General features: G+C 53.4%; 30 protein-coding genes across 30 annotated transcripts; 14 read left to right on the top strand and 16 right to left on the bottom strand.

The window, feature by feature from the left end:
• Positions 1–9,739: 9,739 nt before the first annotated feature.
• On the top strand, positions 9,740–10,401 carry EsH8_VI_001225 (CVNH domain-containing protein; the record flags this gene model as incomplete). The annotated part of the gene is made up of 3 exons (XM_083272478.1): positions 9,740–10,029; positions 10,170–10,282; positions 10,340–10,401. The coding sequence occupies 3 exons, from the start codon at positions 9,740–9,742 to the stop codon at positions 10,399–10,401; spliced, it is 465 nt and encodes a 154-aa protein (XP_083127652.1).
• Positions 10,402–13,682: 3,281 nt separating this feature from the next.
• Positions 13,683–14,516, top strand: EsH8_VI_001226 (uncharacterized protein; the record flags this gene model as incomplete). The annotated part of the gene is made up of 1 exon (XM_083272479.1): positions 13,683–14,516. The coding sequence occupies one exon, from the start codon at positions 13,683–13,685 to the stop codon at positions 14,514–14,516; it is 834 nt and encodes a 277-aa protein (XP_083127653.1).
• Positions 14,517–14,750: 234 nt separating this feature from the next.
• EsH8_VI_001227 (uncharacterized protein) lies at positions 14,751–15,928 on the bottom strand (the record flags this gene model as incomplete). Its single annotated transcript, XM_083272480.1, has 3 exons — positions 14,751–15,257; positions 15,318–15,541; positions 15,622–15,928. 3 exons carry the CDS (start codon positions 15,926–15,928, stop codon positions 14,751–14,753), a joined length of 1,038 nt encoding a protein of 345 aa, XP_083127654.1.
• Positions 15,929–17,667: 1,739 nt separating this feature from the next.
• EsH8_VI_001228 (glycoside hydrolase family 55 protein) lies at positions 17,668–22,801 on the top strand (the record flags this gene model as incomplete). Its single annotated transcript, XM_083272481.1, has 6 exons — positions 17,668–17,778; positions 17,886–18,352; positions 18,438–18,859; positions 18,963–21,560; positions 21,641–22,387; positions 22,752–22,801. The coding sequence occupies 6 exons, from the start codon at positions 17,668–17,670 to the stop codon at positions 22,799–22,801; spliced, it is 4,395 nt and encodes a 1,464-aa protein (XP_083127655.1).
• A 2,452-nt stretch (positions 22,802–25,253) lies between these two features.
• EsH8_VI_001229 (uncharacterized protein) lies at positions 25,254–26,069 on the top strand (the record flags this gene model as incomplete). Its single annotated transcript, XM_083272482.1, has 1 exon — positions 25,254–26,069. The coding sequence occupies one exon, from the start codon at positions 25,254–25,256 to the stop codon at positions 26,067–26,069; it is 816 nt and encodes a 271-aa protein (XP_083127656.1).
• A 680-nt stretch (positions 26,070–26,749) lies between these two features.
• EsH8_VI_001230 (HET domain-containing protein) lies at positions 26,750–28,790 on the bottom strand (the record flags this gene model as incomplete). The annotated part of the gene is made up of 2 exons (XM_083272483.1): positions 26,750–28,371; positions 28,424–28,790. The coding sequence occupies 2 exons, from the start codon at positions 28,788–28,790 to the stop codon at positions 26,750–26,752; spliced, it is 1,989 nt and encodes a 662-aa protein (XP_083127657.1).
• Positions 28,791–31,251: 2,461 nt separating this feature from the next.
• On the top strand, positions 31,252–32,942 carry EsH8_VI_001231 (LSB5 family protein; the record flags this gene model as incomplete). Its single annotated transcript, XM_083272484.1, has 5 exons — positions 31,252–31,263; positions 31,485–31,880; positions 31,929–32,390; positions 32,445–32,601; positions 32,662–32,942. The coding sequence occupies 5 exons, from the start codon at positions 31,252–31,254 to the stop codon at positions 32,940–32,942; spliced, it is 1,308 nt and encodes a 435-aa protein (XP_083127658.1).
• A 1,064-nt stretch (positions 32,943–34,006) lies between these two features.
• EsH8_VI_001232 (uncharacterized protein) lies at positions 34,007–35,416 on the top strand (the record flags this gene model as incomplete). Its single annotated transcript, XM_083272485.1, has 2 exons — positions 34,007–34,469; positions 34,542–35,416. 2 exons carry the CDS (start codon positions 34,007–34,009, stop codon positions 35,414–35,416), a joined length of 1,338 nt encoding a protein of 445 aa, XP_083127659.1.
• Positions 35,417–35,995: 579 nt separating this feature from the next.
• On the bottom strand, positions 35,996–37,634 carry EsH8_VI_001233 (DUF2461 domain-containing protein; the record flags this gene model as incomplete). Its single annotated transcript, XM_083272486.1, has 5 exons — positions 35,996–36,193; positions 36,267–36,407; positions 36,488–36,787; positions 36,870–37,039; positions 37,103–37,634. 5 exons carry the CDS (start codon positions 37,632–37,634, stop codon positions 35,996–35,998), a joined length of 1,341 nt encoding a protein of 446 aa, XP_083127660.1.
• Positions 37,635–40,483: 2,849 nt separating this feature from the next.
• EsH8_VI_001234 (uncharacterized protein) lies at positions 40,484–43,705 on the bottom strand (the record flags this gene model as incomplete). Its single annotated transcript, XM_083272487.1, has 5 exons — positions 40,484–40,884; positions 40,940–41,886; positions 41,941–43,077; positions 43,370–43,465; positions 43,578–43,705. The coding sequence occupies 5 exons, from the start codon at positions 43,703–43,705 to the stop codon at positions 40,484–40,486; spliced, it is 2,709 nt and encodes a 902-aa protein (XP_083127661.1).
• A 6,361-nt stretch (positions 43,706–50,066) lies between these two features.
• Positions 50,067–50,861, bottom strand: EsH8_VI_001235 (uncharacterized protein; the record flags this gene model as incomplete). The annotated part of the gene is made up of 1 exon (XM_083272488.1): positions 50,067–50,861. The coding sequence occupies one exon, from the start codon at positions 50,859–50,861 to the stop codon at positions 50,067–50,069; it is 795 nt and encodes a 264-aa protein (XP_083127662.1).
• Positions 50,862–51,436: 575 nt separating this feature from the next.
• EsH8_VI_001236 (uncharacterized protein) lies at positions 51,437–52,627 on the bottom strand (the record flags this gene model as incomplete). Its single annotated transcript, XM_083272489.1, has 1 exon — positions 51,437–52,627. One exon carries the CDS (start codon positions 52,625–52,627, stop codon positions 51,437–51,439), a length of 1,191 nt encoding a protein of 396 aa, XP_083127663.1.
• Positions 52,628–53,611: 984 nt separating this feature from the next.
• Positions 53,612–55,428, bottom strand: EsH8_VI_001237 (copper fist DNA-binding domain-containing protein; the record flags this gene model as incomplete). Its single annotated transcript, XM_083272490.1, has 2 exons — positions 53,612–55,229; positions 55,397–55,428. 2 exons carry the CDS (start codon positions 55,426–55,428, stop codon positions 53,612–53,614), a joined length of 1,650 nt encoding a protein of 549 aa, XP_083127664.1.
• A 3,304-nt stretch (positions 55,429–58,732) lies between these two features.
• On the bottom strand, positions 58,733–61,243 carry EsH8_VI_001238 (SWAP/Surp domain-containing protein; the record flags this gene model as incomplete). Its single annotated transcript, XM_083272491.1, has 1 exon — positions 58,733–61,243. One exon carries the CDS (start codon positions 61,241–61,243, stop codon positions 58,733–58,735), a length of 2,511 nt encoding a protein of 836 aa, XP_083127665.1.
• Positions 61,244–63,405: 2,162 nt separating this feature from the next.
• EsH8_VI_001239 (uncharacterized protein) lies at positions 63,406–64,342 on the bottom strand (the record flags this gene model as incomplete). Its single annotated transcript, XM_083272492.1, has 6 exons — positions 63,406–63,440; positions 63,507–63,719; positions 63,779–63,904; positions 64,096–64,111; positions 64,215–64,274; positions 64,340–64,342. 6 exons carry the CDS (start codon positions 64,340–64,342, stop codon positions 63,406–63,408), a joined length of 453 nt encoding a protein of 150 aa, XP_083127666.1.
• Positions 64,343–65,794: 1,452 nt separating this feature from the next.
• Positions 65,795–67,231, top strand: EsH8_VI_001240 (FAD dependent oxidoreductase; the record flags this gene model as incomplete). The annotated part of the gene is made up of 1 exon (XM_083272493.1): positions 65,795–67,231. The coding sequence occupies one exon, from the start codon at positions 65,795–65,797 to the stop codon at positions 67,229–67,231; it is 1,437 nt and encodes a 478-aa protein (XP_083127667.1).
• An 828-nt stretch (positions 67,232–68,059) lies between these two features.
• EsH8_VI_001241 (TATA-binding protein) lies at positions 68,060–69,001 on the bottom strand (the record flags this gene model as incomplete). The annotated part of the gene is made up of 4 exons (XM_083272494.1): positions 68,060–68,076; positions 68,129–68,543; positions 68,602–68,689; positions 68,748–69,001. The coding sequence occupies 4 exons, from the start codon at positions 68,999–69,001 to the stop codon at positions 68,060–68,062; spliced, it is 774 nt and encodes a 257-aa protein (XP_083127668.1).
• Positions 69,002–73,543: 4,542 nt separating this feature from the next.
• EsH8_VI_001242 (electron-transferring-flavoprotein dehydrogenase) lies at positions 73,544–75,642 on the bottom strand (the record flags this gene model as incomplete). Its single annotated transcript, XM_083272495.1, has 3 exons — positions 73,544–73,643; positions 73,725–75,270; positions 75,348–75,642. The coding sequence occupies 3 exons, from the start codon at positions 75,640–75,642 to the stop codon at positions 73,544–73,546; spliced, it is 1,941 nt and encodes a 646-aa protein (XP_083127669.1).
• An 881-nt stretch (positions 75,643–76,523) lies between these two features.
• Positions 76,524–79,309, bottom strand: EsH8_VI_001243 (GH92 family glycosyl hydrolase; the record flags this gene model as incomplete). Its single annotated transcript, XM_083272496.1, has 6 exons — positions 76,524–77,578; positions 77,629–78,745; positions 78,803–78,813; positions 78,863–78,967; positions 79,023–79,055; positions 79,108–79,309. 6 exons carry the CDS (start codon positions 79,307–79,309, stop codon positions 76,524–76,526), a joined length of 2,523 nt encoding a protein of 840 aa, XP_083127670.1.
• A 2,027-nt stretch (positions 79,310–81,336) lies between these two features.
• Positions 81,337–83,041, top strand: EsH8_VI_001244 (glycoside hydrolase family 125 protein; the record flags this gene model as incomplete). The annotated part of the gene is made up of 4 exons (XM_083272497.1): positions 81,337–81,932; positions 81,983–82,505; positions 82,570–82,895; positions 82,954–83,041. The coding sequence occupies 4 exons, from the start codon at positions 81,337–81,339 to the stop codon at positions 83,039–83,041; spliced, it is 1,533 nt and encodes a 510-aa protein (XP_083127671.1).
• A 445-nt stretch (positions 83,042–83,486) lies between these two features.
• On the bottom strand, positions 83,487–87,113 carry EsH8_VI_001245 (ubiquitin-ubiquitin ligase HUL5; the record flags this gene model as incomplete). The annotated part of the gene is made up of 3 exons (XM_083272498.1): positions 83,487–85,851; positions 85,901–86,557; positions 86,614–87,113. 3 exons carry the CDS (start codon positions 87,111–87,113, stop codon positions 83,487–83,489), a joined length of 3,522 nt encoding a protein of 1,173 aa, XP_083127672.1.
• A 2,474-nt stretch (positions 87,114–89,587) lies between these two features.
• Positions 89,588–91,942, top strand: EsH8_VI_001246 (polyadenylate-binding protein; the record flags this gene model as incomplete). Its single annotated transcript, XM_083272499.1, has 2 exons — positions 89,588–91,767; positions 91,822–91,942. 2 exons carry the CDS (start codon positions 89,588–89,590, stop codon positions 91,940–91,942), a joined length of 2,301 nt encoding a protein of 766 aa, XP_083127673.1.
• Positions 91,943–96,366: 4,424 nt separating this feature from the next.
• Positions 96,367–97,814, bottom strand: EsH8_VI_001247 (Thiolase, N-terminal domain-containing protein; the record flags this gene model as incomplete). Its single annotated transcript, XM_083272500.1, has 4 exons — positions 96,367–97,165; positions 97,230–97,591; positions 97,667–97,746; positions 97,808–97,814. The coding sequence occupies 4 exons, from the start codon at positions 97,812–97,814 to the stop codon at positions 96,367–96,369; spliced, it is 1,248 nt and encodes a 415-aa protein (XP_083127674.1).
• Positions 97,815–98,912: 1,098 nt separating this feature from the next.
• Positions 98,913–100,089, bottom strand: EsH8_VI_001248 (NAD(P)H-dependent flavin oxidoreductase; the record flags this gene model as incomplete). Its single annotated transcript, XM_083272501.1, has 3 exons — positions 98,913–99,050; positions 99,110–99,921; positions 100,047–100,089. 3 exons carry the CDS (start codon positions 100,087–100,089, stop codon positions 98,913–98,915), a joined length of 993 nt encoding a protein of 330 aa, XP_083127675.1.
• Positions 100,090–107,134: 7,045 nt separating this feature from the next.
• EsH8_VI_001249 (uncharacterized protein) lies at positions 107,135–107,583 on the top strand (the record flags this gene model as incomplete). Its single annotated transcript, XM_083272502.1, has 3 exons — positions 107,135–107,225; positions 107,279–107,338; positions 107,408–107,583. 3 exons carry the CDS (start codon positions 107,135–107,137, stop codon positions 107,581–107,583), a joined length of 327 nt encoding a protein of 108 aa, XP_083127676.1.
• Positions 107,584–109,690: 2,107 nt separating this feature from the next.
• Positions 109,691–110,880, top strand: EsH8_VI_001250 (mitochondrial 37S ribosomal protein uS7m; the record flags this gene model as incomplete). Its single annotated transcript, XM_083272503.1, has 3 exons — positions 109,691–109,912; positions 109,983–110,351; positions 110,431–110,880. 3 exons carry the CDS (start codon positions 109,691–109,693, stop codon positions 110,878–110,880), a joined length of 1,041 nt encoding a protein of 346 aa, XP_083127677.1.
• Positions 110,881–113,659: 2,779 nt separating this feature from the next.
• EsH8_VI_001251 (universal stress protein) lies at positions 113,660–115,872 on the top strand (the record flags this gene model as incomplete). The annotated part of the gene is made up of 3 exons (XM_083272504.1): positions 113,660–114,725; positions 114,775–115,648; positions 115,701–115,872. 3 exons carry the CDS (start codon positions 113,660–113,662, stop codon positions 115,870–115,872), a joined length of 2,112 nt encoding a protein of 703 aa, XP_083127678.1.
• A 2,117-nt stretch (positions 115,873–117,989) lies between these two features.
• Positions 117,990–120,194, top strand: EsH8_VI_001252 (uncharacterized protein; the record flags this gene model as incomplete). Its single annotated transcript, XM_083272505.1, has 4 exons — positions 117,990–118,277; positions 118,333–118,834; positions 118,931–119,378; positions 119,435–120,194. 4 exons carry the CDS (start codon positions 117,990–117,992, stop codon positions 120,192–120,194), a joined length of 1,998 nt encoding a protein of 665 aa, XP_083127679.1.
• An 8,369-nt stretch (positions 120,195–128,563) lies between these two features.
• On the top strand, positions 128,564–132,452 carry EsH8_VI_001253 (uncharacterized protein; the record flags this gene model as incomplete). The annotated part of the gene is made up of 9 exons (XM_083272506.1): positions 128,564–128,740; positions 128,806–128,945; positions 128,995–129,122; positions 129,346–129,696; positions 129,966–130,371; positions 130,429–130,537; positions 130,593–131,171; positions 131,226–131,700; positions 131,755–132,452. The coding sequence occupies 9 exons, from the start codon at positions 128,564–128,566 to the stop codon at positions 132,450–132,452; spliced, it is 3,063 nt and encodes a 1,020-aa protein (XP_083127680.1).
• Positions 132,453–133,145: 693 nt separating this feature from the next.
• On the bottom strand, positions 133,146–134,722 carry EsH8_VI_001254 (uncharacterized protein; the record flags this gene model as incomplete). The annotated part of the gene is made up of 4 exons (XM_083272507.1): positions 133,146–133,178; positions 133,236–133,647; positions 133,709–133,738; positions 134,403–134,722. The coding sequence occupies 4 exons, from the start codon at positions 134,720–134,722 to the stop codon at positions 133,146–133,148; spliced, it is 795 nt and encodes a 264-aa protein (XP_083127681.1).
• Between the last annotated feature and the right edge of the window lie 2,172 nt (positions 134,723–136,894).

The raw sequence follows: 136,894 nt of genomic DNA on the forward strand, positions 1-136,894 counted from the left end.
GGTCCGGGACTTCGGGCCAAATGCCTCTACGAACTCACTAGGGAAAGGAGACGGACATCGTTTTCTTCGAGTAAATCGTTAGTTTAATTCCAGTTAATCAGGTTTCTCGTTTCTCCTTGTAATGGATTGTATCGAAGCTCTCGGAATTTCGCGAAAGGGCGTCAGCTTCTGTTGTTGATTGAAGGAGTATGCCCCATGGTATCAGAATACACGCACGCTCTGCCATCGGCAACATCCAACTCAAAATTGCAAGGTGGCTCCACCCCTAGTTCAAGTCTCCCTTTTTCCTAGGCTCAGAGCTGAAAAGTTCTGGGTTAACAGAGCTAGAAGACCAATCGAATAATATCTCACGGTGTGTATGGATTGTATCCCCGACACATCAAATAGCCATGTTGCACTGATACAGTACAGCCAAGGCGCGGTAACGAAGTGATCGTCTTCATGCGTCCAGCGGAAATCAATTGCCCAATTCATTTTTTTCCTTTCTTCTCAATTTCATATTTTATTTTATTTATCCAGCATTTGTTACCAATGTATTGCCTGGGAGCGGCAGGCATCCCACACACGCGAAGTACGGTTCCATGCTGGCATCGCCTCACACACCTTCGTTTGACAGACATCGCTTCAGCCAACATCCCGTTCCAGTGAGCCGGTAGCGGAATGTTGCAGTTGAGGGCAAGGAGAAAATTTTCTCATTCCCCCAGACGACCAGGTCTGCAAGGGTCCACGTGCAGGATATCTTCACCGGTAGACGCCAGATCGGGAGCGCTCGCGTCGTTTAGGCTAAACGTGGCGGATAAGGGTGGCTCCATTCACCGCTGCTCACCGCTGCGCCAGGAAAGCAACAAGGCGAGATGGTGTGTACGTGGGTTGCAGACGGGCTGGCGTCGTGGGAGGTCATCACCCAATGCATAGGGGAGGCACAGTGCTGTCTGTTGGCAACACATCTTTGCGATTCACCCCGTATACGTAGCCAGCCACAACCTCCCCCTTTGATATTCTAGACAGGCGGTGAAAAACCGAAGGCAAATCCGAGCATTCTCCAAATTCCATTGAAGTTGGATTGCGAGCGCGGTCGGAGATGCCTAGTCTTCCGCCATTAAAAGTTATAAACGCTTGTCTAATCAGTCCCGGGAAGCGCAGCTTCCGCGTCGACCAAAGCGGTGTTCCGGCAAGCCAAGAAACTTTCCGGAGCGAAAGAAAGCTTTAGATGCGTGACAGGTTATGTACACCACGTGGATAGATAATGTATGGATCATAGGGAAGCATACGTCGCTCAAAGCCCTCCATCCGCGGCTTGCGTGCTTGAGATGACCACACCACCTATTTGCGGCCTCTATTGTGCTGTCCCAGAGGCGATGTACAGAATTGAGTATCGACTATAAAGGGTCTGGTGATGAGTTGCCGTGCTGGGTATCTTGGGGATAAGGTTGTCAGCCAGTGCAGCTGGAGCACATCCCTCCGTGGGGTAGATGGATGTCGGTTGAGCTGCTACCGACGGCGGGGTATCGGGACGAGAAGTGAGACATAGGGGCCTTTCTCTTTAAGTGTTATATGGGAACGCCTCAGTTAAATGAGGCATTTCCGGGCGCGGCTTGCAAGACGATCTCGTGATAAACCTCATTGCAGGCTGAAAATGAATGCCACCGTAGCCACGTTGGGCACCCTGTGCCTATTACTGTAACAAGGGGGCCCATTATCAGCCAATCAGCCAATTTGGTAAGCCCCTGGCGCCCGGGGCAGTGCGTAACCCTCTGAAGAACATCGGCGATGTGAAAGGCTACTCGGTCGACTTATGGCCAACCAGGACTTGTGATCGCATTCATTTCTCCAGGCCTCACTGATGGGCGAGTCCACGGCGCTACCTCAGCCGACCTCGCAGAGAGATGAAGATCCAGATCGGCGGAACTGGGGTCAAGAAGGCAACCTTGCGGCTGGCGTTTTCATTGGTGGAATGCACTCTTCGAACAATGAGGCAGTATGGTGATCTGGTACATCAAACCATCTGACCGCACATGACCCAAATGAAGGCATGCCACGTCAACCGCCCCTGTTGGAGAGCTCAATAGATGACCTCTATGTTCCAATGAGCAGCAAGACTGAAGCAATCGAGATGGCTTGAAAGATTTGACGACCTTTAACGTCGGGCACCCACTTTCCGGCACCCCCACTTGCTGGCACCCCAACTTAACAGACGTTGCCACACAACCCATCAACTTCGATTATCTACCTATTCTACCCACCACCAACTATAATACAGTCGTCAGCTTCACTAGGGTAATCAGAGTCGCTGGATTCAGCTGCCGTATCTACAACTTCGCTAGATTCTATTTGAGACCGTCGGATATCCTGGATGTTGGCGAACTTCGTGTTGGGGTCTATTTTGACAGCCTTCTGTTTCCTCTGCTGTGAACTGTCAACTTGTGCTTGCAGCAGCTTAATTTCCTGCTTGGCAGCAGCTAGTTGGTATGCCTTCTCTTTAAATCCTTTCTGGACCTTTCTAAACAACAGTCGTTGTGTACTATTATATCTATCCAGCTTACTAAACAACCGTAATTAATCCTGTAGATTAATAGTCTTCCTAGGTGTTGACTATGCTACAGCAGATGTGATGGAAACCCAACTATTAATCTGGCCAGCCTGGCTAGCTGTAGACTGCTTATTCTAGGCCCCATCTATCTGTCTGGCTGGCGTTGATGGGGTCTGGAGGAGTAGGCGGCTTATTAGCAGCTTAGCAATACATACAGGCTACAGCTTAGTTGCTTTCCAGCCACTCTTGATATTCTACTTAGTTAGAGCATCTAGACGGGCCTTTTAGTAGCAGCCTAGAAAGTTCCTTTTGCCTATAATAGTGGAATTATTCTATAAGGCAAGCTAACTTAGCTTCTTTCTATAGGCCGTTTTAAGTAGACTAAATACTAACTAGTCTAGAGGCTGGAGGATGTATAAGGTATGTAGTGGTAGAAAGAGTAGATAGATGTTGTTAGTAAAGTATATCCATATAAAGTCTGTTATCTTATGGCTACTATAGCCGTTAAGAACTAGTAGTCTAGGCTTATCTCTATCGTCGTGTGTAGTTTAAGGAATAAAGACCTTCTGCAGCCACTTAATTGCAGTTGCATCTGTTGTCCAGCCGTTATCTGTTGATGTAAACTCCTAACCAGCATAAGGTTGAAGATCTAGAGGGAACTACTGCTGTTATACTAACTTGCCCTTATATATAATAAGTGGCAGTAAGGAGCAGCTGTTAGTAGAGATACACTTAATAATAGATACCTAAGCTTGTGATCCAGGCTGCTTCTTCTAGACTGACTTAGTCTTAGAGGATCTAAGTACCAGCCTATTAGATCCCTTGCCCTTAAGGATCCCAGTCTCATCTATATTGTATCTGTTGGCTGGTTTAATGGCTTTAATCTCTAGAATAGAGAGATATCTAAACTAGTCCTGAAGAACCTTAGTAGAAGCTCTATTAATACGTCTAGAGTTAATTGCTCTACTTCTTTAGGTTGAGATAGATGGGTTTCTTTTCTGGAATCTATCTATTTAGTTCTTTCCAAGTGGTTGGGTATCCCTATTGGCCTGTAGAATACGCTTGGCGAATTCCTTAACTTGTTGATGGGTTGGAGCAAGCCTAAGTGAAGCCTGAATTCGTACCTATTCAGCCAGCTTACTTTCTTGGGTCTGTGATAATTGCTGGAGATCAGTAAATGCTAGATCTTGTGGTTGGGCACCTTTAATCCGGCCCTGAAGTGTTGATTGTGGTATCCCCTATTCTAGAGCTGCCTTCTTGATAGATTGACTATTGGTAATAGCATCTAGGGCCTGGCTGACCTTAAACTCGGTGTATTGGCCTATTGGGCTATTAAATAGACGTATGGAAAAGAGGAGGTTAATTGGATAAAAATCAGTAAAGTTGTGTAAGTTGGATGTTGAGGGGTAGTTGTGGTGTTGAGGCATTTTTGGGGTGCCAGCAAGTGGGGGTGCCGGAAAGTGGGTGCCCGACGTTAATTAGTTCGGTGGAGGATTCAAGACAAGGGGTGAAATTTGATCACACCCGAGTCTCTTGACGAGTAAAAAAAGAATTCGTTAATAGCTGGTTTATTATCTATCGGAGAGTTTTGAGTTTACCCCGAAGAATTCAGACGATGACCGTAGTTGTATCAAACGACATGAACTTTTAGTTACGTACCGTTGCCATATGCCATGTAGCTCTGACGATGCAGTATGTCACAGACAAACCCTGCTCAAATTGTACGATCATAAGGAGATTGCTACTAGAGAGCAGTTATCGAAGACTTCATATGGTTGATTCCTTATGCATGTGTTGCCTCCGTAGGTTGTTCAAGTTACTGGAGCCATTAAGATATCGTTTCATATTCAGAGTTTCAGTGGTGGGATATTTCGTTGCTTCTCCTGCAGAAAGGTCGAGTTAGGAAGCCTATCGTTTCTGATGATGAATGAGGCGACCTAAAGCCTTTACCAAAGATATGAATAAGGGTTTCATTTTTACCATCTTCGGGACGGATCGAAGTACTCAAAGGTAAATCCTGCAAGCCAGGTTCACCTCGGAATATAGACAAGCTCAATTCAATTCAAAACCACCAGTCCCAAATCTACATCCTCAGCAGCAGCATTACGTAGTGCCTATCGGACTGAATCAAGTCGCCGGTTAATAAATGGTCACTTAGAAGCCAAGCTTATATTCTCATCTGAATCTGTTCTACAATCTTGTTTCGATTAATAGTGATATACTTGGCTAAATCAATGTAATTATTTGGATGTCGTCCACCGATATATTCGCAACAGACTCGCCGTGCATTATACCATGGATGTAAGCTTCCCCCACAAAGCGGAACTCGCCTGGGCGAAGGGTTCGACGCATGAGGAATGGAACGTTCCCCCCAGCCAAAACCCAAACCTCGTCACCTGGCTCAAGCCCATTCTCCCCTATTCCCAAGTGACCTTCGTTTGTCGTGAACAGCGACCTGCCTGATTTGACAGCTGTAACTCGAAAATCGACCTCGGAATTGGGCGTTGCAACTTTTCTTCCAATATCATTGTGGAAATTCGCAATAATCTCGTGCTCGTCTGACTCGCTTTCAGCTTCTTTCCGACGACGGTCGAACTCAAGGTATTCGGGAGGAAAGAGTAATCCACTCTCAGTCGACGGAAGATTGCCAAGCATTTCTTGTAAAGCAGTGTACATGAGACCCAGCTGCTCTTTCACGCTTTCAACGTCGAAAAAGCGGTCAGAATACTGGCCTCCGGTTTCAGTTCTTGTACTCTGTTTTGCTGCTGCTTGTAACGAAGAAAGCCGTTGGGGATACTTCAAGCAATATGCAACATGAAATTGTGCTGATGTGATGGCTTGTTGAAATATCGTTATAAACAAGTCGTTGCATTCCATAGGTGCAGGGTGTTTGTCGCCATAAGAGTCCAGAAGAAGAGTCCGCCATAGTGATTCAAAGGGAGACTGCCATCTGTATCTTCGAGATGACTGATGTGACGATGTTTCGCCAACTGTTGTGCGGCATGCCCCAGGGGGATTGTTCAGCCCGAAGTTCTCGTCCCCCAGGACACGCAACGTGGATACCCCTCTTAACAAGTGGCATAACTCAATGAGTTTCATCCATGAGAAGGCAAGCTTGTCTCTAACCGTGGCAACCTTTATGCCAGAGAGCTGAAGCTTATCGTCCTGTAGATAAATAAATTCGGATTGACCAATTCCTAACGAAGCAGTGAACAACCCCTGGGTGTTAATTGGAGAAGAGATAATCTGCGCGGCAAAGTTAGGGACCCACGACGGCAAGCTGAGTGGCGAAGAAATTTCTGGATCAAGCTTTGCAAGAGAAAGTACGGTAAGGCTCTTTGAGGAGTCTATAAGATGCTTCGCTGTTTGTGTGTACACTTCTTCCACTGTCAGTCTATAGTCAACTTTCAATGGGTTTGTTTCCTCTTCTCTCGAAATATCAATGAGAGCATAGATCTTGTCTTTGGGGTCTCCGGCTTCGGTAAATCGGTACCAATCTAGGAGTGTAATCAAAGACGGCCGCCGCGGGCTTCCGCCGCCCACTGCGACCCCTTCAGATGTACCAAGAGAGACCCTCACATCCCGCATCATAAATACTAGATTGGTATTTATTAGGTTGGTCAATCGCGGTCTGTACAGTCGTACCGAGCTCTTGGATTGGGTAGTTGAAGAGTGGAATTCGAGTTGACTTCGAAAATTCACAATCAAAGGCTCTGCCAACTCCCGCAGTTGTTGAAACCATCTCGACTGGTGCAATACTTCGAGCGACTGTAGGACGACCTCTACGCTGAATAGTTGTCGACCGCAAATGAACCATGGCTCTTGGGCAAGAGTAATCTCTTGGACAATCCATGCCCTCTTGAACCATGCCCGGTTGAAAAATACATATATTCCAACCCAGGAGCTGTACCCGAGTTTCGATATGCCCAACTTTTGATATGTTTCGTCTGATTTAATGTCCAATTCTACCAAGTCTTCGGTTTTGAGACCTCTTTCTTTGGTGGGCAGTTCGGCGATTGCCGCAAGGTCATAAAGCGTCTGTCTGGACAACAAGTCTCCGCCCCCAAGCCACGCAAAAACGAGGGACGCTTGCCGGTAAATGCGGCTCATCATCATAACCTGAATATTCTTTTCCTTCAAGTTTGTTTGGTTGATGCACAAAGCGTCTATCCAGAAACAGCCGGTGCTCTGGGCTTTGTTATTGCATGCCGGGTGATTTTGGAGGGTAACGTGAGAGCGCAGCGCAATCAGCGCCGTGTATAGATTTGTTCCAACAGATACTGCTTTCCCATCCACATCTATATCAAAAGGACGCGCTCTCCAAGCGTCTTCCGATGACATATCGTCGGGGCTGATGTACAAGGTGCAAGGATCTCCCCAAGTGTATGAAAGAGCATCATATAACGGATTGTTGTCGAGGTCTGTGACAATGATGGAGCATCTGATCGGCGGACGAAAGAATTCAAAGTCAGAATAGCCATCTTCGCTGGGGAACACTTTTAGAAGTCGAATAGACGTAGGTGTTGGGAGCTCTTCGTATGCGAGATCTTTGGGCTTCGATGACTTCTCGCATCCTTCTGGTGGTCGGATGATGGGCAACCTCGCCGTTAATTCGGGTACCTCGAGTTTGTTTTCGGGCAATTGCTCCTTGCTTGTCGAATTGAAAATGCTGGACCTGACACTCGCCAGAGTCTCTTCCATCAAATCCCAGTTCCATAAGCCACTGCTCTTTGGCGCAGCCATGGCTATAGAAGATCGCCTAGTATTCTTGCTTCTGATTTCAACAAAGCCTATTTTAAATATTTTTTAATTGCAGTGAGATGAAGAATTGCATCAAGGCCAGTGAGCCTTGGAAAGAGGGTCTTGTGATCAAGGGAGGAGGAAGAACCTTCCAGCTTCAAATCAGTTTAGCCTCGCGCGGTGCCTTCCGTTTATTTAAATAGCTCCTTGGAAATTGGCACAGCGTATTTCCGGTGTCTCAGAGTTTAAGTACACAAACAAAAGCTTATGCACCCTGCTATTATTGTTGGTCTCGATCGACCGATCAGTGAGCCACCGGAGCTCCGACTGTACACCCTGCCGCCAGCTACCTTTTCATACATATACGACGACATTTGCTTTGCATGTGCTATGCCCCATCCGGCTGGCTGTTGATGTACTTCAACTTGATATTTGTGATTGGCTGCGACGCGCTTCCCCTCATCATGCGGTGTGCCCACAACTTGAGCCACAATCGACCAGCAAGAGTTGGGTGGTCTATGAATGGACGTTTCTCTCGCCTCATTTTCATTAATGGCTGCGAGCCTGCTGCTTGACTGCCCGCATCGCTCGTGATGGCTGCATCTGCCACGTCTTCATATGATGTGGTGTCGCCACGATTGCACACACAGGGCATCGGCATCGGTGCCTTGGGTCTCTTGAGACACAGCCGTTCGGTTGCGATTCAAAGGATGTGAAAAACGATGACACGAGATTACGTATAAACAGGCAGACCAAGTGAAAATCCATCATGACAAACCCATACCAGATTTAGCCAACCTTTTCAGCTGCGTCTTTGCACAATAGGTGACTGTTTAAGGCTGCTCATCCCGGTCACTCATAGTCAGTTTGGGTGTGTGACGAAGGGGCGGCGGGAATCCGCTCGCACCCTGAATCACGTGGTGGCAGTTGATGTAGATCTTTAACTGCCATCTAAAGATCTTGAGTATTATGCTGCAAACCTGGCCTATGGATTTAACCATCTGGATAAGTACGAAAGTTGCTTATAAAGAGTTTGTGGCGAGCCGTTAAATGCGACGGTCTGCAAATATGACGAGAGGAGGGTTTACTGGGATGAGTATCAGTACGCTCCCTTACATTTTCCCCCAACTCTCTCAGTCGTACTGGCTTGTGGTTATTATACAACCGGGCCTTGGCGTCTTCGCGGTCTCATAAACTAAGCACATTAATGGATTGCCAAACAAGCCCTCGACGCGCTTGGGGGTCCGTTGTAATATCCGGTTCATTAAAGTCAACCATGTTTTCCGAGGCCGTAGAACTCGGCCCAGTGAGGCATGAAGTGAAGAATATAGGTCGATATGGGTTAGCGAAACCTTCTTTGTGCATGAAGCCCGGAGCAGCTATATGACAGCCCAGTCTAGTCTATGGCTTAGTTTAAGGTACAGATAGCATTGTAGTGCTTCTAAAGAGGCACAATTATCTCTAATTTGTTCTAGAGCTATGTTATAGAAATATAGATATTTCAAACTTCTATTTCATATGAATAGCACTCCTGGCAAACATTCGGAAAATTTCCCACCTCTTCCTTCTGTATTTACAGTATTTTATGCTTATCTATACGCTCCAGAAGTCTTGTTCAGTTCATAGAATATGGAAGCGGCTCTATTACAGGGGTTCTGTATTATCGAGCGCAGCTAACCTAAGTCATTCTATGCCAATTTCTGATGTTACCTGACTTTCGGCTCTGAAACAAATTTCTCTGACCATCATGACGTAGAATGATGTCTAGGGACGGAGGAACGACGTGTAATTGGTATAACGCTTATTAACTCACTCGAGAAGTAAGTCTGGCTCATGACTACTTAACACTTAACTGTTATAAGGAAGATCGCATAGTGGGCATAAGAGATTCGTAGGGAAAAGTGTCTTGTATTCTCTACAAGTGAAATAGGGACAAAGGGTCCGTATAAGTAGAAATTCTGTGAGATGGCTGCCAAGATCTCTAGGCAAAGGAGAGCTTGGCTGAGCCTCACCTAGAAGGATCGGTTATAGTCTTCTAGGGTGATGATCTAGGGGGTGGGGTAGGTAGGGTAGAGGTGAAAAATGATTTTGCAAGGCCTCGCTTCTTTTTTTCATTTTGGGATAACTCATGCCACGCCAAGGCCTGCGGCAAGGCATCTCTTAATCGCACACTCTGGAGAACCTTCAGCCACTCGAAAATGCGTGATAAACAGGAACATGTAGCTAGCTTGCACTGTGCCTCGCTCTCGCAGCACGACTATCTGTACGGATGAAGAACCACATCAGGCAACTCGATTCTGGGCGCAAGACCCGTCTAACACTGGTGTTTTTCTTGTCTATATAAACCGAGGGAGCCCCGAACGAGCATTTAACCGACCTCGCTTTCTTTCGCGACCCACACCGAATCCACCTGCCCAACATCACCTCCCGTCTTTTTTCTTTCTTTAATACCACGCGTTTCACATCATCATGAGAGTAAGACTTCGTCTCAGCGCCTGCGCCGCGGTTCTGCTGGCGCCTTTAGAGGTCACCACAGCCGCTCTGCCCAAAGACACCTCCCCGGCCGACATCTTTGCCCGGCAGACGATGACGCTCATGGGTGGCTTCGCTGCGACCTGCCACTCCTTCTCGTTGAATACCTATTACCCGTCGCTCCTATACGCAACCTGCCGCACCATCAGTGGCTCATGGCAGAGCACCTACGTCTCCTTGAACCTGTGCCTGATGAACTCCTGCGGCCATCTGGTCAGCCAGCCAAGGTGAGCAGGCCTCTAGCGGCTCTAGAAATGCGTAGCCGTAGCGTCTTTGGGATTGCCGTCTTACCACCTCTCCGGCTCCACGATGGCCCCGTCATTGTTATCGTCCCATATGCTAAAGAGATTTTCTCTCACACACACAGGGGAGGATACACCGCCACGTGCGCAACGAGATACAGCGAGCTGATCGGCACGAGGTACCAGTGCACCTGCCGGGGCTGCAACAACAACGACATCTTCTCCATCATCGAGCTGAGTAAGTCCTTCTTGACCTTAGCGGCCTTGATGATTTCCCTTAGTGACCTGAATGCAGACGACATCGTCGGGAACGATAACGGTGAGCTGGTCTGCCATGGCCTTAAGTTGGTGGGCTAGAACTCTTTCGAGAGGGGGCAATGAAGGGGCATGACCATCTGTGATATGACTTCCCGCTTTGGAATTGCTTTTCTGAAGTTTATGACTTTTGCATGTACATTTCTATCTTTTTTGGAGTGGATCTGTAACCACGATACTGTCGTTGGAATAAACCGAGCATTCGAATTGCATGCCACTTGGCGCAACGTACTCGTTGGTCTGCCTCATTAACAGTCGTGCTGATGTCACGTAGCATCGTCGTAAATGCTACGCCAATTTCCAGTTACAAAGAACTCACTGGGAGATTCTTCTTAACGAGGCATGGTCTAGATCTTTGAGCGAGTCCTGCTGCCCAAAAACGGCCACAGACGATGATGTAGGCTCAATCGGTTCAGGGGTTGTCGGGCAAGGACGGGATTGCAGTGCTGTGCGTGCAAGTCATCGAGTCATTATGCGCCTGGATGGCACGGAAATGCCACCTGACGAGAATTTTGGATTGGGATGCCTGTTGAGCACGCCAACGTTCGGTCGGTCCAGTGCGCGGTGTGTTGTTGGACTGAGGTAGCATCGTATTATCGGATTTCGTTGGCACTAGGGCTGGCTCGGACAAGCTCGACTTCTAAGAGGCTTGGCGGCGATACTCAGAACTAGAGTAAACCTTGCGTGGATGGTATGCGGCGCACCAAGAATTGTGAAAGTCCTGGTAGGCTTATCTAAAGCACCATCGCCGTTCGTAGGAGCCGCATGCCACAGCCGCTAAAGAAGCATGACAGGGTGGGAGGTGACGGTTAATGTCCTTTTGGGGTACATGGGGCTTTCGAAGTTCCTCTTCGGTCGATTTCCGTAGTGAAATACATTATGCTTTTCTCCTCGCATGCCGGACTGAGAGGCTGACTGGGCGAGCCCACGTCTGTTGGTCGGGGGTCCGGTGGTGCTTCACCCCTGACCAGTGAGTCTGCGGCGCGCACCAACAGCATGTCCAAGAACCAACAGAATTACCTCCCCTCTCTGAATCAACGCCAAGACAATTACAAGGAATTGACGTGATAGAGAAATTTGAAGAAAAAAAGGAGGTGGGGGCGGCATCGTATTACAGTAGTGAAGGTATGTTAGGAATTTGACCGTTGCCTATGAGTCGTATCGAGCATCATGCCAAAAGGGGACCTCGATGAGGATAAGGTTCGAAGCGCAACAGCCCAGGAACCCACTCTTGTTGCCCGTACAGATGCACGCTGAATAACTTAACAAAAAAAGGTGTAACTTCTTCATTTTGAGAATCGTATCACTTGTGATATAAGTCAGGCTATGTTATTGCGGAGGGAAGACCGCCCGGGTTTGATCGGCTAGGCACTTCTAGGTAGGTGCTTAAATTCAAGCTTGTTGGTGCAGGGTGGTTTCTGTTAGGTCGCATTGCATACATGCGGTTGGAACCGGGGTAATGATAGAAACTCTAATCATCGTTCGTCTGAAGTCCGCCCGCGCGAGGGAAATGCCTCTTACGGAGTTAAGAGGATTGCCCACGCCAACATGGCATGTACATCGACTCCGATACGCCGGACGGCTGTTTCTGCCTTCCGGCTCTCCCGACTAGGTCACTCGCAGTGATCGTATTGAGTGCGTGGATGGCATATTAGGGGTAAACGACAAAGAGACGCAGGGAATCTGGCCATGAAGCTAGGGTCCTCTGGAAGGCGGCAATGAAGCCATTTCAATTTCAAGGGTCCAAGGATACTGGTCGTGTGGTGGTCTTTCTATGCACCGGTCTGATACTTCCATCGGAGACTTAGGTTTCATCATGACAATATCTCGTTATTATAATACCAATTGTGTCCATCTCCCCAAGTACCCTCGGTTTTCGGTTTTCATGTCGGAAACCTCCAAGATTCCAAGATGCAGTTCACGACGACCCTGTCCCTTATCGCCCTCGTGGCGGCACATATCAACGCCACACCTATTGCCGACGCTGGTGACGCGATGCTTGAACAACGCCAGACGGCCAGTGGCTGTAACTACTTGTATAAAATTCCATGTGACAAGATAGCCAGCCTCGTCCATTTGCCCGTTCCATATATGCTGATGAAATGACTCCCAGTGCCGCTCCCCGCTGCTGCGTTCCCACGGTCTGCCAGTGCCGCGACGGTAAGAACATGAAGGGCGACTCGCATGTGTCTTTGGACGACTAAGGGTATTTGCTGACAAGGTGGTCGTACTAGGTGCCGTCTACCAAATCAACCAAGACAACCTCAACAACGGACGCCACGGCTGCGACCCGCCCTGGGGATACATCATGGCAGGCAACACGCAGTTCCCCGGCTACTGCTGCAGGATAGCTAAGGGACAACAACCGGAGGGTATCACTGGAGAAGAGGCTCTGCAGTATCTCAGTCCCGACCGCTTCGACCTACCTTGAACGGACGATAAAACGATGAGAGAAGTCGTTGCATGTTGTGGTGAAGCATACGTGCTTCGTCAGCTACTTTGGGTTGCACGAGTCACGCGTCCATGTCACGGGACCAGGTCCGGGGGAATCTCAACCTACTGTACATAGACCTTGGAAGAATCAACCACTATGCATTCTAATTCATTGCATACTGTTGATTCATTGTATGAGAGACTTATTATGGCTCAAGCGGAGATTGATCTTATGCAGTGGGATGTATACCTCCGTACCACTTTGGAAAACGGTTAATGAGCTATGCTGTTGGTCGTGATCAACCACTTTAATGTGCGGATACATTAAGGTTGTACCTATCTATGAATGGCGGGTCTTCCCAAGTGCGGGGCTGACAGACAGCACGTTGAGCAGAGCCTAACCAGGTGTGGAAAGGCTGAAAGTGCGATACGGTATTTGCTCAGGTCTCCAGGTAATATCAAGACACTCATCCTTTGCGTTTAAAGGCACTCGTGCCTAAAGAAATATTTGGAAATTACAAAGATACTACATCGGTAACATCCTTCCTACTTGGGACGGATATGTAAGGTATTTTGGCAAGGCGTCTGGCTAAGTACCCCAGGTACCTCTACCTTGAGCAGTTCGCCCGCCCGCCCCGGACGCATGTCCTGGCCAATAGAACGCCGCCTGCCCACTTCTGCCTACTATCATGGCACGCCTCGGGCAGTCGGGCAATCATCTCATTCTCTCCTACTACGATACTCCATGTCGTTGGATTACCTGACCTTGCTAAATCACTCATTTTCCATTTCATTTCGGCATATTTCTGCCGTCTCAGCGTCCTGTTCTTCCTTCACCCCCCCTCCCCCCCCTTCCACCATCGTGCGCACAGTCTAAACCAACCGGCAACATGGCCGAACAAGTCCAACACGATTCAGACGAGGAGGAATATCTCACTTCACCTCCCCCAGAGGGATTCGAGCCCAAAGCTTCACGCGAGTTCCTCGACCTCTTCCGTAAGGAAGACGCCAAGAGAATCGTTCTAGAATATCATGATGCAGGCCTGCCCGACAACATCGAATTTCGTGACCTAATGCGCTGGGTCACTGACCCCGACACGGGTGACACCGCCCTTCACGCCGCCGCCGCCGCCGGAAACATTGACGCTTTCAGCGCCATCACAAAGAGCTTCGGGAGAAACTGGTTCCCCAACGCCTGGCTCAGGACGTGCGTCATAGCCGTCTTCATCCAACGCAACAAGGCCGGGGATTCCCTTTTTCACGTCGCAGCCCGCGCTGGCCGTCAAGATGTTGTTACTTCTGCCTGGCGCTATTTATTCACGCATCATTACAACTGGGATCGGCCTCCGTTTGAGTCCGGTTCTGACGTCTACGTCCCCTTAGATGAGAATTTACCCGAGTTCCAAGATGATCCCCCGTATGTTCCCGACTACATGGTTGCCATCATCCTCTTGGCCAGAAAGAACGCCGCCGGGAATACCGCCGCCGACGAGGCAGCTAACGCCGGCCATGACGATGTCGCGGAGTGGCTGAAGCAGGTGCTGGACCGCCTCACCCTGGGCGGCAAGAGAGCTACAGAGAGTAGGATGGCCAGAATGGAGGAGCTGGTCGACGGCCGCTACAATATTGACAAACACCACATCACGGAGGACCAGTTTCCAACAATAAAGAGAAGGTGGATGCAAGTACAAAGTGATGGAACTGCGATTTGGGGCGACTGTTGATAGGAGACTTGACAAATCGCATCATTGATTGCACTTGTTTTGTTTTATCATTTGCATGTCTTTGCAGATACCAGACAATTGAAAACCCGGCGGTATCAAATCTGAGCTGTCTTTTCCCTGAGAATGAAAACACATAGGTGGCTACGAAAGGAAAGAAACATGAAAAACAGGGCCATATAAAAGTCCCCATTCCCCCGTCAGTTAACGCCCCCCTTCCACGTCACCATCGTCCGTTCATCCTTGAGTAGCATAACCAGATGAGAACTCTACTCGATTACCCGCAGGGTCCACGGCGCTCTTTGCGGTGTAGTCGTACGCTGTTGATACGACCGTGTATGTCTCAGGATTAGTCACAGACTTTGCAAATGTCCTTGTTAGTAGTTTGCTGATTTGATACTCTTCTGGCGTGGTTTTCTCGTTGCCGAGGATGAGGTGGAACAGCTCGTGGAACAACGTAGCAGCCGTAGGGAACAGATCTGAGACCGACTGCGCGCCCTTTTTCGACTTCTTGACAGCGTCGTTCGCGACGGGATTCGCCTGCTTGCTCCCCATCCTCACGATTTGGGGGACCGGGTTGTTGTTATCGACCGCACCGAAGGAGCTGGGGCACAGGGTGATAATACCCGCTTCGTCACGATGACTCGTCACTCCCTGGTTTTCGCGTTGGGTACAGAACCCGTCGAGCGGGCCTGAACCGTATATCGCGTCAAAGACGTAGGTCTTCGTCTGGGGGCTCCAGTACTAACCCTGGAATTAGCGAGTATATCACAGACCGCGAGCCAGCCATAGGTGCTTCCATACCGGGATATCTGTCGTCGAGGGGTCCACTTCATAAAATTCCCTGATCGTTAAGAGCTTAGCCTTGATGTTCCGGACGAAGTTGCCGTTCTTGTCCAATACATTGTCGGCCCAAGCCTTCTTGACGAGCCAGTTGTGGTAACAGTATAGACGGGGCTTGTTGGGCTGGCTCCCGTCGTTGGTCGGTCCACCTTGCTGGATCCAGTCGCGTACCCTTTCGTAGCTCTCTGTCAAACGGGTTGTTATTAACACAGAGCTCTTAGTAACGGCCAACAAGTGAAGAAGAAATGAGGGAGAGAAATATTACGTCTGATGGCCGTTAGTTCTGCTGACTCAAGCGGCACCTTTTTGGTGGTGAAGTAGGCGCTTAGGAGCCGCTTCGCATCCGCTTTGGAAGCATATTCGTCGAGGGCCTGCAGACCCGCCTGGGCGAGCTTGAGGCACTCCCCGAGGATGTCGTCCATCTCGGTCTCGCCCACGTACCCGCAGCCCCCCATGTTCGAGGTCGTAAAGTCAACCACGAATAGGTCTTTGGCTTTCTTCGCCGGGTCGTCTGGGGCCGACAATCCGGGGACGGCGAGCAATAGGGTCAGGAGGAACTGGAAGTGTACCATGGTTGCTGTCTCAAGAGGAAGAACAGGAGAATAACAAGAATAGAAATAGGAATAATAAGAATACGAAGGAATAGGATGAGGCTACTAAGCTGGCGGATTCAAAACGAGTGTGAGGGCGGCAGCAAGATAACGAGAGACTGCCTTTTGCGCGTCTATGCCGTCATCAAAAGGAATGGGATTCCTATTTGTGGTGGAACAAGATGAGGGAGGCATGGAAAGGGGGCAGGAGACGGACGGTCCCTCTCTAAAGAAACAGCCCCACGGGATGTTCCACCAGGACCGGTTCGCTTTCCAAACGCATCTTTACAGGTATATGGATACTGGGACAGGGTACATGTATTAGGTCAACCTTTTGCAGCGAGTCGGGCGACCCGATATGAATCCTGGTGGACAATAATACGAGCTGAGAGGCCTGGAATGACTTCGAGACTTGAGAGGGCGCTCCGCGTGATCTGTTCCGACATGGTTCCTGCATCTGTTTGGCATGGGCGCGCGATGGCTTTTGCGCGTGATTATGGGAACCCCTGTGGGTGAAGCTGTAGAAGGTCCTATGTTGACAGAACTGATACCCCATGAATACTTTGATAACAGAACGGATGTTACCGTATCTGACCGCGGCTGCTTTTGCGTGATGTTCTCTCTTGAACCATGATGGTCAGAGAGGGGACTGGGTGGCAGACAGGCCATTGCAATCTCCAACGCGCCAAGAACTACGCCGCAAGTTAAGATACGCTATTAGTGAGAGACTTTTCTCCTTTTGGTTTTATGCAATGTAACAGCTGGCGGTGGGTAGTTGGTTGTTGGTTCAAACTTCAGCCCGATACTTTGCGAAGGTTCCTCCCAACAATGAGCCGGTGCTGAAGGATTTGCCCATTAATCAAGTACCCTAAACACACACCCAGCCCTCTTGACTCGCCACACTAGGTCAAATATAACTATGAGAGCTTGAATACGCCTCCCATGGTCTGGGTAGAGATTAGCTTGAAGGCACGGCTTGATCGGATTCATCCCCGGGATGAAGGCAGACGTTACATCACGAACGAGAACGCCCCACCCCCACGCCCCACCCCATCGAACATTAACATGCATGGCTCAAAGGGGCCGAGAACGTCCAACAAATCTCTCGCGGCCCATCTTGCTAGGCTCTTTGTGGAATGTCGCTGTTACCTACCAGTTCCATGTCGGCTTCTGGCGAGGCAATGCTATTGAGCCATGGTTGCATGTATGCATGCGTGCACTGTTATTGCTTTGCATGAGCCTAATATGTCGTTGGTTCCAACAACATTTTTCAATATAGACTTTCGGGGCATGGCCGCGACGGCACCTCGCACGATTTGCGGCCGAAATCGTGGATTGAGATGCATCCCATCATCCATGAACTCATGAGATGAAGACTCAAGAGTCCGGCAGGGGCGTGTCGAAGAATAATTTGGTGGCATGGCGACATATGCGCCCCTGGCGCCCTGTTCATTTTCATGTTCCGCGGTCACGATGGAAGGCAATGCGTAAGCCCCCCGCTTCGAGTTTCGAACGTGACAATCATGACGAAGTGGCAAGCAGATGGGCAATAGGTCCTCTTTCCATCATCTTGAGCCCCTTCGAACGCGATCTTAAGACCCGAGGTTCTCTTCCCTTCCTTTCCCTTCCCCCCTTCTCTCTCGATCATTCTTCATGATAGAACAGTCCACCTCAGACTATTCTTTCTATCGTGAGAAGCTTTCTCTTCTTGAAATTTGACCATGAGGTTCTCACTTGGTATCTTGGTTGTGATACCCGCCGCCTTGGCTGGGGTCACCATACCGGTCGAACCCGTCGGCACCGCGCCACCGTTGCCAGTCGGACCTCCACAGGTAAGTTATTGACTTCTACGTTCCTTTCAGCTTGTAATGCCACCGCTGTGCTCTGAAAAGGTCGGAATTATGTATCAGGTTACATGACTGACGTTTCGAGAGAGTAGCCTGCGCCGACCTATGCAAAGAACAACATAAACAACCAGGAGGGAACGGCCCCTGACAAGGGCGTCCTAGATGGCCCCGTCCTCGGGGTCTTGGATGCTGACGTCCTGGCCGACATCCACCGAAACGCGCCCCCCTCTCAGAGGAATGGGAGCATCCCTGATCAGGAGACTGCGAGCCAGTTGCATGAGCGCCAGAGCGGCGGGTACTGGCTGTCGAGTCTGGGTTCTGCGGGCAAGATGCCTTTTGCCCCGTCTGGCTACCAGTTCTACCGCAACGTCAAGGACTTTGGCGCCGTGGGAGACGGCGTCGCGGATGACACGGCCGCCATCAACCGGGCCGCGGCGTTGATGAGCATGACCGACCTGGGAAATACCCGTTGCGCGGCGGATTGCGGCTCGACCACGACATTGGGCGCCCTCGTTTACTTCCCGTCCGGAACATACAAGGTCTCCAGTCCCATTATACAGTGAGACGCCCCCGCCGTCCCCCGCGAGGTACCGAAATGTCACATGGATCTTGGAGCTGACTCGTCTTGAAAACCCCGAAAATAGATACTACTTCACCCAGTTCGTGGGTGACCCTGCCAGCAAGCCCATCATTAAGGGCTCTGCCAACTTTTCCGGCATCGCTCTCTTCGACAACAACTTCTATATCCCCGGCGGCAACGGCCACCAGTGGTACATCAACCAGAGCAACTTTCTCCGGCAGATCCGCAACTTCGTCTTCGACCTGACGGGCATGGCTCGTGAGAACACCCAAGGCGACCAGAAATACGTGCCCACCGGTATCCACTGGCAGGTCGGACAAGCCACGAGCATCAGCAACTGTGACTTCAAGATGGCCGTCTCTGACGAGAAGGGATCCGCGACGGCTGTCGGCATCATGATGGAGAACGGGAGCGGCGGCGTCGTCAGCGACCTGACCTTCTTCGGCGGCAATATCGGCTTCTTGGCCGGCTCTCAACAGTTCACAGGTATGTTTTCGTGGTGATTCCTGGTGATTCCTGGTGATTCCTGGTGCAGCAAGGGGGCGCTTCCTTTCGCGAGTTGTTCGACTAACACAGAACGGCCGTGCAGCAACCAATCTGCAATTCACCTCCTGCCTGACCGCCATCAAGCAAGTTTGGAACTGGGGGTTCACATGGAAGAACATCTACGTTCTCTCATGCTACATCGCCATCGACTGCACGGAGTACTCCTCGGCCACGCGCCAGGGAACTGGTTCCATAACCGTCCTCGATTCCCACTTCAACGGCGTCCCGTACGGTATCACGCTTGGCCGTCTGGCGTCGGACCAGCCCAATGTTGTGCTTGACAACCTGCTCGTCGAGAATTCGGAATCCGTCGTCATGGTGTCGGGAGGCGAGACTCTTCTTCCCGGCTCAGGCGGCGCACTCTATATTGGCAATTGGGTATCGGGGCAGCAGTACTTACCCAGCGGATCCGGCAAGAAGAGCGGTTTCGCAAACCCAGCCGTAAAGAAGCCTCAGGGGTTGCTCGACGACAGTGGCCGCTACTTTGTCCGCTCCAAGCCCCAGTACGAGTCGGTTGGTGCCGGGGGCATCGTCGTCGCCACTGACAACGGCGTGTCTAACGACGGGACCGGCGACCAGACCAACGCCATCAACAGCCTGCTCGCAAGCAAGAAAGGATCAGTCATTTTCTTCCCTGCCGGTGTCTACATAGTCAGGGGTACCGTCAAGATTCCCGTCGGGTCCAAGATTGTGGGCTCCATGTGGAGTCAAATCAAGGGCACTGGGTCGTACTTCGAAGACGAGTCCAACCCGAAGGTCATGGTCCAAGTCGGCAATCAGGGGGACTCCGGAGTCATTGAGATCTCTGACATGATGTTTACCGTCAAGGGCCCCACTGCCGGTTGCATTCTCATGGAGTGGAACGTGCATGAATCCGGCCAGGGTTCCGCCGCGATGTGGGATAGTCATTTCCGCGTCGGCGGCGCCGCAGGGACAGATCTCCAGCTCAAGGACTGCCCTTCGATGGCGACTTCAATTAGCAGCAAGTGCAAGGCGGCCTCGATGTTGATGCATGTCACCCACGACGCGTCTGGGTACTTTGACAACATCTGGCTGTGGGTGGCCGATCACGACCTGGATAACCCTCTAAACGCGGACGCTTACGAGAGCGAAGAGGGCATCCCGATGAACGTGAAGACGCAGATATCCATCTATGTCGGCCGCGGTCTGCTCGTTGAGTCTCAGGGACCAACCTGGTTCTACGGCTCGTCGAGCGAACACACCCAGATGTACCAGTACGAGCTGTTTGGCGCCTCCAACATCTTTATGGGCCACATGCAGACCGAGACGCCGTACTACCAGCCCAACCCTAACGCCCTAACCCCCTTCGAGGCCGGCGTGTCGGGCTTCCCCGGCGACCCGACGTTCGACGACTGCTACGACGACCTGTGCCGGAGCGCCTGGGCGCTGCGGGTTATCAACTCGACCGATGTTGTCATTTACTCAGCCGGCTTCTACTCCTTCTTCCAGAACAACCAGCTGGGCTGCACGGCGAGCGAAGACTGCCAATTGGCCCTTATCGAGACCAGCTATACCGAGGGGCTCTGGATCTACAACATCTTCACCAAGGGAAACATCGAGATCGTCTCCCCAAAGGGGGGCCTCTTGCCAGTCCTGTTCAACGACACCACACGCAACGGCTACACCAGCGAGGTCGCCGCCTGGCTCGAGCTGGCCAACGGGGGTCATGACATGGGCATCAGCCCCAACTCCTCCTCTGGCGGCGGCTCGGGCGATGTCTATATCGACCCGGGAATCTGGAGGTCTCCGAGCGGCTCGGCCACGATCGGTTGCCAGCCTCCTTGCACGTACATCCTCCCGCCCATCGTCCTGCCTACCCCCACGACCATCACCTTCCCTCCGTCGACGACCTCCCTTGAGGTTGGCTGGTTCACCACAACCGTCTTTAAAGGCGGCGACGGACAGACTTCAACTACAAGCATATACGTTAGCGTCATCGTCACGACCACGCTCACCATTCCCAGGCTGACGACGGCCACAATACCTCTATCCAACGTCCCGATCCCTCCGGGCGTCAACACGACCGTCATCTATCCGCGGACGAGCCTGCTGCCGCCCCCGTTCGTCATCACCGACGACTCCGTCATCGACGGCACGACACACCCCATCAACACCCGCACCATCACTCCCAAGCCCTGGCCGTGGACGAACACAGCCGAGTCAACGACCAGCAAGACGGCCGTTGGCCCCATCATCGTCACGCACACTCGCGAGCCCCCCAGCCCGAGGTGCACCGGCAACTGCGGTGCAAAGTGCAACAAGTTCTGCAGTTGGCCGTGCAACAACGAAGATTGCGACGGCGGTAAAGACTGCAAGGAAGATGACGACGACGACTGCACCAAGGGCGGCAACTGCTCAGGTGCCGACTGCAAGAAGGGGGGCGACTGCGAGGGCTCCCAATGCACCAAGGGAGGCGATTGCACTGGCCCTACCTGCACCCACGGAGGCTCATGCAAGGGACCCTTGTGCACGAGGGGCGGCGATTGCTTCGGCATCTTCTGCATCAGCGGCGGCGGCTGCGAGGGTCCTCTCTGCAACCGCGGCGGTTTCTGTGGACCTCTTGGCTGCATCACCGGATCGTGTATCGGTCCCTTGTGTGGTAGAGAAGAGCAAGGCGACGGTAAGTCCTTCCCCATCTCTACGGGACCGAGAGTCACGAGGTGTCGAGAAACGGGCAGCTGACTGACAGTGTCATCGTAGACTATAGAGACTCCAATGACCCTAATAAGCCCCCCGACAGGGACGACAACGAGTGCACCACCGAGACGTTCAGCTCGTGTCGAACCTTGTGCGTCACCACGCCCACGAGCACCTGCACTTCTACCTGCAGCAAGGTCGTCGGCTGTGACACGACGGGAACCTCCATCGACTCTACCGTCACTGGCGCGCCCACCTACGTGGCCAGCCCGTCCGAGTGGGCTCGCGGGCCGGGCTCCGATTTGGGTGAGGTAGCCTCGAGCATCCTCGTTGCTCTCAGCGCAAACGGCTTGTTCGGGACCATCGGCGGTGGAGGCTCACTCCCTGTACCCACCGTGGAGCCGACGACGACCATCGGCGGCGGCGGCGCCCCAGCACCAAGCCCGACAGCAAAGCTCCAGATCGCCTTCGGCCGGAGGTGGGTATTCGGTACGACCCTCCCAACCGAGAGGTGGTGGTTCTACGCCACTCCATGGGGCGCCGACTACTCAGTATGTGACGCCACTGGCACGTTTGAAACGCCCCGGGGCATCGATGTATCCAACATCCCCTTCCCGGACGGAACCTTCAAGCTGCCCACGATGCTCAGCGTCGACGGGTGCGTGTATGAGGGCACGACCTCCGCCCCGGGCAAGCTCACCTGCCCGGACCTCAAAGACCCTATCCAATGTAGCGCCATGACGCCGGCAACCCAGCCGCCCGAGTGTATCGATGACGCAACCCCGACCGTGTTCTATTATCGGGTAGAGTGTAAGTGGGGTACTGCGGTGGGTAGATTACAATCTGGCTAGTCTGAGAACAGCACATTTTGCTGTTTTCTTTTTCTATCTGTCCACGTTATAAGAGATTGGATTGGCTTACACTCTCTTCTATATATCCTATTAAGTTTCATTACACCCGTAAAGACTCTGCCCTACAAAGAGGTTATTTCACGCTGTACTTAGATAGATGTATCATGTAGAATTATGTACCCCGTGTTCTTTTGCCTATTTTTAATTACATTACTTTTCGGTGATAACTTGAATGCCCTTAGCAGTTTTAGCACCTCTTTCTAAGTAATCTGAGGAGTCTAGAAACCAGATCTCTTGATTCACTAACCCTGTATTCTGCAAAGGTGCCTGGTTCACCCTGGTCACCCCGCTCACTCGTGTCGCGCAACCTTAGAGCGGCGGATGATACGATCGCACCTGGGTAGCATGTTGGAACATTATGGTACTCAAGTGCTTTTCGTTTACCCAGCTGCTCACCCAAGCCCGGCTGGCTGCTTTTACATAGACTGAATGATGCCCGATTTAACAGTCAAACACGCATAGTTAGAGAAGGAGTTCCGCGCGGGAACCACACGCCTCGATGTGAATAGTTCAGGAATCCTACGGTATGCATCGAAACACTGTCAACATTTTTGTTGGATACATAGGATATTTTGACATATTGGGGGTGAAAGATCGTATTGCTGCATCAATTCTGCTAGGCATGGTGAATTGTTTCTAACACTTTTACCGTATCTGCCAGACTACCTGAAACAATTGGCTTGTCAACCCTTCGGTTTGGATTATGCCAACATCTACTTTGTCTTTGTAGCCGCATTGACTTGTTCCCAAATTGCCCAATTACCAACCTCATCAGTAATTTCAATGGCTTTCATCCGTCGTCCTTAGGGTTAGAACTGTCTATGGATGCTCCTAGATAACCAGAAGGGGCAGTCTCTTGGTTGCAATCACTTCACAGAGGTTGAGTTGCGAAGGTTTCCTCGCCGTTTTAGTTTTTCGTCAACCCATTGCCTCCGTAAGGTCCTCCAGAAAGCCGGAACCCCTGTCGAGATGGCTGCCCTAGAGGAGTTAACGAGAGTCTGTCAACGATGCTAGATATACGCTCCTGCTCTTACCCCTGCTCGCTTTAAGTTTACTCTCCGTGATGATTACTCGTTTGATTACGAAGTCATCGTGGATGAGACGTATCTCGACGGTAACTGCTCTGTTTTTCACGTCGTTGACTCCGTTACTTCTTTTAATGTTTCTCGCTTCCTAAAAGACATCTCAGCTAAATCCACGTAGGAGGCTTTAAAGTTCTACGGGATCGACGTGTACTAGGGACCGCTTAACTGGATAGTCACTGACGCTGGCACTGGCAGTCGTTCTGATGAGTACAAGCATTTGGTTAAGATCATGTCGATCTTCATTATGGAGGTCTTCATTGAGGTTCACAACCGCGATGGTAAGGTCGAGCGAGACTACGTACTGTTGAGACGTGTGTATGACATCTTTCGTGCTGAGGACCTTGAAACAAGCCTAGATATAGCCCCCCAGGCTGCGGTTAAGGCTATTAACGATATCTTTCCTTTCCACTTCACTTCACTTCACTTTACCTCTTCAACAATAGTCAATACAACTATTTATTGACAGCTTTCTCGTCATTGTTCAATTCTACGGGCAGTGTATGTTGGCCACGATTTAAGATATCGTTAGCGAGAATAACGACTCGACCTTCTACGAGACATTTGACCCATGTCCATATTGTAAAGCTCCAGGTCGACGCTGCAGGTATACATCTGACATTACTTCCATACTTTCAATACCCCGAAGACAGCTTTGGTGAAGCTAGCTGCTTACTACCTCTCGCGTTGTCTTTCGATTTATTTACTAAAGACCTTACAGCAATGTCGGCGTAAGACATGGAGATAACTTGACCTCTACGGTCATCCCAGTGTCTTTCACAGATCAGTAGAAATCAACGAACAGCATTCTCGTCAGAACCCTTTCCGTCCTTAGGCATGTACTGGATAACGAATGCACTCCTAGTGCAGAACAGGGGACAATGAGAGGGAGTTCTCAGTACTAAAGCGTTTGCTTTGTGGCGCAGTTGATTTCCCCGACCCGCTCATAAGAGGAAGGTTATGCTTAAAGAGGAATTTTTCGCCCTTAATGCGTAAACTGAGTACATCCATAGTTGTTCCATCACATACTTATCAACATATCTAATTGATCCGTTACTCCCTGCTGAAACTGCCCAACACGTGACTTACTAGAATCGCCTGTATGGCAAGAGTTGAGACCTTGCTTCCCCTTTTGATATCTGACGAAGCTAGACGAGGATTCATCGGTCATGCGTAGGTAGTCATCGAAGGCAAGAAGTGTGAACACGATGCCATCCGGGCCAGCCGTGGCTGCCGGTGGGATGGATCAACGCCTGCCCAGGCACCAGCTACCACCTACCGGTAATGCATTCACAGTCCCACATAAATTAACTTTATAAATAAGGTGACACATATAAATATTCACTTGTAAACCAATTGGAAATCCGAACATATCGGGCCTGAGCTTCGGGGCGGTTCCATCGGCCACCGAGCGTCTCTTTGCCTCCACGCCAAGCTTTCAAGCCTTCGACTTTAAAATGACTCGAAGTTCCCCTCACTGAGCTTCTCATGAAAATAAGCTATCCAGCTATTTATGTTTACTCGAACAATAAGCAGTAGCTATAGTGAACAGGTTAGTCGACTTTAAATTTCCAACCTACCTAGCTTGTAGGCTTAACTTGCTTAAACTTTTGTATTTAGCTCTTTACCGCCTTTGCTTGGTGCCTCGTATAAACCATATAACACAACACACAGGACCTCGAAATGACATTGAAGTACGTCAACAAGCTCGAAGGCAACTCTGTTCTCGTTGTCGGCGGATCATCAGGCATCGGGTTCGCTGTCGCGGAAGCCAGCGTTGAGTTCGGCGCGAGTGTGGTAGTCGCTAGCCGAAGCCAGGAAAAAGTCGCCAAGGCGGTCGAAAGACTTACGGCGTCTTATCCTGACGCGAAGAATCGCATTCGAGGCCATGTCGTAGACCTCTATGGCGAGGAATCTGAGACTAGCCTCACAAAACTCTTCGAGTTTGTCACCAATGGCGGAAAAGACAAGGTCGACCATGTAATCGAAACGGCAGGCGAGAACCACAATGCCTCGCTAACACTTCAGGAGGCCACGCCAAAGCTCATTGCCGAAGCCAGCAATTCAAGGGTCTCTGGAGCCGTTATACTTGCCAAAGTGGCAGCCAAATATATCCAAAGGAAGCATACATCTTCTCTCACCTTGACTGGCGGAGCCACCGCATACAAGCCTCCGCTAGGAATGAGTGTGTTGGCGACTATCGGCGGTGCTAAGGATGCACTGGCAAGGGGACTCGCGGTTGACATGAATCCTGTAAGAGTCAACCTTGTCTCGCCTGGGGCGGTGCAGACAGAACTGCTTGATTCTGTGTTTGAGAATATGAAGTTTGGAGGGGCCGGTGCAGATCCTGAGGTTGTGCGGACCTTGTTTAAGGGCGCATCGCTGATGGGCAGGATTGGAGACCCAGAGGACTTGGCTGAAGCCTACCTATCGCTGATGAAGAATCACTTTGTCACAGGAACCATTCTGCATGTAAATGGCGGTCTTTTATTGAAGTGATCCAATCCTTGGTAGGAGACTCGACAAATCGCGTCATTATTTGCACTTCTTTTATTATTTGTATGCCTTTACAGCTAACAGACGGTTAAAAACCTGGTGGTATTTGAATTAAAGCTTTCTTTCCCCTTGGAGTGGCACAAAGGTAGCCACAAAAGAAAAGGAAGGGGGAAAATAGGGGGCCCTATCCAGTGTAGCGCCACATCGCGCCTTAAAGTGATTAGTTTAGCTTACACTTTCCTCTCTATCTTAAGACATTAAGTGCTATACACCCTTAAAGACACTACTCTTTAAATAGGTCATTATTACGCTATACTTAGATAAATATACTACATAGCATAATACTCTTTGTCTACTTTTATTTATAACACTTTGTAAGTAATCTTGAGATCTTTAGTATCATAACACTTTTAGCACCTCTGTCTATATAGGCTGAGGAATGTAGAAAACAGATTTCTTGGTTCACTAATACTGTATTCTGCAAATGTGTCTAGCTAACCCTACTCACTCCGCTCACCCAGTCGCGCGGCATTAGAGCGGCGGGTGATACAATCGCACCTGAGTAGCATAGTAGCTAGTGAGTACGCACCGTATAACCCGCTACACCATCTCGAAGCTCGACGATCAAACAGTGGGGGCGCAATTTCTTATTAAACCGAATGCTTTCCAATTAAGAAACAGCTTTAGACTAGAACCACCTCCTTCCAAATCTTGTCCAGATACGATTTAAACTTTGCTCTGTCTTTTTTTGTCGATTTTGGCGGTGAACGGATCTTGGCATAGCCGATTCGCTCGTAATACTGGCCTCGTGGGCGGACAACAAGACCAGTAGCGGTGAGCCAAGGGTAGACTGGCACTTGATTCAGCTTCAAAATAAGAAAATGAAGAGTTCCGAAAGGCTCTGGCACTAAAGAATGGGCGTCGAATGTGAAATCTACCTCCAAATTCAGAGTCTTCTCGGTGAATCGAAACGGACACTGGTAAAACTGCCCCGAGGGACCTATTTGTTCCTGTTCTGGAGTTGTCACCCATAGAGGCGCCTCTAGATAAAGTGCCGCTGGCGAGGGGTCACTCAAATCGGTGGGTTTGGCTGTTGACGGGAAGTAATCAGGTCTACTGTATCGGAATAAAGGCCCCCCCTCATTTCTATCGTCGAAAAATACTTGGATTCCCGTGGTGCAAGAGGCCCAGGACCAAGAAGGGAAGTACGGTAGCTTCTCAGAGTAACCATCTTCTTTGCTGCTGTTTGAAAACCAAAGAAGGCCCTGGAATACATGAGAGTCAAAAATGCCGGCAAAGTAGCTAACCCCATGAAGCGTGGCTAGTCTATTCCCAAGACTCTGAATCGCAACAAGACGGTCTGTCTTATACGTGAATCGGGTTGTGGAATAGTGACCCATAAGGTTGTTCCACGAGGACCCCAACGCCGAACTTGCTGACTGCTGGAAAATGTGATGCTCGTCTAGTCGAAGCGATCTTGGTGTACTTGCAAAGCTTTCTTCGGGGTCGAATTCCGATGCTTCGTACATGCTCTGGCACCGCCAAAAGAGACAGTTTGTGGACCAAAGCAACGATCGAGGGGATGAAAGCCGCTCCTGCAGGTACCAACCTCTTTCTAGAAGAGGCTGTCCCAACTTGACAGTCTCAACGCGCAAAACTGGTTCGTCAACAGAAATGTAAAGGTATTCGTTGCTGGCAACGTCGAAGGCTATTGGGCAATTCGCCGATTGATATCTTTGAGCCAGACGTTCCGAGAATATACCTCCATTGCTATCGGAAGCACCCAGAGCAGAGATGAGGCAGTGCGCATTAGAGTAGTATGATGCCATCCTTTGCGCCTCGATTTCCCAATCGGCAAGGTATTCGTCTCCACTGTGAGGCTGAATGATGCACACTGCATCAACCCAGAGGTAGCGGATTCCCATGAGCCGGGTGAATAGAATGGCGTCTTGAATCGTCTTTGGAAGTTCAGTCATATGGATTTTTTGTTTTCTCGTCTGTACCGTTGACCTTGTGGTCTTTGCCGGCTCATTACTCTGACCCCAGCAGTAGCTTAGGGCAAGATACTCTGGTTTGCAACCCCGGAATGATTCGTCTCGCGTTTCCACAAGCCGGAGATGCTCTGTGGGGTACTTTCCTAGGTCAATCAAGCGTGTCGGAAGGGAAGCTGGCTCGTGTCCTCTGAGCCTATCAGTTCCACACGAAGCATGAGAGCCACGTTGTTGGAGGCAATCCTCAATCCAAGGTTTGATTCGCTCTCGGATAAGGCTCTGAAGATCGCCATCTAAGTTTTCTGGCGCAAAGCCTAGCTCCAGTCAGTTCAGCCGTCAAAACACCAGAAGGACAATCAGAATTACGTTTAATTTTATTTGAAGGTGCAGTGAAGACTGTTGGGTCATCCGATTTCCAAAGATAGAACTCGATGCATGTCTCGCCGACATAAAACTCATTTATTTGATAGCGCTCGTCAAAGAACTCGAAACGAAGGAAACAAGGGCCGCCTGTGAGCTCTTCTGGTTTTTTGCGGTGGATTAGACGCATTCGCAGACTGCGGCAGAGGTAACAACCCAGGGCTGCCGACTCCTCGAGTGCGGCAAATGATTCGTGGTGGTGAATCTCAAGGACCTCGCCTCTTGTCCACCAGTCTCGGTAACTCCAGGGGATTTCGCGGCATTTGAGACATCTCCACTCGACTGTGGGGGCACAAAGTCCATCGGGGTTCATTTGGTTCGAGGGGATTTCTCGGCTGATGAAGAATAAACGCCGGGACTCCAACTAGAAGACCACAAGTAGCACAGCAGAGCATGGAAGGCTTCGCAAAGGAGGTGGGCGATAGAGAAAGCAAAATAAGATGGCAGAACAAGGAGCAGGCGGTTGGGTGGCTGGGCTGTGCTGTGCCTCGCCCACTAAAATGGATCTCGGCCCAGTGGTGCAGCAGCTGCGGCTGAAGCAGGCAACTCAGTCGCCAGGCTGCTTAGGCGTAAAGATATCATTGGATGGCGAGGCTCTGCATGACTAGAAGGATGGCGGCATGCCGGCTCCGCCACTGTTTCCCTGAGCTGTCACCAGGATAATAAGCTTGCTTCATTTGTCCACGGTAGTCAAGATAGATGGGTGAGAAGGTGTCGCCTTATTCCCGGAAAGGATAGGGAGTGTCAGGAGGAGCCAATTCCATGATCAATGTCGGTAGAAAAGAGACCGTTAAATCTTGTTTTCTTGGTCAGGGTACGAACCCACGAATTCTGTTTAGGATCAGTAAACAGTATGCTGTTTTCATCGATTTTCAATGCCGTCGGACGGGCACCATTGAGGATGAGAGGTATTATTAAGGTCACAGGACGTTCTGATTCGATGAGAAAGAGAGAGAGAGAGAGAGAGAGAGAGAGAGTTACACAGTTTGGCAATCAAACGGTGACATGCAGATAGTGTACATCTTAAGAGATTCCAGAATTAAGCTTCACAAGATAAAGCACGGCAAGGCTTCCCGACGAATTCATGAGCTGCATTGTTGCTTGGGTGTACACCTCATTCACTGCCAGTCTATAGTACGTCACCGAATGAAACAAGTGTATGCACTCGCTCGTCATGTTGGCCATCCTCCAGGTCATGGAGTGCGACATCACAACGCTCACCATCGGCACCCTCGGCAGAGGGACCACGGCAGCGCTTGCTGCCATGGATTTCGCGACCCGCAATAGAGCCGTCGCTAGAAGCTATTACAAAGGATTGGTTCAGCGAGGAGCCTTTTATGGGCAAATAATCAGGAGAGAGCAGCGACGGCCAGTGCAGCCGTGGAAGGAAGGTCTTCTGCTGTGAGATGAAGACATTCGGCACTCTGGTAAGCCAATATTGTCTTAGGGTCGAGGAAGAGGTTGCTTTGTTGCACGCCCAACGATGCGACCTTCGATTTAGGATGGGGAGACGATTTCTACGACGATAATCTTTTCAGCGAAGGAGATTCCGCCGTGTCTGAGCCCCCTTCCTGGTCGGTTGAAAGGGTGCTGTTGGGTCTCAATTCCTTGCTCTGAGATTCATGTTCTGATTCCTGCCCAAATTGATAATTAGTGAGTAGCGTAGTATGTTAACGCAATTATCTTTCGGATTTAAGTAACAAACAGGGCACACAGTTGAGCGTTGGAGCAATTGTTAGGGTCACATGATGCTTAGATTCGCGTGGAGATGGTGATTGGCCAGTCTAGATCACGGCACCGAGAGGGAGCTCTGATACTGAACTTACCCGTAATAGGACAAGGCTCCACAGGGCTGGAGCCAGCTGGCCGATGGCAAGCAAAATAGGCCGTGCTTCATGCGCATGTGCGAGAGCTTGTTTCGTCAGAACAGGAGCCAAGGCCTACAGTTCCAGTTACAAGACGTAAAGGCAAAGGGATCGAGGGGAGAGGGGGTCGCACAATGCAATCAGCCATTGGTCTATAATTATGATATTGTGCATCTTCAATCAGTCGTGTACCCTTCCTAGGACTAAAACTTAGACGGAAACCTTGCTGATTGTGCCAAATTGAAACCGGTGCGCGCGCACACACACACACATGTATATTAATGAGCATATACAGAGTTATCAGGGCATGTAGGCTGTGTTTACGTTTGTGTTCTCCTTTGTTTGGCCGGCCGGTCGTGTTTCTGCTTGGGAAAACCTGAAGAACAAGGTCCCCTGTTCAGGGTCGGTTCCACGGCTTTGTGGCTCACACTACGTCAGCGGGGCCAGCTCACGCGCACCGCGCACCTGCTTTGCTTGAAGCTGGCTGCGTTGCGACACCAAGACACCCCGCGGAGCCAAGCTCGAAATGGTGCCCTCCCTGCCCCACCACGCCCGCCTCGTCCCTCACTCATCACCCACCTCATGCACATTCCCTCTCCCGAGCCCGACCCGGAGCCCGATCCTGACGACGGATAGTTCATCATTCACCACGTCGCCGCACATCTGATCGACCTAACCGGCCACCATCTCCTTGCTCCGGGTCGCATCCTTCGCGCCATCAGCAACCTCCGACAATCGCACTGGCCCTTTCCGCTGCCTGGCGGCGATCCCCTCCAAACCCCTCATTGACGGCCAGCGATTGCCTTCGGTCGCGCCACCGCCGACGACGTCCCTTTGCAAAGTCTAGATCTAGATGCCACTATTTTGACTTTGGAGATACGACACATTCAATCCTCCATCCCCGACGCCATGTTTTCTCAGGTACGCGTGACCCCTCACGTTTCCACTATCGGAGACATCGGCAAGCCATGCCATGGCCTGGGTGGGAATCCGCCGCGTCCAAACGAATCACCTGCCTGCCTTGAGGGTTGCTGTGTGAAGTTCGCAGCACATACACCTATCATGCGCTTTGCGATGCCTTGCAAACCCCGCCGACCACGGCCACCTCTCACCTCTCATGAGCCGCACTAACCTTTCAACAGAAGAAGCCCTACTCCGCCGTCACGGTGAGCATCGAGACGCTCACCAGCGAGACGTATGACGAGGATGATTTGAGCGGCATTCCCGATCTTGTCGAGGTTATCAAGCTGCAAGCGTCCGGTCCCGTCGAAGCTGCCCGCGCCATCCGCAAGAAGCTCAAGTACGGCAACGCCCATCGCCAGCTCAGAGCCTTGACCATTCTGGACGGCCTGATTCAGAACGCCGGCCCTCGATTCCAGCGCGCCTTCGCCGATGAGCCGCTTCTGGAGCGGCTGAGGGTCTGCGGCACTTCTGACTTGTCTGACCCCGATGTCAAGAAGAAGTGCATCGAGCTGTTTCGAAGCTGGTCCCAGTACAAGAGCACGCCGGGCTTGGAGCGCATTGCCAAGCTGCACCAGGTAAGCCAGTCGCTCGACGCTCGTGGCAACAACTAACACGCCGCCCAGGAATTGCCCAAACGCAAGGTCGCCGCCACCCAGGAAAGGTCCAAGGCTGTCCGGGAGACCGAGAACCCGTTCGGCGAGGAGGTGGACGACAAGCCCCCTTCGCCCACCGAGCGCGCCGGCGAGTCCTCCCGACCCCACCAAACGCCGCTGGGGCCAACTTCAAGCACCGTCAACTCGTCTAGCCACTCCAAATCTTCATCCCTTTCTGGCGGTTCCTTCTTTGGATCTTCCAAGGACAAGAAGAAGAAGGACAAGGACAAGAAGGGCAAGCGGAAGCCCTTTAACCTGGAGCTCGAGAAGGAGCAGATGAAGGGCGCCATTGCCGAGAGTTCCATTGCCACTACCAACCTGAACAACACCCTTCAGAGCATCAACCGAGAGAGGGAGCGCATCTCGGAGAACGCCCAGGCCGTCCAGCAGTTTGAAGGCTGCAAGCAGCTGAGACGCAAGATCCTCCGCTACGTGAGTCCTTGTCAACATGGCGCCATGACGTTTCCTCAACTAACGACCTTTCAGATCCATCACGTTGAATCGGAGGAATGGCTGGGCAGTCTTCTCAGAGCCAACGACGAGCTTGTCACGGCACTCATGACTTTCGAGCAGCTGGACCGATCCATCGACGCCGATAGTGACTCGGACGACGAGCTCGCCGAACAGGCTCACATCTACCGAAGTAAGCCCATCATTTTTCTTTTCCTCCTGGGCTGCCACAGCTTATGCTAACAATTTGCAGTGGTCTCTGAAAAGGGCAAGCAGTCCATGTCCCCACCTCCCCCCGATGTCTCGGGCCTGAGCATTGCCCCAGTGCAACCGCCCCGTCCGCCTGCACCACCACGCCCGGCCCCAATGTCGAGGCCGTCCCCTCCAGTCCCGGCCCCTGCTCCGGCGAAGCCACCGAGGCCCCCTGCCCGGCCCGCTGAGCCGGACTCGGAAGAGGAAGACGACGACGACCCGTTCGCCGACAAGAACGCGCTCGAGACCCCCGCGGTCGAGAGATCAGAGCCAAGATGGTGATGCCTTATCAGTTTCTTTCGTCATTTCCCTCCCCTCCCCCCCTTTCCAAGTTCGTCGGTTTCATTCGAGGGATACCCCGCTGCGTGGGGGGTGCGTAGGTGGTAAGCAGCTCATGTCTGTCGCCGGTTTGGAACAAACAGTCACCTAGCAAAGCGTCTTGCCTAGATTTTAATGATAACGAGTCGAGCAAACCGTGAACGTCTTCCCACTTCCGCTGCCACGAAGCTGCTCAGTTATTACAGAAATCCCTTGTCCCTTTTCCGAACTTCCGAAATCGGTTACCGACCTCCCGTTCTTGGGTCCCGTCGCGGCCGCAATCCCCTTTTGGGAACGGCGCCCGGGCCCCCAAGGCCCCCGCAAAGCGCCATTCCGGGCTCTCGCCCCGATGGGCCCCCGCCGGAGATGCTACTGTCCCGCTATCCCTCGGCGGCATGTGCTAATATTGCTCACTGCCCATATTCATATGCCGGGAGCTTCCTCCAATGAGAGCGCCGCTCACGGGGCACGGGTCCATCGCCCAGTGCTCGGCCGAAAGCCTCTCCCCGTAACTCCCCGCTGGAACAAATAAACAGAGTTGAGACCCCTCTGTTCGATGCGACATTAAATCAGGCACTTGGGTTGCAGCACGGCGGGATTTATTGATAAAGACGATAACCTTGAGTTGCCCATTGGTACCTCTTCTTGACTCGCGCAGCGGTGGGGGGTGGGGGCGCGCCCGGCGTCTACGCCGCACGCGTGCGAGAGGGTGCATTGGATGTGATGTAAAATGAGACGACGATGCCCCCTTTCAGGCCTGCGTGATGCTTCTTGAACGGTGAGACCATCCGGGGCGGGCACTACTGCATGACACATGCAGCGCACTGTGGAGAGGGTTGGATAGGATCGTAGAGGCGGTGATGCTAGTTGCCCATTTCCCGCCTGCCGGTCGCCGAGACGGTGCAGCATATGTCCCCAATATGCCTCCATCTCAGCCGGCCGTCTATATGAACCCATCTCATCCCGCACCTCGGACTCTGCTCGCCAGCCTTCATCCCCAATAGGTCACTCACTCATTAACCGCCGAGATGCTCGCCCTCCTCACTCTCGCCCTTGCCGCCGCGGCGAGCGCCACCAACACGACCACCCTGCTCCGGCCCGTCCTGCGCCCGGGGTGCAACAAGGCGGACCCGGCCAACCTCGTCCCCTCCAAGGACATCACGCTCAACTACGGCGCCAAGGATGAGAGCCTCGTCAGCGTCACGCTGGCCATGAAGTACCCCTCGGTGGTCCTCGAGGAGGTCGAGGCCATCGCCGCCGTCGCCTGCGCGGACGTGAGCATCACCGTCACCTTCAACGAGACGGCCGCCTTTGAACGGACCTCTCAGGCGTGGGAGGCCCTCGACGACTTCGTCCTGGTCACCAACCACCTCGGCAACTGCGACGTCGACAACGAGCGCGGCTTCTTCCTCGTCGACACCGTCTCCTGGGACGCCGCCTCGCTCCAGGTCGTTGCCAACGCTCACAAGAGCGACATCGCCAACACGGCTAGTAAGTAATTGATCCGCTGCCTCCTCACCCCCCTCCCTCATTCTCCCAGTGGGTGTTAACCGTCGAACCCAGCCTCGACGGAGATCTCCTTCTCCAACGTCCCCGTCCAGAACCCCGCCGCCGCCAAGCGCGACATCAAGTGGGATGACAACGGCGTGCACATCACGAACACCCTCGCCCTCCCCGCGGCGACGACGCTCTTCACCTACGACCCCTACGTCGCCATCACCGCCGACGAGGCCTCCCTCACCTCCAACATGACCTTCTCCGGCAAGCTCAAGTACACCATCATCCCCCCGCAGGTCGAGCAGCTCGCCCTCGACATCGACACCACCTTCGCGGCCGCCCTCGGCCTCACCGTCGACGTCAAGGCGCCCTACTCGGGCAACTTCACCTACGACCCCGAGGACCTCGGCTACAACTTCGTCGACATCCCCGGCATCATCAAGCTCGGCCCCGCCCTCGGCTTCGCCATCGGCGTCGAGCTCGAGGCCGACGCCGCCGCCAGCGTCACCGCCGACCTCGGCCTGTCCTTCCCCGACGCCAAGCTGCACCTCGACCTCGTGAACTCGTCCCTGTCCACCGCCACCGGCTGGGACCCCGTCTGGACCGCCAACGCCAACATCTCGGAGAAGGCCGCCGTCGGCGTGAACCCCTACGTCGACCTCGGCGTCCAGCTCGTCTTCGAGATCCTCGGCGGCGCCATCGACCTGAGCTCCGGCGTCACCTCGCGCTCCAAGCTCGTCAACGACTTCACCCTGTCGGCGAGCCAGGGCGCCGGCACCGGCGGCATCGGCATCGGCCAGGACAACACGGGCTGCCAGGAGGGCTTCGCCATCAAGAGCGACTTCTTCTTCAGCGTCATCGGCTTCGCGACCCAGTGGTGGTCGCAGGAGCTCTACAGCGTCGAGGTCCCCGTCGCCGACGAGTGCTACACCTGGCTGTAGGCGGGCGCGTTGCCGAAAAGCACGCCGCGCCAGCGAGGTGTTTGGGGGGGGGAGGGATTTCGGTTCTAGGAAAGGTCGATGTTTGCTTATTTCACCGTATATATACATAATTGGCTTCTATACGTAGCAATAACGACACTAATAGCGCTGCAAAATGCGTCATGACACGTCCAAGGGGGCAATTTTCGCTGGCGGCGGTCGAGTTTTCCAAGTGACACTGTGAGGGCGTCAATGTATGTCGTCGTTTAGACGGTTTTATGTTCAACTGATCGATCAAGGTTCGCCGGGTTCCTCCTCGACCCGAGCCTTGGCAATTCGGCGCAAGCCAACATCTCACTCACGGGGTCCACTTGGTCGGGCAAATAAATGCTTTTGTAAATGGCACAGCATGTGCGGTCAAAGCCGGCATATGAATCGCAAGACTATTGGTAGTCCTGTGCGCGGGACCTGGGGAAACCAACACTTCATATTGTGGAGGACACACAGAAAACATCCAACTTGAACTAAATGGCAGTGGCCGCCTCACAACCAATATCAACCAATATCAACAGAACCTCCTCGCCCACCCCAAACGAGGACTCAGAACTTGTGGGTGCTCCAGTCCTTACCCTCTTCGTCATCCTCGTCTCCGGTCTCTTCTTCCGCGTCGCCATTCTCGTCGGCATCCCCATTTTCCTGGCCATTCTCGGCATCGTCTTCGCCATCTTCATCGTCGCTGTCGTCTTCATCGTCGTCCAGATTGAAATCGGGCATGACAATTCTGTTCAAAAACGTAATCTGCTCTCCGCGTCAGTCCAGAATACAGACGTCATTATATGAGCAGCCGCAGCTCCTCGGTGCCCAGACTCACAAACGGGTGCATGGCGGCGATGATCTCGCAGACCTTCTCTTGAGCGTCCTCCTCGGAGAACGTCTGGTCGTCCACCTTCTTGCTGATTGTGAAATTGCGCAGCTTCAGCAGCTCAATGTCACGGTGGTCTGCCAGGTAGCCCTGCATCGCCTTTCGTCAGCCTCGGACACTCCACTAGGTTGTGCCCAACCTTTCAACCCCGCTCCGAATGCAAGACATACCTTGGGCTTGGTCTTCAGCGCGTTTCCTTTGTTGGTCTCGGCAAACGCCTTCAGCGATGCCTCTTCGCCCCCCTTCTTCGCCGTCTTGGGCAAGAAGGTCCTCTTGAACCTCTCGTCGTTCAGCACCCTTCGCCACCGCTGCGGCCGCTCGTCGATGCTCTGCCTCAGCTTCTGCAGGTGAGATGCCTCGGGACACCACAGGCCGCCGCCGATGAAGCACGAGCCTGGCTCGAGGTGGATGTAGTAGCAGGCATACGGGCCCTTTTTGCCCGTCCTGGACCATGCAGCGGAGAAGTGCGGCTGTTTGGCTCGGTTTTTAGCATATATATCTCGGGTCACAGCCATGGGCGGGCATATGAGCGGGGGAAGGGTGGGAGCTTACCTTGTAAGGAGTCGGGTCCTTGCTAAAGCGAATGTCGCGATGGATGCGGAAAACGAGATCCTTGGCCGGCAACTCGGGGACAGTGAAGTCCACCTCCGTGATCTTGGGGGTGACCGACTCGACAAATGAGTTCCAGTCCTTGAGCGAGCGCCTGTATTCGCCGTCGTGGGCTGGAGTACGTTAGTATTCACATTAATGACGAAAAGGGGAGCGGGGGGTAGGATGAACCGCACCTTTAAGCCACGATCTCTGGTTGTGGGCCTTCAGATCCTTGAGAAACAAGAGAGTATTCTTGTGCACAGTCTCATCCGCATAATCGACTCCGCCAAGCGGCCGCAGCTTCTCGAGCGGGATGATGGTGACCTTCCTCCCATCCTCGTCATCCTCTTCCTCTTCCTCCTCCTCGTCGTCTTCGTCGGGTTTCTCGTCCTGGTATTCGTCCTCAACATCCTCGACCTTCTGCGTCTTCACAGACTTGGCTTTGACAGCTCGGGGTTGCGCTTTAGACTTGGGTTTGACAGCCTTGCCAGCCGGCCGTCCCCGGCCGCGCTTCTTGGGTTGCACCTCCTCGTCCTCATCCTCACCTTCACTCTCTTCCTCGTCACTCTCATCCTCAGGCTTCGCGTCTCCATCAAAATCATCGTCGTCATCGTTCCCATCCTCAAAGTACTTGCTCTTCTTGGGCGTGCTCGAGATCCGCCCGGACCGTCGGCGCGGCTCATCCGCCGCAGCCGGCGACTCGGCGCGGCGCTTACGTGCGGGCATTGTGTCGTTTCCTTCTCCTGGTGCACCCAGCTACTGTTTTCCTAGAGTCAGGAAAACTTTTTCGAGCATCAAAACTGGCCGTGTATGCGTGCAATTGATTGGGCCTTCGCCTGGGCTCGGTATTTCTCGATTTCAAAGTGAGTGTCGTCATAGCCCCGGACCGCGGGGACTGACGCGACGGGGTCTGACGCAGATGAACGCGAGATCACGTGCCAGCGACAACTAGTGTACTGCTCAGTACCGACCCACATTATACCCCAATCCACTGGACACTCAACAGTGCCTTCATACGAGATCTCATATCATCATGGCGATTTCACTCAGCTGGCATTTTGGTCTCTAACCGTTAACCACTACATCTAGAGCCGATTCCAAAGTTGCCCCATGACCCTAGATCAGTTCAGAAATGCACACATCCTGGTGAACGTTTCAATTTATATCCCGGGCTGTACACTCTATGTCTGAGGCTCATCGTGTGCCAGCCCAGTACTCAGCTGGTCAGTCATTCGTTGGAAAGACAAGTGTGCCGCCGACATGGTCCTAAGAGTTTGGCGGTATTCCTAAAATAAAGGCCCCAACTGCCTATTTTGGGCTGTCAAAGACATGATGCTCTGGACGGGACATGAGTGAGCTGCTTAGGCTGACACTGTCGGCGCACTTTCTCGGACTCCCGGCAGGCCAAAGACACATATATGTCTCGTCTACGTTGGCACTCTGGAAAGTTTGGGAGCATCCCGCGATACAATGGACAAGGCCGATATGCTTTCCGTCGAACCGCCATTCGAAGCGAGAGGCCTGATAATTGATGCGGCTTAGCATGGGGATCAGACGAGCGAGGGGTGTGGTACCGAAGGCTTGCAAACCATCCTCCCTTATTCGATGAGCACGGCGCAGTTGCAGGACGAAAAGATGGAGCCAAGGTTTCGGCTTATCCAGAGCATCTTAAATGTCTGATCGCAAAGGTGTCGGCAAGTGCAACACGAATGTCGTGACTGTTTCTTTTCGAAGGAAAGACTTTGGGGCAGTCCGGTCTTTCATGTTGCCATCGTTGTAACATGGCGGTCTCAGTGCCTTCAATTCATTCTGGATCGGGAGGGTCCGTACTGAAACCTGTGGGAAGGCCCACCGTGCCAGCGATATCGGTTTCCGCGCATCGTTGACGACGGACTCGTTCTTTGCGGTCTTGGTTTCGGGCCTGTGATTTTTGCGGGTTCGGGTCCGTAGACGTCTCGATCAAGACCGTCGTCATCATTTGCGCCTTTGACTATTTACTCGCCGGACGACAAAAATTTCAGGCCTGCGTCGAGCCCTCCCTCCCCCCTCCCAGGGACGGTTTTGCACGGCCTTTCACCTCGCGGGCAGAGGCAATTGTCCAGCAAGCAAGTCATGGCCATGTAAACGAGAGAAAGGACTCCCCTTTTCGAAGCTATGGCAACCAAAAGCGCAAAAGTAACATACGGGCCAGAGGGGGGGGGGTTCCGGTGAACAGCCAGTCGGCATGCCTTTGAACGGTCCGCTCCATCATTTGCCGTGACTTGCTTGCGGCTGCTACATAAAGTTTATGAGAGAGTTGAAGAGCGGGTATGAGGCATCGCTATCGAGAACTTCCATCGACCAATTCGCTTGTTTCAGCTCCATACTCGACCGGTAACGCAAGCCGCGAGACGGCGCGGAAACGACGACAGGAAGGGGTCGACTACACCATCATCAAGACCTTCCCGAGTATGTACCGGCTCTCTCTCCGAGGCATGTTCTGCAAAGGAAGGAGAGCAAGGGAGGAAAAGAAAAGAAAAGAGGTAAAAAGAAGAAAGTCAAAGTGGCGGGCAATCCATGCTACCTGTCGCAGGAGCCTCGCAAGCGACGCTTCGGAGAGCGGCGGTGACCCGACCAACATCCATCAATACTTCGTCCCGTACTCAATCGAGGTGTAGTCAGTCGGCCGAGCATTTTATAAACGAGGGTGTGACCAGTGCAAAGAAGTTCAGAAATGCCGCGTACGGACCATGTCAAAATACCATCAAGATAATGAACGATTGACTTCTCGACATTGGCGACGACACCGTGTGACGACCTTCGGGAGCGAAGCCGGACGTGCTCGTGGGGCATGTCGGCGTTTCGGCCCAAGGTCGAAGGAAGCAGCCGTTTGGTGTTGACAGTCGGATGCGAAGGCTTCTGCATGCGATCATCGCCCGAGGAGCTGCAGGTCCCCGTGTGAGGTGTAAAACATTTCATTATTCATCCCGCAGCCTATCACAAGTACAGAAACCCGCGCACGCGCCCGCGCCCGTCGCCTCGCCGCAGCCTCGACACCTTTTTTTGGCCAAGGCCAAATCCAAATCAGTTGGCGCGCGTCCGATGGCGACCAACAACACTATACAAGCAAGTAATGCAACTATTTCTCCGGCCCTAACAAGGCGCGTCGGACGTCGACCCAGTTTTCCTTCCTCCCAAGTTCTAGCCGGTACCTATCTGTCGGTACTCCGCCGGCTCGACGCACCGAAATCCCGACCAGGGTCTCCAGCGCATGAGGCGGCTAACGACACGCCTAGGCTCAATTCATCCCTCAACCGTTCAACTCCAACTCTTCTGGCTGCCGGCTGCTACCCCTCACGCAACCAAGATAATCAATGCGGACCACTCCATCCCAACGCTGTCTATAATCAGGGTCTGGGACTCCTGTCAAACGGGCTTCGCAAGGTACAGGCTGCGCTGCGAGCAGCCGAATCGGGATAAGTCATGTCTTGGCATCGAACAGGAGTGTATCGCCAGCTCTCCTCGACTGCATCAGGGAACTGCAGTCACCGTGTCCCGATCATCCGGTATTAGGCGGTCTCTGCTGCCCAGGGCCGTCACCCGAGATTGGGGTCATGGGCAATCCTTCCCAAAGGCGTCCTGTCACGGGGCTTCTCGACCAAATCGGCGTACCCATCCAAGCTCGAACCCATCACCCTGACCATCTCGAAAATGTGCGAGCCCTTGAAAGTCTCCGCCCAGAGCCGGATGACTGCTGCCGCCAACTGTCTCAACCGCGTACTGTCGTTTGCAGAAACCTCGCTGTTGGCGGGTTGGCCGGCCGCAGGCCCACCCAAGGATGGATCGATAGGCACAGCAAACTCGGTCTCGTCAAGCATTCTCCTGACTGACTGCAGGAGGTTCTTCTCTTCGGGTGTCGCAGGTGGGTCATTCGGTCCGATCGATGCGAGGGTCAGGAGCCACTTGGATAGAAGGATGGCGCACTCGAAGTTACACACTGCAAACAGCCGGAGTTAGCACGAGCAAGCAGAGTTTGGTGTTGGGATACTCACAGGAGTGTTGGATGCTCCACTCCAGGCTTTTTGTCCTCGCAACGTAGTTGACGCCTGCTTTGACCAACATGGACAAGGCGTGTATCGCTTGGAATACGGCTCTATGCAGCCTCAGGGTGCGGACTAGAAGAGGCATGTTGCTCAGCGACGAAGCAACCAGCATGTGATCTCGGGTTTCGAGGGATCTGCTGGACGGAATTTCCGTGTACAGACGGATGTACGCTAAACGCAGGAGCGCAGTAGAGTTGAATGCTACCGGGCCACCCGGGAAGGAGTCGCTGCTGCCAATGTGCCCGGATTCCGCAGCGTGCAATTGGTGTCGGTGTTCGAAGCTCGCCTGCCATACACGCAAGGCCTGAGTAACCTCCTCGACATCCTCGGGCTTCAGGCCCCTTTGGGGTTCGAACGGAGAGCTGAGTGCAAGGGATGTCTGCTTCAACAGGTAAACGTGCTGGATCAAAGCATGTATCAGGACGTAGCTGCCGAGGGATGACATGTGCGGGGGCAGGCTCTGAGGCGACCTTCCAAAGACCCTGGCGAAGGCATCGTGTACGGATATCTCGACGGAGGGATAGGCTTGTCGAAACTCTTGCCACTGCCATGCCGATTCCGCTCTCCATAACCGGGACGGGTAAGGCAGGAAAAGACCAAGTTCTGAAGTAAGAATGAGCGGCGGCATATTGTAGGCAATGCTGCAGAGGTTGAAAAAGCAGTATGCTATCAACTTCGTGCGCGTGGCGCCCTCTTGCCGGATCCACGTCTCCCAATCCGGTGCCACGGCCGGACTGGACTCGGCAACAAGGCCTTCTTCGCGGATTAAGATTGCAAGGTGGCTCTGCAGTGACAGGGCTTCGTGCAGAATGGCTTTGGCCCCCCAAAGGCCGACTGCGAAGAGCAACAAGACAGCCTGGGTCGTCTCAAGTCGGGCTTGTGGTGTATTCGGCGAGCTGGTGTGTCCGGGTTAGCGCTGTAAAACACAATATAACGAATGCTATACTCACAACGGCTCACGATGTGTGTCTTGCGTCATCGGGCGGTCTTGCTGAGCCGAGGCGAATGTATGCCTGAAGCCAGAACTGGGAGAGGGTCGAGTCGAGTGCGGGCTATACGCAGCCGGCGTCGGGAGCAAGGCGTGCACCTCGTGGCTATGTCGCCGCCGGATTTGCTCGAGGGCCACGGCTTTTGCGGCATACCACAACGCATGGCCTCGATGGCTCTCGAACCGATACTGTGCGCCGACAGCCAAAATGGCGAGAAGCAACTCGGGGGCCATCTCCGCAGGCGTCAACGTAGGAATATGGAGAAACGGAAGATATTCGTGGAAGCCGCTTATGTATCCCTCGAGGAAACGGGTGAGGGTATGGCGAGAGGGGAAGACGAAGTCGGTGGGAATGACGGAGGAGAACTCTTCAAGCCGGTTTTTGATGACAGTGTGGTCGACGGCAGAGATTCGAAGTGGCGCTCTCATCGACTCTTCATGGCTCCGCGGGCCGCCTTCCATGGCCTCCCGTCCATCTGGCTGGACCGAGGGGAACCTTGAAGGGAACTGCGATGATGGCTTGGATGGGCCACGCAGGTGCATATCGCCTGACCGTGGCCAGAGGCCCATCTGCTGATCAGACTCGAAAGGGGGGGGGAGGAAGTGCGAAGAAGGGGCAAAGTCGTCGAGGAAGATGTGGTAGTCGTCGTAAGGCGCGGGCTGGGGCTGAGGAGCAAAACCAGGCGCCATAACGTTCGGGTCCTCCCGCGGACGCTCAGGGTACCCCATCGACTCATCATAGGACTTGATCCTCGCGTGATCTGAAGGCGGACGTCCCATATCCGGCATCATATGCTGCTGCATGGGATTGACCTCGCTGGCCAGAGCCGCATCAGAAAGCAGGTCGAGATTGCAGGCAGCGGCACGCGCCGGGCCTGACATGCGAGGATCCGGGGCCATGGTGGACGCCACGGCGGTTATCGACTCCTGATGGTATTGCGGTTGAGCTGGGCGCTGAACGCCCAGCATTTCGTGCTCAACATGGCTTTCGGAGGACGATGGCGGACGGTTGGTGCTGGACGAAGTTTTCCTTGGGCGATTATTCTCCTTACTGCCCTCATTGAGGTGAACGAGCTTCTCATGGCGGACAAGGAGATCACTGATGTCCATATAAGCATACTTCTTTGTTCCAAGGTCTGAGGGGAGTTGGCGATGTTGCAGATGAACTTCGAGAACAGGGGAGAGGTGGAGCAGAGTCGGGGATTGGGACGGGGGGGAATAGTCTTGGGATAAAGCAAGCAAGCAAGCAGGGTGGTGTGGTGTACATGTGTGTGTGTGTGTGTGTGGAAGGCGACAGCATATGGCGTCGATGTGGTAAGGTAAGCAAGCGTACGGGGGCAGAATGGTAAAATGACGAATGGCCGGGGGGTAAGGTTGATTGATAGACTCACCGTCGTCCGAACGTTTTCCCACAGCGAGCCCAACCGCAGGCAAATGGCTTCTCTTTGGTGTGCGTCCTTTCGTGTCTTTGGACATGCTCCACACGCCTAAAATGCAAAAGCAATGTAAGCTAGCAGAAGGTACAGCGCGAGGGCCAAGGTAGGGCAGAAGAAAAAAAAAAGGACAATTGGGGGCCTTGCACAAGGGGGCAAAACTCACCTGAAGCGCTTGCTGCAATACTTGCATGGCAAAGTCTTGGGCTTCTGTTGCCGGGTCTCCCCATTCTCTCCAACAGTGGCGGAGGCTCCGTGAGGAGGCGGGCCCTCGATAGACTGAAGAGGGAGCATTTTGCGCAAAAGCTACCTCGGGAATGGCAGGTCGGAAGGGAAGGGTACTGTGTGCTCGGATAGGTATAGACAGGTCGAGGACCTCCGAGGTCACACAGCACAAGAAAGTGGGGGAAGATGGAGGAGATGGGCGGAGCAGAGTTGGGCTCTCGAAAGGGATACTTTGCGGGGCGCGCGGCGTATCGATATGAGGATGGTTGAAAAGATGGCCTCAGTACCTCGTCGAGGACGACAAAGAGTACGTTGGTGAAGGCTCTGTGCTACTCCTCGCGTTCGTCTCTCCCATGCAAGCCTGGCGCGAGCAAGTCTCGAATGCCTCCTGTCCGCGTAAGCGTCCCACAGACTGGTGAGTTGCAAAGTGGTGGTTTTTTTTTTCTCCCCCTTCCTCAACCGTTGCAGCAAAGCATGCGGGAAAGGCGCGGACGGAACGAGGAGTTGGGATTCGGAGTGGGATGTCCCGGCGGTAGGGTGGGCGAGCTGTAAGGACGGGCGAGGAGATTTGGGGAAGGAAGAATTGGTGTCACGGCACCGCGAGTGACACGAGGGATACAGGTAGAGTGAGGTCGAGTCTGAAGGGAATGCGCGGTGGGAGGCAGTGGCAAATGTGTGTCTGAATGAATGCCCTGGCGTTGGGGTGAAGACACAAACAAGCATGCATGCGAGGATGAATGGGAAGTGTATTCGGCTCAAACAACAACAACTTTGGATAAAGTGGCAGCGAGGTCGACGTGAATGGCAGGGAGGGGGTGGGAGAGCAAAAGGCGGGGAATGATGGAGATGAGGAGACTCTCGGGAGAGGAGCAGAGAGGAGGAGGAGGAGGAGAAGAGGCGCGAGTGGCAGGGCGGGCCAGACTCTGGGCGAGGTGGAGATGGAGCACGAAGCGGAGGGCAGGGGAGGCAGGGTAGAGCGAGACAAAGAGAAACGCTGCTAGCCGCGGCGTGAGGTAGGAGCCGACGTGGTCAGAGGAGGTGCCGGAGCTACACAGACAGCTGGAGCAGCTGGAGCTTGAGCTGGAGCTGGAGCTGGAAGCTGAAGAGGGGAAACACGGGGATCTCGGCCGTGTGCGGCGCGGTGCGACAAACAGATGCTGGGATAGAGCAGATGATCGACGAAACGGGCTCTGCAATGCCTCTGTGGAGGGAGAGGTTAGATGCCGCGTCGCGTGAGGACAAGACAGGCAGAAGAGCCGGCGTTTCGGTTGTTCAGCAGCGGCAGAGAGAGAGATTTGATGATGATGATGTGCCGCGGAGGGTCAACGGGAGGGGGGAACGTTGTTTCGAATGTAACGCCAATGCTTCAAGTCGTGGACGAAGGGCGGTTGACGGACGGGGTGCAGAAGACCGCTCGGAGACGTAGCAGATAGTTTTTTTTTTTTTTTTTTTATGGCGTGAGGAGGCGGCGGGTGGTGAGGCAGAGGCGGAGGAGAGTGACGAGGGCGATGCGACGAGGTGGTGGAAGCCGCGGTAATAGTGCGTGTGGAGGGTGAGTGGTGGTGTAGTGGTGGTAATGGGTGGGAAAAGGTGGAGAGAGAGATGAGGAGAGAAAGAATTGGCTTCCGTTGAATGGGGGGAAATCATCCAGGCAAGGACTTGGAATCTGGGGTCTGGGGTCGACTCCTCTCTCTCCGCATTGGAGAAGCACCAAGGTACGGCAGCCGCAGCGGCAGAAGCAGCAGGAGCAGCAGCGGAGAGCTCTACCTGGCCTTAGCACCATCCATGTCTAAGCTACCCGCTAATTACCGCCCTCACCTCGGTGCGTAGCGCAGCCCAAGGTAAGGAAGGTATCCATCCGCCACCTGGGGTCCAAGGTGAGCACGGTGAGGCGGCGGGCCAAGCAGGCAAACATCTGAAAAAGATGAAATTAGTGGTAGCCTTGGACGGGCGGGTTGGAGCAGCATTGACACTGTAGGGGGGGAAGGAGAGGGGAAGAAGGGGGGGGAGGCCTTGGGGAGCCTGGGGAATGGGGGGTGACTTTGGAGCTGACATGTGTGAGGTACTGTTTCTGTGGGGATACCCCGACGAGGTACCTTCTCCAGACGAGCTAGCCGGGTATTCCCAGCCAAGCTTCAAGGACCGCCTTGCTCGAGCACCCTAAAATGGGTTGCATGTGGTGGGGGGGAGAAAGGCTGGGCGGGGAGCTTCGCGGCCAGTGCCAATGGGAAACGGCCCATGAAAACCATTCGTCGTCGGCAAGGGTCATTGAAAGCCGATATCTGTCTCCAGACGGTGAGGAACTCATTGCTGAACCGCGGAGCCGCCCAGAACACCAAAAGTCCAGCCTCGTTTTCTCACAGGCTTTGGTTTTCCCTTCCTTCGGCTTCTGCGTTGCCCGTACGGAATAGAGAGAGGTAAGGTGATGCTCCTCCCTTCCGCCTCTATCCGTGGCCCTGATTGTCTTTCTCCCTTTCTTGCGTAGGCTCGCCGCCATGCCTGCAAGTCCGCGTCTGTGCTGTGCCCTGCCCACCTTGGGAGGCAGGACATTGCTCTCCGCCAGGTACCAGGGCCAAACCCCCTCCTCTCTCTCTCTCTCTCCCTAGTCATCCGGGCCCGTCCGTTCCAGCTGCTGCGCTGCACTGATGCTGAAGGAGCATGGGTGGTTTCTTCATTGGGCTTCGGAGGCCACACCGGGGAGACTGCTTGCTTCAAGACGCGCCAATAGCAGCTTGGCAATAGCGGTCAAACGTGACAGGGAACCCTAGATGAGAGGGCTCGTCGCCGACGAACCGCTCGCTCGTCCTCCTTTTTATTTTTATTTTTTATTTTTTACTTTTTTGGAGAAGCTACACACGAAGCAGACTGCCCCGTTGACATGCACATCAGTCAGTCCCAGCCCCATTCCTTGGCCCAGTTCAGCTTCAGATCCGATGCTGAGGAAATAGGGCAAGGCAGGGCAAGGCAAGGCGAGGCAAGGCGAAGCCCGACGACGACCGCACCCCCTGTTGCCGTGTGTCATCAAAAGAAGAAAACCCTCAGAGGAAGCCGGGTGCTGGCTGGGCACTTGGGTGGCTCTCCACGTCTCCAAATGCGGAGTCCGAGCCATGCACTGGAATGGGTGGGAGCTTTTGATGAGGCCGAGAAGGGGGGGCTTGGAAAAGGCAAAATCTGCCGAGGAACTTCCCCCGAAAGATAAGGTAAATTCAAAAATAACAAAACAGCCATAGGACTGTTACATGGTGGGTGGCCTGGCACGTAGAGGTTACTAGGTGGTCGGCCGCCATTGAGGACAGGCAATTAGACCGGCGGGCACAAGAGTTGCAGTCGGGTGTCTCAGTGCAACCGCAACGCAGGGAAAAGGCGACGAAAGGTCATACATGATGACCTCAGATAGGTACACCAAGGACCACGGCAGCCCGTAACATGTCTGGCCGTATGCAGTCGGTCCATCATGCCATGCCATACCTTATTCGATTCGTCACCTCATCGTTTACGTCCAATGCATCCGTCTGCCCGGTTGCTCTCCGTTGAGATCCGACGCTCATCGTTGCCGTGCTTGTGAAACCATAGTTTATCTGTATTTCACACTCTCCCGGTAAGCCATCCGGACGATGCGCCGCTGGCTCACTTGAGCCGATCCAACCAACCTCCCTCTCTTGCACCGCAGCCTCTTCCCCCCCTCCCTCATCTGCACCCTCCAACCCAGGACCTTCTGGATGGCGGGAAATTGCATTGGAATATTCTGGGCCCATCCCCACGAACCCCCGCTGAACGTGACATCCCATCTCCAAACCAGAAGACGAGAAATTCCCCGATGGATGCTGCCCTGCAAACTTGCAGTGGGCAACGGGCGGGGTCCAATTTTGCTGTCGTGTGCTCGCGCATGTGTGTGTGTGTGTGGGTGGGTTGGTGGGTGTGTGCGGGTGTGTTTGCGTCTATGTGTTCCTGGGTAGCGGTGGTGTGTGCGTGTGTGTGTGAGTGGGCGAGCCGGGAGGGGGAGGGGGGGATATGGGATCCTGCCCTGCATCTCAAGGAAGGACGGAAGCCAAGGCAGGCAGGGCCAGACAAGGCACACCTACCTACTTTGGCCGAGGTGATTTTTAAATAAAAAAATTTGGGGGGTGCGGAGGAAGGCACGCCTCCGAGGCAGGCGCAGACGAAGACATAGACGCAGAAGTAGACGCGGACGCAGACACCTTTGGAAGAAGCAGAAAGGGCAGCAGCACTTGGCTGCTCCAGCCAGCAGCAGCATCAGCAACAGCATCGGCATCAGCATCGGCGCACCTGCCCAGGTGCAAAGTGTGGGGTAATGCAACGGGGCCCACTATGACAACCTGGAAGGAGAGCAGTGCGCAGTTTGTGCTCCGCTTTCCCCCCACAGTGCCCGGATTTTCTTACCCCGTTTCCCCCGTTTGCAGTACACAGTTCGACTCTCCGGACTGCAGCTGCAACTTCAACTTTCCTCTGCGGTTTGTAATCAGCAAAGGCCCCGTTATCCCTGTTCACCCACGTATCATAGCAGTGTATTTTTTGCAAGTAAAATGACACACACCCAACCTTCCTACAGCCGATAGCCACCACAAATGCATAAGCCCCCCCAACTAAAGTTCCTCATGTGAGGCACACAATGATAGCGCCCAGACGTCAACATGCCAACCTAACATAGCCAAGCTTCCACCTGGCGTTGCATCGGCCCCATCCCCAATCCATTCAACTCCGAACGACTATCCCTTCGGCTTAGATCACTGTCGTTCGGTTCTCAGACCCCATGACTGGTAGGTTGAGCAACGTCATGTCATGTCTCGGGCGAATACTAGTTTTTTTGAGCCCTATCGAGAACCTCGTCGTTTAGAGACATCGACCCGTCCTCCTCCCCAGGCCGAGATCGAGGCCTGGTCCTTCCATCTCTGTCATTGTCTGGCCATTATGACACTGTTGCAGACAGCTATCGACTCTTGGCCGGCAAGCTGTTGAATGCCTGGTTCGACACGAACCTTCGACTCCTCAAAAGACACACATGATAGCCCCGGCAAGTCTTCGGCCTCACAGTATCGCTGTGGCCCAAAGGTTTAAACTTGAAGCTCCTTGAGACCCTGGTCTGTCTTGACTAGACCACTCGCTCGGACTCCTGGTGTACTTCTACAAGGAATCGAGGCTTTGCATGCTGCCCTCCAATACGGAGCATCTGCTGATACCGGCAACCACCGTAATGATTTCCATGTCCATTGCTGGATACCTTATGCTATGGCAGCTGCTTGTCGTATTTGCCAACCGGCGGGAGACCTCATAAATATGCTTCGAGCATAGGTCTAGCAAGTACTTGCCTATGCTCAAGACGTAAAATCCAAATTAATGGGGTATGGTGATAGGAAGCGCAAGGTCTCGTCAGCTTCAATACTAGTAACTGCTATTTATAAATGTGCCTTGTGAGACTAGCACTGTCCATCCTGACGTCTGCTGCCATGAGCATGACATGCCACTAGCCGTTCATTCACCGGAGCAAAATGCTCTTCCGAGTTTAATTTGTCGGGCTTTGCGTTGTAATGGCACGTCATTCGCATATACTCAAATCAAATGGGTTCCGTAGCCGTATAGGTTTCCGGCTTCCTCATCTGTGCTGTTGCTCGTGTAAGCCGCCGACAGTCTATTCAAGGCGCCTTGTAAATCTAGAAGGAGCTGAGAGGACTTCCCATTGATAGAGTAAGAGGAGGCTTGAATCTTTGAGAACTTGACCGATCTTCTCGTCTCCCCCAGCACCTGAACCAGTGCTTGCCCGGATTACCAAGAGGACCACCAAAAAGAAGTCATACCCAAAAGACATGCAACACCGGGCATTCGCTGGTCGTCACCGACCCAACTACTACTCCGGCCCTCACTGGTTTATCGATGGGAGAGCGGACGGGATCCCGAGTTCTCCAGTGGGTATGGTCGCATGTAGTGTGGTTCCCGCGAAGCAACCATTTTGAAGGAGGCAGCGCGGCGTACGTCAGGCGATAACGAGAATCGCACACGTCTAATAGAACGGTGCAAGTCCGCATGGAATCGTCTGAAAGAAACCTTGTAGAGCAACCAAGCAGCCGAGAAATGTCCCCTCGATTGGAGAGTAGATGAGCCCCTTGTGGCAGTCTCATGTTCTATTCAGCAAAATGCCCCCAGAGACATTGATCTTTATCCAATCCCACACCAATTCTCATGGCCACATTCCCATGCTCAATCCCGAACCTCTCAGGCTTTCATCATGCTTTTGCGGTCCCCGTTCCCTCTATCCTCGCCCGCCGAATGCCCATCCGATATCCTTCCCGAACCCAGAGTCCTCGCCATCCCTTCCTCCCCAGTGCCCAAAAGCAAACATCCTCCAACCGAAAAAGAGAAAAAAGAAAAAGAAAATCTCAAACACCCTACAACCGACTCTCCGTCTTCCGGCCCCTCAAGACTCCAACAGCTCCTCCGGCCACCGCACCTCAAACCCGCTCACGGTCTTCTGCACCTCCACATCGCCCGGGTCGCCCTCGAAGAGCGGCTTCTCCATCTTCTTCTCCAGGACCTGCTCGACCAGCAGTCCCCTCTCGCGCACAATGTCGAAGAAGGCCAGGTCCTTGTGCCTCAGCCACGGGCGGTACGACGTGAAGAAGACGTACGCCACGCTGCCCTTCTTCCTCTCCATGGCCTCCCAGATCGTGTCGACGAGCTTGCCGTGCTCCGAGTGCCGGAAGAGCAGGTCCGCCAGCACCAGGACGTCGAACTTCCTCTGCTTCCCATCGGCGGCGGCGGCGGCGGGCAGCTCCTCCAGGAGAGGCCGGACGTCGGCGCCCCAGACGTACCCCTTGGGAACGACCACGCCCTCGAGGTCGCCCGCCTCATCGACGTTCTTCTGCATCGTCATGACGATGTCCGCGTCGGGGAAATCCGACACGACGACCCTCTCGGCGCCCAGGATGCCCGCCGTCAACGACGGCAGCCCGGCCCCGGCGCCCAGCTCCAGCATGGTCTTGCCCTTGACGCGCGAGGGCTCGGCCTCGAAGTAGTCCGAGACGACGCGGCTGCCGTTCCAGAGGTGGTGGGCCTCCGTCGGGGAGTAGCCGACGAGGTGCAGCGTCAGCACGCGGCCGGACGAGAGGGTGTGGGTTTGCGAGGTGGGCGGCGGGGTCGGGGGGTAGTAGTCCTCAGGGTCCGCGAAGAGGTCACCCGTGTCGCCGTCGGCGACGTCGCTGACTGGGCTCATCCTTTCGGTGTTGGGTTGCGACGTTTGCGTCTTTCCTTGACGCTGAGAGAGATGGAGAATGGAGGGGTTGTCTCGCGCTACTACCCTTGACGTTGATGAGGGGCAGAGGTGGGTGAGAGTTTGCCTTAAACTAGACTGAGTGAGGATGAGAGAGAGTATTCTCCGAGAGGCTTTAAAATGGCTTGGAATAATTTCTCGAGAGATCTTTCCTGAGAAACTTGGGTTCCTATAAACGTTAGTCACAGTCAGGATCAGACTGGACTCGGAAGACTTACTTGGTTGTATGCGGGGGTGTGTGAGAAGATGAGTCGCATTTTTTTTCGAGTCTTTTTTCGCAAGTGAGGTGAAGTTGTGGGTACAGTGTGGACTGTGCTGCGTCCCGACCGCATGGCCGATGGCCGCCGCGTCTTTGCACCGTGCGAGCGTCGTCGCCGCTACTTCACCCAGCCGGAGGAGCGGCGTGGAGACGTCTTGAATGAACATCGTGGTACATATGCTCTTTTCTGTTGACGCCGAGGTCATGGATGATATTGCAATTTCTTGTTACAGGAGAAGCTTCGGGCAACCGCCTAGGTCTACCCGAACCTCTGCTTCGCCAGCTCCCTCAGCCCCTTCATAACCCCCTCCTCCCGCTCCTTGTACTCCTTCACCCTCTCCTCCCTCTCTGCGGCCCTCGCCCGCGCAATCTCCTCCCTCCTCACCTCCCTCTCCGTCTTCTTCCTCTCCTCCCGTGCCTTCATCGCCTTGAATTCGTTCAGCGAGTCGCCGCCGCCCATGAGCTCCTGCTCTCCGACCTCGGCGACCCCATCGCCGCCGCCAGGGCCGCCCCTCTCCCGGAACTCCTTCATCTTGTCGTTGACGAGCGCCCGCTTCTCCAGCATTCTCTCTCGCGACCCCGCTTCCGCGCGGGGGGCGATGTCGTCCAGCCTCTCCCGCTGGGTTTTCCTGTCGTCCTTGCGCTGCTGGCGCAGGTCTTCGAGCCGAGCCTCCCTCTCGCGCTGCGCTTCCTCGGCGAGGGTCTCGCGGTGCAGGGATAGGTCTGCCATGTTGGGGATTCCGGGCCCCGAGCGCTGGCCTCCGCCCCGCGCGGTAGGCGGCAGCCTCGGGCCCAGATCTTCGTCGTCGTTGTCCTCGTCGTCGTCGTCATGCTCATCCCGCTCGCCGCCGCCTTCTCCGCGATCCTCCCCTGCTCTCCCCTCCTCGGCCCCCCGGCCCCCGTCATCCCTGGGCGCACCAATCCCCTCCACCTCCGCTCTCTCCTTGGCAGAAACAAACATCTCGGGATCGTACCACCCCTGGCTCAGCTCCCCGCGGTTCCACTTGCCCACAAAACTCTTCCACCTCCCCCTGACCTCCCGCTCGTCCATGTCGCGGATGTCCTTCTGCTTCTGCAGGTCGAGGTAATAGGCCAGCAAGGGCCGGAACACCTGGAGCTCAGACTTTGAAAGCTGGCGGGCCTCGTAGGGAAGGGACACGGCGACAACCTTGCTGCTGCTGCCGGCGGTGTCTTTGGCGCCATCTCGGTGACGGTGGTGGCGGTGGTGGTGGTGGCGATGATGCCGCTCCTCGCCGCCGCGTTCTTCCCGCCGCGGAGACCGCCTCCGCTCCCGACGCGAGCCCTCCTCACCAGCCGGCGACCTCCGCCTGGTTTCGTCCCGGTGCCGTCTCGGCGACCGCGACCGGGTCCGGCTCACAGACCGGGAACGATTCCGCCTGTGCCTCCGCTCATCAGCTCCCCTCTCACCTAGACGCTCGTCTCCCGGCATGATGACGGCCGCTTAGTTTAAATCACAGCCCGCTTTGAGGCCGTTGGCAGATTAGGCGACAGCAAAAGGCCTCGCGGCTGATTTCCTTTCTCTTTTCTTCTTTCCTTGCCGATTTCAAGAATGCCGATGTGTGACAGCACGTCAAATGCGCTAGGTTCGAGGATAACAAGGGTGATCCCCAGACAGGCAGTCAGTGCGGGGGGTTGACAGTGAGAGGCGGTCCTGTTTGACGACAGTTTCAGCGTCCACAACCTGCCACGACGGTCGAGCCGATCTGCCGAAAGACTGGCCGATACGAGTTTTCTTCTGTTTTTCACCACAGCCGAAGATGAGGCGGCAGGAGGGGAGGGGAATCAAATGCACGAAAGAAGCGATGAAAGTAGTGGCGTCCGTGTGCGCGATTGGACGACTGTGACGTTGTTGCAGTATTTTGTTGATGTTAACAGGAGAAAGCTCGTGCCTAGTCTCAAAAAAAGAGTTGGGGACTTTCAGGTTCCGCTGGTGGCTGGGAACGGAGCCGTGGGTACCCCAAACTCGGCCCCGGAAGGTACCACACTCCCGGCCCATCTTGCCGAGTCCCCCTCACCTCTTTCGACGACCGGTCCGAGGAAACTCGCTCAATTACGGTAACCCGTTTTCGCTGATGTTTTCAGTCACGCTCTTGTACCAAACCATTCGCGTTTGAAGGTTGATAGCAAGTCGTTCGCCATGCACAGTGCTGTGTAATGTATAGGTTGGCCATGTTCTCAATTCTGGTTGATCGGCAGAGCTCGATCGAAAAATAATAATCATCTATTATTGCTGTGACAGAGCCAATGCAGGGTATCGTCATCAAATACACCAAGGATGCAAGTTATGCCACGGCAGAATATTGCCGTTTCCTCCAAAAATGTTTCCCTCTGTCCGTCACCGAACCATGTTATAGTAAAACAAATGGCACTAAACCCTAAATCTCTGCGACTCGGTCGCCCATCACAACCTCGGTCATGACTCGGTCATGGGCGAATTGTTGTGTATTGAGCAGCCCAAACATTGGCAGTCGTCGCCGCAGGGACACGACGATGTCTCGCCGGCGCAGCCGTCACCGCTGAACGGGTATGTGACGAAGAAAAAGTCGCTTGCTGAAAGGGCCTGCTCCTCGCTCAGTCCAGATGCTGCATCCGAGGGCGTTTGCGGCGCCGGCGGAGAACCACCGCTCTCGCCGTTCGTGTGAGCTTCAACCCCGTGGGCCCCAGTCCCGTTGGTAACCGCGGCATCCAAGTGCCCGTTCGTGCCGTTCGTCCCGTTCGTCGTCCCGTACGAGTCGTCGAGCATGCTGGTCCAGGCAGATCGTACGTAGTCCTGCGTCGCATCGTTGTAAGGATGGGCCGCACAGCCTACGCACTGGCAGCCGTCGCCACAACTGCAAATATGCGATGTCGATTCGGGTATGGTCGGAGGCGTGCCGTCTGGTGCGAATCCGAGGGGGGTTGGCAGGTTGTATGCCGCCGGCTGCGGTCCCGGCTGTCCGTATTGCAAAGCATCCATCGCCTGCCTCCACTGCGCTGGCTGCAGCGGCGACATGTAGGATCCGTATTGCGGAGGATAGGTGAAGATGGTGGGTTGGAAGTAGGATTGATACATGCCTTGTGGCATGGCGATGGGCGTCTGGAAGGGCGACATGGCTATGGCGCTCGATGGCGACATGTGACCGTTGGACATGTGCCCATTTGTCGCTACGTTGGTGTTTATCGGAGGCGTCTTGCTAGAGCAGCAACCGCCGGTTTTCGGTTTTGGCTGTGTCTTTGGACTCGAGCTGACACTCGATGGTTGTGTGGAACTCCCTTCCACCTTGCTTGGCCCCGAACAGCATGAGCCTCCCGTGCTAGCTGTTGTTAGTGGGGGGGTAGGAGCTGGCTTTGCGGCTACTTTGGCCTTCCCAGAGCAACAAGAGCCACCGTTCGTTGACGCCGAGGGTGCGGGCATGGGCGCGGGCTTCGGTGTACTGGCCGTCGGCGCTGCGCTGGTCGCCTGGGACATCGGCATCGTGGCACCCGCGGGGAACATGGGGCCGGGCATATGCTGTGGAAATATCGGGTACATCATGGGCTGGTGGAAGCCGCCGTTGACACCACCCATCATCGGTATTGAGCCGTACTCCATCCCGGGCCTCGGTGTAGGCATGCCATGCATGGTGCCGTTCACGTGGGGTATGGGATTCGCCTGAGCCATGTCGAAAGGAGGCAGGATGTTGATGTTGGCAGCATCCATCCTCTCGAGGGCGGCTGGGTCGTACGACTGTTTGCGACTTGCAGATTTGGCGGCCGGCTTCTGCACTCGGAAGGAGGCGGCGGGCGCCTTGGTCGGGGACATTGGCGGGGCATCGCTCGCCGGCGACTCTGCCTTGACGACGCTCGGCGACTCGGTGGGTGTGCCGTGACCCGACCCGCAACCGCACTTTTGCTTCCTTGGGATGGCGGCAGTGACGCTACCGCAACCGCAGCCGCGGGCGGGGGGGTGAGGACATGTGCTCAGCGGTCTACCGGGCTTGCGAACGGGAACCATAAGGCGCTCATTCGCGTGGGTGCATTTCGTGGAACGGTGACCACGAATGCATGGCTCGCTGAGCGGCAGCGGGTGAAGGGTCAGCCCAGGGTCCAACAAGGTGCGGGGTCGACCGGATGAGCAGGCGAGGTGCAGAGTACGATGAGAGAGGGGGGGTAAAGTATATGCGACAGGAGGAGGCAGAGCGGGTGAAGAATGCGACGAGAAGGGAACATGGCGACTTACCAGGCCATCTTCTGGCCGTTGATGAGCGGCATCGTGGGCTGCGGTGGGGGGCGCTCAGGGTCGCTGCGGTAAGATGAAGGGGGAAGATTCTAGCGGTATATCGAGATGAGCGAGGCTCAAGAAAAAAGACGAGCTGCGGTGAGTGTCGCTCTTGCTGTGACTCCAGCAGACCTTGGACGCTGGGAGTGAACGGCGGGGTGAAACATGGAGGCGGGCGCCAGCTCTCAGGGTGCGAATGTCCGTCTGTGTCGATATCTACGTCTGTGTCGTATCCGGCGACGGTTGGTGAGTCGGCCGGGTCCAGGGTGAGTAGTTGGAGCGAAGGTGAGCGGCGGGCGACGGGCTCGGCGCAATCAATTCGGCGCGGATGGATGGCGAGAGCAGGCAGAGGCGGGACTCTCGAACGGAGACTGGCGACAAACGAGCGGCGTATGAAGAATGGGAGGAGTAGAGTTGAGGAAGGTAAGGTGACGAAGGCAAAGCCGCCGCCGGGTCGGAAAGCGAGTAAGGCACGACTCGGCAGCAGAAATGTTTGCGGAGGGATGGCAAGGTACAGCAGGTGAGATGGTAGAGGCAGAGACAGAGGTAGAAACGGCTTGTGGATCGATCGTTCAGGTGGACGGACGTCGGGGGTCGGGGTCAGGCTGTGAGGCCACTGAGGGTGGCCCATGTGCGTTGAAACAGGCACAGCAGGCTGCTCTGTCGCCCTCAGGGCGGGCGGCTGACAGCGCCCCGGAGCAGAGCCGTCAATTGAGCTGGGCCAGGGAGAGGAGGAGTCATCTTCCAGTGAAAGACCATCAGCCCGGCCCTGACGTACTGTCCAATCCAGTCCAGCAACCCGCGCACTTGGCTGCTTGGGTGGCCCATACTAACGGCCTAGCCCACGCCAGCCCAGCCGCCAATATCCAACGCGGCAAAGAAAAGCACGAGCACGGCCAGCAGCGGCGGCGGGACAATGGAGTCTGGACAATGGACGATGGACGATGGACGAAGGGGGGGAGAGACGAGGGACGAGGGACGAGAGAACCAGGCCAAGGATCCTGGTAGCGCATCGAAACAGCCCCACGTGCGGGGGTTATTAGTGTACATACATAGCGTACTGGCGCCGTGCAGAGTGCGGTTGCTGCACAGGTGGGAGAGAGAGAGAGTCGAGAAGTGTTATGCGAGGTGAGCTGCACACCCTCCCGCCGCCCTACATAGTGTATGTAGTGTTGTACACCTCCCGCCACCCACAAAAGGTACGTCTATCAAGCATTGCTCTTCCTGGTTGATCTGTTGCTGCTGCCGTTTTGTTATTTGTACGTACTGGAATCATATACACCTGGCACATGTGTTGTTTTGTGCCTTCGCCTTGCGCTCGCTGTGCATGAGTTGAACATACGGATAGACACATGGCGAAGTCAAATTTTTTTTTCTTTATTTTTTTTAAACTTCGTCTCGGGCCTACTTCCTCAGATGGGCACTTCTCTGGCCCAACCTTAAAGCACGTCGTGAAGGGGTGCAGCAAGGCACTCCCAGGGTCGTTGGGTGCCGTCGATGCGACATGTCGTTTTATTAGTACTGCATCTGCAATACCGCCCGTCTCCAACAGCATGCACCTCATATCTCACTGCCGTGGCTGACGGCCACAGAGGAGGGGGTGGGCGTTTTGTTCTTCGACGCCCGGCGCTCCTTTGCGGCGACTCCGTCTCGCCGTGATGGGTGCTGCCGCCACGAGGTGTTCGAGGGCCCAAGCAAATCCAGATCGTGGCCACCACCACCGGCAATCTACGGCAGGATGAGGTGAGATAACTGACTAGCTCCGGCTAAGAAACACGCCGTGTTGGCTCTGCCGGGATACACTGCCCAAATGATAAGAAGCTAACTTGATCGCCCTTTATAGTACCGACCTCCGTTTCTGCTGCGTGCCCTGCATTGAGGGGTCTCTTCGGCCATGTTTTCTTCTTCGTGTCTTGCTCGCATCTTGACGTTTTTCGAGCTCCGTCTCCGCCGCCGTGCCCCTCTACTCCATCATGAGAGCTACCGCATCCCAGGTTCCAGCTCCGACATTTTGTACGACCGACACGCCCCATCAGCTGGCTTGCCTTGCTATTAGTTGGCTGACTGGTTGGTTGTCCCACGAGTCGGTACCGAGTCCATGGTCAGCCAGGCTCGGGTTCCTGTCGAGTCGAAGCCAAGTACCATTAGAATTGATCGGCTCTCTTCCGCATTTCAATTAAACATTGGTGACTCTCTAACCATCCTGCAGGATCCAAAGGAGAAAGGAATTGGGAGAATATAACCTATCTATCAATGCTTCCGCCGTGTTAGTGAGTGCATCTCCCCAACTCACACCCCCCCACGGACATGGCGCCAGATTTTTCTTCCTACTTTCACCTCAGGACGCATTCCCGGGTGCAGATTGACCAAGGGGGGAAAAAATGTCCATCCCGCGGCTACGCGCTCTGTATCAGGAAATTCGAGCGTGGCCGATGGTGGGCAGTGGTGGGCAAATGCCAGAAAAGCGACCGGACGTGGAGGGTGGGAGCAAGAAGAACTCCACCGTCAGAGGCTCGAGAGGCAAGGGAAGTGAGCAAGTTTTGATTGGCCGGATCCGGCACCAAATTCAACGAGACGGATGTCGAACGAGTTACCACCTTTCCACCACCCCCCCGAGGCCACTTCACGAAGAATGTGTATCCATGGCTGTGCAGGAATAGCGCTTGCAAAAAGGCCCAAAGGTGGGCACTTGTGATGTAACTTTGGCCTTTGCGCCGAACCTCGCCGGCTGCAAGCTCGCTTTGCATTGTTCGCTTGACTTTGGTCCGTGAGCTCTGGATTTTTTCTTCCGCCGCAACTCTGTCGGCTAGATATATCTACATCTCTGCCTGGTGGTGAAGACAAGCGACTGTAAAGCTAGCCTTCATATGTGCCCCCCAACGCCAACAACTCTACGCCTTAGTTGAACCAGTCAAACCGACTTGTTGCCGATGCCTGTGTGCGCCTTTCTGCGCATGACAAAACTGTTGCCTGTCACCTTATGCATTGCCATGCCGCCTCCCTGAGCAGTACTCGGCGACCCAATATTGACAAGTCGCCCTGCCCGTGCCGTCGTCTGCTGCGGGACAGAAGCCATAACCCCTCCACATATACCCTGTCCGCCAGCAGCCCAGTCAAGACATCCGCGTTTGCAACGCTGGGCATTGGCCAATTCTTCTTCAGGTACCTTGAGTCTTCATTAGGTGAGCAAGATTATCAATCACCCCAAGGCCGCCACGCTGCCGCGCCGCGCCGCCCCTGGTGTCCCCTTGACCTTCCTTCGGGAGGGTTACGCCTGAATACGCCGTGCAAAGTCAACTAGTTGCCATCGTCCGAATCCCCGGAGTCGGCAAACATGTCCACAGCCCTCATTCGTTTCCTTGTCTGACCCTTCGGCAAAGACGAAAGCTGCAACCGTCCCACCGGGTGTGTGTCGCCAGTGCCTGCGCTCTCTGCCGATTCTTCTACCTTGTTGCCTTCGGCCGGTGCTGGCTGATCCTCCGCTGGTTCGACTCCGTCCTCCTCCATTGGCTCCCCTTCAACATCGTCGTCTGCCATGGGTTCTCCCTCCACATCCTCCTCGCTCATTGGTTCGCCAAGGACGTCGTCTTCCTCCATAGGTTCGCCGGCAACGTCCTCTTCGTCTAGCGGTTCGCCTTCGACATCCTCCTCTACGTCGGCCGTTGACTTCTCTGGTGCATTGTTGTCAGGGGTGACAGTGATGGCGACATCGGTGTTTGGTGTTGGGGCCTCAACCAGCTTCCATTTGCTTCTCTTCGCTGCGTCGTCTTCTATTTGCTCCTGCGTCTTGAGCGATGGCGGGTTTTCGAAACTGTTGGCGAACAACTCGTGACTCTCCGTCGGAAATACGCACCAGCCCTCCCAGAGGCCGATAACGAGACCAACGCTTCGCTTCCACTTTTCAGCCCGCATTCGGCCCCAGTTTAGTTTCTCGGCCATCAGACCAAGACCCTCGAAAGTCTTGCGCTCTTTGAGTGCCCCTTCAAAAATCTGTCGATACCGCCAAGCCCGCTGAATGCCACTGCTAGATGAGGCAGAAAGGATGTCGCTAACAACGTACAGGCCCACAAGGCTTGCGCCGCTGGTGTCGGGACCCTCCTTGTCAGCCTTCTCTTCAGGCTCGGGGTCGCATGGTTCGGAATCGTCCCTTTGTCTGCCTTTCTCCTTATTGCTTGACTGGAACTCCGGGTTTGCCGCGGTTAGGGCAAAAGGCCTCTCGACATTCGTGACAATCATATCGACAACCTCTTCGGCACCCCTGCTTGCATGCGTCAGGGCGAACGTCGTAACCCTGGCGATATCTCCTTTCCTGATCTTGGATAATGTTGTGGGTAGACGTGACAAGAGGTGGGTGAGTTTGGCTTTGTCGAGAGGGTTCAGGAAGGTAGCCTCGGCCTCGGGGCCTTGGTTCTGGTTCTCCCGGTTGTCTCCGTCAAAGTCTTCATCATCCGAGGAGTTGTATTCCGAATCGGACACGAACTCATCAATCTTGGTGACGAACTCAAACGGCAGGCCTTTGTCCGGCGCTTTCCAGGCGTGACTGCCATCAAATAAGGGCAGGTATCTCCCTTTGTTGCGTTGAGCCGATGACCCTGTGACAATCTCCCATATACGCCAGCGGTACCAGATACCCCCCTCGCTGCGAGCATCCCAAATCCAAGCCCACTTCTCTTCGCGCTGAACCTCGGGACGGCTCATTAGCAGAGCCTCGAACTCCACGCCATGCTCGAGCACCGACTCGATGGTCTTGTTGATGAGCTGGAGCATTTTGACATCGTTTGGGGGCTTGACCGGCACGTGGAGAATACTGCTCCGGTTTATCGGTCCTCCAACGTTGGGCCCGTAGGAAGTTGGAGGTGCGAATCCCCGATGGAAAGCATGTTGCGTTGTCGCATTGCCTGGTGTCGCCTGCTGTGCGACAGGCTTGGCGCCAAAGGGCTGCGATGACGCAGACGTGCCGCCCAGCGTCGAAGCTGTGGCAGTGGCAACGGCCGAGGAGAGATGTCGGTGAAGCGAAAGGTTGAAGCCGAACCCTAGATACCGATTCTGTAGCGAGCTCACTGCCGCGTCTATGTCCGTTGCTGGAGTGTCCTGCGACAGTGTGACAATGGCCACAGCGCACTTCCTCTCAGTGCCAGAAGTCCCCACAAGTGGAAGAATCTTGACGTTTTCGACCGTCAGGCTTTTTGGAACAAGCGACTTGATGAAGGCGGGAGACGTTCCTGGAGGTAGCTGTGATAGACGCAACGTGGGCCTGGCCACTGCCATTTCCTGCGCCCTCGAGTCCGTATTTGCTTCGTCCTCATCGTCGCTGTTATTGAAGACTTTGGCGACCGACATTGGCTCCTCCCGCTCCTCCCACCCGAGTCTGCCATCTCGGTCTCGCTCTTGACGGTATGCGTCAAACCCTCGCTTGCGCCCGAACGACCCCAACGGGGGTCCTAAGCTTCCTGGGCCACTTTTCGAGCTCGCGACGGGTCCCAAGCTTCCAGGGCCACTCTTCAGAGCGGATGCGCCAAAGTGTCGCCTTGATGCCGCGGCTCCCCCTAGCGGCGTACCGCCAAATCCAGGAGCTTTCTGGGGAGCTCTTTGTGAGGGCATGGAACCGAATCGGCCGGCAACCGCATCGTCATCGTCGTGATCGAAGCTCTTGACAAAGTCCTGGTATACTGCGGCGGTTTCGGCGGCCTCGCGGGCCTTCTTTGCTTCGGCTTCGGCTCTCTGCTTCTCGAACGCGGATTGCTTGGAGGGTTTTTGGAGCTTCGCCTCTACATCGGGAAACTCGACAAGGTTCTTCGTCGACGACATCGCTACCAGAGAAATCGTAGGTATTGCTGTCGCATAATCGAGGAGAATCGAGGCGGCTTGCTGTCGAGAATCGCCGACCGCGATTATAAGGTGATCTATAGTTGTGTGATTGAAGGGTTAAATGTCCTGTAAGTGCTTGATGCAGCTCGCTCCTCAGATCGCGGTTGGCACTGTGTTGAAACGAGAATCCTGGTGTACATTCGCACTGCTTGGATGTGGCTAGGGAACCGCCTAGGCCACATCTGACGTCTTGTTGAGCCACACTCACCGAGCATCTGTACTTGGCTAACGAATGATTTCAAAGAAGGGCACAAGCAGCCTCTTCAACACCACTGATGATTTTATAGCCTTCCACGCCTCCGGGTTTTACGATTTCCTTCTATTCACCTGCTTCCGGTGATATGTGGCTTGAGTAGACCTGTAACGCATTACTCAATTGCATCTCGAGGGGGCTGTAACTTTTGTCTTCCCTCTATATGATATTCTTGTAATAATTGGACGTGTGTCCTCTGTGAGTAGAATAGGTCTTTAGATACTTCCAACTGGCAAATATGAGGCAACGGGTTTAAATTTGCATTAAAATGTCAAAAAAATTGCTTAGATCAGCACTGGATTGTTCAAGACTTAAAAACTCGGGAAGATAATACTCCCCTCTGCCATGGTGGCCGCGAGATGCTTTGGAGAGAACGTTAAGTAAACATCAGTTCCATAAACAAAGGAAATTGTTACATTGGAGGCCAGTGCCTTGATGAGTTGAGGCAGAAGAAAACAGCAATGGAGGTGGGTGGAGGACGTAGACTGAAAGGATTCATGGCAAGACTACTCCCAGGTACTAAGGAGTGGAAGAGATAAGCAGGAGCAGAGGTTTGCCCTATGGGCTAGCCCATTGCCGTGTATAAGCGCGGGGGTTTATTTGTATTTGTGATGTCTCTATAGGCTAGTTAGTTATTCCTGTGAGTTGGATGGAGAGCACGAGATAGGGTTGTCTAGACTCAAACGTCGTGGCCCTCTCGGAATACGGGTATCATACATATTTTTCGTTAGAGATTTGTAGGCGAACCCCGTACCACAGGCTGGCTCTCCCAATCTCTTCGATCATTTTGCGCGCCAGAATTGAGATACCATATCCATTACAGGGCGCACGTAGCATCCAAGACTCGGCGATGATGCAGTATAAGTAGTCCAGAAAGACACGTTCCAAGTAACATTTGACCATGATCACCACCACATCCTTATGTTCGATGGGTGAGAGGTTTTTCTCCTCCGTGAAAGGGAACTAATGGCGAAGCAGTATTGTCCATGGATCCCCATATATCAAAGTCAGTTATAGACTAGCCAGGGCTTGTGGTTTCGCAAGATGCATCTTCCTGTATGTGTTGGGACAGAAAACCATGTTCTGCATCTGTTTCAGTATCGCTGTATTTGGGGGGCGAGATCCATTCTCGTCATCGTGGTTGCTGGCTTCCTTCCACAGCTTTGATGGGTAGATGCTCTCTGCACGCAGGGCTCGCCAGGAGATGAGACGGCTCCAGCTGCACCTGGGTTTTATAAACCTGGCTTGACATGCAGACAGACGACAAAAGAGAGACAACACTGAAATTTAGAGGGACAAGTCGAGATTCTCGACGACTAATGGGACGTAGAAACTAGCGGCCTATGTCTCCTACATGCTGCCAGCGGAGAATGGGGTATCGCCACATCCTCATTTACAAGGGGAATGTACAGCCTCTGTATCTGTAGCTCAGTACTTTCTTAGCTGTCTATAATGCTATGGTCATGGGAGGCTGCCTATCATGACCGAGCTGGAAATGCTGGAGTCAGCCCCGCCCAGTCGGTGATTATACTGGTGGCTGTAGGGACTGTCGCACCATCTGCGATACGAGACGCTGCCAATCAACATGAGATATTTGTTGAGCCCACGGTGGCTCTTGAGGTATTCCACGGGGTTAGATAGGACTAGGGTATCGCGCCCGAAGCCTCAACGAGAAAAATACCTTGACTGCAAGGGACGACATGCGGCATACGCGGGTCTCGGGTTTTGAATATCCTAGAGCCGAGCCGAGTCGTGGAAGAAGCCGAGGGACCCAAAAGAGCAGATTCATTCTACCTGCGTACCGAACCAAACCCAAGAAACATGAACAACGGGAATCCCCCAAGGACCTTTACTCTCTCATCATAATCGAGGCAAACTCATCATCTAGCATTCAAATCAACATCTACGCTTCATCGAACAGAGACGAAGACGTTCGCGGGGGAGGCTTACAATCAATGGACCCGTCGCCGTCCTTGTCGGCCATCTGGATCATTTCCTCAATCTCTGCCGCAGTCATGTTCTCGCCCAGCGAGGTCAACACATGGCGCAGCTCCTCAGCAGAGATGGTACCGCTGCCGTCGCGGTCAAACACCTTGAAGGCGTTCTTGAGCTCCTCCTCGGCGTCGCCAACCTGCACCTTTTGCGCCATGAGGTTGAGAAATTCTGGGGTCGCAGCAGTCAGCACACATGAATCACGAGAGGGATGACGAAAAACCACCCACCATTAAAGTCGATGGTGCCGTTGTTGTCGGCGTCGACCTCGTTGACCATGTCGTTGAGCTCGGTGTCGCTGGGGTTGAGGCCCAGCGACCTCATGACCTCGCCAAGCTCCTGGGCGGTGATGTCACCTGTAGGAGCGGTGTCAGCTTGCTTGATGAGATGGAAATGCAATGCGTGAGAATAGAAGGGGCACAATGAGCAAGATGAGATGGCACGGTCTAAGCCATCCTGTCTCCCCCAAAAAGGGTTCAAAGCGAGTTTAATTCCTCGGGTGTCATAGGAGGCGAAGTAAAAAGGCTTCGCAGAAGAAAATACTGACCGGTCCCATCCTTGTCCTATCTCGCGGGAGTAAAGTATTAGCAAAACGTGGCAAAGTTGGGTAGGTTTGGCATGCGCCAGCCTGATGAATAGGGGAACAGATAGGGAGGTAGAACTTACGAAGAGGTCAAACACCTCCTTGTACTGCGCCCTTTGCTCTTCAGTCAACCCAGCAGCGGCCTATGCAGTTGATATTAGCATTAAGTGTTTGGTAATGTATAAACTTTCGGCGATTCAAGTCTCACCATTTTTAATGTGGTCGTCTTTTTGTGACGGGTGGTTGTGAAGGAAGTTTTGGTGAGTGAGTGATGGTTTGAGGCAGGGAAGACGGCGTGGGACAGCTGAAAGCGGGGATGTGGTATGACCCCGCACGGTGCGGGGAGTACCGAAATGGCATCAATTCATACGGCTGGGTGGGAGTAAGGTGGGCTGTTCTATTCCAGGCGGTGTCAACTGTTCCTTGTTTAGAACACCAACGGTCATCATTAAGTCAGCCGCATGGTTTCCATGTCCTTGTCAATAGGTAGGGGGAGATGGAAGCAGCATCAAAAAAGAAACAAGCATTTAAATAAATGACTAATAAACAAAGAAGGGATGAGGGAATAGCCATTAAAAGGAATGTCCAGATTAATTAATTAACTCCAATGCCGATTTTTCTCTTGCGCACGCTCACAGGCATTTATGCGCAATTCACCAACAAGTTGGACAACGGCGTTCATTACAGTCCAAACAGAAAAATGCAAAAAGAGATGGGGCCCAACCGGGATTTGAACCCGGGACCTCGTCCATTCAAGCTGTGCTTAAGGGCTGAAGAACCCGAAGGACGAATCATACGACTAGACCATTGAGCCTGGATCTATTGGTTGTTAAAATGCAGCGTACAAAGCCCTTACTAAGTATACAATCCACTTTCAAAGGGCCGGAAAGCGCACCCGGGTCACTAGGACCTAGCCAGCCATGCAGGCCAACGTCGCGTGAGTGTCACTCGGAAAAGGCCCCCCCAGACCACAGAGAGCTCATTGCGAAAGTACCCAATGCCATTTGTAGTTAACGCGGTACGGAGTAGACACGAAATATTGCCTACACCAACCAGAATGGCCAAGCTTCTACCACCACGCAAATACTACACCTAACCCACAGCAAGTCCCTCCATGCAGACTGACCATGTAGGCCAAGCACCTTGAAGGATCCCCATCCCCTGGCCAGACTACTGCCGTTGCAAACTGGAGCGAGGAAGCACCCCCCACACCGCGCACGGCATTAGCATTGGCAATGGGATCTCCTACAATGCCACCCATCGGTCGGCCCCGCGCCGGACACCTGCACTCCCAGGTTGCTCCTCACACCGAAAGAAAAAATAAAAAACTTACGATGGATGACCCCGCCGGCTTGTCAATGAGCAAATCGACGCGAAGCCACCCGGGGGAGGCACCAACCGCGAAAAATTCTACCTCCGATAACGCCCCCCCGGGTGCGGTGAGCTTTCCGCACCACTCAGCCAACCGGCCCCTTCCTTAGTCCTATCCTACGCATTTCTTAAGGTAAGTTCCTTCTGCTCCCCTTTTGCCTCGTTTCCAATTATACTTCTCCCTGCTCTTCCAATCAAACCCGTGTGATCTACCTCCCTAATCACTTTCCGTCCGGGACCCCGCCCCGAACCATCCAAAAATAAAAATAAAAAACACAAAGACACAGACACAATGACAGCCTCCGACCCGACAGAACCCCCGGCACCCTCCTCGATTCTCATCATCGGCTCTGGCGTCTTCGGCTTGACGACGGCCTACGAGCTCGCCCTCCGTCCCCGCTACGCCTCGACAAGCATCACCGTTGTCGACCGCTCCCCGGTCCCCGGTCCCAGCGAGGACGCCGCCTCAGTTGACTCCTCCCGCATCATCCGCGCAGACTACGCCGACGCCGCCTACGCAGCCCTTGCCGCCGAGGCCCAGACGGAATGGCGCAAGACGGAGAACCCGTCTGATCTCGGCGCCGAGGGACGGTACAGCCAATCCGGCCTGTGCCTCGTCGCGGACCCTACCCCTTCTGCCCCCCACTCCGCTTCCTCACCAACAGATACCAATGCCAAAGCCAAGCAAAAAGCGAAAAAGACCTCCCTCGAATACGTCCGCGAAAGCTACCAGAATGTCGTCTCCCTAGCGGGCAAGGACGGCGACAGGATCAAGGAGCTCCCCACACCCACCGCCATCAAGGAGCATCTCGGCACCCCAATCGCCCCGGGCACATGGGGCTACATCAACCCGCTCGCCGGCTGGGCCGACGCCGCCGCCGCGATGACATACCTCGCCGCCAAAGTCCAAGCCCTGGGTCGCGTGACCTTCGTGTCCGGTACCGCAACCCGCCTAAACTACTCGTCTGATAAGACGGTGACGGGCGCGACACTCGAGAACGGTACCGTCCTCTCCGCAGACCTCGTCATCGTCGCCGCGGGCGCCTGGACGGGCCAACTCGTCGACCTCTCGGGCCAGGCCATCGCCACTGGTCAGGCGGTCGGCTACATCGACATCACCCCCTCCGAGCTCGAAATTCTCTCCAAGATGCCCGTGACCCTCAACTTCAGCACCGGGCTCTTCATGATCCCGCCCGCGGGGCTCCAGCTCAAGGTCGCGCGCCATGCCTTCGGCTACCTCAACCCGACATCCATCCCCCACCCGTCGCCCTCGTCAAACGCGAGAAGCACAGTCTCCCTCCCGGCTACACACCTCACAGACCCTAAGCTTAAGTTCCCCAAGGAGGGCGAGGCTGCCCTCCGCCAAGCCGTTCGCACCATCGTCCCCATCCCCGCCATCCACGACCGCCCCTTCGTCAACACGCGCTTGTGCTGGTACACTGACACCCAGACGGGTGACTTCCTCGTCTCCCACCACCCGGAGGCCAAGAACCTCTTTGTCGCAACGGGCGGCAGCGGGCATGGCTTCAAGTTCCTGCCTGTGCTGGGCAGGGAGATTGTGAACGTGCTGGAGGGTCGTGGCGACAAGGTGTTCACTGAGAAGTGGAGGTGGAGGGAGATCAAGAGCAAGGAAGACGTGACTGGATTGTACGAACACATCATGACAGAAGACGGAAGCCGAGGAGGCATCCCGGGGCTTTTACTCAAACAACAACAAGCCAAGTTGTAGACATAGATAACATGCTCTCGTGTCCATCGTAGAAGTAAATAGTAAGTAGAGACTGTAGGACGATGTATAACTGTAGAGGTTTTCACCCCGAAACGCAACAGATAATTATTATGCTATCGCTGTCGCATGATCGATCACCCATTCATCACCATGAAAATTTGGGACGCAAGAAGGATCGTAGAAACCAGGCTATGGCATTGCGCTAAAAGGTAGTGCTAACTTATCGACTCGCATCAAACCCGCAGACTAAGTGCAGATTAAGTCTGGAGTGATCAGTCAGGCCACCCGGTGAGGCCAGGCGGCTTTGCCATCATAAAACCTGTTTTCGTATCTCAATCAACCCCTATCCATCCTATTCCTCCCGACCAACTGTCCAGGAGGCAACACCAACTCCATTCCGTATTCCTCGTGAACCCCTCAACCCCGTGCATCTAAGTCGCTTCCATTAAAGAACGGCAAAGTCGACCTGCGCATCTGCCGTCGACGATGCCACGAGCAATCTATGTAGTGTCGCGGTATGAGAAATCTTACTCTTTTCTTTTGAATCAAACCCTCCGGCTGGATGCCTCCAACCCAGGTTTCCCTCCTTTGCCAACGCCAATGCAATGCAGCAGAAAAAATCAAGTGAAAACACAAACGAGCGTCGAGGCGACTTGAGTCATGGCCAAGCTGCCAGGTGACGAACGCTCGCTTTTTTTATTGTTTGTGGATAAAAGCAGTCGTGGTATCGTGAAGAAAGGGGGTGTATAATCGTACAAGTCGGCAAGGATGCGAGTGATAGTGGTACATCGACGTTGAGTCGATGATCGATCCATGGCTTCAGTGAATTTAAACCTTCCGGAAATCTAGTTACAGTTAGTAAGTAAGAATCAACAGGATGTGAAGACAGGTACTGACCCTGAAGCACAGGATAGATCATCTCGAAAGCTTGATAAATCTCCTCGCGCACCTTGGCGCCAGTGAGGACGATCTTTCCGCTGACGAAGATGAGGAGCACGATCTTCGGCTTGATCATGCGGTAAATGAGACCAGGGAACAACTCAGGCTCGTAGGAGCTGAAGTTGTGATGGCGCGAGGCAAGACCCTCCAAGCGAATGGGGAACTTGATGTCGCAAGAGCCGACAATGTTCTGGATCTTGAAGTCCGTGAACTTGGCGTTGAATCCCAGCTTCTGAATAATACGTGCATACTTGCGCGAGGCAAGCTTCGAGTCATCCTCAGACTTGGCACCAGTGACGACCATCTTGCCAGAGGCGAAGATTAGAGCGGTAGTCTTTGGCTCTCGGATACGCATGATGACGGCAGCGAAACGCTAGTGGTCAGACAGGTCAGCATGATGATGATGTGAAGTTTCAACCGGCAATTAATACCTTCGGGTTGTACTCTGCGTTTCTCGCGTGCAGGGCAATCGTCTTCAGATCCAAGCGGCAATCGAGGTTGACCGTGGCAACGATATTCCTTGAACGGGCGAGATAAGCCTCATTGAGCAGCAAAAGTTCACTCATGGTATACATACTGCAGCGTGGGAGTCAAGCCACTGCCACCTTGGGTAGCAGCGGGGGTCGCAGCGGGGGTCGCGGGAGTCACCCCGGTACCGTTTGCGCCTTGTTGACCGTTGACGATGGGAGCCTGCCCGTTGACAGCGGGTTTATCGCCGTTCGCCATAGGGGGAGGGAGCTCGTGTGCGCCGCCAGGGAAGGATAAAGATCCAGGGGCAGTGAAGGCCTTGGCCTGCGCAGCGCTGACGGGATGGGTCTGAATAGCCTCCATGATTGCGGTTGTTGGCTATGGCTAAAGATTGAGAGGCAGAGAGCAGATCTGAGGTTGCGAATGTTAGTGACTGAGTAAAGATGCAGTGGCGCAATAGCCGTTGAGGCAATAAAATGGTGGTATTGATGGTGGGCAGAGAAGAGTGATGTTTGTTTGCTGGGCAAATGTGGACGAGTTTGGATCCGAGGTGAGAGGGAGCAAAGTGAGCGCGGATTACCAGCGCCAAAGTTGCGCAAAGCGGGAAGGAATGATGGATAGATGGATGGGTGGGTGGGAGGCGAGCAAGGAAGGTGCGCAGACAGGCAGCGTAGAAATGGATTGGAAAAGATGATTTGCGTACCAGATGTGGGAGATGAACAAGTGAATGTCTCCCCTACAGTGTCTGCTCAAGACAGGTAGGTTATGCGAAACTCTTTGGATGCGACGACTTGCGACCGATGCCGAGTTTACGGTGACGGCAGGAATGCGGCGCAGATGGGTCAAGTGAGGTAGGTCGACGAGAAGGTCGTTGGTTTCGTAGGCGTCGCTTTGGTTATGTCGCGAATGACCCAGATACCACCAATCAACTCGACGTCTCGGGATACCTCGTCACGGTTCAAAGCACGTTGTCTCTATTCGTCGACGTTGCGCGATGTCTACAGAGCGCAGCGACTCGTTCTCGACCTGGTGTGTCGTCGGAAGGGATCGCGCGAGAGATGTAACGAAGGGATGTCTTGAAAGGAACGTATTCCAGTTCTTTCGCTTCAGGGCAGGATGTCTCGGGACACTTTCAGTTAAGAAGCGATACCACGTGAGCCCTGAGTGGTGACAGATCCGTCGTTAGTTGGATGGAGGGAGAGAGAGAGAAATCGGCCTCGAAAACGGAAGCCAAGTCGCGACGGCGAATGGATCCAGAAAATGCGAAGGACAGCGAGGTGTCGTTTGGGGGGGTGATGATGCGATGACGATGCAAGATCGTGATTGGGATTTGGGGTTGTTTGAGTGGGGGTGGAGAAGGAAAATTAGAAAGGCCGAACGTGAGTGGATGACTACGTAAGGCCGTCGGTCGGAGCTTCCGCGCAAGAATTTCGAAACAAGCGGGTTGGAGGGAGGCCTGCCTCTTTATAATTTTGGCCATCGCCCGCCTGAGCAGTCGCCCCAACGACACCCCCTGCACTACAACACAGGGGCCCCAGGCAGCCATTGCGCCGTGGCGGTTGGTCCTGCTTGACATTGCCTGTGCTTAGTGGCCACGCTAAGACCCTGCACCCAATCAGAACTCGCGGAACCTCTCATTTTATCTCCTTGCTCCCCCCATGCATCCCTGTTGCAACCCCCCAGCCCCTGAAGTACCGCGGTGCCGCGTCCCAGGTCTCTGTACTTCTCATGCGGGTTTGCCAGTCCTTTTTTTTTTTCCCCCTTCCCTTCTGCTAGTCTTTTTTTGCGACAGTGCATTCTGGCCAGCGGTTGCCATTTCCTCGCGTTGCTCGCCTCTCACTTGCCTCCCGTGTGTACATAGAGAGAGTATGGGCCTTGGGGGCCCGAGGTTCTTTGCCAGCCACAGAGACAGGCACTCTATTCTCACTCTGCTCGTCATCATTCACCACCCTCGTTTTTTTTTCTTTTTTTTTTCCAATGGTAGTGGACGCTTTGCTTGTGCCCTGAAGCCTGCTTTTGCCCTCGTTGCATTTTTCTCCCCCTCTCATTCTTTTCCTTCCACTTTGCGACCCGACTCGACTCGCTTACCTTCCTGGCTCATCCCTGATTGCCTATCGGCCGTCGCTCATTCACTAACTCCGTCAGGGTTCGTCCATTCATTCATCGATTCATTCACTCCAGCTGCCATTTTCTTTCTTCCTGGCCTTCGCTGTCGACAAACTGCGTCTTTACATTTGCGACCAATCTCTCTCTGATTGTTTCGATGCAACGCCTCGCGTCACCACCCACCGCGACCCGACCAAACGACTGCGTCGGGTCAGCAACAACACCGGCACCATCACCAAACCAACCAAAACAGCGGGACGATGGCGACTGATTGATTTGTGGCCATACAAACCACTTCCATCGAATGGCGTGCCCTCGTTCGCTCATCCACACCGCGGCATCACAGCTCCAACCTCGCCTGTCAATCAAGCCAGCCAATAGCCCGTAGGCCGCCTCGGGCCAACTGGACACCAACCAGCCCAATGCAAATCCCATGGGCGGCGGCGCTTCCACGTATGGGTGCCGCTAATACGAACGCTACCCACGACCTGCCGACCCATTCCGCTCACTTCTGCCACCTTCTCTCACCGCGCCGCGTCATTCCCTTTGGCAGCTCTACACCACACACACCCACAGCAACCAGTACTTGGGTATTTGTTCCGGACTGTGGTTGACTGGGGGTCCCCTCCATCCTCACCCCTTTCTGACCCCCTCCCCCCCTTTTTTCTGGTTTTTTGCCATCCTTCCAGCGATGAAAGGGGGCTTTTGCCCTTTCCAACCCTCCTCCCTCACACACTTCCAACCACACGCTAGCGGTCTGAAACCCCCGAGCCTGTCGCCTCCCTGATTTTGATGGCCACGCTGGTGATCAGCACCGACGCGCTCTGTCAGTGCTGAGCTCCGGCAGCGGCAGCATCATCATCATTATCAGCGAACGGGCTTGCCGTCAAACCTGTCAAAAGGGGTCAGCAGACCACGTTGTCGCTACTTTGCCCGGACGCGACGACACAACGCAAGGACCGAGAGAAAGCCATGACCACGACTGGAACGCGAAAACGGCACTTTTTCTTTTCTTTATGGCGCTTGCTCTGTTTTCGGCCATACGCGGCCCTTTGACAGGAATTTTATGGGCCGGCGCAGCAATCAAGACGGCTTCCGACGTGTGAGTCATGGACTCCAGACCGGTTCTAATCGGCCAGTGCCAGCCAAGCCAGGCAGGGGGAAACCGAAAAAGCATTGAAAAGGCTGGGCTTAGTCCCGAGTGTGTTTGTCGCTCTACCACGGTTGGTCGCCCCCTTCCCCCATCGTAAACCCTCTCGCGTACCGAGTACGCGAGCCTTGCCACGCCGCGGTCCATCGCCGGGAAACTTCTGGGACCCAAACGCGCCCAAAGAAAACTCTGTCGGCACCCACCAGCGCCCCGTAGCGCGCCGACCAAGATGCTGCAAACCAGGCCGTCCACGATTACCCTTCAGCTCAACTGTTTTATCCGCTTCGTTTCTTTTTACACAGCCCAGGGTCGCTTTGGCGTTGCTTCGCCCGCTGTGGTAGACAGAGACGGACACCTGCAGCATCATTGCAGATGCAAATTTTACTGGTAATCTCAGGCAGGTATCGGGTACCAGGGCCTCGTGAGACCGGGGCTGTGGCCCGTGCTCTCACAAGTATCTCGGGGCCCACCCCAAAGTCGAGGTACATCCTGCGTCTTCGGCTTTGCCTGCGCGACTCATGCATGTGCGAGACCCAACCTGAGGCCAAGCCTAGAATTCCCCCCGATGCTGTTTGCTTCCACGGTTTGCAGGCTGTATCTCGGCCAGCGGGCCCGGTAGAGCTCCAACTGCACTGCACCACTGCGACTCATGCGACTTCAAACATCAAAAGTTCGACAGCCTCGTTCGACGTGGGTAGCTCACGACAAGCCTTCCACTGTCGCGCCGTAAAAATTTCCTTTTCGACCGCGTCGTGCAAACCTTATAGTGCATCGTGGATTGTTTGGGCAGCGGGATCAGCAAACCCCCGAGGTAGAACCCTATGCACTGTACGAGTCGTCGTTGGGTTGGCACGCGATATGCTAGACCTGAGTCTGTGTGTTGGACTATTGAGCAGGCACTCCAGCCACTTTGGTGGCTGCACCCTCATTCTTGATAATGCAATGTGTCCATTCCAGCCTTGTCGGCCGCATGAAGTCAAGCAGCCCAAAAAAGACCACTCGTGTCTCGCAAAGCATCCTTTCGTGTCTCCGATGTCGTCCCCATTCCTCCCGAGTCGCGCTCAACCTCCGATCGGGTAGGAGTCTTTTTACTTCCGCCAACCCGCCAACCCGCCCACCACCCGTTCACCCAAACCCGGACGACGTCCGCCTTCGCCGTTGTTGGGGCCCCTTGTCTCTTCGCCGTCCGCCGAGCTCTTCATCATGCACCCGTGAAGTGTGAAGTGTTGGGTATTCGTCCGATATGCTAAACAAAAAACCATGTCGTCATTTTCGACTCGAGTAGTAAGGGTACCGCTACATGCGTCTAGGCCGATTACCAATTCACCTCAAAAACACCCCAAAAAGAAACAAAGCATCAAGCACCTTGCGCCCCAAGTGACCTCTTTTTTTCTGCTCTTCCATACACGCGCTACATGAACATGGATGTCGGACCTCCGAGTGTTCCACCCGTTCGCTCTTCGTTCCCTTTTTGGCCATCTCGCATGTCTCTTTTCCCTTTTTATTTTTTTCTCTCTCCCTTAGGGTGGATTTTTATCTTTACTTCTTATTTTGGCCCGATAGTAGCGCCTTGACCGCACAGAACAGATGGCAGGAGATGATCCGGGCCGGCTCTGGAAGGTCCCGACCCAAATATATATGAGGTCATCTCATGACATGTAGTACTTGGGACCTTCGCCGCCTTGCGGAACCTGCCAGTTGATGTCCTGGTGCGGTGCCTTGATATCGCACGTCTTGCAGTGAATGCAGCTGAAAGGGTGCAAAAGTCAGTCAGACAATCCACCGTCACATTTTCTGCTGGGTTCTTGGGGGGAGGGGGGTTCAACTTACTTTTGCGAGTTGATCTGGAACCTCACGCCCAGCTCCTTGGTATCGTCCTCGACGTACTCGTACACGCCCGCGGGACAGAAGCGGTTCTCGACGCCCTTGAACGTGGGCCACGTCTCGCGCGCGTGCTTCTCCCAGTCCTTGACCTGCAGGTGCGACGGCTGGTCCTCCTCGTGGTTCGTGCCCGTGCGGCTGACGCTTGTGAGGATGTCGAAGCTGATCTTGCCGTCGGGCTTCTCGTACTCGATCTTGGGGAACTTGTCGGCGGGCTTGGTGGCGGCGTGGTCGGGGGTCTTGTGCTTGAGCGTCCAGGGGACGCGGCCCTTGAGGACGTAGGCCTCAAGGCCGGAGTAGGCGATGCCGCCGTACAAGCCCAGGGGGGTGTGGAATGACGGGCGGAAGTTGCGTACCTCCTTGAGCTCCTTCCAGATGGACGAGTTGCGCAGCTTGTCCTCGTAGTCGTACAAGAACACGGTTGGCTGCTCCTCGGCCTCTCCCTCGGCGCCGCTGGTCGACGACAGCGCCGTGAAGGCGGCCTCGGCCGCCAGCATGCCCGACTTCATCGCATTGTGCGTGCCCTTAATCTTGGGTAGGTTGACGAAGCCCGCGGAGTCGCCGATGAGGGCGCCTCCGGGGAATGCGCATTTTGGTATAGACTGGAAGCCACCCTCGATGAGGGCGCGCGCGCCGTAGGTCAGGCACTTGCCGCCCTCGAGGACTTCCTTGTACATGGGGTGGTGCTTCAACTTCTGGAATTCGCCGTAGGGCGAGACCCATGGGTTCTCGTAGTCGAGCGCAACCACGAGGCCGATGCTGACAAGATTGTCGCCGAAGTGGTACATCCAGCCACCGCCGTAGAGGTCCTTGGAGAGCGGGTAGCCCATCGAGTGCGTGATGGAGCCCTTTTGGAACTTTTCCGGGTCCACCTCCCACACTTCCTTGATGCCGAGCGCGTACGTCTGGTGCTGGCTGTCGCGGCGAAGGTCGAACTTCTTGATGACCTGCTTGCTGAGACTGCCGTGGCAGCCCTCGGCGAAGAGCGTGCAGCGGGCGTGGAACTCCATGCCGCGCTCAAATGTCTCCTTCGGCTTGCCGTCGCGGCCGATGCCGAGATCGTTCGTCGCAACGCCCTTGACGCTGCCGTCGACCTCGTTGTAGAGCACCTCGGAGGCTGCGAAGCCAGGGTACACCTCGACGCCGAGCTCCTCGGCGCGGTCGCCCAGCCACTTTGTGAACTGGTTCAGCGACACAATGTAGTTGCCATCGTTGTGCATCTGCGGCGGGGTCGGGAGCGGGATCGACGCCGTCTTCGTGAGGAAGCGCATGCGGTCGCCGCCGGCGGGGGTGGCATATTCGAAGCGGTCCGGGTTATCCTCCGAGAGCCAGTCCGGGATCAGCTCGTCAATGGCCGTGGGCTGGATGACGGCGCCCGAGAGGATGTGGGCGCCCATCTCGCCGGCCTTCTCGAGGAGGAGGACGCGGAAGTCTTCGTTGCCGGCTTCGTTGGCGAGCTGCTTCAGCCGAATCGCGGCGCTGAGTCCGGCGGGGCCTGTAGACCGGGGGCACAAAAAATCAGCTCCAGAAGCTTCAAGAGACATTGGGAAATGGGGGGAGACTGGTCCATACCGCCGCCCACAATGACAACATCAACCTGGTCTGATTCGCGCTCAATGGACGCCGGGTCAAAGTCCTCGTCGCTGCGCCGTGTCCTGGTCGTCGTGAATGACCGCGCGCCTAGCGGTCGGAAGATTGTGACGGCGGGGGAACCCCGCGTCGAGGATATCCTGCTTGTGGAGGTTCTGGGGGTTGTGCTGGTGGTGCCGGCGAGGCCTGCCTGCGCAGGGTGTGTAGGACGGTATCGGCATCTCGAGAGGTTGCGCGTGCTGCGCTGCAGGCTCCTCGCGAGCGGCGAGCTGCTCATCTTGACGGCTGAGAGAGTATGTATGTCGTCGTGAGCGTGTCGGCCGACGGGTGTCGTTCAGTCCGGCGGTTGGGACTTGTCTTCACTCTCTGTCGCGGTTTGGACGTGAAGTCGGGAGGTCAATGACGTCGGCGCAATTGGTCGTGCCCTTGCTCGGTACGGTAGTAAAGTGTTTTTCTCTTCTGTTGAGGTCGTCCGTGGTTTTCAAGCACCTTCTTTGGTGTGGCAGCACTTGTGGTTCGTCAATTGACGGCGGTAAATTGTGGCGGGACCTCTTGAAGAAGCAGCAGCGGATACTTTAAAGCTGTCCACCCGGGTACCTGGCGAAGCTCGTCTCTAATACGTAATGCGAAGGGGGGGAGGGGGACGAGATGCTGGAGACGCCGCCCACCAAGAGTCTCTCCAAGCTTGGGTCCTGGTTTCCGGTTTGGTGATAGCCGAGAGAAACCGGCCGTGGTGTTTGGACTCGAGCAATACCTCGGTGACGCAGCCAACTTGGGCTGGGAACCCAGGTAGAATTTTAGTATCCCGGGGAGCTCTTTTTGCAGCTGAAAGGTACCTGTGTACCAATGACAGGGAGAAGCCGAGTCACTTGAGTAACCGTCGCAGCTGGAAAAGGTTTAACGTATGGGGCACCGCCTGCAAACATCCAATCATAGCTCTCAAATTTCAAATGTTAGTTGCGCTTCTCCGATGTCGTTTCGGCAAACAGGGATGTCAACGCCGTCGGCATAGCGTCGTGTTTAGCCGACCTGACGCTTTCAGTTGCAACTGAGCAGGATTGCCTGCAAAAAATGTACATTGCTACTATTACCGAGAGGCCATTCATAAATAATCCTGAATAGCGCTGCTGCTTTTTATACACGTTGTGTGCCATCAGATCAGCCCTGAGTCCGGGTTGGGGCTGCTGTCTTGGATGCCACAGGGTAGCTGGGCGGCACGTCTTCCTCCTTGGTGCCCCAATCGCTCTCGTTCGGCCCAACCGTGAGTTCTAAAACCCCGCCATTGTAGAAGAACTCATGCGAGATCCAGTTTTTGGTGTACGGCTTCCCGTTCAGGGTAGCGCTCTGGACATATATGCCGTCTGCCATGTCCTTCTCATCCCTTGCAACTTTTCGGATAACAGCGGGCTTAGCCCCCCTCGACTTAAGCCGCACCTCGGGGAAGAAGGGCGGGATGAGCAGGTACACGTCTTGCCCAGCAACCGGGAAGAAACCCATCATTGCGAGCGCGCTGAAAGCCCCCATGGCGCAGTCATCGTTGCCCGGAATGCCGTTGATGGTGGCGTTGAACTGCGACGGGATGTAGCCCCGCGTCGTGCGGGAGCTGAGGCCGGGCCTGCCAGCATAATGGAACTGGAACACGGTGAGGAACGCCTGCTCGTTACCCATGTAGACGATATTGCCACTGTGGTAGTATTCGAGCCTGTCGACAAACGCATCCCGCCCCCCCATGAGCCTGATCAACGTCGCCATGTCCTGTGGCGCAAAGAATGAGTACAGCCACGGCGACCCCTCGTACGTCGCTTGTGACGTGTCGAAGTAGCAGAGGTGCTGTTCTGTGTTGGGCGAACAGACTCGCGTGTTTTGGTATGTAAACGAGCCGTTAATCAGCCTCGGCATCAGGAATCCGGTGTACTTTGTCGTCTCGATCTCCTTGCGGTCTTTGTCCTGAATGATGTCTTTCTGATCTGGGTTCCAGAGATTCTGCCAGTTGGCGCTGCGCTGCATGTATTTCGCAAAATCTTCTTGGTGACCGAGCCCGTGTGCCATCTCGGCGATGCAGAAGTCGTCGTATGCATATTCTACTGTTCGAGAAACGGAGCGGCTGTTCGGCCCGGATGAGACTCTGTCCATATGGTTCTTTGCAATGTATCCCAGGCCAAGCCAGCTCTCGAGGTTGCCGCGGCCTTCAACACCAAAATGCAGCGGTGCCACTGCAATTCGTTCGTCAGAGTCATTCAAACGTACCAGAGCAACTACGTACCTTCGGCGTCAGAAACCACGGCCTCATATGCGGTCTTCCAGTCCACACCATTGGTGAGGTTCTTTAAGTAGGCGTCCGCAATCACAATATCGGCGTTTGAGCCCCCCTGGCTGAATCCTTTACAGAACGACATTCTGCAGTCCGGGAGCTTACCGACGAATCTGTAAATGTCCAAAAGCGCTCGAACCATCTGTGTCTGTGCCTCCGGATCTACAATAGTGAGCAGCGGGTGCTGAGCTCGGAACGAGTCCCAGATGCAGTAAAATGAATCAAAGTACGGCTCGGACGACTCCCACAGTGGATTTTCGCCAGTGTAGTTCTGCGGTGATAGTAGACTCCTGTAAAGGCCAGACCAAAAGGTAGTCTTCATATCCTCGCTGACGCCCTCGGTGTTTAATTCGACCACTGAGAGTTTCTCGCCCCAAGCCGACTCCGCAGCACGCACGGTGCCCTCAAAGTCGAATTTTGGTATCTCAGTCTCGGCATTGCGGCAGGCCTTCTCGACGGATACGAAAGAGAGGCCTACTCTAGCAAGTATTTGGTTGTTTTCGGGACGCTCGAAGTGCAGCCACGCGCCGGCCGCCCCGGTAGGATTATGAATACCTCGGGTGAACTGCGACAGGTGCTTTGACTCCTCACGAGGGTTCTCGCCCTCGAAAACACCCGACTTTCGAATGGTGGCTCCCTTGAAGTCGGCACAAAAGAAAGCCCTGTAGTTGCCCTGTCCGAAGGAGGGCCTGAAAGTGCCTTCGCCAATGATACGGCCTGATTCGAACACTTGGATGCCGCCACTAGTTCTACTCTGGGCAATGTCCGTGAGATCGATGAGAACAAGAGGGCTGCTCACAGCTTCAATGGTGTCGCGGTTGGCCGCGTCCGTATACGAAACCGTCTCATTAGGTGAGAAGTTGAAGCGGTAGAGAGTAGCCCGCTCACTTGCAGTCATCTCGGCGCGGACGCTGTTCGTAAGGTTGACCGAAAAGTAGCCTGGGCGGGCCACGACCGAGTCGTTGACACGGAGTAGACTCCTTTGCTCCGTCGTGTATTTGCAGGTTAAGTAGTTATCGTCCTCGCATCCAGGATGGACGAAAAGAGGAAAGTTTCCCAGGGACGGTGACTGTACGAATGTCAGAGAAAGTGCACAAAAAACCACGACGTAGTTCAAGAGTCTCACGCCTCCAGTCCCTAGATCACTAATTAGCAAGAGCATGATGTCAAAGTAATACAAACTTACCTGAATCATGTAAATGAGAGAAGCCGGTTATCTTGGAGTTGTCAGAGACCCAGCCAGCGGCGTTTTCGGCTTTCGAATCAGTGTCGGCACAGGCCTTGGCCATGCCTGACAGTCAGTTAGCGAACTATCCCGATTGTGAGAAGAAAATGTCATCACCAACCGTAGGGTAGCGATGCACCGGGGAACACATGACCTGGAACACCATAAGCGAGCTGCTGTCGAGCGTGACCGGCGCTCTAACTGACCTCCGTTGACCGTTCCTATCAGAGGATCAACGTATCTAAGGAAGGCGCGCCGAGCTTCCAAGTTGGGCCGTGATGACGAAAAAAACGAAAGTCCGTCGGTGTCTGAGCGAGGCCACCAGACAACCAGGCAGACAGCGACAACGGCGAAGATTAGAAGCCGTGCAGGTCGCGAGAGACCTACGGCGGGGACGAGGACAGCCATTTTGGGCTTGCGGTCGACAGTGATCGGTCGAGGAGGTCCAACGGCCACCAAATTAGGCCCGATCCCGGGAAGTGAGACAATGGACAGGGTCTCCGCCCATCAGGATGCCTTCAGGGCTGTGGAATGGGAGGTTCACCGGGGATGTCTGTATTGCTTATCCCGTCCTATGGACGTCTTCTCGGCTTAGCTCTATCGACGCTCGAAGGACATTCCTAACCGGGAATATGGATGGTCTTTGCGTGGTCTGCTTCAAATTAAATCGTGCAGGTCTCAGTGTCTCTGTTCTTGGCTCAGTCGGCTGCTCAAGGCAGAATAATGCAACGCTAGCAAGCAAGATTGACGATAAGGTTTGAGTTTCAACAAATACATGAATGATGCCGCGGAACGGGGGCGGCGACTGGACACATGTGCGGCTATATGAAGGGGCAGGCACTCCCTGCACAAGACTCCAGCACAATGGGATGGATCAGACTCGGAGGAAACAAGGGTTGTCTCTGGGTCCGCCAGCCCAAAATGGCAACTGCTTCGACGCCATTGGCAACTGGTCTCCAGTTTGAGGAGTTGATGTGACCGAACTAATACAGCAGACGAGTCGCCTTTGCCAACGCCCCTTTTTCTTCTAGGCATGCATGCTTTGTGCCTATTCGGACACGGACTTGCAGTTCCAAGTACCAGGAGTGGTTAAGCCGGGGGTTTGAGGGGGGTGTCAAATCTGCCCGAATAGCAGGGCTTGCAGCAACGGGAACTATTAGTCGCTGCTCTGATGCTACCCTGTCATGATTAAGGTTAAATGTTAGTGCAACTCGTGCCGATTTGCTCATTGTTCCTAACAATGCATTGTATTCTGTAACGCCATCTTCTCCAACGCTCTGGCCCCTCATCCCGTTTCTCCTCCCTCTTCATCCCCTTCCCCACCTCCCTGACCACGACTCTTGCACTGACATCTTTTCATGCCCACAGTCACGTAAGCACGGTCCGAGATTCTGTAACAGCCACGTCCAGTAATGACTAAAGTCGTATTCCTTTTTTCTTCCAAAAGTTTTTTTTTGCACAAATACTGCAAAAGCTAGGCATTCATCACCAGCCCGACTTGGCTCGGGTTTTCGGCAGGAAAAGCCCAAGCGGGCTCGCTTCGTCCGCTAAAGAAACATCTTGGCCGTTTATCAGTCGGCACGCACTTAGTATCGCCGATAAACCCCGATGACGGCAAGCTTCTGGAACACAAGCTCATCCGAGACATTTTCGTCTAGCTCTCTAGTCCGACATGACAACGGACATCCTCCACCCATCCATTTCGATGAATGCCTCTTTGGGAGACTCGCCAACACGTTGCATGTAGCCGAGTGGCTGCCGTTGCCGTCCCTTAGCTGAAGATCTAGCTGCATGAAGGCGGAGAACCCTGCTCTCCCCCCCACCCGGCCACTTCCAACTCCTGTTTGCTTCAGTCCATTACTCAACTCCCGCCAGCATTATGGAAACTTTGCTTGGGTGCTCGAGGACACACCCTGTCTGTCAAGCGGCTCATGGTCCCATCGCGTTTGAGAGCAGTCCATATCTCCCTTTTTTCCCATGGAGCTCACGGAAACCCTCAAACAGATATTGTGGTCTGAGCTTTGGGCATGCTGCTTGCTGCTTTAGCCTGGCCAATGCTAAAACGTCGTGGCAGCCCGGACTTGCATAGCCTGCGTAGTAGTTGCTTCTCACGCCGCTTCGTCCTTCTCTCCTCAACCCCCGCTTTGGTGGTTACGGCGCGGTGGGCACTAACAAGCAGAACGACATCATATCCTCCTGCAATACGACGGCATCGTTATTAGTCCCCATATACAACGTTCCCGCCCCCGCATCCCGTCCGTCCCCCGCCCATCGCTCAAGGTCACGCGAACCTCAGTGAATCTTGATCAGAAGGACATGACGGCCGGCACTTGATCCCCTCTCCCGACTTCTTAACCATGCTCTCGCCGCTGAGGGCCAGGCATCGCGTCGTCCTGCGATCGTGACCGTACCTGGTTGGAACCTCCAGAGTCATCATGGCCCTATTATACAGCCTCGCCCTTGCTGGTCTGGCGGCAGCAGCTCTCAAACCAGACTGCCCACATTTTACCGACTATGCGGCCAACCTTCATGAGCCCTTCTCCGAGGGCGTTCACAAGCTGGCGTACCAGCGTCCTCCGCCAGAATGTCGCACGGCTAGTTTCCCCGAGGTCGAGAAGACCATTGCCGAGATGAAGACCCTTGTCAAAGACCCGGACCTCTTTCGCCTCTTCGAGAACACGTTCCCGAATACCCTCGACACCACAATCGCCTGGACCGGGTTCGCCGACGAGGACCCGGACGAGGAGCTCAGCTTCATCATCACGGGCGACATCAATGCGGAATGGCTGAGAGATAGCAGCAACCAGCTGCAAAGTTACCGGTCCTTGCTCACGCGCAACTCTTCCGAGGGTTCTCTCGCCGCGCTGTATCGCGGGGCCATTAACCTGCAAGCTCGCTACGTCCGCTTCGCTCCTCACTGCAATGCTTTCCAGCCGCCTGAAGAATCCGAAATCCCCCCCACGCCGAACGACGCCGGCGGCTCTGATCACATCTACCCAGGCTACCCGACCTACTCCTTCTTCGAGTGCAAGTACGGTATTCATCCCTCCCCAGGTTATCGAGGTGGCCTAACCATGTTAGATACGAGTTGGACTCTCTGGCCGCGTTCCTGCAGCTCTCGCACGACTACCACGCCGCCACCGCCGACAAGGAGTTCTTCGCCCGCTTCGCCTGGTCCAAGGCGATCGCCGTCCTTCTCAACACCACGGACGCCCTACGCGCCGGAACCTATGCCGCAGACGGCACCCTTAATGTGTCCCCGGCCCTCTTCGAACGGACATCCACCTCGGCCTCGGAAACACTCTCCAATAGCGGTAATGGGGCACCGACCCAAGGCGACACCGGCTTGGTCCGCAGCTTTTTCCGCCCCAGTGATGACAGTTGCATCTATCAGCTTTTCGTCCCCGCCAATATGATGTTCGCGCGCTACCTCAAATCCTGCGCCGATATCATGGACGACATCGACGAGAACCTCGCCGAGCGCATGCGGGACTCGGCCAACGCCGTTCGTGAGGGCATCGAGGCCTACGGAAAGACGACTCACCCCAAGTTTGGCGAGATCTACTCCTACGAAGTAGACGGCTTCGGCAGCCACAACATCATGGTTCGTGACCGCGCTTGCTGCCGTCAAACGCTGGGCGATGCTTGTAGCTAACTCCAGCCTCTAGGACGACGCCAACATACCCTCTCTCCTCTCTGCCCCTCATTACGGCTACCTCTCCAAGCAGGACCCCATCTACCAAAACACGCGCCGCTTCGTACTCTCCACCTCGAACCCCTACCAGATGCGTGGCCCTATCCTCAACGCCACAGGGGGCCCGCATATCGGGCCGGGCAACGCCTGGCCCATGGCTCTAATCATGCAGCTCATGACCTCGGACGACGACAATGAGATCGTGAACGGGTTGCGCCAACTCGTGAGCTCAACAAATCGTCTCGGCTTAATCCATGAATCCGTTAATAGCCACGACGCCTCGAAGTGGACCCGGTCATGGTAAGTTGGAGTCTACCGAGAGTCGCATCGAAAATGCTAATGATGGTGATTTCGACAGGTTCGCCTGGGCCAACGGTCTTTTCGGGCAGATGATGCTGGACCTCAGGGAGAGAAAGCCGCACCTGCTCGAGAGAAGCTATCAGTAAAGGGATCGGGTGGTGCAGCAAATGACGGAAAGCGACTGTATGTACGACTCTCCACCTGCTGAAGTCGTATTAGTTAGATATATTGATGGCAGAACGCTAGTGATGCAGTAGAGCCCTCCACGACCCACCGTGTTTTGAAGGGTGGGCACGCAGGTTATCAACAGCTTTGGCTCCTTCCACTACGGTCAATAGGGACCGGCGAATTGGCCAAAATTGGAGGCATCATAGGTTTCGTTATAGATACTAACGTAGTAATAACATTTTGGTGGTTTCACTTAGGTATGGAGCTTCCGGGCCAAGTGTTAAGATATCCAGCCGTCTGCTGGCATTCCTCGTTGGCACTTCAATGTGAGCGAGCGATGTTGGAAATACTACATTTACACTGCTCTGCTCTTATCTTACGTCATAACTTCATAAACACCCATCCTTCGGGGCGTCTCGCCTCTTAGCTGAGGTCAAACCCAGCCCCAGAAGATATGGCATAAAGCAGCTTCTTCCTCAGTGTCTCCTGGTCCTTGTACCGCGGTAGCTTTAGCAGATTCACGCAAGTGCTGGTACTCGGTAACCTCGCCTGGTCCTCACCTCCATCACGAATGCTGAAGCGCGGGCTCAGTTGCGAAAAGCCTAGCAGAGGCGCCCGCGGGGTACTTGTCACGTACTTGAGTACGTCTCGCCGCTCCCGGTCAGAGAAGTTGGCCATGACCTTCCAAAACAGCTGCACTGTAGGGTGCTCCAATCCATCGTCCCCTACTTCATACAAGCCCGAGTAGATTGTGTTTCTGCGCAAGTCTTCGATGTCGATTTCAGAGCTGTCACCGCCCACGAGGCGTTGCAGTTCGTTCTGGTTGAACATGGACAGCCAAGAGGGGGCGATGATGGAACGGAGACCGCGGAGGAACGAGGCAGTCTGTTGGGCGGGTTGGGCAACGAGGCGGTGGCGGGCAACGTATGAGATGTAGAGGAGGCGGTTGTCGTTTGTGACGGTGACATTTTCGCCGTTGAGGATTAAGTTCCTTGTAACAGTACGCACGGGTTCCCCTGGCAAGGAGACTTGGTCGTTGATGGTAAAGTCGAGCGCCAGATCCGCCACATTTTCGTTATAGTTCTTGAGACGCAACATGCCTTGATAAAGTTCCTCGTCCAAGTCCCTCAGGTCGTTGACGTTGCCGCGATAACTGTTCTCCCCTGTCTGCCCTGAGATCCATTTCAAGAGGAAGAATCCGGCAAATGCTATGTCAACAAGAATTCCTTCGTACATGCATTTGCCGACGATTCGGCCGAGGAATTCGAATTGACGGAGCAGGTCTTGCACCTGGTCTTGCCATTCTGCAGTGTTTTCTGGAACGCCAGCTCTTCTCAGGGCCTCTTTGAGCTCATCCATTGCAGTCGGGTTGGGGTACAGGAGCCCCTGGCTATTTGATGCGAACAGCGAGATGCCGTCCATCTGACCAAAGGCCTCAGTCGTGACGCTCGTCAGGAATTCCTTCGTTACTCCGCCGCCATCAATGCCAGCCTCGACAGTATCGAATTGGTCGACGAATTGGATCTGTATTGGTTCTTTGAGACCTTCGCCTAGCTCATAAAATTGTTCAAAGGCATCTTGAAACACCTGTCCTCTCCTGATTTTACCGTGATGCCGTCCAGCCGGGCTCCTCCCAGGAGATCGTAAGGGGTTATGGAGCATCGTCATCCTCCACTGGTCGGCATCCATACCCTCCCGGCGTCTGTGTTTGTCGAGGTAAACGAATTGACGGAAGATTTGGACACGGGTGTCAAAGGGGATGACAAATGGCATGTGTCTCAAGATTTCCAATTTTGGTCCGATGACAGCAAGGAGACGATCCCTCTGTGCCTTGCGCTGTTGAGCTCGGAGCCTTTCGATTTGAGCGTGACGTGATACTCGCTGCCCGGCCACAGTCTGCATTATGTCGTTCTGTAGCCCTCCCATATTCGTATCCTCGTCGACGTCGTCGTCTTCGTCATCACTCGATTCGGATACCTCGTTTTGCCGCTCTTGTTCGGCGACGACCGCACTCACAAAACCCTCCATGTCAAATTTCGATGTCATGAGCCAATGGTCTGGTGGTAAGAATGGCCGTCGGGAATCCCGCTCATATAGAAGTCGCAATGCCGTAGTAACAATACTGCGCAGGCTGCCGAGGTCAAGCCTGGTGTCGGCTGCACTAGCTTTAGGACCATTGCTTCGTGCATCTTTTGATGCCTTCGTAGCGGTGCTGCCAAAATATGATTCGAGCTGGCTCATCGATATCGGCTCAGAGTGTTGAATACCCTGTAGAATGTCTGCTGCATTGTAATGCAATGTGAAGGCGAGGTGCTTCAGTACAATAGTGAGGTTCTTCACCTCTTGAAGAGAAAGGCCACATGACCGCAGCCGAGATGCTGGCTCTTCACTTTTCAGAATATCGGGGTATATGCCGCTGAAGAAGTCCTCGTCATCACTCAACCGTAGGATGAAGATGTAGAGTTCGAGGAAAAGCAGCACAAGTCTCCATTCCTGCTCTTGTGAAGAGTCGATCGACTTGGAAGACTTTGATAGATAGCTCCGCAAAAGGCCTGCGACTTGTGTTGAATTTTGGAGGATTTGCCTGTACACACTAGTCTGGCTCATCGCTTGCCAGAGAAATTTGATGGTTGGCAGGTTTCCTGTGCTCGAACTAACATCGCCCAAGAAGAGCCGCATACGAATTTCATCGCCGTGGCTGGGAAAACATCGAAGGAGGGTGAGAATGTAGCCGGACAATAGACTCGCGCTTTGGACTTCTTGACTTGACGATCGAGACCCAAAATTACTACATGAGGTTAGCGAATTTGGTAGGACGTGGGAAGAAGTCCACCCACCTAGTGAGTTCTGCCAGTAACGCCGAGATGCCATCCTTATCCACCAACGACGTGAGCTGGCGGGTGACATATGCAGGTAGTGGCTGGAGAAGATTTTCCTCGGTGCCGTTAGAGTCCACAGTTGATGAGGTAGGATCGGCTGGTTTGACAGAAAGCCTCAGGCTTATTTCGGCGAACAGGCTTGAGAGTTGGATATGGAGTGCATCTAGGTGTTTAAGCCCTTGCGACTTGCTGCCCGTCTTCTGATGTAGACCGATAAAATGTGCCAGAAGCCAAACTTGACCGTCCCGACTAACACCGTCAATTCGTCCTTCAGTGTATGCTGTGGTAATTGCTGATGCGAGGTGGTCTGAGTCGAGGTTCTGGGAGAGCACTCGAGTATTTTCTTCGACCAGAGGGATATCGTGGCGAGTCAAAAAGGAGAGAGCCAATGCCTCATAGGCGGCTAAGAGGTAGTCATCAGCCGATTTAGTCTGCAGAGGCACAAGGACAGCTCTTGATGTGGTCTCCGGAGACACTGTATCATGATTCGATGCCCCGCATAGTTCTGCAAGGACTGTGTAGTATTGTCGGAACGATTTCGAGAGTGACGCGGGAGCGGTATGTACGATGTGCGTAAGCAGGTTTAATAGGAGTTCGACATCGTCTCGTTGGGTTCTGCAAGTATCGTTAGTTGGGTTCAACCATGCCATCTACCACGAGAAGATACCAACCTTTTCTTGGTTTGGACACCAAGTGCTTCCAGAAGTATCCGAACAAACCGTGCCAAACGAGGGGGAGGGAGGTGGTCGGGCGCGAGGGGGTTGAGGTTGGTCGTACTCAGCTCTCTCGAGATAACGACCAGGCGCCTAATGTCGTCATCGTGGCTGGGTTGAAAGGTTGTTAACAGCAGTGGCAAAGCTGTCAACAGTCTCTGCTGTGTACCCAAGGCCGATTTGGGAGAGTACAGAGCATCAAAGGCATCACGACGGGAGTCTCGAAGCCGCCTCCTAGCCCGGTGGCCCCTCCAAGTCTTTTGAATCTTGCCCGCGGCTTTCAGCCTATCTCGGTCCTGCTGCCTTTGTGCTCGCTCTGCTTGGGCATTCGAAACGGTTTTGGAGGCTCCTGACCCTGCCGACGGAGTCCATGATGTGGCGGCAAAGGGATTGAGGTTCTGGCCGCTGAGGTTCACGTTCCGTGGGCGTCGAGAGTTTCCTGAGAAGGTGGGAAACATGTTTCGTCGAAGAAACGCTGTCTTTTGAAAGGAAAATGGTGAACAACAGGCTATTTCATGTCAAGCAGAGATGCCGCAGGGCAAGGGGTCTCAAATAACTGCAAGGGCACGGGCGAGGGTGAGTGTGAGGTCTGTCGCGGACGCGGTTGTCTTCCAGAAGCTTCAGGTTGCGATGGGTGTGTAATCGGCCAGAATCGGTGATAGCGCGGGACGGCAGTGTGGTGGAGGGGGAATGCCGTAATCACAGGCACGGGCGGCTTCGCGGTCTGGTGGGGTCTCAAGGTGCCCTTGACTTGAGTACCTAGGTAAGCTGAAGCTGGCCCGGGCTTGGTGGAAGGTCCCGACGCACGGGACAGGCACTAGCCATGACGGTGACCGCTGCAGCCCCGGTGCGGTGCTGGGGAAGGTACCAGAGCCCAGATGCCCAGATAAGAAAACGGGGCGATAAGGTACCCCTCCGTTGAACACACAAATGGGCGTTAAGACCTAATTCCGGGCTGTTGGACATAATGATAACAGTCCGACGTTACGATGATGCTCGGCCTGGCTGTCAGTGTAACAGGAAGAGACGGCTCCGGGACGATTCGTGCAGCCCCCGCGACGAAGAATTCGCACTCGGCATCTTCAACGTGCAGGCGGGGGAGAGTAGAAACAACAAAAAGGAGAGTCAGTGTATAGATGGATGGCAGGCGTTCCGCCATCGAGAGTTGACTACCGGCTGGCTCGGAACCTCGACATGTCTGTCTACTCATGCAAGTGTCGGTGTAGATGCAAGGACTAGAGGGAGGAATTCGCGAGAAGCAGGAATTAAACATTTGTCTTTCCGGGGAAGGGCGATACCTCCCAACGCGCATACAGACTGGAACACGTCAGACTGGCCAGCTGTCTTGTGCTGAACGATGTTCTTCAGCATTCGTCACAGACGTTGGTCGGGGGGAGGGTCCTCTGAGTCGCCAGTCATCGTCTCGGCAAGGCAAGGCAAGGCACCAAGATAGACGTCGGATAGAGAGGGCCGCGGTTGACAGACATCAACAGAGACGCGCATGCATGCATTCCGGCGACTGCCTCACTACGTTGAAGTACGGTAGCTGAACTATCTTCTCGTCTCGCGTGTCTGAGGCGTCCCCCGAACCCTCAGATGGTGTCTAAGGCGGCAGCTAACGATCTGATGGAAGTACCGGCTGGGCTGGGCATTGGGTGGCACGGACAGGCGCTTTTTGGTATCAAAATTACAGCAACATGCTTTGGATGCGCCCTTTTCTATTTTCTTTTTGTTTTCGAAATCAGCAATGCCCCTGACGTCGTCTGTCTTGCCGCACAGGACAGACAGAGCCACCCAGCTGACCATCGGTGTGCGCTGCTCTGGCTCAATCTTATCCAGAGTTCTGCTGGTGAGTCTTGATTGTTTCTGCTTAGTGTATCCGTACTCTTTTTCCGCAGGGTTCACGCTCCACAGCCGTTTAGACAGAAACCCACCGCATTGAATTTTCTTGAAATGATGGGAGCCCCACCCGGGGTACATGAGGAATCTCAACCGTTTTGTACCCCGTGCCGCCACAACGCCAATACTTATCTTCGCCCCATGTTGTTTCACAGCCCAGGGTGGTAGTGCTCATGAATCTGCCCATGACTGGGCCCACAACCGTGACTTCCATTACTGCCCGCACCAAGTACCAACGTCACTAGCACATGCCCTGCTGCCCCTCGAGAAAATCTGGAAGGGGGAACGGGCAGCCATGAGCAGCCAGCCAAAATCCGTGGGAAGGCACCACCCTCCACTGCAGGTGCAGATCCAGTAAAAAAAAAATCGTCTCCGAAAGCCACATTCATTGAAATTTCTCTCCTCTCTTCCTCTTTTCTCCTCTTACCAACAACACAAACCCTATCAACAACCCCCTTCACATCTAAAGAGGGTCTGGCAAGGAGTACGTCTTTCGTACTTGTTCTCTGTCTCGCTCACTTTTTTCCATCAGAAAAAAAACTTCCAAAAAAAACTTGAAAATCCCCCATCAAAAATTTCCCACCTCCATATCGGAATCCCCCTCCCCAATTGCAAGAAAAATCCCAGAGGAATCGCCCCCGAATCCTCTATTTCTTGCTTTTATCTCTGCACCTGCTTGTCAATCTCGCAACAAGTGCGCCTCGTGTGTGTCGGTCAAACGTCACACATCACCATCACTTCATCTGACAAGAACGGCTTGCCTTCGCCTCGTCTCTACCCTTATCCCCCTCACCGACCCGGTCTCGTCAAACGACCGATCGTCAGATTCTTGACCTGGTATGTGCTTTCCCCCTCTCTCCCCTCCCTCTCCCCTCCCCCTCCTCCCAGCCGCGACAGACATGGGCGGATCGTGGCTTCCTACCCCGCCTTGGGTCTTGGGCCTTATTTCAATTATCAAGATTCCTTTTTCCTTTCTAACAATCCTTCGCTGTCGCAGTATCCATCCCCCCGTGTCATCTCCAACACCGATACTATGGCCACCACCGCGAACAACGGCGCTGTCGACCAGCTCGCCAACGACCTGAGCAACGCTTCGCTCAACGGCGCCGACTCCAAGAACGCCCCCGCCATCAACACCAACGTTGAGTCCGGCGCTCAGGGCGACAATGCCGACGCTGCTGGCCCTACTCCCAGCTCGGCTGCCCCTCACCCCCAGGCCTCTGCCTCCCTCTACGTTGGCGAGCTCGACCCCTCCGTCACTGAGGCCATGCTCTTCGAGCTGTTCTCCCAGATTGGCTCTGTTGCTTCCATTCGTGTCTGCCGTGACGCGGTTACCCGCCGCTCTCTCGGCTACGCCTACGTGAACTACAACACCACTTCTGATGGCGAGAAGGCTCTCGAGGAGCTCAACTACACCCTCATCAAGGGCCGCCCCTGCCGCATCATGTGGTCTCAGCGTGACCCCGCTCTGCGCAAGACTGGCCAGGGCAACGTCTTCATCAAGAACCTCGACGTCGCTATCGACAACAAGGCCCTCCACGATACCTTTGCTGCTTTCGGTAACATCTTGAGCTGCAAGGTCGCCCAGGACGAGAACGGCAACTCCAAGGGCTACGGTTTCGTTCACTACGAGACTGACGAGGCTGCCTCCCAGGCTATCAAGCACGTCAACGGCATGCTTCTCAACGAGAAGAAGGTCTACGTCGGTCACCACATTCCCAAGAAGGACCGCCAGAGCAAGTTCGAGGAGATGAAGGCCAACTTCACCAACGTCTACGTCAAGAACATCGCCAACGAGGTTACCGACGACGAGTTCCGCGACCTTTTCGCCGCGTTCGGCGATGTTACCTCTTCCTCGCTCGCCCGCGACCAGGAGGGCAAGAGCCGTGGCTTCGGTTTCGTCAACTTCACCACCCACGAGGCCGCTGCCAAGGCCGTTGACGACCTCAACGGCAACGATTTCCGCGGACAGGATCTGTACGTCGGCCGGGCCCAGAAGAAGCACGAGCGCGAGGAGGAATTGCGCAAGTCTTACGAAGCTGCTCGCATGGAGAAGGCCAACAAGTACCAGGGCGTCAACCTCTACATCAAGAACCTCGACGACGAGGTCGATGATGAGAAGCTTCGCCAGCTGTTCGCCGACTTCGGCCCCATCACCTCCGCCAAGGTTATGCGCGACAACGCTACCGACTCCGGCAACGAGGATGAGGGTTCCTCCGAGGAGAAGGAGGACAAGAAGGAGCCTGAGCAGGAGCCTGAGGAGAAGGAGTCCGAGGAGAAGGAGGACGCCGATAAGAAGAGCGACAAGAAGTCGGACAAGAAGCCCCATGGTAAGAGCAAGGGTTTCGGCTTCGTCTGCTTCAGCAACCCCGACGATGCCACCAAGGCTGTTGCCGAGATGAACCAGCGCATGGTCAACGGCAAGCCCCTCTACGTCGCTCTTGCCCAGCGCAAGGATGTCCGCAAGAGCCAGCTTGAGGCTAGCATCCAGGCTCGCAACCAGCTCCGCATGCAGCAGGCCGCCGCCGCTGCTGGTCTTCCCCAGCAGTACATGCAGCCCCCCGTCTTCTACGCCGCGGGCCAGCAGCCGGTCTTCCCCCAGGGTGGTCGCGGCATGGCTTTCCCCCAGCCCGGCATGGCTATGCCTGCTGTTCAGGGCGGACGTCCTGGTCAGTTCCCCGGCGGATACCCCCAGCAGGGCGGACGTGGTGGCCTTCCCCAGCAGATGCCCCCTGTCTATGGCCTCCCCGGTCAGTTCCCTCCCGGCGCTCCCTACCCCCAGCCCGGTAACCCGCAGTTCCTTGCTGCCATCCAGCAGGTTCAGCAGGCCACTATGGGCGGCGGTCGTGGCGGTCCCCAGGGCGGCCGTGGTCCCGTTCCCCAGGGCATGCCCATGCCCGGCCCCGGTATGCCCGGCTTCCCCCCCAACGCTCGCCAGGGCGGTAACCAGGCCGGCGCCGGTCGCGGTGCCAACCCCAACGGTCCCCGCAACGGTCCCTTCCCCCAGGGAGGTGGACGCGGCGCTCCCGCCCAGGACCTCAGCAGCGCCAGCCTCATCCAGCAGCAGCTCGCCTCTGCTGGCGGCAACCCTGGCCAGCAGAAGCAGATTCTTGGTGAGGTTATCTTCCCCAAGATCCAGGCCATCCAGCCTGAGCTTGCCGGCAAGATCACCGGTATGCTTCTCGAGATGGACAACGCCGAGCTTGTTAACCTGTAAGTTGCACAATCTCCAAATGTATACCGAACCACTTAATAACAGTTTTGTAGCATCGAGGAAGAGTCCGCCCTCAAGGCCAAGGTCGACGAGGCCCTTGGCGTCTACGAGGAGTACATCAAGGCCCAGGGTGGCGAGGAGGGCGAGAAGAAGGCCGAGGAGACCAAGGCCTAAGCCATCTCCTCGACTGTCACGCAACGTCATGAGCATGATTTCCTTATGTTATCATACCCCTTGTTATCCGGCATCCTTTCTACCTCGACCAGTGGGCTATCAAAGACGACGTTCACGAGGTCACTGCTCAACACGGATTGGGAAAAGTTATTTGGAATGAGGCGGCATAATCGACTGCATTTTAAACGCCGAAGGGATTTCCACGACATGTTTTGTCACGTTGGCAGATCCCTGCAGGATCTGTCATAGGATCCTCCCAAGGCCTGCATGTATGGATAAACTTCTTCGCTGCTTCGTGGGCAGGGGGGCTGGCGGTTTCCCCACGGGTGGGCCGGGTCTCCTTTTGCCTGAGAGGCTTGTTAGGATGCGTCGTTTGCCACCCCGCAGTATGGTTCTCCAGGAAGGCGTTTTACGGTTGTAAGTTTGAGTCGCACGAGTTGCCTGGCTTCGCTCGCTGGCGATGGCACCAATACCCCCACACAGAACGGTACTCGTTTCTTCAGGCAAACAGGCAGACGGTAGTTATGAGGAGAGTGAGAAGGAAAGTATCTCCTAATAGAAAGTTCATAAACAATGTCTGGCTCTGTTGTTGTGATGTGTGATTTCAAGCGCGTTATTATTCCGCATTATTGGGAGTTGCATAATAGAATGAAATTAGCCTCGTTGTGAACCCTGTCTTACGGAACTCCACCCGTGGGTTCAGCAAGGACGCTCTGGCCAAGACAAGCGTAATGACTTTGTAATCTTTTCCATCAGATTCGAACATTTCAACTCAGTGACTACTGAGTATAGGTAGCGGAAATGCCGCGGAGGCAGTTTTGGTTTCGGTGTTCAGTGATTCGACGGATGGCGACCACTGGAGCGCCGTTGGTGTCTTACGCAAATGATGGGCGAAGAATGAGTGGCTTTGAGCGGCAAATCTACCGAGACCACGAGACCGGGAACACCCTAAATCTTTTTAGAGACAAGAAATACGCTGAATTCACCAGAGATAAGCCACCCTCGGCAACTCTCAATGCATCCAAGGCCTTCAAGTTGTGTTGAAAACCTGCAGATCCAAGAGAGGCTACCGAGGGAGGGAGCAGCACCAATTGTCATCCGGTAGACGAGGCGTAAGGCGTACATATCTGGTCAGCCGGCAACGAGAAGGAAGCAACTTTATTATATGGCCTGCTACCATGTAGTACCTTACCGATTAGTGGCATGGCTAGTTCCCCCCAAATAACATCGCCCCATGGAGTGAAACTCTCTCTGTCGAAGAACGCGTACTTGTCGTCTTTAGAGTCTCAGCTTTAGGGATCATGTCTATGATTTGGACTCATAAGCCAATGGAACAGTGGGTTTGGAGTTATCTTCTGTTGCTTCGACAATGGCGCGGGCCATGGTTGTAGGGCATGTCCAAGCTGCATACGTTGCTGATAACTCCAGAACCTAAGAGAGCCTGGCGACAATTCAGTGTTTATCTAGTCCTACACATTGCTTGAGGCAGGATTCACGGTTTTTGGGACACATTACCGCTGACACAAACTTGGAAGACTACTTGAACAATACAGCCCAAATGGCATAACTAGGCCCGAGAAAAGCCATACATGAGGAACCAAGGTCAGGTGTATGGACCGCTGAATCATCTTAGGACTTCACCAACAAGCACGACAAGGCTATTTGATGGTGAAAAGGACATGTGTGGGGCACAGCAAGTGCATGAAGCCGTGGGCCTCTTGAGCCAATTTCGCGGCGGGTCATTCAACACCAATCAAGCATAGCTTGGATTCTTCCCTTGGTGTAGTTGGTTCATCACGTTCGACTGTAATGGTTTATCCACAATAATCGAAAGGTCTCTAGTTCGATTCTGGAAGGGAAGAAACACATTTTTTGTCGTTTTCTTCCGTTTGTTGTCATGCAATGCAGTTACGCAAGTGGATGTTAGGAGGACGTACAATTTATGCGGCCCGCAAGACAGATTTTTGGTTCATGAGATGGGTGAGTGCTTTATGCCTGTACCAAGACATCAGAGGATGTTGGCTACAAATGAAGCGCAAGTTTTGAAAAGGGCGGTTGAAACAGAAAATGTGGTGGCGAGTTACTTGGCGATGGTTGTGTGGCCGTTATTGCTGGCAATAACCTGGGCTACGTCTTTCCAAGTCCCAAAGCGTACAGACCTGGCGGGACCGGAGGGAATGCTTGTCTCCTACTGTATAACTGTAACGGAATTGAACCAAACACTTTGTGCCTCTTGCATATATAGCTGTTTCCTTCTGACTAATTCTCTAATCAGTTTAGGCACCTTATATAAAACCTTCTGAGAACTACGTTATCTCCTATATGGCTCGACCATTCCATAGCTGCTCCCTGGGACACATCGTTGAAGACATTCCTACTTAGAGCAGAAGTAATGTCTTTGACACTGACGTTATTTTATTGACGACCACAGACTTGCGAGTTCGTTACCTTGTTGAGTACCTTGTCCAGCCTTTGAAGGCTGCTGCCAGCCCTTACGGTTCCTCACAGCCCTGTACCTATGCAGTCTCTTCCGTGACATGTCAATCCTGAATTGAATAGCAAACTTCATAAACAGCAAAGCTAGTACTCTACATGTGATCACAGCGAAGAGCCTGATATTAATTGAACCAACTATATACTTGAGCCATTGGTTGGTTGGTACCCAGGCATTCAGGAATTCTAGGAGGAAATTTTAAAATAAAGTGTGATATGCCCGGCTTTACAGTTAATTGAACGTGTCCAAGAAGACGAGTTGAGAGCTACAACTTCAAAAATGAATCATTTCTTGCCGTTGTAGCAAACGTTCAATCTCTACCACGCAAGTGTTTTTCAAAAAGATCAACACACCTTTAGTGAGGCGTCAAGCTGGCAACATATATAAATAATCTCAAAGTAAAATCTAGAAGCGAGAGACTTTACTTACAAGGGAGCCTTCATTAACCAAGCTATGTTTAGCTCGTGATGAGCAAAGGCAATCGGGAAAACCGTTTGGGCAAAAGAAATCATGTAAAATGGCAAAAATAATTGATTTCGCCCGGACTTGAACCGGAGACCTTCAGTGTGTTAGACTGACGTGATAACCAACTACACCACGAAACCATGTTGAGAACGAACTCGTTGATGGACGTTCTGTCAAATTAGGGACTTATGACATACAGAATTGTTTAAGCTACGCAGATGCATGCTTGCGAAACCTGATGATTCCCTCCAGGAGCTAATACCAAGATACTTACTAGACTCCCAATGTTAATAGCAATCCAAAGCTTTTTCTATTACTCTATCGGATGTCATGAGGATGATTTGACCAAACTTGTGGTCAATTTGCTGACACATACAAATCAAGCCAACTTTGTGATGCTGGTGATTTGAAATCTTCACCAGCAAGGCATTTCTTTCTCCCACCCAAAGCCTGAGGCTCTCATTCCAGCTGGTACTAGGACGCGACCTGCTCCGCTGTCAGTCAATCTGCCTTCCTGAGCCCATCCTGTCCCCCCACCATGCGAAAATTCAACTTTCCCATCCGGTGGTGGGGTCCGAGACCATTATGCCCCACCCGGTCCGGGTCGTAGTGGTATATAAGGCCGTCCTCCCAGCGCAGACTTTGTACTTTTCTTCTTTTTTCCTTATGTCGACAATACTTCAGTATGTGCCACCCCTACCTTTGCCTCGCGCGACCCCCTTCGTGCGGTGGCGCCTGAGTTACCTCAAGAACCCGGTTTGCTAACCACCCGACAACAGGAGAATCATTTCTATAGTATTCGACCCTCTCTTGGTTCCCTAAAGGAGCCACAGATCCCACCCTGGTTGATGATTTATATCCTCGACACCCTAGAGTGAAGAACTCTGGTTGCTCTCGCACTCTCCGCAAGGGGGGCGGCTTACCGTCTCGGTCTGCTGTATAGAGAGCGGTGATGATCTCGTCCCCGTTCGCGGTCTTGCCCTCGGGCGCGCGGACGGGGCGGGTGTTGATGGACGTCTGACAGGCTTTTTTTTTTCATTGCGGATGGAGCTGTGCTCTGGTCGTGAGGAAGAAAATTTTACATACCCTTTTGCCCTGGGGCCTGCCCCCTTGTCCATCCGTGGCTTTGGACGGACGTGAAATGTGTGGTCCAGCTCGTCTAGTTAGGGGCCCAAGTCCCTGGCACGGAAGATAGGACAGTCCAGTCTTCGACGTTTGCTGAGCATAGTTCAGATAATTCTACCACGTCTAAGGGGACCACTGGTAACAATAACATGTATGTAGTAATGTATTGGATGTATGTATGTCACAAAACTCTGCGTCACGTAAAGCCTCATTGTGAAATAAAAAAACCATAGACAATCGTATATCATGCGCCTAAATCCAGAACCATTCTGTTGTTGATTTACAACCAGGCCCAATGCTTAGTTAAAGTACAAGTTGATCATCCCACACTCACACCCATTTACTCGGCAACCCACACGGCACTCATGCCCATACCGGTACCGATACACATGGATGTGTTGCCAATCTTCTTACCTGTCCTCTTCAGTTCGTACAGCAGCGTCGAGATCTGTCTCGCACCGGTGCAGCCGAGAGGGTGGCCGAAGGCGATGGCACCGCCCTTGGGGTTGACCTTCTCAAACGGGATGCCGAGCTGCTCGGCACTCCACAGGCACTGCGAAGCGAAAGCCTCGTTGATCTCGTAAATGTCCACATCCTCGGTAGCAATGCCGGCCTTGGCGTTGGCCACGGGGATGGCCTTGGCCGGGCCCTGGCCCATGAGCAAAGGCGGCAGACCAATAATGGCAGCAGACACAAACTTGCCGAGGATGGGCTGTCCGAGGCGCTCGGCGGTCGAGCGCTTCATGAAGAGCACGGCGGCGGCGCCGTCAGAGACCTGCGAGGCGTTGCCGGCGTGGATTCCACCGTCCTTGGCGAAGGCGGGCTTGATCTTGGCAAGCGACTCGGCGGTGACGCCGGCACGGATGCCGTCGTCCTTGTCGACGGTGATCTCGCGGGTCTCGCCAGACTTGGGGTCCTCGAACTTGACCTTGAGAGGGGCAATCTCCTGGTCGAAGAGACCCTCCTGTTGAGCCTTGGCGGCCTTTGCGTACGAGGAGGCGGCGAAGGCGTCCTGCTTCACGCGGGGAATGCCGAGGTCGCGGGCCATGTTCTCGGAGAGGACACCCATGGGAACCTTGCAGTTTGCTGCCTCTTGGAAGTTTTCGAGTTGCTCGGAGAATTCGGAGACGGCGCCGGGGCTAGAAGAGAAATAAGTCAGTCACCAAAAGGCGGGGAAAATGTGAACGTAGAGGGAGAGCATACCCGTATTGTGTGGACATGCTCTCGACGCCGGCGCCGATACCAATGTCAATCATACCGGTCTTGATCTGGTTGATGATATCCACAGAAGCCTGCAGACCAGAAGAGCACTGTCGGTTGAGGGTGCGGACGGCGGTGGTCTGGGGGAAGCCGGCAACGAGGGCAGCGGCGCGCATCTCGGTAGCACCACCGCCGGGGGCCAGGACGGTGCCGACGGCGATGTCCTCAACGAGCGCGGGGTCGATCTTGGAGCGTTCGAGCAGAGCCTTGAGGGCACCGGCCATCAGGTCAGCGGCCTGGGTGTCCTTGAAGCCACCCTTGCCGCCCTTTGTGAAGGGTGTTCGGAGGGCTGCGGTGACGACGACCTGTGAGAGAGGCATGCTGTTAGCAAAGCTGTTGCATGATGCGCCGAGGAGCTGCGGGGAGCTTGAGAAGCTTACATCGTCAGCATTCTTTTGCAGGATCTTCTCCTTGCCGCTGCCAGTGAACTGGCCGCCAAGCTGAGTCAATCTCTCGAGGGCTGTTTGAGCGGTCTGGTTAGCAGAGGATAGGAGACCTTGATGCTCAATGCTGGTACTCACCACCCATTTTTGTAGATGTGAAGCTTTCGAATTCGGGATTAGGAGGATGGCAGAAAGTAAAGGCAGGCAGGGTCGATGGAAGAGAAATGGTATGGAGGTGGGATAAGTATATCAATGGAAAAGCTGCGAAAATAAGTGGCGGCTAGAATCTTTGGTTCGGATCTGAATGGACAATGAGCCTCGGATGTTGAGAAAATGGGAGACTGACAAAGAGCCGCGATGCCACCTCTGCCTCGAGAAATAGCGTACTGGGGCGAGCATGGCGCTGATGTCAGCTGGGGTCATTCGAATCCGACCGAGGCATTCCAGTGCCCACACCGTACTGGTTGCGAAACCCGGACCCGCGCCCCCCTCCCCCACCCGAGCTAGCGATTTTCACATGCTCGCTCCGCTGGAGTTACTACTGTTTCTGGCGCTGTGTCTGCAACAGCTCCACGCTCCGCATCCCCCGTATTTTCTATTCCGCCAGGGCCGGTTTGCGGGGGAGCAGCCACCCATCATTGGTCGCTGGCTGACGAAACCCCCAACTGTTTGCGTCACAAGCATTTGCAGGTGATCCCCGTGCTTTTTTTTTTTTTCTGCAGTTCCGTCACGGGACTCTCTTGACCTTTGTCTGAGCAACCACGGTAGCCTGGTTGACTATCCTAGACTTGCCCATTCTAATCTTTGATGGAGAGGCTGGGGGGTTGGAGGGCCCAGTGCTTGTTTCCAAAGCCATGGTTGGGGCTTTGCTTTGTCCTTGAAATGGAACATGTGTTTTCTTGGCTTGAAGAATGTCGGATCGCATCCGTGTATTGGGCTTCCCCCGATTTCCTTTTTGTAAAATATTTTGTCATGTGAAGATGCACTACGAGTCAACGACCGACAGAAGCCAATGGGACGAAACGTAACGGCGGATTTGCCTGCAATACCTACAAGCAACCTCCTTCTCAGTGACATTTCGTCAATAGCCTATTTGCGACTCACTGCACAGGAAAGCCGCAAATGACGGTCCGTTAGGATGACATCGTGACAGTTTGTGGATTCATCGCAACGTAGCATGCCTACCTAGTACACGGACACCGTTCTACATCTCTAAATCTCTCAAGATACACCCGGATGCTCTTTACAATTTGGCCGCCGGCTTTATCAGCGTCAGCCTTTCCCGTAATGCTGCCTCCGCTTCCTTCTCTATTCTAGGCACCAGATCCTTGACCGACGGGATGTCATGAATCAATCCAATGACCTGACCAGCCGTCCAAACCTGCACCGAACATGTTAGCAAACTCGCAATCTGTAGCTCGACATTTGGTGGAAACTCACGCCGTAGTCGGGATCGCCCGTAACAAACACCTCCTTGCCCCTCTTGCCGCTCATGAGTGGCGCAATCTCGGAAAACTCTCCCGAGGTGCTCTCCCGTTCAACCTTGATCGCCTCCTCCGTGACCTTGTTCTTGTACAGCCGCGTCGTGTTCCTCCACCGCCGCAGCAGCAGGGCTGTGTCCGTCTCCTTTGCCTTGACGATCTCTTCCTTGATCTTGTGGTGGATGGGGGCCTCGAGCGTGCACATGAATCGCGTGCCCATGTTGATGCCGCAGGCGCCCAGACACAGAGCCGCCGCAAGCCCCTCTCCGTCGGCGAAGCCACCGCTGGCAATGAAGGGCACCTTGAGCGACTGGCGCGCCCGCGAGAGGAGGATCAAGTTGGTAATGTCCGACTCACCCACGTGGCCCGCGCACTCGAAGCCGTCGATGCTGAGGAAGTCAACGCCGAGCTTGACCGCACTCTCCGCGTGCCGGATCGTCGTGCACTTGTGCAGAATCTTGACGCCGGCGGCTTTCAACTGCTTGATGACGGGCCCGGGCGAGTTGCCGGCCGTCTCGACGATCTTGATGCCCTCATCGATGACGACCTGGGCGTAGGCGGCGTAGTCTGGCGGGACGAGAGCCGGGAGGAGGGTGATGTTGACGGCGAAGGGGCGCGTCGTGAGCGTCTTGCAGCGCTGGATCTCCTTGCGGAGCTCCTCGGGGGTTGGGAAGATGAGGGCAGTGATGATGCCGAGGGCACCAGTGTTGGAGACGGCCGAGGCGAGGTCGGCTGTGCCGACGTGCTGCATGCCGCCCTGGACGATGGGTACTGCAAGGCGCGCGAGGACGTGTCAGCGTGGGTTGCTCGTCGCGAATGATTCCCTCCGGAATGGGATGGGGCTGGGCGCATGGTGACGCTGCGGATGTGTTGTGCATCCTGTTCTCTTGACGTACCTTTGATACCCAACTGTCGGGTCAGCTCAGTGTCGAAGGGCATGTTAGGCAAAACTGGACTGGTCTGGACTGGGCGCGTTCTATTTCTCGGTTGTGCAACACAAACGGCGACGGGCTCCAAGGAACGCGGGAAAAGAGACAACAAGAATCTAGAATGCCAGTCTAAGAGGTGTAGGAGGCAAAGGAAAACCGCAATAAAGAAGGCCACAGCGACGATACTGACGGCAGTCTAGCTGACTCGATCCGGCCGTCAAGGACACTGAAGTCTGAACGTCGCTCAGCCCCCCGATCTGTCGGCTGTGGGGACGTACCGAGGTAACTCGGCGCCCACGGCCCACACATTCCTCCCCCGCGTTTCCAGGCCATTTTTCGATTAGACAACTGGGGAAGACGACCGTCTCACATGGTACCCGAACTTCCGTCCACGGGACTATTTCCGGATCCAGATGGCTTCATCCTTGGGGGCCATCCTGTCGTTCTGACAGAGAACGGAGATAGGAGGGTAGCACAAACAGTCTTCGCAGCCAACAGCCCAGGCGGCACCACACCTTGTTTTCGCGAACCCTCGCGACGGCGCCCCCAGGTGTGTCGGCTGTGACGTGCTCATCCTCCATCCTCCTCCACCCTTCCACACCCACCCCGTCCGCCCGCCGACTTCAAGGCCTCTGGCGGCCACGCATCCCTGGTGTTGTTGATACCTGATTGCCAGTTGGCCAGCTGCTTTCTGTAAACGATTGGATGAGCGTGCCTGTCATTGACACCGCCCCATCTGACCCCAATCTGGCGGCTCTTTGAGCTTTTGGTGGCACAACGTCCATGTTGCGCAACGCGGATCCGACGACAAGGGACGTCATCAGACAACTTGATAATGGGCCACCGGCGGCTCGTATTCATCAAAGGAGCACCGTCCTACACTGAAGGCTGTGATGCGCAACTGGCCATCCGCAACTGATAACGGACCGGGCGGCGAACGCCCCGAATAGAAGCCCAAGTGCAACCCTCGAAGCGGCCAACTGGAGCCCAACATGTCCGTCATACACCGGGAGGCCCACCGCAGCGGGAACGGAGATTTTGAGCATGAAAGGTACGGGCTGCCATCTGCGTGTCATGACCGCCGGCCATACAAATGTCACCCGGCTGGCAAATCATGCAGAGGTCGAACGAGTGCAAGCCCGCTAAGCCTCATGAGCTAGATCACTGAGTCTTTTCTGCATATCATACTCGGCGGAAAGCTGCTCGCCATCGATACCATGTCGACAGGGCCTTCTCTTTGGATATTTCCCTGCTGCATATCGACCTCCAGGTTATCTTCACCGACTGCAGCCATTCCATCGCTGAGGACCGCCGGATGGCAGCCTTTCGACGTGACCTTCCATAAACCGACGGAGAGTGTCCATGAATTCCTCATGCGCCGAGAAATATGATCCCGAATTATGCCCACGAATTCATTCGGTTTGCATTGGCCTCTGCTGTATTCGACCTCGCCTGTCAACCGCCCGCAAATGATTGCAGTCTGGCCAGCTGATCGTTAGTTCACCGGGGCTTTCCAAAGAAGCATTTACCAAATATCGGCAGAGACGAGCAATATTCCAGGTCCCTCCAACCTAACAAACCTTTTCATGTCCTGAATATTGACCTGTATCCCCTGGGTCATTCCAGTTCACATCCCATCCCCGCCTTAGTATAACCCCGATCCATGCAAGGATGATCGCCGATAAGTCTCTGCTTCCATGCAGCCATCTAGGCGGGCAATGGCATGTATGTAAGGGCAAGGAGAACGTCCACGTGGGCCCAAAGTAGGGCGGAAGAAGCGGCCAGCTGCCGCCAGATAGATGATGTGGCAAATCTTTGCCAGGAAGTATTCCTTCTTGAATCGACACGTAGCTCGGCCAAGCAGGTGTGGATCTTTCGAGCAGTAGCTTTGCTGTGCAAAGTCGTGGCATGCTTATTCTAGGCATCTTCGAAATGCCCAATATATCGTTCCACTGAGGTCTGGCGAGACATTGGCTGGGGGAATGCGCATTTGACACCAATTTCTTGCATACAAAACAGTTTTAGTTGCCGTTGCTGCGTTGGCGGTGTCTAGCAGGGCGGCGAAGGATCGAGAAGCACCTGCATACTGTCGATTAACTGACTGACGTTACTGACTTTGGCCACCGGCAACTTGCGCCATCTGCAGGGCCAATGTTACACACTAACATGCTACCAGCATCAACCGTCGATTGACACTGGGACAGAGATCATCATTGCAAATATATCGGGGATCTTCGGGTATGCAGACTCCACCGAAACTCGCAGTAGTTTCCCAGAGGCAGCTTTCTTCCCCGTCCCTGTGTCATTGGAGGTTGCGCTCTTTCCATGCAAATGCAGGCAGTCTCTCGGTCGTATCGCTGCAAGCATGTTGATTAGAGGGTATGTATTCCGGATGGACGAAGCCGTGTAAGAAAAAGAAATATCACAACAGAGTTGGTTCGTCATGGATGTCGAAGCTGCGGATGAGGGGGAGCTAGAATCGTGCAGTGTTCCACACGGGGCGACTTTTTGAGACCTGCCGCTGTGCCGTGCGCTCCGCCAGCTTGGTACAACAACAACAACGACATTGACAACATTACAACGAGCAAGGATCTTTGCCTCCTTGCAGATTGCGTCAAACATCTAGGTTGGCGGGATCAGATGCAGGCAGAAGGGTACATGCCGGGGGTAGACGGATCACGGCTGACCGCTCATCATGGTGCCGTTGACATCGGTGTAAATGAGGAGAGTGTGAGGTGTGGCGTAAATCTTAAATCGAGTCGGAGACTCGCCGAGGCTTTGGCAGGGGCTGAAGCACCAGAGCAGAGGTTCGTGAGGTGGCTGCTGTCACCGTTTGGCAATTCGCCTCCAATCGACTTACACGGATGGCAAACTCCCGACGCAGCGTCCATGCGTCGACATTGGTGCGATTCTTGGTCTCAGATAAGTCGATAGGTGCACCTTGGAGCGTATATGTCAGGAGAAGGGAGGGGCGAGCAGAAACGAGGCAGAGGCTGCGGTAGGTCCGGGGGACGTTGGAATGGTCCCGACGGGTTGGTCAAGAGCACCATTCAACCAGATGGACCCTTGTTTGCACACATGCGGCAGTCCGTCTGCACTCTGGAGCTCCAGTGCCCCTGTTCTGCTCTTGTTCCTAGTCAGGGCCCCCGTCCAGGGTGAACGCCGATCAATGGGCAAACATTCGGGCCGCACTAATTTCGTTGGGCTGTTAACTGGAACATATTACTGGCGATAAATGAACGCTCACGATCAACTGCTTGCTAGGCGTTCTAACCTAGTTGTGGCTCTCACAAGCAAAGAGAAGAGAGGCTCAGTGCGCAAGCTTAGCAGGAGGGACGACGGTGGGTGTGAGGTTGCAATTAGGTGTAAGGCGGTGACGAAGTCCGCAACCCGAGGAATGTATTTTTGTCGATTTTGAGTTCGAAGACTGAACCTTGTGACTGGGATAGGGGCCAAAGGGTTTGCCTGAGGAGAACAACCCTTGCCCTGGTCCTTGCTTTGCTGTTCGCGCGTGCCTTCAGGGTGTTATTACTGGGCCGCCTTTTGAAGCCTGGGAAGGAACATGGCGATCGATGCTCCTTGCTCCCTGTTTCTTTCTTTTTCTTCCCACGGGGTTTACGGGAGCGCACTGTTGCAGCGACCCGAAGCATGCCTTGCCTGCCCAGCTCTTCCCTGCCTGTTCCTGCTTTCCGGTTCCCCAGCCTGTTCGTCTTCTGAGAGTACCCAGAGCAGCAAAAACTTCGTATGTCAACCTTGTTATGTACAAAATTTGCCGGGCACCTGGCCTAACTCTACAATCGGTAGTTTGCGTTCTCTTACATTGATAAGCATCCCGGGTGTTAAGTTACCTTCAAAGTAGCATCACTTACCATTACCGTCTGAAAAGGAAAGAAAGTTTGGAGGCAAAAAAGACGGTGAGACGAACGCAACTCCACAGAGCACAGCAAAAATGGACTAGACCACACTACGAAAAAAACAAGCCCGCCGGTAAAGCTTCGCTTTGTTGTGTGCGGATGGATGATGGATGCTGGGAACTGGGCTACTGCGTAGTATCCGCACTCAGCAATACCGGTAGTACCTAGGCCTGTATCCAGCGCATCATCTTGAGCGGATTAGTGCCAGGAGAGTGAGAGGAACAAGATACCTACAAGGCTACGCTTGGAGAAAGACCAGGATACTTCGCTCCACTTTGACCTCCATTTCCATAGCCAACCTCACCCTCGCTCCCTTTCTCAATTTCTCCTCTTTCATTCCCGGTCAGTACATACGTCCACCAGTGTCCCCTACGTTTGCTCAACTCCCCGACTCCCCGGTTCCATCGCCCCTTTCCTGTCTTCTTCGTTTCGGGGAAGCATGATGGTTCCTTAGACTCGCAGGCCAAGCAGCTAGTCGGCTAGGTACCCCCTCCGGCTGGGGCTCCTCCCATCCCCGATGCTACCTTGGCCACTAAGGCCTCCACAGACCATTTAGGCCGCCGTCACTGCGAGACGTAGGCCAGCCGCGGGCTCCCCGTTCTCAATGAGCTGCTGTGCGTGTTGCTCTAGCTGCATCCGAGCTGCATTTGCACAACCCGCCGCCGCCTGTCACTCTGGACGATCCCGCCCGTCCTTCACTACAGCTACGACGACCGGCAATTCCCTGGACCTGATCTAAACCCGAAGCAGTGCGGCCATTAGGACCAGCTAACTGGCCGCACGTACCTTGTCCTGAGCACATGCTGTCATTACATTCATTGCGATGCACATCCGTACAAGGGACGCAGCCGAACAAACAGCATGAGCACATGGCCTGGCATGGGAGTTTAGAGCAGTTCTCAACACAGCATGTTCTGGTCTTGCCCCATCAAGCCGAATGGCCTTTCGCAATTCACACAAATCACAAATCCCTCATCAGCACCAGCATCAGCATCGTCATCTGTGGTCTAGCCAGCCCTGCTAAAATGCCCTGCTTCGCCCTGCCCTGATCTTCTTCTCACACCCCAAAAATGACGACGGGGAGCCAGTGCTGCCCGATCTCACCCCCTTCCCCCCCTCTGCTAACTGCATCAGCATAGTGGTACATACATTACTTGCCTCTCCCCCGCCCTTCCCTGCCGCATCGCGCATCGCGCATCGAATCGACGTGGCTCGACGGCCTAACCCCCCCTGCTTTAGATGATGGACTCCAACGTCAGTCCATCGCCGCGAGGATGGTCTCGATGAGGCCCAAACGTCCTTGACCGAGTTTCCTACAATTGCCATGTATGGAGGCGAGACCTCTCTCCTGCCCAACCACTGGCCGCCTAGCACCACTACCCCAGCCCTTTCGCTTCACCGGCTGGCGGAGTCGATGCTGCCGCAGATGGCCCTGGCGTGGTTAGCCTAGAGCTCAGAGCTGCCCAGTGCCCAGTGCCCAGATTTTGTCCGCCCTCACTTTGCCTTAGCTTGATTGCCCAATTATCAACTTGTTGGCTGATGTCAAGGCTATTAATGTCAAAACAATACCTTGCCTCATGTACTGATCACCAGCAGATGCCAGCCAGCCCTGGTTATGATTAGCCAGGGTCGGCTGAAGCGTTGACTGCGTGGACGTGGCGCCACGGCAGGTAACCCTTTGCTCCAGCTCTCCAGCCTCGTCGCTCCTCCTACTCCCACTCCCTTCCCGGTACCCTCACGGGTTTATCCTCATTCGCCCATTCATTGTTCGCTTTCCGCCCAAGGATGCATATCTCTACGAAAACTCACGTACCATGTAATGTAGTACGTCAACCACATATCTTTGGTACATGACATAGATACGGATATGCACTTCACTTTTGATGGATACATCCAGGCTGTATGCATCCGCTTCTCGTAACCTTTCGTTTCCTCTCCCTTTCTCGGCTGGAGATTCCAGTCTTACCCCTGGTCGACTCGCACCCTGCCTTTTCCCACCGTTTACAATTTGCTTCCAATCCTTCTCCTCGGTCCCCTCCGTTCGTCTGTTCGTTCGCCCCTCCCTCGTTTGGCCATGTACGAGCCCTTGCCTTTGCGGCTTGAAGCCCCAATCAATTTCCTCTTCCATCCTGACGGGTCGGCACTCTGCTTGGTCCTGGCCCCTACCCCCCCGGGGCGCCGGGTAAGGGAGCCTAGCAAAGCCACTTCCCAATCAGCTGCTTGCTCAGCGCTGCGGCCATTTCCCGGCCTCCCTTCAGAGGTAGGTTAGGGGATAATTTACCTTACATACAACCGTGGAGCTATGCCATCTTGTCTCAAGTCCCGCAAGCCCATATTTTCCCAGCTGCCTGTCCATCATCAAACCCATGGACTCCGGCACCCATGTACCGGTCGACCACGCGGGGGGGAGGTATTCGACGGCTAGCAAGTACTCCAGGGGTGTGAGAAAAGGCAAAGCAGAAAAGAAAAAAAGTTCAAATAAGGATTAAAAAAATTCAACCAAAAAAGATGACGCTAAGGATCCAAGGCTATCACGACGTTCCGCCGCGAGTACCACACACCCCACGTCCGGTCTGGTCTGTGGTCTGGTATCAGACGAAGCAAAAGCACTCACACCCAAGTGGCACACCCCTCTTCTCGCCGCCGGCGGTCATCAGAGACAAGTACCAGGGCATGGAGAAAAAGAAACGACACGGGAAAACGACGCGGTCCTGCCCGTACCAAACCTAAACGGAATTGGGACTTGATATTCTTTGGATAATGTCCTGTTTTCTCTCCTCTTCCATACCTTTTTACTCCTCCCACCTCTACCCATCCGAAGATGCAGCATGCCGTAGGGTACCAGCCCAATTGATCCCTTACCCGTCGTCTGCATTCGTTGTGCAAACACTTCATTGCCTTCAGAACAGCATCTAGCTAATCTTGTCCTGCCACATCATAATCTTTCTACCCCAATGGGATTATCCCCATTCGTTTGACGACCAACCTGATCCGAGTATAAGAACTACCGAGTATCTCCATAGATTGTCTCGAGACAGGCACCCACGATCCCAACCGACTCCAACGCCGTCTTCTGAACCCGGAATACCGACCAGAACCTGAACTCTAGAACCACCCTTTGTTGCTTCGAGCATTGCATACATGTACTCCAACACGTCCTACTCGTCGACCGTCGCCATGTCTGCTTCTTCGTACAATAGTCAAGCAGGAACCTGGCAGGAGCGCCTTGAAGGTAGCACACCACTGCATTCACCACATCGTCTTGAAGCTGACAATTGCTTGCAGACGCCTGTCGCGAGGCCAATATTCTCCCTCCTGTCTTCCAGATTGTTTCTGACCGACGTGGTGAGCTTAAATGCCGGATCACCCCACACGATCAATGGTTCATATGACTGATCTTTTGCTCTACCATAGGCGGCCGCACCGCTTGGTCCAGTCGAGTCACCGTTCATGGACGCACTCTCTCCGCGCGATTCTGGTATGACGGCAAGAACCTCAACAACGCGAAGGAAGACGCTGCCGAAATGGCCCTCAACTACCTCACCGGCTCGAACCCCAGCTCGCCAGCCAACAGCAGAGGCAGCTGGTGAGAAGCGGATTGGAACAGACGTGCGATAACACCGCCAATTTGCAGCGAACACCATTCGAGCATCATTGTTAGCGTCGCGCTTCACTCTTGTCCTTTCTCAACATTTTTTTTTTAAGTTTGCTTTCCTGATCCTTACTCGGCCGTTCACCTGTACGAATACACCTGGAGTTGGGATTGGGAGACATTGGCCAATGCCACACGGCAGAAGGGGACACTACGGACATCGGCGTTCGACTACATTTCTACCAACGGTCAATTGGGGTTCCGAAGGGAATGGCTTTGGTGTTGCGCTGGCTGAGGAGAAACGGCGCAAAAGAAACAATTCACCAGGTCAATCCAAGGGGGCATGCATGGATTTCTTCCCTGTATCCTCACAATCTTACACGTCTGGGAAAGGGCTTGGAGAAGAAATTCCAACACGAGACAGAACCTTGGCGAAACAGGACCGGCAGACAGCCGACGGTCATTCGGCCTCTTAGGCGGCGAGACGAAGCTGCTTCTTAGTGTTTTGGTTACAGTTGGATTTTGCTTCTTTTCGGAGCGGCGTTATGAGGGAAAAGCAATCATGAGCGCAAGGGATGCGGGAAATGTAGCCAGAAAAAGATTCACGTTGATCGAGTTGGTCCTTCCGTAAAGATTCTCAGGAGATGAGGACCAACATGTGAGAGTTCCTTTTTATTTATTTACGATGGCGTATCCACTTGTTCCCACAGCACATGCAGTTAGCCCATGTGTGGTGGTTTTATTGATCACTCTGTTATCTTGGTGAAAAGAATGCTGTCACAATAGCTTGCGAGAATACTTCAGTGGCCCCGTGACAGTAAGCTTATCATGAGAAAAGCAGCTTGGGAAGCAGAGGGGTGTCGATTGGCATGTGCAGGGCGAACCCTCGCTCGCGCGTCTTTCCCCCACGATGTCATCTTCTGGGTGCTGGTATCACCAATGCAGCAAAGAAAAGCGGTGTCGGCGCAGTGCCCCCCTGAAAAGCACGAGCCAGGGAGTCTGCTAGCAACGGGAGGACGGCAGGCTAACGCCCCCCCAGCTCAACACTACAAGTCCAGCCAGCTTGTGGACGTGGAGATGGATCAGGTGCTACACGAAGAGTTGCCACTAGGAAATTGTCAACGGAATGGAAGTAGCTCGGGGTAAAGTTCCAGAGAGATAGGGAAATGCCGTAACGCAGGAGCAGAGGCAGAGAGAAAAGCAGAAACAAGAGCCGCTAAATGCCGTCTGCAGGAGTCTGCACACACTCTGCAGCATGGGCAGAAGTTGATCACGCATCCTCGGTGATGTGACCGTCCTATTCGGTCAACATGCAGCGAGGGGTTGAACATGGGTTGTATGAGTTGGGTGGCGTGGTGCGACATGTGGGCGGGATGCGATCAAGGAAGGCTCGATATGGGCGATTGAAATCGGGAACATGTTTATCGGTTGCCTGGGAATTGGGCGGGTTCTCTTACCCGCCATGGATGCGGGATGTTGATGCAACGCGGACGTTGTGACCATCGGCCAAGGGATGAGAGGGGGGCTTTAAGACAAGCTACCAAGGTGTGATGGGATTGGGGATGTTGGTTTGTGGCCTTGCAGTGGTTGGACCAAAAAGGCTTGCAGTCGATTCAAGGGAGAGTCCCGTAACTGGCTGGCCGAGCAAGCCACTTGTGAGATATTTGGGGTGATGGTGTGATGCATGCAGTGGGTGAAGAAGGTCTACAGTACCGGTACATACCTCGGTGACCAGATGGGAGGTGAGTTTAGCTTATGTAAGTGGATGGGGCGACGCCATTGACGGCACGGGCCCGACCCGGCCTGACTGGGGTGGGGCCTGGAGAAATGCTGTGCCCGGGAGTACTGGAGCTCAAGTCGGCGCATGGAGCTACTTTTTCTCCGTCGAGAGCTAGCAGCTCAACCTGCAAGGTGTAGGTAAGCAAAACCACCGCAGGAGTGGAGCGGCAATACCCGCGCGACTCAATAATTTTCGTGATCACGGATTCGCTGCGACACAATCCGTCAAACGCCTTGCGACTCCTTGTCAACACACCGATAGCTCGACACCCCCGATACCGTCAATTGGCCGTCTGCGCCCCCGGCACATTCGATCTAGAGCCGTCATGTCCCTGCGGCCGAGTTTTCAAACCGCCTGTCGAGCTGTCGCGTTACGCTCCAGGCCCCTAGCCTCCCGACAAGAACCTCTGGTCTGGGCTGCCACGAAACGAGGATATGCGGATCTGAGCAAGGGTGAACGGAGTCAGATCCCGTCATTGAGACGGTCTGGAAACGATGCTTTCTCTCAGAGCCAGTCGGAAGTTTCCAAGTCTGCGCCAGGACAGCAGGTATGGTCACGGCCGTTGATATGGACGAGAGAATGTCCATTGCGGAGAACGTAGCTGACGACAACCACAGGCGGAGCAGACACAAGATGAGGCCGCCGATGCTCTCAGAGAACTCGCTGCCGCTGCAGAAGGACAGGCCACTGGAATTCGGGGTGGTCTGACGGAGGCCCAGGAAGAGGCGCTCTACCGCGACGGCGCCATCCCCCCTACACCATCAAACGGCGACCCTCTCCGCGACCTTGAGGTGCTGGCCTCGGGCGGGCTACTTGCCAACGCCGAGGATTTGGAGCTTGCGACGCCGCAGTCCCCGGGTTACAAGTTCCCCTTGCCCAAGCTCCCGCTGCCGCCCCACAGCCACTTGAAGGCCCGATACCACCCCGTGCTCGACCAATTGACCAACCTGATGATGAGAGATGGCAAGAAGAGTCAGGCGCAAAGGGTACGTTCAGCTGGGCATGATATTCATATGGGGCTATGGGGTGTGAAATGAATCGTATGCTAACCAAAGGTTCCCTCAGAATATGGCTATGGTCCTCAACTTCCTTCGAACCTCCTCTCCCCCGATCGTTAACCCGAGATACCCGCTGCTTCCTGGTGCCCCGCCACCAGCGCATCTCCCTCTCAACCCCGTACTATACCTTACCTTGGCCGTCGATTCGGTAGCGCCGTTGGTCAAGATCCGCCGCATCGCGGGTGGTGCCGGTGGTGGTCGGCCTCTGGAGCTGCCGTCCCCACTGGCGGTGCGCCAGAGACGGCGGACGGCGTTCCAATGGATCCTGGATGTCGTCAACAAGAAGCCCTCCAAGGGCAGTGGTCGGACGCAGTTCCCGCACCGGATGGCCGAGGAGATCATCGCCGTCGCCGAGGGCAGATCACCTGTGTGGGAGAAGAGGTTGGCGTTGCACAAGCTGGGTACGGCGACGCGTGCCAACTTGACGGTCAGGCCAGTCAAGGCCAACAGCAAGTAAGGCTGTAGAGGAAATATCCAAAGTGTAGCAAAGTTGTATATTGTACTATATTCTTCAAACAATGTTAGCGCTCAAGAGGAGCCTTTCGGTCAAGATGGAAAGCGGCCCAGTCTCATACTCGGGTTGCATCCCTGATTTGATGAGCAGCAGAGAGGGTGGCCTGAGTGATTTCTACAAGGCTTTTTGATGTGCATGCGTGCCTTCAGACGACGAGCGATGCCGGCAGCCCGAGCCGGCAGTTCTAACAATCACAGCACAGCCCCAACTCATATGACATGCAAACGTTCAACTCGACCACAGACCTAGCGCATATTCGGCCAAAGCATATCAGGCGGGCGGGCCGGTGGTCTCGGGGGGGAATGATAGACAAAGTCATGCCCTGTCGATTGAATTGGTAGTTCAGACGGCCTACCGACTCAGCCACAGCCCGGCGTCCCGGCGCCGAAAGTCTGAAGGCTTCATGTGACGAACCAACTTACATAGCCCGCCTCTAAACACTAATTCCACAGTGACGCCCTGTCCGGGGTCGGGTTACCTGACAAGACGGAGTATTACAACCAGTCATCTACCTCCCTGGCAGTCGCCCAGCAGTCCTAGTCAGCACCATACACGGTGTACAGCCGCCAGTCCTGCCGCCAAGAGAGCGGTGCTCTTGGCAATGGACGCCGGAGTCGTTGCTGAGGTGTCGACTCCGCACTGTGCGCTCATACGATTCATGGGCTTTCGCCGCTTCTGTGGTGTCTACTCACCGGGATGAATTTAAGAAGGCACGAGGGCCATTGATAATGGCTGATGAGGGAGGCACAGGACCCTTGGACGGAAGAAAAACGAACAAAGTACGGATAGAATAAGACAGTAGAGAGGGAAGGGGGGAAAACACTGCAGTGGATACCTTGCTAGCCAGGAATACGTCACTTACTTCACCTTGGGGGGTTCCCAATGGTTCGAGGATTACCGCTACAAAACCACGTGTATGGCGCCGTCCAACCAATGCATCATCGGAAACATTGTTATTTACTTAACCCCGCGGTGACCGGCGGATAGCGAAGCGAAACATATCTCTCCTGCGAATTTCTTCAGTTCGGCCGTGTCCTCTAAATACCTTTCTTTCTTCTTTCTATCCGTCCTTGCCGTCCATGCTCTGACGTCTATCTACGTGCAACAACCCCGAGCAGCTGTCGTTTAGCCGGCTGAAACGAGCCCTGCCGATCTTGTTTGAATTTCAAGACATCTTGTGAGTGGCTCCTAGATCTTAGATGTTTCCCCGTTTTTTTGTTTTTGTTTTCTTCCGTTCTGAGCACGCGGATCCCGGGATACTTATAGCACACCGTTCTCTGGATGCGGAACCTTCTGTGACGGCTAGTGGCCAGAAGCAGACACACAAGGTGTATTTGCATATTGGATGACGGATTGCAATTTCATGCTGTGCTTATCAGCTGGCAGAGTTGAGGTGACAGCGGTGTGAGGAGCGTCCCATATTCCGATTGAGTTTTCGAGGCGGCAGAAGACCAGACGGTTTACAGGCCACCCATGGTCACAGGCGCCCCCCAGCCGCCTTACACACAATCCCGAATCTTGCATGCCGCAGAAAAGATGGGCAAGGCGGTACCAGTAGATACCTCACCGGGTTTCCTGAGGGGGCAGGTACCAGCAGTACCAAGACAGGAGATGACGAAGCGCTGATATGGGGATGGACACTGGAGTGGTTCTGTGACTATCTGCGGTGTGCGGCGCGGCGCCATGAATGGCTGATCTTCTTCAGCTTCTGGGGAACAGGGCCCAATGGGGCTGGGCTGGGCTGGGCTGGAACTGGAGACGAGATGCGCTGTAAGGTATCCATGGGTTCCATTGGAAATCTCGTGTGGCCCTGCAAACACCTCCAGTTCCCTCTCCACGCACCAATCTGACCCTAACCAGAAGGGGGGGAAGGGGACCATGGGGAGGGGGGAGCGAGGGGAGCAAATGGCTTTAGTGCAAAGTCTCCAGGCACTGTCTGCCGCCCACCTTGGGCTCGCTGCATGTTTGCGCCGTCAAGGACGGGCAACGCTAACACGGAGCACCTACCCCTCCCCGATCCCTCCTCCCTCCCTCCACCGTCCATTCCCATCCCCGTCCCCACCTTCTTGCTCGTTCCCAGCGTGTGCTTGCGCTGCCACTGCCACTGGCTGGGTCGTTGGGCTGGACTTGGCCTGTACTATTACGGGACGACTGCTCCATCCACGACCACCACCACCTCCACCACCGCTACCGACCGCTACCGCTACTACGACCGCTACCGCTGCCAGCTGCTTGTCGTGCGCTCAACTCCTCTTGTTGCTTTCTCTACCTCGCCCTTTTCCTGCTGCTATTCCTCCTTCAACAAGTCTTGGCGAGTCGGACTCGTGCTTCACAAGCTAATTTAGGCCTCCACAAACAGCGCACATCCCGCACATTTGGTCTGGTCCCCCAGGAGCCATGATCTAGGAAGCCTATACCGACCTCTTCGCTGCCCCTACACAATGCTGTTTCTGCCGAACAACTTGCACCGCCAACGTCAACATCGCAAGATTATTCCCCGCTAAGAACGACCGCAATCACATACCCAACCCGAACCAGACCGAACCAAGCACCCGTATTCGATCACAATCAAACACCGCCATCGGCATCATCGCGAAACCGACTGATTCCTGCTCTGGCACCACGGAGCCGACACGAACGCCCGTCCCGACTGCGGCTCCTTGAACCACGCACACACACAAACCCCGCCAAAGGCGCAAACAAGCTTTTGACACCCTTCACCATGTCGCACCAACCGATGAGCATGGAGGCCATGCTGGATGAGGAGAGAAGGGACGTTCTGGCACTGCTTGAGGGCACCGCCAACAGATCCAACTGGAATACAGGCTCTCCCGTCTCTGCACGCTCCCCCTCGCCCTATACATCGCCTCGTTCGCCCGTGAGGAGCATGTTGGATATCGGCGACGATGCTGGGAAGAAGAACGTCATACCGGTGCGCAGCATGCTGGATATTGGCGTCCCTTCCGGCCCCGTTCGGAGTATGCTCGACATCGACACCTCCGCCCCCAAGCAGATCGCCAGTGCAGGCCCTAGTTCTCCTGTCGAGTCTCGTGCGCCTCACCCAAGGACATTTTCTGATTCACATTCTCAAAAGCCCAGCTTCGGCCCGCGCGCATCTGCCAATCGTCTGGATCCCACCGCCGACTACCAATTCTCTTCGATTTCCACCAACAATATCGGGCAAGCTATGCCGAAGCGCAACACGCAGGGCGGCAAGAAGCCGGCCGGCGTCATGGCCGAGGTCATGCGCGGCAACGAGATTCCCGGCATCGTCCTCCCTGGCGACAGGGCTCGTCACGGTTCTATTGCTAGCAACCCCATCATAGGCGGGAGAAGCTCAAGCCGCGGTCAAGGCAGCAAATCCAAGTCTCCTCATGGCAGACTCAGCATGCGTTCCCGGTCACCCAACGTCAGTGGCCGCTTGCAGCAGATTCCTGGCACTGCCGTCCTCGACGACGGCCGTGTGGTGGATATCACAACGGCCTACCGCAAGCTGTCGGACGCGAACCTGGCATTTTCAGGCGGAGGCCTCTCAGGGCTGGCTGGACGTAAGAAGTCCAACGGAGACGAAGCTGGCGTCGGCCGCCTGACAAAAGACTATCTCAGTCCTGATGGGGAGGAACTCGAAGACAGTAGCGACGACGATGCACACAGCTCATCGGACGAAGAGAATCAGCGAGGACGCAAGATGTCGACCCGATCCGGAGACAACGGCGCGAAGTCTCCCGACGCATCGGACAAAGGCGATCGTAAGACACTCAGCCTGCTTGCTGCAGCCGAGGAAGAGCGTAAGTGGTCCCCCCCGATCGCACTGTGTGGGATGCTGACGATTTGCAGGTCTCGCCGTCAGTTCCAAGCAACCCCAGTACCAGTACAAGTCGTTGCTGGACGAACCCTCCATCACGCTCACGAAGCCTACGGGCGACAAGGCGAAGGCTAAGCCTGGCGTTCACCCCACCACGGCTTTCGACCAAGAGCCTGGCTCGGGAATGGTTTCAGCTGTCAACTCGGACGACGAAGAGGAGCTTAATGATATCAAGCGTGCTCAAAGACTAGCCTTCTCTCGAACGGAGATCCTCAACAACCCAGAGTTCTCTCGAACCATCCGCATCATCATGCGTGGCGAGTTTGATCACATCCAGAAGGCGGCCGAAGAAGAGCACCATAGGTTGAGAAAGTACCTGGTTGCCACGGATCTGAGCGAGGAGTCGACCCACGCCCTGGAATGGGCAATTGGCACAGTCCTGCGAGACGGCGACACGCTCATTTGCATCTACTGCGTTGATGAAGAAACCGGCATCTACTCGACAGAGGGCATCATGGTCCCTGATGAGCTCAAGGCGCATCAAGAACAAGCTGCCGCCATTAACGCCATGTCGAGCACCAAGCCACCGCCACCGGGCATGACAAGCGTTCCGGCTTTCCCCCATCTCCCGCGGGCGTCAGCCCTGAATTCCGGCGATCCACACAGCAGCTCGTCACCGGCACCGTCGAGTAGGGAGCGCGGCCGGGCGGAAGAAGAGCGTCGCCGTGCTGTGTACGACATCCAGGAGCGAGTAGAGCGGCTTCTGCGACGGACACGGCTGCAGGTGCGAGTGATTGTCGAAGTCATACACTGCAAGAACCCGAAGCACCTGATCACTGAGGTGATTGACCTCGTCAGTCCGACGCTGGTGATCCTGGGTAGCCGCGGTCGCAGCGCCCTCAAAGGGTGAGTCTTGATTCCAAACAACTTTTTACGAACAAAGCTGACGATGTGGTAGTGTTATCTTGGGATCTTTCTCAAACTATCTAGTCACCAAGAGTTCGGTCCCTGTCATGGTGGCTCGGAAGCGGCTACGTAAGCAGAGCAAGTACAAGAGAGCCGCGATAAAGCAGATCAACGACTTGAATAGCCCGGGAGCCAAGAGCCTAGCCAATGCAAAGGTTGACTAGAAGGACCCGGCGCCACGGCTGGGACTTTCGGGCTTGTTGCACCGCCTGAGTTTGAGACAGGTATCGTCAATCGAGTTGGAGCGTGGGCAGACTGACCAGCTGGGCAGGAGAAAGAGCCTGTGATGGATCAGAGGCTTTCTTTTTCCCATTTTTGTTTTGTTCTGTTTTTTTCTAATGAGCTCACTACAGCGGAAGGCCGGGGACGGGTAGTCCCGGGATGCAAGTCTTTATTTTTCGTTCGAGGATGAAGACGACAGGGTGGGTTAGACTAGCTACGAACCACACATGGCGTCTCACTTGTTTCCTGTAGGAATTTTGATGGTTTACACTTTCAATGCCACAAAAAGCGGCATGGCGGAGAATACAGAAACTGTTTTAGCATATTGTCTTATCCACACGTTGAATTGGTGCCCGACACAGGAACACACGTAAGAGGATGGGCAACTTGGTGAACGGTAAAGAAGCAGGTATGTCAACGTTGATGTGCTGATGCGTATTGATGGCTTGCATAAATGCCATAAATGCGAGCGAACAAGGAAAATTTGGGTCTGCTCATCTGTCGAGGGAAACCAGATGTTTCCCGCAGTCAATCAATGATGATGGAGGCACTCGAGGAGATGGGTCGTTCGCAAAGAGAAGGGGAAAGGGGGGGGGGGGGGTGTGCTCGTTTGGTTGTGGTTGATTTGGCGACGGGGTTCTGAGAAGTGGACCGCGGGTGCGGGGTGATAAGATAACGAGCATCGCTGATTGGGGCCAGCTCAGTTGCTTTTTCTGGGCCTGGCAAGCAAAAAGAAGGGAGTCGCGGACAAGTCGAGTCTCTTTCTGGATACCCAGGGCTTTCTTTTGTGTTTGGAGCGGGCCGAGTTTGTACGTAAACAACAATGATGGCAAGGGCGTTGTGTATCTTTTTGCCCCGCGCGCTGTTGGCGTCGTGGTTGTCGAATGAGATGCGCCCAACTCGCCCAGCTATCGCGCAACTGTTTATTTACGTTCAAAAGTGGAAGACCCCGCCTTCCTCCCTCGTCCAGACATCGGTCTCGTGATTAATGTATGCAACCACTTAAACGGCCGGGGTTCAGACACGCTTGTGTCGTCAAACACGAACGACGCACGACGCTGGGGAGTAGCGCACAGGTACAGGGGAGGGGGGGGAGAGAGAGAGACAGACTGGAAAAAGGGAAGTGGAAAAGGCGTCGAGACGTGTGCCCCCCCTGCTGCGCATCACGCCCATCAAACCCTCTAATGTATCCGTGTCTCTGCCGTTCAAGAAAAGACAAAGTGCGAGGCAGACGAAAGAGAGGGAGAGAGAGAGGGAGGGAAAGAGAGCCGAGCGCCGAGCACCAAGCACCTCACCTTCAGACTCCATACACACCTCTCTCCACGGCACTACGTGTACGTACCCTGCTTCACCCTGCGTGCTGTAGCTCTCAGGTCCGCGCCCTCGATTGGGTTGTGACAACGAGAGGCTCCGCTCCAGCCCCTCCCACCCAATCCATGAACTGGAAACCATGCCGCTCCCTTGACAGGCGCGGCGCGTGATTGGACGGCAGCATCAACCCTGACAAGTGGGAACGGGAGCTGCCCAACCTCTCCATTTCAACTCGCCGCATGGTCGTACGGGGGGGTTCGGGGCATCCAGTGGTGCTCCATTAGAAAAGACGACGGGAAGGCCCCCAAGGCATTGGATGCCGCTGTCGCATCTTTCCCGCTTTTTCCTGCCTTCCTGCGCGGCCCTCAATCAGGTCACTTGCTTCTCTCTATCACCCGTTCTGAGCCATCCATCTGTCTCTGGGGGGACGCTGGTTTGTTACCTTAGATCCATACTCGAATTTGACCTTTTTTGGGCTTGCTCGCTCCCACCCATACATACATACTATACTCTCTTATCGCACGTTATCCGTTCCTGTCGAGTCAACTAGACTGACTGACTTGCGCCGGGCTGTTCACTTGCATCAATCAAATCATACATTCTACTCAAGCTTCAAAACCCCCACCGCCCTCGCTCCGCATACGTGACCAACAAGGTACCTCTTCAGCCAAGCAGACCAACCAGTCTTGGGTCTGTCGCAACACCGAGGCGGCCGCGGTGAGAGTTCGCGCGCGCAACTCTGACCCTCATGCTTTCCATGCCGTCGCTGGTCACCGTCAACAACAACGTTTCCCTGCTGAGCATCACCATCGCTCCAAGCACATACGTCGCTACCCTGACCTTGTCCTTCGTCTTCGTCTACCTCTACATTGTCCAGGTCTCCTGGAAGCCGACTCTCGTACCAAATATCAGCTACTTCAAGCGCACGACCCGCAGCACAAAGGCGTCCTCGGCCGTCGACCCGCCTCCTCTACCGCCACCGCCGACTTACAAGGCACTACCCGCACCGCCAACCCCCGAGGCCAGCGGCGCACTCGTCCGGCGCAGCCGCCACTACCACGAACAAGATGATGGCTACGAAACTGCCCAAGATGTTCGATCCTCTGGACCACTTAGACGCCTCCTTGGGCGATTTCGAGCCGACGACCCCGCCCCCGAACCATCGCAGGGGGAACTTGTTCGGCTACCCCTCCCACCACTCGGGGTTCCGCTCCGAAGACACAGAGAGCGACCTGGGACCGGACCCCGTCGACTCAGTCTCCGCCGGTGGCTACAGTCCTCCGGCCTGGCGCCGCCTCGGAAACGGGAGTCGCGACAGCGGCTTCTGGCGGCGGAGTAATGACCCGCTCAGCGCATTCCCGCCCGCTTTCAACAAGTCAAGGGAGTCGAGCCCTGAGTACGATAGCGATGGCGACGAGCATGAATCCGTGTTGCGCAGAGCTATGCGCACGAGGTTGCCGACGGGCAGCATGAGCCCCGACAAGGGGCGATCGCCTAGTCCCGAGCCCAAGATGGAAAACACGACGATCAAGCTGGAGGATATCCCGTGGAAGGAGACGAGTCCCTCGGAGGGAACGTTGAACCAGGACAACTGTATGTATCCATAGTTTCGTGCGCATGAATCCCGCCCACGTCTTGTGTCGCATGAACAGCCGTATCGCTTTCATATGAGACTGACACCGGTCATAGACATTCGGTTCGCGTTGCGCGCAGAGGTCCAGCAGCGCACGGAACCAATCGAAGCGTTCGTCCACTTCTTCCGCTCAAAGTGGCGCTTCTTAACTCACTCGTGGTCATCCACGATCCTGTCCATCCTCGTCGCCGTGCTCACCGTCACGGCCACACGCAACCTCTTCCAGCCCGCTGCGCAGCAGCCCGTTCCCGACCTCGTCAAGGTCGCAGGCATCGCGCGCTCTTTCGAGCCCCTCATCTACTTTTCCGAGAATGGCGCATCGCAGGTCGGCGACTTACAGGCCACGGGCGTCGCGGTTTGGGATCTCGGCGAGAGCGTACGTTCCAGCAACATGACCTCGGCGCCCATCATCGTGAAAGAGCTGGACGATCTCAGCGACAGTCTCAAAACGCTGGCCATCGAGCTGACAAAGTTTTTCGCCAACGTTGACGGCGACATTGATGGGTAAGTTTTGGTTCCGGTGGACTTGTACTTGCCCTCCCAATCTCACCTTTTCTTAGTATCCTTATCGTCATGGACTGGGCGCGCAGAGAGCTCTCTCAAGTCCAACACCTCCCATCCTCCCCTTTCACCGCTGCCTTTGACAACATTCACAACCTCCTGTCCGAAGCCGGCGTTCTTGAGGACCCTTTCGGCACCCCAACCCGCCTTGGGTCCTTCTCCAGGTACATCTTCGGCATGTCCAACCCGCAACGCACGCGCCTCACACTCCAGCGCACTTTTAACGAGTTTCTCACCGTGCTCGAAGACGCGATCAACTCGGAGCTGCAGCACTCCCTGGCCTTGTTCGCCCTGTTCGAGGCGATTGACCACCAGTTCCTCAACCTCGCCCGCACCGTCGTCCGCGAGGCTTCGGCGCAGGATGACATGCACGCCGACACACTCTCGTCGCTTTGGACGCGCATCCTAGGCGCAAACGCCGCTGAAGTCGCCAAATACGAGCGGAATCGCCTGCTGCTGCAGAACGTGAGGGAGAAGACGGTCCGGAATAAGAGCATTCTCGTCGAGCACAACGGCAAGCTCATGGCGCTAAAAGCAAACCTCGAGAACTTGCGGCGCAAGCTCGTCAGCCCGCTGGTCAGGTCCGTCAACTCGAGCACGTTGACGCTTGATGACCAGATCCGCGGGCTCGAAGATGTTGGGGGTTACCTCGAGGGTGTTCGGACGCGGCAGAAGGGCAAGTTGATGGAGATGCTGTATGGGAGTGTGGGGAACAGTCGTCGCCTGATCGACGACCGGACTTATGGCCGCACGGCCTGAGAACGTTGGACGATCGACTTGTTTCTCGGTTGCATCTCCTTCTTACTGCTTGCTTTCATTATTCCTGCTTCCTGGCGTATTTGGACACTTTGGACCCATAGAGGAAAACCCCGGCGTTCATTGGACAGAGAATAGACTTTGCTAAAGGATTGGAAGAGGCACGAAGTCTCGCGCATTTTATCGGAGTTGGGGTTGGCCATGGAGAACAAAGTCATGTATTGGATGGGAGGCTTGTCACCCCATGAGTGTTGGCACACCGGCAGGTGCCGGCAAACAAAGGACACACTACGGTGGTTTCCGCCATCATCGGCTCGAAGGGAAGGAGGAGAAGCCTCGTTAGCGACCTGGTTGGTTTGGGCGTTTGGGAATCACTACCTGTAGTTAACATGCATGTAAAGACACTGGAGGGGCGCAAGGGGATTTGGCACGTTCAACGAAGGAATGCCCTTGTAGGTAGCGAAGTAAATATATTGTTTTTAGGACTCTTTGCTATTCTACTGCTACCACATACTTGAGCTCCCTCAAGGCCACCGGCCATCGACTTCCAGCATGTAAGCCGAGCTTGGTGCTCACACATTGCAAAAAAACCAATCACGCTTTGATGGTTGCTGGGTGTAGGTAGACGGGAGAATAACCATTTCAAGCCATTGGGGCCTGCATTTATTGTCGAGAAAAAGTCCCTTTGCCCTAGGATCTACTCCCAGGTCTTGATATGGCCTTGGAAATCAAGTGACACCTGAACCTTCAACCCACCTTCCCTAAGTGAGTAGCTTCCATGGTGTCGAGGGCTAGTTGAGTTGGCTGAGAGGAGAGAGGCAGTGTTGACCAGTCAGAAGGCATTGCGTACCGCGCCCATTTATGAGAGCTCCCCCAAGCTAAACACGAGGTTTTGAACCATAATATTTCGTTAATCACTGCAAAACACATAGATTGTGACACAACACTACGGCAAGATTCGGACGCTATCTCGGGGTTTCCTTCTTCTCCAAGCTCGGTGTTCTAAATCAGTGTTGTGATGAAGATGTGGGTCCATCTTATCTGGGCTGGTGATCAAAGTTGGAGACGTTCAGAGAGACCCCGAAGGCATATGGGCCTACAACGGTAAAGAATATCCTAGTGCGAATTGTAATCTTAACCAAGTTACAACCTCTAGCTTCTTATCTTTGGCACGGGGTTCTAAATATGTGCCTTATCTTATGTTATCGCAACATCTATCTCAGGAGGGCTACTCAAGATGGCGACTGACCACGGCAGCGAACGGCGTTCAACGCCATATTGAAGTACTATGTCTAGACAAAACTGCGCAAATCAATAAAGAAGCATCAATTTCCTCGTCAAGGTTAATGAATAAAAACCTATAATTTCTGTGGCGTTTTCAACACAACTTGTAACATCTCTACGGCAAGATGAAGTCGGTCAATCCTTACAACTTGGCAGTTGTGCTATTCACAGCACTCGGCTCCTTTACATATGGATTCAACTCATCCACCATTGCGTCTGTTACAGGACTCCCTTCTTTTAAGGAATATTTCAATCTCACTGATGAGGGAGAACGGGCGGAATGGAGTACCCAAATGATTGGCGGTATGTTCGCACGACACCTTTCCTTAAAGTGGCCATACCTGACGACGCTATGGCTGTTCAGCTATGAACAGCCTTTATGCGGCTGGTGGGTTGATAGGGTGTCTTTCAGTCGGATGGCTGGCGGACCGATTTGGACGAAAATTGTCTATCCAAGTCATCTGCTTCCTCTGCGCCGCAGTGGCCGTTTTCACAACCGCAAGTAGCAGTATTGCTACGTTCCTTGCTGGTAGGGCCCTTCAAGGCCTGGGCGGTGGGATGATTGACACCATAGTTCCTCTTTATCAATCCGAGGTCTCACCCTCCCATGCCCGCGGTCGGATGGTGGGAATGCATGCAGTGTTTCTGGTCTCTGGATATGTAAGTCGCCCACAAAATTCTTGATTTCCTGCGTCTGGCAATTGTATACTCGCATTTCAAACTAACAAGCGAGTAATATAGGCAGGGACGAGCTGGGTTGGTCTAGGCTGCTATTTTGAGCAAAATCCTGCGATACAATGGCGACTATGCATCGCTTTCCAAATTTTGGCCCCGATGCTGCTTCTAATTGGAAGTCCCTGGCTCCCAGAGTCACCACGATATCTTATATACAACGGCAAACACGAAGAGGGACTAGAAGTACTAAAGAAACTTCATTATGACGCCAAAGACTCAGGCGCTCTTTTGGCAGTCGAAGAATTCACGCAGATCAAGCGGCAGGTCGAGCTTGATCGTGAAATGGAGGTACCTTGGCATGCTCTCTGGAAGAAGCCCAACACTCGTAAGAGACTGATCCTAGGTTTCCTGGTGATTGCTATTGCACAAAGCAGTGGAGTTCTCGTAAGTGGGCTGTTTTCACCGGTGATATCAGACAGTAGCTAATATAGCGCAAAAACATCCAGGTGATCAACAACTACCAGATCGTTATGTATGAAGGGCTTGGAATCACCGGTTGGAAGGCGCTGCTGCTGCTATCGATTTACACCACTTGGGCTGCTTTCATGAACTGGATCAACGCAATACTTCTAGATCGTGTGGGACGGATTAAGCTAATGATCATCGGCATGGTTAGTCATGAGTATATGGTTTGTAATGTCTGGGTAGCCTTGACTGACATTCTTTAATTTACAGACTGGAGCGGCTCTTGCAGTCGCGTGTGAAACAGCTATGGTTGCTCAATTTGCCGGAACAGACAACAAAGTCGGCAATGGATTCGGGGTGTTGTTTCTATTCTTGTTTATCACTTTTTTCGCTGGCGGAATGGATGCCTGTAAGTGACGAACACAGAAGATGTCTTGTTACGCTCCTTTGCTAATGCTGTTATTTTCTTCTAGCTTGCTAGTAAGTTCTTTAAATTTCCATCTACTTTCTAGACTTGAAAGAATGGAAAAAGCTAATTGATAATTGCATAGTGTCTATCTGTCTGAGATATTTCCGACGTGGATGCGAGCTCAAGGAGTGTCATTTTCCGTTGCAGGTCTTTTCACGATGACACTAATATACACCGGCTCAGCATCTGTCGCATTTGCGGAGGTCTCTTGGAGATATTATCTTGGTATGTATCAAGCTTGATTCGATTTTCGAAGTTTATTAGGAACTAAACAAATATGAATTATAGTCTTCATTTTTGTGCCGTTGGCAGGTACTGTTACTATCTGGGCATACTTTCCAGAGACCAACGGCTTGTCTCTTGAGGAGATTGGAGTTCTCTTTGGTGATGATGTCGCAGTTATTTCTGGCGAGAACCCAACCGATGCGGAGAAACTATCCAGCAACAAAGGCAGCGCAGATGATGTCAGTCGTTCTAAGGTCTGATCTAAGAAATGATACGTTGAAAAAGAAATACTGGAAAGAAGATAATAGATTATTCCATAAAATAATCGTCTGTATATATATGTGATTTGATTGGGAGGACTCTATTGTCTAGAAACTTTATACTTTGACAATGAATGGGGTGTTATTAACACCCTATCTTCCGCCAGAAGTTGATTTACTAAGCAAATGATGGTATAGAGAGCCCTACCTGTTCTTGTGTTTTCCGTGTATTTATCCTGTTTAGCCTTTCGATGCTTATATGGAATGTTCTAGTTCTGTTATGTTTCTAACAGCTAGTGAAACTGTTGTTACTGATGAGAATTAAGGGTGAGTAAACTTATATGACTATGTCGACTCTCACTACTCATTGAATCGGGATTGACTGCTATTGAGGGCCAAGTTTAGTGAGCGGATGAGGAGCATCTGGCAACATACGAAGAAATGTATGCAAAATTTGCTGCCGACAAAGCAAGCATTTTTTCGGTCAGTTTCTTTTGTCTGCCATGACGACTACAGTTGTTCTGTCCATCCAGTCGTGAGTGACAGGCATGTCCGTCACTGCTATAGTATCGGCAAATAGACTGTAGCAAATTGCTCTATTGTAAGAAGACTGTGGAGTAGGTTTTCTGGAGCGGACATAATTAAATGATAACTTGGGCTAAAGAGCTGGGGTGGCTTTATAGAATAATTATAAATATTCGAATATGTGGAATTCTGGTATGTCAGGGAATTTAGAGATTGTGTTGGATTACCCAGCCAGAATACGGGCAGGCGGTCAGGCCACGGGAAGCGGCAGCAGTCGGGCCCGGAGATTCTGCCTCCGGGCCGCCAACGGTGATATCTTCACAACTGCTGCTTCCGCTGGCTGCCTCTCTTTTCTTCCTTCTACATCTACAACAACTAATACAGTACTAGTTTTGCTCTTTTCGTTACATCTGATTTACCACCCGTACGGGTATCCTGTGATACCAACAGATTGGCTACCAGCTTCTTTAAACAAAAAACTTCCACCTCTAGGCTACTACGATCCTTATCTAGAGCAATGTTAAATATGATTTCGTCGACAAAGCCAGTAGCAAACTACAGCTAAAGATCAGGTCTTTTATAATATTTTGAAACTTTACAGAGAGAAATAACAACGCACTAAATCGATAATTTAGTGATCTAGTATAATTCAACATGCTCTAAACACAATATATCACTAATTCCCTCGTTCCCCTAAAGACCTAACCATAGGCTTAGGCCTGGTGTCGCACCCGAGCCACAAAAGATCGGGACGGCTGTAATGGCCTTGAGTATCAAGATATGCTTTGGACCGAAGAATATCACTAAGTTCAATATCCGCCATCACAAGACCTTCCTCGTCTCCAGGCATCCGCTCTGTAATTAGCTTCCCGTCAGGACGGATAATGCAAGATCCGCCGCCACCGGCAGCGTAGTATTGATCGCCAGTGTGCGTCTTCATAACCTCTACTCCATGATCAGTGAGTATGGCGCAAGCATGAAGGACAAAACAGCCTCCTTCGATAGCATGGGTAATCGAGAGGTTAAGTGAGCCTGCTTTAATAATCAGCACTTGAATGTTCAGTTAAGTGGGAGACTTGCGTGTAATACAACCACGACCTTCAAAGACTGGGAAAATTAAATATACCTTCGTTAGCTGTGGACCACAATCCCTTGCCTTCCTCATGGGAAAGCTGAGCAGGCCAGGCTGCAACATGAATCTCTTCACCCTGTGAATGCGTGTGATACTTCAGCAATGGCTGTGAGTGTTCCCAGCAGCACAGCATTCCAACCTTGGCCACGCTGGAGTCGTGCACCACATTCAGTAGTGACTCGCCACCACCATCGCCGAATATAGTGCGCTCCATGTGTGTGGGCTTGATCTTTCGTCTCGTTTTTTTGATTAGACCGTCCGATCCGATGTAGCATTGACCCAAAAAAAGAGAGTTGCCGTCGCGCTCAGAGTAGCCGAGGACGACCGCGATTTTGTTCTTTGAGGCTGCGTCGCATATACGAGACATTTCCGCAGAATCATTAGACAGTGAGTTCTGGATATATCGTTGCACAAGTTCAATGTCACATCCTCGAGCCCTAATTGATTAAACGTTAGCTGTGTGCCAAAAGCCACTAAAGTAGACATGATTAAGGCATGGATTGCTAGGGAACAGAAAAACGCTGCCCATTCGGGCTGCCACCAGAGATAGAGGAGGGGGACACCTAACGAACCAGATCCATGACGGATAACCAGGAATCCAAACCTCCGGAAACGCTACTAGCTGGGCTCCCTTGGCTGCAGCCTCGCCAACGATACGAATGGCCTTTTCAACGGCTCCTTGCAGGTCAAAATAGACCGGCTCAGCTTGAACAACGGCCACTCTCAACCCTGAATTTCGCCCTTGCTCCATAACAGGAACTGTAGTCGGTCCCATGTGAGGCTCAGAATTCTTCAATGTAGTAGAACACACCTCGTATGCCAACAAGCGGGCGTTGTATGCCTTAAAGTGAAGCAGCGAGATAGATGTTTGTATTTTTTTACGGGAGTTCTCATGTCTTTCAAAAAATATTATAGCGAGCCAGCAAGACTAACTATATCCATCGCCTACTCGCTCGTGTGTTATTTCTCATGGTCACGGAGGTACGGGGCCCAGTGTGGGGGCGAGTAAACTGGCCTCATTGTTTCTCCAACTTGTGGAACATCCCCGAATCTCCAACTTCCCCGACCTATCTTAATTCTCCATCTATCTCGACCTCCCCAATTCTCGAATCGTTGCAATATGCGTTGGAAAAAGCAACGGAATCGTAAAACAATTATAATGACCAGCCTCGGTGACGTAAGACGAATGGTCCCAGATTGTTTGTTTTGGCTTCACATTGCAATTGAGAATCTTTGCTGACCAAGTTTCTATAAGATCCCATTTCCATAATGGAAATCTTTAGATGTGCTAGTACGGTTGAAAGTAGAGATACGTTATAGCTAGAACCTAATTCCTTACAGTAAGTAGCCTCTAACGTGAAAGTAACACAAGTGAGACCCTTGATATGCTTTTTTTAAAAAAAAAAGGTAGATAGTTAATATCTTTAAGAAGATAAGTACCAAGAGACTTAGACGTGGCGAGCATTATAGATTAGATGCAATGCAGTTTCAAGGAAGTCAGTTATAATAGGGATCCTAGTTGAGGACAGTTCTTCTAACAGTATATAAAACTTGCTACAAGACGTAAAGTCGGATTTAATCTTTATCTATCCTATATATTCTTCAGTATATCCATCTATAAACTTAGACGACAGAGCTTAAATACAAAACGGTATCGCGGTATTCCGAGTGTGTCATAAGAGTTAGAGATAGGAGGCATTGTATTTTAATCCTCTTTCCCGCTGCTGCAACGTCCCACGTGCGGAAATGACTATAGAGGGGGTTTCAAGAGAGGGGTTCAATGGATTTAGATCCTTTCCAACTGCAATCCCGAAATTGTCTTAAATATCTAGAGCTTCTAGACCCTGGATGGTGTATTATGGATAGTAGTAGATTTTTCCTCGAAGCGAACCCAAACCTTGTCTTCGCCGTCAGTGCATTGCTAAATAACCCGGCTACATTTTTCCACTTGAAAATTGGAGGGTATAGTCTCGTATATCCTAGTCAGAGGGGTAAAATGTGGGAACCCAACTAAGGCTGGAGTCTACCTACCTACAGGCAACACTCACACCAATACGGCCACTTTACCACCACTGCTATGACACTTGAAGCCACCCTATACTACTGAGCTCTTTTTATTTTTTCTTTTCGTACTTTCAAGATGAGTCCCTAGTTGCTTCTATGGTACATGAAAACGCAGCCGTTGCAGTCCTTATTGACGCAACGATCGACTTATCGGTGTAACTTTGCTTGAGGAGACTGCATTTGTGGCGTTATATTGGTTGACCGGTATGTACTGCGCGTCATCGTTCTCACCGGTGAATACGTAACACATGCGTGTCTGAAGTCATTTATGGTTCGATGTCTACAGAAGTCTTAGTTCATCTTTCTGCAGTGAAACAGGTTCGCCTGATACGACGTCTAATTGCGGGAGCTTCCCCGCAGACATACAGTCACCTACCTGATTCCCACGAAACTGCATATGCAGTGCATGCAAGTTATGCAAGCCATAACTAATAAGGACTGATAGTGCGTTGATTCTGAGATCGCAAAACTAGTAACTTAAGTAAATCGATGTGTCAGGGGTATCCGTTTACCTCGCCATAGTGAAGTAGTCCCGTTAACTAGAATGTTTAATGGTGGAATTTCCCTACAGGAAAACGCTTAGTTCCGCGATATCTACGCTCAATTATCCGTTTATGGCGAAGTTGCATGTGTCATGCATGGAGTTCATGCAAAGCCTTATTTAATACTGATCGACAGCGTAAGAACTGCGGGGTTATCAAAGTAGTACCCAATGTAGAAAGAACTTTCATAAGGTATTATGGGTATCCTATCGACTGCTGCTGGACGGAATAGGAGCGAAGCTACACTGTTTGTCCCACCTATTCTCATTGCTTTAGAACTGCTACAACGACGCACATGTTTTAAGTATGTACTTCTCATAAAGTATAGTTCAATTTCTGTGTATTCTTGCGATTGGTTAGATCTCTGTACTGACGTGCATTTGCAGTTTAGCTGCAGTTAATGGGATGGATAGATTCGTGACAAGCACCGGCACGCAGGTTAACTTCGCTTCGCAGTTCTGCCCATTGCATGATGCACTATGCTACTAGTGGCATATCACAACATTCTTGTGAATCGAACATGCAGCTTGTGACCTAGTAATTCTGTAAAGATGATGCAAATCTACATTTTCCAAGCGAGTTGGCAACGGAAAATAAAGACATCTAGTAGTCAAGACTAGTGACGAGCGGGGAAGCTCTATACCTGTCCAGTCCAAGTATAAAAGGAACGAATTCCTACTCGACAAACAAGTGTGCTATCTACAAACATTACAAAATCACCTACACTTACCATGACATCCAATACATCCTACAATACCAAGGCCACTCACGAAGATGAATCTCACCAGATCATCTCGTCGTACTTCATCGGGCCCCAGGCTGAAAATCTCCCGTACTTCAAAGAGAATATACACATAATTCTCGACGAACTTGAGCTTGCGCGGAAGAACTACTTTCAAGAAGATGGGGTAGGTTTGGACCAAGATATTTAGTGAATCTATTACAGTGAAGTGGCCTTGCTGATTCCACGCAGAACTTCATCGACCAAAAGACGCAACAAACGCCTGCGTTCCTTGCCTCCATGGAAAAGCTCAGGAACGCTGTTCGGAAGGCGTCCAACATCATGGGCAAGACCAGCATTCCATTTTGGTCTCCTCGATATGAAGCCCATATGTTTGTAACCCACTCGTTTAATCATTGCTTACTGTGCTAAATTTGCTAGGTGTACCGATATGAGTATGGCTTCACTTCTTGGATACTTCATGACAATGTTGTACAATCCCAACAACGTTGCTATCGAAGCTAGCCCTCTATCCACGGTGGCAGAGATCGAAGTCGGGGAACAGCTGTGTGAGCTCTTTGGGTATAACATTCTGGAAGAGAACACTGAAGCACCCACTTCCTGGGGACATGTGACATGTGATGGCACAGTTGCTAATCTTGAATCTATCTGGTAAGACCAATACTTGTCTAGCGAGACAGATTCCCGAGCACTGACAAATATTCCATAGGGTCGGTATGTATCTATGATGAACACTCTCTACATGACACCATAACGCTCACCACGTGAAAGCTCGTAACCTGAAGTTCTACCCGCTGTCGCTGCACAGGGCTTTTCAACGGGGTCAGCCACTCAACTTTCTCTCAGGTAGCTTCCATATTGAGAATTGCCAGGGGCAGCGCAAGTTGTTCACTGACCTCTCAACGTGGGAACTACTGAATTTGAAACCATCAGACATCCTTGACCTTCCGGACAGATTATATCAGGAACATGGAGTCTCAAACGCATTCCTTTCTGATGTTATGAAGAATTTCACCATTCAGTCCACCGGTAAAGACACACTGGAGAGAGAATTCGGTATAGAAAAACCCTGCCAATACATGCTGGCAACCACAAGACATTATTCCTGGCCCAAAGGAGCTGGTAAGTAGTTACTGTCAGCCGAGAAACAAATCTCCGATAACCTGACAAACCTGCAGCAATTTGTGGCTTGGGATCTGACAATGTTGTTGGAATTCCAGTTGACTTGGGAGCTCGCCTGGATTTAGCTGAACTGGAAACGAAACTGAGGCAAAGCCTGGAAGCCAAGCAGCCTGTCTACGCAGTTGTAGCTATCATCGGGTCAACCGAGGGTACGTATGAGACGATTAGAACCGACTGAGAAGTGGGTGACTAACTCTTACAAATTGAAGAGGGCGCCGTCGACCCGCTTAGTGGCGTCCTTGCCCTGCGCAAACAACTGCAGGCTGAAGGCCTATCCTTCCTTGTCCATGCCGACGCTGCGTGGGGGGGATACTTTTGTTCAATGCTGCCTAAGGACTATCAGCCGGGAGATGTCACTAATCTCCCTACTGAGATGGGTGCAGCAGATGGATTTGTTCCAGATGCGAGCTTGCGAGCACAGACCCAAGAGGACTTATATGCCATGCGTTTTGCTGACTCAATTACTGTTGACCCTCATAAGGCAGGCTACATCCCATATCCAGCAGGTGGGCTGTGCTACCGTGACGGTCGCATGCGGTTCCTCGTCACCTGGACAAGCCCATACTTGTCACGTGGCTCGGTCACCAGTATTGGCATCTACGGTGTCGAAGGCAGGTATGTCTTATGAGCAACAAAGAACAGTTCTTTCAAATGTGGCTGATGCGCCTGTAGCAAGCCTGGAGCTTCAGCAATGTCAGCATGGCTCTCGAACAAGACCATTGGGTTGGACCAAAAGGGCTACGGTGCCTTATTGGGAGAGGTCACGTGGACTTGCACCAGGGTATGTTATAACCTTTGTCTAGGTTAACCTGACGTCAATGGCTGAAGGCGCACAGCTGTCTGCAGAATGGGCAGCCATGACAGATTCAAGCAGTCCATTCATCTGTGTACCATTCAACATGCTGCCCTCCGAGCTTGAACCTAACTCCACCGAAGAAAAGGTCGAGTCGGAGAAACGACGAATTCGACGTGATATTGTGAATAAGACAAATGCTAGCATCATGAAAGATGACCAGAAGCGACCAGACGATCAGAAAGCCATCAGACTGATGAGAGAACTGGGGTCAGACCTTAACATAAACGCATTTTCATTGAACTTCCGCTATGAGGACGGGAGTTTGAACGACGATATTGAAGAGGCCAACTACCTCATGCAGAGAGTGGTTGAAACTCTTTCTGTTGACAGTCCCACTGACGATCCCACAAAGATCCCGTTATACCTTACTTCAACAGAGTTCTCCGATGAACTGTATGGAAAGTGTAAGGAGAACTTTGTAAGGAGGCTTGGCCTCGAACAGAGCACACAAGACTTGATGGTGCTGCGTAACGTGGTAATGTCTCCCTTCCCGACTGACGGAAATTTCACGAACAAACTTGCCGAAATCTTCTATGAAACGGTAGCGAAAGAAATCGAGGTATGTTGTTACACAGAACGAACTCGGTTTTACTTGGCTAACATTCCCGTCTAGGTCGTCCGCAAACGCAACACGATGGCCCCGGATTTTCATCGCTTTCTAATTCAGGGGACGGAGCAAATATATCTCATCCACCTCCCCATGTTCCATGTCGCAAACCATAGACAGCAGCTCATTGTCTCTGCAAGCTTCGATGAGACGGCTAGGGCAAAGTACGTCGCCATGAAAAAGTCAAATCCAACGGAGCCTATGATACTGGTCACCCAGCGTAAGGTTATGCTTAAGGACGCTGTAGAGGAACACGGCATGTTCGAAGCGCAGATAATGACGAATGAGTCGTATGTTCTTCTAATTGATCTCAACCAGGCCATCTGGTCTGGGGAAGTCACTGACGAGATATCTAGTGGGACTATCGTTCAAAATGTGTCGGTAAAATTGCACGAGACAATCGTCAGTCGGCCTCTAAATTCCAAGTGGCGTCTTGAAAAGTATCCCGATACCTTTATGCCCTTCTATCTGTACGGTAACTGTAAGTTTGGCTTTTCTTGTCATGGCGTGTGCACCAAGCTGACACGAATCTTAGCCAGAGAAGCCAATATCGACCATGTCATCGTCCGAGCACCAAACACCCAACTTTCTGCAGGCCGTTGTAATCTTCAATTCTACAAGGAGGTTGATGACACTATCTGGGAGAAACCCCTTGTTCTACTACTTGAAGACGCCCGTGAGGCGCCCATGCAACCATTCCCGCCAAATAGCGAGATCGGTAGCAAAAATGGCGCGATCATTGCGCACGAGTACCGCCAAGAGGACGGCATTAAAAACGGTGCGCCTGAGCTATCGCTTACGATGTCAACCAAAGGTATCTCATTCGAAGCTGGCATCGATGGGGCACGTCTGAAAGGGGTTGAAAAGGAAGCCAACGGAGACCTTAATGATGTTCACGTAAGGGCTCACAAGCGAGATGAGTCCCATGAGCCTCACACAGCCGCCAAAGTGGTGACTAGTGAGACGCGGAGTGGTGCTGTGCGAGGATCGAAGTTCTTCTTCCGCCCGGGTGCTACGTTCAAGGTCGGAGTCTGGGAGGATTTGAATCGATCGCACGAGAGCTCTAGAAACGCGAGCTTCGAGTTGGGCAACTTTGTTGGTCGCGGCACTTTGACACTGGGCGAGAGCGTTTTTGTTGATAGCGAGGCGATGAACTTCGACCCCTTTAAGAAGGTTGAGAAGGTCTTGGAATGGCGCCACGAATTCGACCAGATTGGCAAAGAGTTAGCTTAGGAAGTAGATTTAAAGACTAGTAGGCTATTCTTAATGATAACTAAATTCACCAAATGTGTCTATCTATGAAGAATCATGCATCAGGTATTAGAGCAATCTCTGGTTAAGTTTAATCACATTTTGTGACGTTTCTTGTGCTTTAGAGCCATGCTAGGATAATGTGGTCGTAATAATAGCCTGACGCATCTGTGGAAATACGAACACCAAAATTTTCACCATTATCCTTTTATTTGCACAGCCTGTAAAACGATTTTGCATTTACAGGCGCCACACCTCTAAGTCATCACTAAACCAGGCTCTTAAGCAATTTGTTAACACTAACAGGGTCACTATAAAGATGGAAGGATGGGTAACATGTAGTTAACCACCAGGTGGAACAGCAGAAGGATAAACGGTATAGTGTATTCTGGCAGCACTGGCATAAAGTAGAAGACTGCCAGTATTGGATTACTCAGCCAGAATACAGGGAGCCGGCCGCGGCAACAGCCGCGGCAGCGGAACTGAGAGATCCAACCTACAGGCTGCCAATAGTGATATCTTCACTACTGCTGCTGCTGCCAACCTACCTACTCTTCTAAACACAAGATATACAGAAGAATACAGTACCAGTTTGATCCTTTAATTACGCTCGATTACTCCCGTACGGGTAACCTGTGATTCCAACAATCTCAGCAAAACACATCGTTGTTTACTCTAACCCATCCAATTGCTTGGAGTCCATTTGACCTAAAATTCTTGTTAGCTACTATGTAGTTCATATGATTGAAACGCGGTTTGTCTCACGTAGCTAGCATCAATGTCCTTCAGATCAGGAACGCCTAGATTGCCGGCGTCAATTGCAACCTCGTGCTTGAGAATTTGTATCGCACGCTCAACTCCCTCCTGTCCGAATACGTTGGCAAACATAAAGGAACGAGAGAGTCCAACTGCTTTCACACCGAGGGCCAACAACTTGAGAATATCTGTCCCATATCGTACACCGCCATCAGCATAAACCTCGATTTGTTTGAAGATCTCAGGCGCTTTTTCGTGAATATCCAGGGCGACTTCAAGGGAAGATGGGCTACCGTCAAGCTGGCGACCGCCATGATTAGAGAGCCAGATTGCTGGTACACCGTGCTTGACTGCGGCCTGAGCATCCTCAACGCTCATGATACCCTTGAGAACGATAGGGAGCGATGTCATGTTCGTAAGCCTATGGTAAACGTCCCACTAAGTTTCGTTAGTGCATGCCTAAATGGTTCTCATAGAGTCACCATACAGTGATAAGGGACCATCCGGAGTCGCTGAGAATTAGTTAGTGTGCTTTCATCATTCGAGACAACATCACATTTAGTTTGGGGTATAAGAAAACTCACGCAGAGCCAACATCGAACCGCGAAGCACGTTGTCGATTTCCATCAGCGGCAGAGTCAACAGTAAACCCGATAGCCTTTGCGCCAGCTGCCTCAATTCTATCAAGGACTTTCTGGGTTTCAGTTTCATTATCCGCTAGATAAAGCTGTTTCTTATAGTTAGCTGGCACTGATATTATTTTAGACATAGGATAACAGTTTGGTGACCTGTTGAAAGTAGACCTGGCCGTCTGCCTTGGAGCTAGAAATCTCTTCGAGAGACTTTGATGAAGAGAGAGATGGCTGTTAAAACAAATGTATAAGTTTGGGCATGTCTATGGTTGATTTGAGGTTCCTACAATGTAGAGTATGTCTTCTGCCGCGGCGGCCCGCATGAGATTGAGTTCAGCTAAGGGGTGGCCTAGGTCACCGCGTGCAGCAGGTCCGATAAAGAAAGGGGCAGAGAAATTATAACCCAGAATGGAAGTTCTGTGGGAATAACACAATAGTTAATCTTTTCAGTATTCCTGTAAGACATATACTTTTTGCGGGCTTCTTGCATGGCGATTTGAAGCAATGCTGATCAAGAACGGGATGGGGCACCAGGAGTACATACGAAAGTGTATTCTCGACGTTGGTGATGTCTACCATAACGCGGGGATTAAAGCGGTAGCGCTGGAATACCTCGAGGTTGTTCCTGTATGACCACTCACCAGCCGCTCCATTTCGATAATAGGTGTAGTTGCGGATAGGTAGATAGTTCCTAGCAGCGTAGTCGAAGTCTGGTAGCCCGACCATAGTACTCAAGTCAGGAAGTTCTCCCGGCTCAAGAGTCGAAAGAGCCTCCTCAATACCGGTATCAGGTTCGTTGAGGAATGGCCGTGCAGCAAAGACTTGATGGGCTAAACCCGAGATAAGAAGAGTAACTGCGCGCATGGTGACAATGGTGAAGAAGATTGGGCAGATGCCGGCTTGGCTACTTAATATGCTTTGAAATATCCGAGAATTTTGAATGCTGCTAGCCCCTATTTATGTTCGTGAGCATGATAGACTCAACTTGTGCCATGCGCCATTATCACTCTATTGCGACCGCTTGCAGAGCCCGCTTGCGGAATTTTCTGAACCCCGGAGCTCCTCGGGATAGACCGAGAAGGTCCGAATTCTTGCTCAGCCGAAGAGGATATCGAGACCGGGTGTATTTGGAATCCCAATCTATAGCCTACCGAGGCCCACCGGGGATGGATTCCGGGCTAGCTTGTGCAGGGTTGAAGTTGAACTGTACGCGTGGCCAGCTCCATCACTTTAAGAATGACGGAAAATGTTTTAGCGCGACATCCGAGCTGGTGGAGCACTTCTATCGCCCCGTTCTTAGTATATTTCTGGGTAATGTCGGGCATTGTGACATCTTCACATTTTGACGGAAATCACCTTTATGCAGTTGACTATCTCGATATCCTTTGGAAACTGGAAGCCTCAAGATATTTTAATAGAGTATATAGGAAAGAAAGAAAAACAGCTGGCTAGTAAAATACAGATGCACGTCCGTTGAAGCTAGATCAATATCTTGAGAAATCACTTCCATACGTCAGTCAGTACTAGTGATGTTACCTCGGGTACCAGTTTGATTGTAAAACTTGCCTAGGAAATATACATGCATTTTAGACGCTAGGTGCAAAAGGGATGCTTTAAGTTACAAGTCACTGATTGAGAAGCACTCCAATACTAGGGCCGCCATCGCAATACCACAGTATACAGCAACAAGACATTATGCCACTTCAGCAAGATAACCCTTGCTGAAAACTGTGAAACATGCTTGGAGCATAAATAAGCAGTTGAGATTAGAAATACACGCTTACTATTTGTCGATTATCCCTGCGGCAGCCAAGGCACTAAATTGCTTAGTGCTCACCGTTTTGAAGGGGAACAAAGGCCTGGCCTTGTGAACGAGTAGATCAACTGAGAACCACATAGTACCTTATCATTGCGTCAGTCCGGCGGTAGCACGGAGTTTATCGCCCATCCCTATTATACCCGTTCCGTAAAAGTGTACCTAACCTTGTCAAAAACCTGATGTTCATCTTTCTGAATGGAGACTGTGCATGCAAGGTGCTGACTTGAAATCTGCAACTGCCACAGAAAACATGTTGCGGCGATATGGCATTGATAGTAGGAAGAACTTGTGTGGTATGCACCATTCAAGACGTCTGGTATCTCAAAGTGAATAAGTGCGCTAATGTGTCATATAGATATATACAGAAGGTTAATATGGTTGTAGACCAACGTAAAATCCTACTTTCGGCATTTATAGAATGACGTATTGGAACAGGTCAGGGCTACTGGCAAATATAGGGCCTAGGTGGCAAGAAACTCGTGTATTATAAGATAAACTAGAGGAAATGAGGCTTCCTTATTATTATCGTCGCTAGCGTTGATAGACAGGGGGTTGATATCTAAAGCGATAGTCCCTGGAACCGCCCCCTGCCTTGACGGTTAGAAAGGCCCGTTGTGGCTCTGATAACCAGGCTAGATTTGTCGGCATGTTGATTTAGTTGGAAAGTGACCTGCAGATGAACGTTCTCTAAATACGGGCTTAAGATGGATTCAGATGAACGTCCTGGCACACACAGCGGAAAGACTTATAAACAAGCATCTATATAGTCGTTATTTTAGTAGCCAAAATATAATGCTCCCAGTGTTAGGTAGACATTACTACAGTGTAATCAAACTGTATTATTAGGTACTCACTTAACTCACCAAGCCACTTTAGGTGGGTTTGTCTATCTTGTAAAATTTCGCGTCAGGATCGCACTCTATCGGATCCGTATATTGTTAGGGGCTCAGACTGGGGCCGGTAGTACCGGATCTAGTATGCCGCCCGTCACTATCTTACACTAGTGCAAGGGAAGAAGGCGACCTTGTTTATGCCATGACTCTATCTTAGCGTCGATAATGTCTTATATACGTAACTTACAAGGTTAATGGCCAGCATAGTGACGGGAAGTGGAATTAGAATGGGTCGGTCCTTAAATACTTAGCTACAAGGGAAGCGGGACTGATGTGGACCAAAAACCTAGCTGCCGAACCATGAAGTTCGGCTACTTTGCACCT

This window comes from Colletotrichum jinshuiense, chromosome 6, assembly GCF_051148585.1.
Source record: "Colletotrichum jinshuiense chromosome 6, complete sequence".
NCBI lineage: Eukaryota > Fungi > Ascomycota > Sordariomycetes > Glomerellales > Glomerellaceae > Colletotrichum > Colletotrichum jinshuiense.